The sequence below is a fragment of the Pezoporus occidentalis genome, unplaced genomic scaffold (assembly GCF_034315485.1).
Source record: "Pezoporus occidentalis ecotype Australia unplaced genomic scaffold, CSIRO_AGI_Poc_V1 ctg28, whole genome shotgun sequence".
In the NCBI taxonomy this organism is placed as follows: Eukaryota; Metazoa; Chordata; class Aves; order Psittaciformes; family Psittacidae; genus Pezoporus; species Pezoporus occidentalis.
In genome coordinates, this window is record NW_026914718.1 from 3980595 (window position 1) to 4086579 (window position 105985).

At 44.0% G+C, this 105985-nt stretch overlaps 2 protein-coding genes across 2 annotated transcripts; one reads left to right on the forward strand and one right to left on the reverse strand.

The window, feature by feature from the left end:
* Positions 1-3393: 3393 nt before the first annotated feature.
* Positions 3394-33232, forward strand: LANCL2 (LanC like glutathione S-transferase 2). Its single transcript, XM_062625350.1, has 9 exons — positions 3394-4369; positions 15200-15317; positions 18056-18263; positions 20466-20613; positions 21208-21354; positions 24830-25012; positions 27147-27323; positions 30705-30777; positions 32020-33232. Exons 1-9 carry the CDS (start codon positions 4172-4174, stop codon positions 32133-32135), a joined length of 1368 nt encoding a protein of 455 aa, XP_062481334.1. The 5' UTR covers positions 3394-4171; the 3' UTR covers positions 32136-33232.
* Positions 33233-41542: 8310 nt separating this feature from the next.
* On the reverse strand, positions 41543-104373 carry VOPP1 (VOPP1 WW domain binding protein). The gene is made up of 5 exons (XM_062625416.1): positions 104191-104373; positions 62307-62365; positions 48066-48143; positions 45899-46035; positions 41543-42020 (listed from the first exon to the last, which is right to left on the reverse strand). Exons 1-5 carry the CDS (start codon positions 104239-104241, stop codon positions 41839-41841), a joined length of 507 nt encoding a protein of 168 aa, XP_062481400.1. The 5' UTR covers positions 104242-104373; the 3' UTR covers positions 41543-41838.
* Between the last annotated feature and the right edge of the window lie 1612 nt (positions 104374-105985).

A 105985-nucleotide genomic window follows, 5' to 3' on the forward strand; every position in this document is an offset into this window, starting at 1 on the left:
AGCTCAATACTGGATGACAGAAATATTTGTACAGTTAAACACCAGGAGAGAGGAAAACACACATGTCAGGAAACTGTCCGAATGGGGAGCTCACTTCAGACAGAAATCTCCCTTTAAGCCATACAATGAAAAGCTGCCTAGATTCATCCTTTTTGAAGGATCTTATCTGACAGCCCAGTGGTTTGGCTGTCATTCCCCTGGCAGAATTTAAAGCAGGTTTAGATGCCTGCTCTCCATCCCCATGTAAACACCACACATGTAAAACTATTAATGACAATTAGATTTAAAAGCCTGGTGTAGGAAATCTCTCCCAGAAGCTCAGTGAGCATTACAACCATCCCACCTGCCAATATACCTCCCTCAGCAGGAATTTTATGAAAGGAGAAAAACAACTATGCCCTTTTAATCACTGGCTACCAGAAGCTGTCAATGAATAAGGAGGAGCTCTTTCACATCTCCTGAGACCATTGTACTTCCCAGAGGAACAGGAATAAGAGACTCTTGGTTTACTGGCCCACAACCACTACATTATAACTTTTTGGTTTTAAAGAAGAGATGCTTATTGAGGTATTTCTAAAAAGCCTCACTGCATTTAGAAAGACTGCTCCAAAACCCTCCTCCTTGAATAGTTAAACCCCCTTTTTTGTTTTTAGACTGAATTGCATCACGGGCCATCTATAATCATGTCGTTCAGTTGCAAGCACGGTCCTTAATCATTCTGTCTCCTCCCTAGAATAGATACAGATCTATACTCACATCTCTTTCATACTTTTTGAGCATGACTGATGACTGATCAGCTTTACTGCAGGCAGAGTTATTATAACCTTGGACTGTGGTCTATACACCTCTTGCCCCTATTAAAACTTACCAATTTTGCCTATTTCTACAACTTAAGTCTTCTACTACAACATTCTGATCACTCTGCAAAATTAACTGGGTTTTTTCCTTATTTTCTTTACAGGGTTTATACAAATGTCCATTAGGATCAGTCCCAAATCCACCCTTCTGTTACCCAGCCATCAACTCTCTTACCTTTCCTCTAGCCCCATGTCCCTTTGACAGCCTTCCTTTCTGCTAGATCCTTGTTTAGTGCTAGGGGAGAAAATGGCTTGCTGCAGAGTACAAAGGATGCAGCACAGACAAAGCACAGCTGAAGAGGAAAGGACCAGAGAGAAAGTAAACATCAGTATGAAAGACTTCATTTTTATATATATATACATACATATGATTTTGGATTTGCAGCAGGTATAAACTGCCCCATTTCCACTGACCTGCTGTCCTAATAAATGCCAGCTGAGAAATTGCCATAACTGCTTTTCCACAGGTAAATACTGAAGAAAGCATTTTACAGCCTTATTCTCCCTTACATATCATGCTAGCAGGGTCCATTCCTGAAGCTCTCACTTCTCTCAGTTTTTTCAGCTGAATCTCATAGATCTATATTTAGAAATGAAATCATATTAATGCCAGCTGCTACCTTGGTTTCCCAGAATTTACAAGGCACTTTACCATGGGTGCTGAAGTCAGATACTCACCATTCTGTCTCCACGGACCAGAACATGGATGGGGCTGTTTCTTGCATGTATCTGGGCCCTTGCACACAAAAATAAATGAGTGCTATTATACTGCAATAAGAATGAACACAGGTGGTGAAGGAACCATTAAACATGTCATGGTTAGAGCTCTGGAGATTCCTGATGGCTGCACAGCACAGTCATTCTGCAAGCCTGTTGCGTTGCAACATGATGTAGCTCTTGTGTGAAGGACAGTTGCGTGCTAGGGTTGACTCTGTGACAGAAAATGCTCTTTCCCTCCTTGTTAGTTAGGATAATTTACTATGCATACTGGGAATTAAAAGGTAAAATACATGGGAAAGCAGTGTCATGCATGGTTTGTCCCTGCCTATTGCAGGAGGTTGAAACCAGATGATCTTTAAGGTCCTGAACCCAGGACAAAGAGTAAAGGAAAGGTGGCAGGAAGCGCCTTCACTCCTCATCTATAGGCCTTGAGCAGGTTGGTATGATCATGTTTCTATCATAGAATCACTGAATGGTTTGGGTTGGAAGGGACCTTAAAGATCATCCAGCTCCTCTGGACTCACTCGAGCAGCTCTGCATCCTTCTTGTATTGTTGCCCCAGAGCTGGATGCAGGGGATGTAATTATTTGCAGTGAGGTAGCTGGTTTTCACTGAGGGAGGGAAAACACATTCTTTGCACAGCAAAATGTCTACACAGAGACAAGAGATTCTTTTTAGGAGTCTGTGTTTACCCTTCCAGATTAAAGATGATATTTTAGCGATGATTGTGTAACTTTTGAGCGGATGCTTCTTTTCACTTCCAGAGGGAACACAAAGTACTTCCTGTGGGACAAACTGCTTGGAATTTCTGCTTTGTCGTGAGCTCAATTTTTATAAATAAATAAAACATTGCCCAAAAGCTATACCCTGCCACAGGGTGATGGTCCTGTCCCATTTATTCACATGTATATTGCTACAAGCAACTGTAAACTGAAGCCAATGCTCGGACAGGCATCACTTATATTTAATCTTACATGCTGAAAAAAAATCAATAAGTCTGCACAGTGTCTGCAGGTCTTGAGTTAATAGTTTATGGTCTGGCTGACTTACAATTACAAGCAAAAAGTGATGGCATTGTCAGGAGTAAATATTTAATGGGATAATGAGGTCTCCTGTGCCTGTACTTTTACACAATCCCGAGATGTGTTTGGCTGGATTACAGGCTTTTTGCAGGCTGCTCCTCCACAAGGGTGTTCCAGTGTGAAATATGAATCCCTGAAAGCTACAATATCAACAGCATAGAACAGCATCATAGAATCCTAGACTGGTTTGGGTTGGAAGGGACCTTAAAGCTCATTCGGTTTCAACCCAGGGACACCTTCCACTAGAGCAGGTGGCTCCAAGCCCCGTCCAACCTGGCCTTGAACACTGCCAGGGATGGGGCAGCCACAGCTTCTCTGGGCACCCTGTGCCAGCGCCTCAGCACCCTCACAGGGAAGAACCTACCGTTTATTTGTGAATAAATTTTTACTTGTGAATAGAAAAGATTTATCCTTGACTATTACTGTACAGTGCCCCTTCCCCTGGAGCTCTTCCAGCTGTCGACAGAGGCGCCCATAAAACAATGGGTTACATCGATGCTGATACGGTGCTCTGGCATTCAGACCCCCAGGGCTGGACCCTAGACACAAACGCTGGACCCACCTGGGACACCTCAACCCCCAGCCGGCACCGCCGGGGCCCTTGCCCGCCCCATGCGGCGTGAAGGGGGTACTCTTTTGTTTCGGCTTTTGGGATAGCGGCCGACACCGCAGCCCGAGGGCGGGACGCGGGGAGGATGCCACCCCTTGGCCCCCCCTCTCCGCTTCTCCCCGAAGAGCTGCCTCCCCTCGCCGGCTGAGGCAGCAGCCGAGGACTGTCCCCGCTCTTTCCCCCTCCTCAGGGCGGGCGTTGTGGTCGCGGCCGCTGCCTCCCTCCCACCCGTCGGGACTGGTCAAGGGGTCGCGGCACAGGGCCCAGGGGCTGCCGGCGGATGAGTGCGGCCCGGCGGAGGCTGCGGATGAGCCGGGCGAAGGAGCTGGTGGCATACTGCCTGCTCCTGGGGCTGTCCTTCCCCCTCCTGCTGCTGCTGCCGCTTCTCTGAGATGCGCCGGGCGACGGCTCGGCCCTGCCGACCGGGGACGGGCAGGAGGAGCCGGCGGGAGCCACACTCCGGTGCCCGGCGTGCGGCCGGCGGCAGCAGCAGCAGCCCCAGGGCCTGACGGCGCGGCGAGGGACGATGAGGAGCTCGGGCGGGCTTTGCGGCGGTGCCACCCAGCCTGCGCGGGCGGGCGGGCTGCCTCTCCCCGCGGGGGGGCCCGGCCGCGGCCACGGCCGCGCTCTGCCCCTGCGGGCGTGATGCTTTCGCCGCTGTGATCGCCGCTCCACATCCACGGGTAATGGGCCAGCGGCCGCGGGCACTGCCACCGCAGCCCCCTCACCGCGGGGCCGGCGCTCCGGGACCCTGACCCAGCCCCATCGCCCGCCGGGCGGCGGCTGTAGCCGGGACAGCTGCCGGCCGGGGCGCTCGCGTTGCTGCAGATCCGCCGCTCTGCGGGGCGGAGTGTGTCCCCGCCGGCTTGCCGTGCGGGGAGGCGGGCCGGGGGCCGGCTGAGATGGGAGAGAGCATGTCCAAGAGGCTGAAGCTGCAGCTTGGAGGCGAGGCGGAGATGGAGGAGCGGGCTTTCGCTAACCCCTATCCCGACTACCAGCCCCAGGGAGCCGCGGCAGCTCCCAGCGCGGCGGACGCCCAGCGGGACAGGGCGCAGCTCCCGGCGGAGGACGAGTCCCTCCCCTTCGACGCCGATGGGAAGGTGAGTCCCGGGCGGGCGCGCAGGCAGGCGCCGAGTCCCGGCCCCAGGGCCCTGCCTCGCCAGCGGGGCGCTCCCTCCCCGCAGGACGGTGCCTGCGGCTGCGGGCGCTGCTCCGGCGGGTCCCCGGGCCCGGCCGCGGCCTCCGGAGCCGCGGTGTGGCCCCCGCGGCCTGTTGGGGCCGGTGCGGAGCGCAGAGCCGCCACCGCGGCGTGGCAGCGGCCCCGAGGGCTCCGGAGGGGAAAGGCGGGCGGGGTGAACGGAGGGGGGAGCAGGGGGAGCTCAGCGTGGCCCGGGGTCCGTGAAAGGGGCTGCCATAAGCTGTTTATTTACCCCCCGAGTGCGAGTGAAGCCGGTGCAGGGCCTGGAGGCAGCGCTGCTTGTGCTGCTATTACCAGGGTGGTTCTGCCACACCTCGTGCGCGTTGCCCGTGCTTCACCAAAGCATACAGGGAAGGGAGAGGAGGTGAGTTTCCCCTTAGGTGACAGCCGCACTCAGGCTGTAGGTGATGCTGGACCGTTCTCTCCAAGGCATGCTTTTACTGCCATACACACGTTTATCCGTTCAGGCGCACCATGGCAGGCACCTGGCAATCAGTTCGGGCTAGCAGACACTCTTGTGGCGCTGGTCGCAGTCTTCCTGCTCCACTTAACTCCTCAATGCCTCGCACGGAGGTGTTTGGGAAGCTCTTGTGTGCTTTAAGCTTTAAGCACAGATGTCACTCTGTCCTGTTACTACAAGACTGGCTTAAGCTGCACAAGGAATACCAGAATACGGACCTTCTGTCATTTTAGCCCAGAGCAGCCACATCTTTCAGTACTGTGCTGCTTTGTCATCTTCTGGGTGAAAAACACTGTGTGGTGACATTTGTAGAAGCACAAACACTCTGAGTGGGAAGTGGAGTTTCATGCCAGGGTGGATAAAGGAGAGCCTTTAACCTCAGCACTGTATTTTTCTGTTTGTGGTAATAAAGAACTACCTTGATTTACTGATAGGGTGGGATGAGGATGGTGATGCCCAGCAATGAGAGTAGCATTCTTCCTGAATATCGTAAGAATGAGCAGGAGAGCATTAACTCGCCATCAGTCCGAGGCAGTGAAATGTTTCACTAAGTTGTTGCGGCTGAGGTTTATGCAGCTGAGCAGAGCACACAGAAGAAAATGCTTTGGGGGATTGATGTCTTACCGCTGCAGGTAATTGCAGCTGTCAAAAGCAGAACGTGGCACTTGAAAGGGTTTAAAAAGCAGGAGTGGGTGTGGAAGTGCAGTTTCCTTTGTTACAAAATCCCTGGTAGTGTAGTCAGTGCTGGTAAGCAAATCTATTTTTTATTTATTTTTGTGAAAAGAACTGTGATTTCTTTGTTCTTTTGTATCTGGTTCAGTGTATGAAAACCACCCAAATACCATGAGTTGACAAATGAAGGTGGAGAAGAGATGACAGAACAGCTGTAGCTGTTTACTGTTGTTAAACTGATGAAAAACATGCCACGAGCTTTCTTCTGAGGCCTTCTGTAGGCCTGTCTTATGTACCTGCTTTAGATCCCACACTCCATGCCCATTTCTGTAAAGAGAAAATAAGCTTTTGTTTACTGCTGATCTAGGTTGATTATGGCTTTCCACAGTGAGAACTGATAATGCAGGAGGGTGAACTTCCTAAATTAATTTTGTCAAGAGAATTCTAGATGTATTTCAAAACAGCTTAATTCTGATTTGCTTCATCTTTAATTCCTGAATTAATCCAAATTCAGAGACATTGTTCTGTGGCAGAGCTGAAGTAAGTCAGGAATTCCTAGCTGTATATTCACATCAGGAAGCTTGGTGCTGCTCTGCTGTAGATGAGTCTGCTATTTTACTGTGGGTACAGATGTTTCTTCCCAGCATCAGTGGTGGATGGCATTCCTTGTTACCATGTGGCAGTTAATAGCTATTTGTGCAGCTTTGTTCACAAAACAGTTTTGACCACCCGAGTAGCTGTGTGTCTGATAAAAGGTGGTGTTCAGGCATTCTTAGATTCAAAAGTATGAAGCTCCTCTGGAAAATGTCATCTTCTGTATCACATCAAAGTGATGTAACTACAGTACTGTGATCACAAAAGACATGCAGCTAAGAAAACCCAGAAGACAGTAGGAGCTGCAGAAAAGGTATTTTTTTGTTTTGTTTTGAGAAGGTTTAGATGGAGATGAGGAACAATTCCTTCCCCAAAGGGTGCTCAGGCATTGGAACAGGCTCCCCAAGGCAGTGCTGAAGTCATCGTCCTTGGAAGTGTTCACACACTGTGTAGACAAGGCCCTCAGTGACATGGGTTAGTGGTGGCCTTGGCAGTGCTGGGGTAAGGGTTGGACTTGATGACCTTAAAGGTCTTTTCCAACCTGGTTGATTCTATGATTCTATGATTTTCTTTTGTTTCTGCATCTGCAAAATGTGAGGAACTGTCCATATTTCTGGTCTATGGCATAGATATATTTATGTGTGTTTGTATTCTTGGCAGTATTTATATGTTAGTAATACTGGTACTCTCCTGGCTTTTGTGAGACTTTGTGATTTTGGGGTCCTGTTTTTTGTGGGTTTTGATTTGAAGTTTGCTGCTTGTTTTAGGTTTTTGGGTTGTTCTTTTTTTGCATTTAGCAGCCTCCAGTCCCATCAGAGAAATGTCTGCCTGCCTAAAACCTCAGTGAAGACAAAAGAACTTTACACAGGTTAGGAAGTCTGTTCTATAAACCCCTGTGCACAACCACACAAGTTTCCTAAAGGTGAGAACAGCTATCAGAAGCCCTCAGTGCACTGCCTGATTTCTTCCTCCCATCTGCTGCTGTGTGGAGCAGTGAGCACTGACTCACATAATGACAGCTAGAGGTGTGCGGGGATCTGCTATTGTCATGGAAGGTAGTGCATTATTAATCCCTCCATTTGTTTTCATAAGCTGCCACGATTGCCATCTAAAATCCGTCTGGATGATAGAAGGATAAGAAGCTCTTCAAGTCATTGTCTGAATGGGAGACAGTTGGAACAGAGTGCTGCATATGGAAGCATCTTTCCTTGTGTGCATAAGGTACCCTTCAGGAAGGTAGAAAGTGCAGGAGAAGAGAAAACAAATTTGGGGCTGCTGATTTGCCTTCTTAAAAATATTCACAGTAAACACTTCAGTTATCTCGGTGGGCTGTGATCATGTAGTTGAAATTCACTTTTTCTTAAGTACATTTCTTCACCATGAAAGTATTGTGGGCTTGAATTGCTTCTGTAACTTGTCTGAGCAAGCTGGAGGTAGTAATTCATCAGACAGCAGTATGTCTAGATTAATAAGAAACAATTTTAAGTGTAAGCCTTTGTTCAAAAAATGATGAATCCTTCAATTAAATGTATATTCTATGACTTGTTTCCTTTTGATGTGGATCCCATAGTGATACCTTAGCCTGATATAGAGTGGTCCAGAAGTTTTCAAAATGGAAATGGAAATGAGGGAGGCAGAGGAATGAATAGGCAGCTGCAGACTCGGATCAAAGCATATTCCTTAGTTCATGGGAAAATAGTTCTTTCTGTTAGTTTCATTTAATTTTTAATTCACCATAATTGTTTTTTGAGGAAAGCATTATTATTTGAAAAACCCCCAAATTGCATTCAAACTTCATGGATAGGCCACAAGGATGTCCAAACAAAAACATCTTTTTCAGGTCAATTTTTTCTTGCTAATTTTTTTCTGACGTGCCATAATGCTTTAGGAATATTTGTAAAAGGTGGTGTGTTCTGACAAACATGTACAATATATTTAATTCAGCTTCACAGGGGCTTCCTTACAGGGAACCTGTTTTAAAACTGATGATGCTTACCAACAAAGATCATCACTTAATAAGAATACTTCTGTATCTGTAAATCTATTTACTTAGATTATCCTTTGGATGATTTAGTGGTGTTTAGTTTCCTGGGGCTTTCTCAGTCTCCTGTTGGTTCTAGTAATTCCATTATGTGGCTTTTCAGTCTCATCCTCCTCCTTTAAAATATATTAAAAATATATATATATGAAGTTTTTTGTCATCACCTCACCCTTCATTCCCCTTCCCTGTTTTTTTGTATTTCTTGGGAATGTCTCACAGGGCATTTTAGTTGTCTCGCTGAGAGCAGGAAGTTCTCCCTGTTCTGGGAGTGATCCTGCAACCACATGCACTAGTGGGAATCATGCCCCTCGTTGCACTGGAGGTGAAATTGAGCCTCCACAGCCAGCAAATATTTCTTCCCACATTTTTTCTGGAGATGTGGGATGGGGTAGCTGAGTTTCTTGAGACTGCCACTTTTTTTTACCATTTCCTGGCACCCCGTCTCAGGCGCGTGCTGTTTAAACAGAGGATTCGATTACTGCAAATCACATTTCTGCTGAAGGAAAGTTTGTTCTGCCTTTTGTGTGTCTCGGTCAAAACTGGGTCTGAAAATCTGTTTTTTTGTGCTTCATTGTCCATTACTAACTCCCAACAGTCAGCGTACACAATCTTAGAGGAAGAGCTGCTGCTTCTTCCCTACAGTGCACATCAGCGTCAAATACCACTTAGCACTTTTCTCATGCTTCTATATTGAAAGCCTCTTCTGTTACTCAGGACAGCACTTTAACCACATGGTTAAGCCTCTTTGGTTTTAGTCAACCAGTGCTGAATGAAGACACTTCTAAAAATCAAATCCAGAGTTCTGATTAAATTGTCTCACATCCATCCATCCATCCATCCATCCATCCATCCATCCATCCATCCATCCATCCACTCTTCACCAGTTTCTAGTTTCCTCTTGCAGACCTGTGTGTTAATGAGTTGTTACTCTGGCTAGTTGCCTGGGCAAGTGCAATAATAGGTACTTATTTTTTGGTGAAAATAAATAGTAGTTAGGGTCTAACCGCAAAACACTGATATGCTGTCAAGTTCAGTATGTGGAATGTTATCTGCTGTCTGTGCTTCAAAATAATTTGGTAGTATTGGTAAAGGTTTTAGCTTTTTATACAAATTGTGGACCACCTAAAAGTGTTCCAGCTAGGGCACAGACCTCTGTGTGGGGGGTGACTTTAAATCGCCTCACAACAGGCTTCTGTTTTCTTAGTTTTCAAGAGGTATCATGCTGATGTTAGGCTACCTGGACGACTGGTGATTTTCAGTATTGCTCTTTTTACTTTATCATTTCCTAAACACAAGATAGTGTTCTTCAGTGTCTGCTAATCATGTTTGGTTTCATTACCAATATTCTGAAGCTTTTTGATGACTCCTTAAGATGATCTAAATCTTTAAGATTTGGGGGTTTTGCAACATAATCACCAAGGAGACAAATAGCTTCTTTTACACACAAACGCTTTAGAGGTGCGGTCTCATTATTTCTTACATGCTTTAAAAAATTCTTTCTGTAACTTGAATGGATTGCCTTTTAATGCTGTTCTTCACACCCTCGTCTCCTCTGAGGTAAGGGTGATGCCTGCATTTAAAGCCTATCCCTAAACTGGCATTTAAAGCAGTGTCATAGTTTGCCTACAGCTATTGATTTCGTCCTCTTTCTTTCCCTTCCTTTCCCCTTATTTTCTTCTTTATTTTCTCTTTTTTCCCCACTATCACTATATGCCAGATCACTGAACAGCAGAGCAGTGTGTTCTACAGACAGCAGTGTTTCAAATCATTTATTAAGCATGTGGTTTTGCATTCATTTCTGGAAGGACTTATCTGAGTAGTAGCAGACAGCTGTGTTTAACTGTTTAAGAGGCTGGGTGGTGAAGTTTCTTAGCATCTGGTATTTTGAGATGAAGAAACCACTGCTCTTGGAGCTGTAACAGTCTTTTTATTTAGATAAAACCAAAGTAAAATGTGTTTTCTGTACAAAAAGGCAGGTCACTTCCCAGATGACCTTGCTAGATTCTGCATGTGAGATCCTGCTGCCTTCTGGTCTGCTGTTGCCAGAGCTCTCTGAACGTGAGCATGAGACCTCATCCTGCTTCAGGAATGAAGCCTGGCTCCCTTACAGTCAGTGGCAAAGTTCCCAATGATCTCAGTATGGGCAGGATATCTTGTTTCAGTAGATTTGTGAGTTGTCCCCCCCCCCCCATTCTCTCTTACCAGTGTCTGTCATGTCCCTTGTACAGTCTTTTGTGTTTGAATGAGTTTTTGAATGAGTACTTGCTGCAGTGCCAACTTGAGGTGCATTTTCTTCTCTGTGAAATGCACTTCGTCTGAAAGAAAACTCAGCATCATGTTATGTCTCCTATTCCACCCATTGCCAACAATAAAATCCCTTTTCTCTGAGATACCTTTTAACCTTATTTGAACCTAGAAGAAATAAAAGTACTTTTAGGTAATGCTGTGTGCATAGACCATCTTATTTCTGCTTCTGCAGAATCCATCGCTTTCTTCTTCAGTCTCATTTTGCACGTAGCAGCAGTCCCTCCAAAGCCGATGAAATAAAATAGGGTGATAGCAAGATGTTGTTTTGGAAGCTGGTGGTGCAAGAAAGACTGGTGCGTTGGCAGCTTGTGAAGAAGCTGAGCTCAGGTCTCCATTGTCCTACCATGAGTCTGCACAAGTTACTTGGCATAGATGTGTCATGATGCAAATAAATGCTGAGAGATGCTTTTGAAAAACACATCAGTATATAAATGTCTTTTACAGAGGCAAACAAAATAACTCACCCTGTGTCTGTCAAGCCAAAGTATACTTCTAACCACAAAAAGAGTGCTATCAGGCAAACAGTTGCATTGTCAGACTTACATAAGCACTGTGATATCTGTCCAGATGTGCATGCAAGAGTTTAAGTTACAGGCTTCTCTTACCTACCATAAATCATGATATAAAACACAAACATAGCAGCTGCTTATTGCCTCATCTGCTCTTGGTGTCCGTTTGTTTTAAAGCCACAGCTGAAAAGCGGGGTATGGCTGTAACGAAGAGGTAGGTCGCTAAGAATTGGTATGTGACTGTAATAGCAACTGCAAGTGAAATGTGTGTTTAAGGAGATTTTTATTTTCAGTATGGTGTATTTTTTTGTAACCTCTGTGTGCAGTTTTAGTGGTGCGTTTACAAAAGAAGATGGTGTAAGTTCTTTTTGAAACCATACAAATGAAAGCAAGCAGCTAGGGGAAACAGGTATCACTGACAAGAGCAGCATAATTTGGACGCCATGTCATTAGTGCCAGAGGTGGGTGATGTTACATGTATGCTTACATTCCTTACATTTTTGTTGACTTTAAAACGTTTTGGATTGGGATGTAGCTTTGCATGCTCCCTCACTGCAATGGAAAAAGTGATGTGGTCCAAATAAATCACAAAACAATTTGCAAAACCAACATCTTTGTGTTTTTCTGCACAACCTTTATTTCATGCTGATAATGAGCCTTTCCTATTACCATAAGCAGTATGGTGCAGGGTTCTGTTGGGTATAATGGAGAATGAGCTCTCATGTTTTGTGTTTTGCCAGCGTAAAACTTGAACAGTAGTTGGGATGATCGTGGTTGTTCTTCCTGCAGCAGCAGAGAAGTAATGCAGCAGTTGAATTCCTGGGAAGAACCTTTTCTAGATTAAAGGTACTCTTTAGCTCCTGTTATCACCAAGTCTTCTGTGAACCAGGAGTAAATGTGATAAAGGATATCAGAGGTCAGGCTTTCTGGTATTAGTTTGTCCCTACAGGAATAACAGGAGTAACCTGCAGAAAAGGCTGAATGCCAGCTGGAACCATCCTCATGCAGTGAATATGCTTCTCAAGAAAATCAATCTGTGCTCAACATGAATTAGCATGCTTTATACTCAGCTGTAAAGCTGCCATAAGATTCCTTTAAGGAGGTTTATATATCTTCTAAAGCCACCTTTCAACATTCATTTCTTTATGTAATTAATTTATTCTAGTGCATGTAAGCATCTGTTGTAAGTTTATAGTGGAATCTTATCAAATGAACAGTGACAGTACCCAGTTGTTAAAGCTTCAGAGCAACAGAGCAGTGGTGAAGTAGCTGGGGAGAACTGTTGCCTCTCATAACCTGTTCACACTGGCATAAGCTTGGGAGTGAGTAACTTTGGGCTGGTAAGTAATAATATTCTAAAATCCTTTTATCTGTGCTTTTCCAAACACTAAACCAAGACAGGTATGTTACAATTCCCATTTTAGTGATAGATATATGCCAACCTGAGCTAAATGGTTTGCGTGGGACAGAGGTTTCAAAGCAGAACCAGGAGTCCTGATGTCCTGTCTTAGTCCTCCCCTCCTGCCTCTTAAGTAATTTTATTTGGTGTTTGATAAAAAATACCCTGGTTTGGTAACAGCAAGTGTATTGTCAGAAGCAAAAGGTAACCAGCCTGCTTGTGATAAGCAGTAGGTAAATAAACTGGGAGTGTGAAACCTTAGTTTACTCTTGTCCTCTGTGCCTGGATCCATGTGGACATCCTCATGCTGTTTTACCATATGTCTTAGCATTGGCATAGCTGTCTTTGAAGGAGAGGAGCCTTTGGGAAAGGTTTTGCTTTTTGTTGAGACTTCACTGAATGAGTCAAAAGGGTGTGAGGGGATGTCATGTGTGTGTGTGATACAGTAAAAAGATGTTTAATGCCATATTAAGGGCAAAGAGTAATAGGCATCAGATGCTTACTGTGTTCGGTTGCTATTTCTAGAGTTACTGGAGAAGGTTAAGGGGGCTTTAGCTTCTTCCTAGGGCGGTACGTGTGTGACATGAGATATAATGGCATAATTTCCTTCTCCCTTCCTATCCTGCCATCATAAAATGGGTTTGAACCATTGACCCACAAAACTTCTGGTGTGTCAGAGGACTTGTGTAATTCCCGTTATCTTTCTGATTTCTGAATGTGTTGAATGGATGTTTGAATTCACTGGGTTTTATTTGAAGTTCCACTCTGAACAAGAGTACAAAGTGTAGTGTATTTGGAGGAATAAGTTGCATGGTGGCATCCAGGACCCATCATTTATCTGAACCCTTCCCTTTTGGGATGTATTATAATCAAACAAGAACTTAACTTTCCTAATGAGCTGATTTCTTCTTCTCCAGTAAAAAAAAACCAAAACAAACAGAATCATAAATGTAGATGTGTTTAACACCAAACTAAGCCTTCACCAATCTGCTTTGTTCCAGCTGCTATCTGGGAGCAGGTTGGGGAAGCAACAGGTGGACGATCAAGCACTCTTTAAGAAAACAGTAACTTAGTGTAAGCTGACAAGTAGCCTACTTGTGTAATGCCATTTTTCTGATGATGGCTGTGTTGTAGCTCTTGGTTTGGAAGGTGGGGAAGCTCTGCTGGCTTCCATGTTCCTAGGGGGTTTCTATTCTGGCTGTTCCTGAATAACTAAGATATGCATGGCAAGTGATGTATGCCTGGGGCTTTTCATAGATGATGGAAAACGCATTCAGAAGTATTTTTGAGTGGCACAAGATTTGTGTACATCACTATTTTGTCAGAAGCTTTTCCTATAGCTCAGGAAGCGAGGAGGTTTTTTGTTTCTTCATCTCTTAGCTCTGTAGTAGATAAATTGTGCTATGAGTAAACCTAGCCCTTAAACTCTGTTTAAATACATGAAATAGTTTGTAATAAATGTGTTAATAGGAAAAGCTGATCAATAAGTGATTCTGTTTAATAAAAAAAACCCACAAACATTTTTGACTGGTGGTCCTGATGCTCCCACTCAAATCAGAATCGTCCTGTGAAGGGACTTCAGGAATATTCTTTCCTGTGGAAGTTACTAGGGCAATAAATTCTAGTTAGTGGACTATTTCCACATTCCATAGGCTTAAAGGAGTAATCAGTAATGTATCTTCCCGTACAGAGTGCTGAATAAGAGAGAGATGTTGGCAAGAGTAGTGTCCCCTGTTATATTTCATATATAGCATTTATATTCATCTGTGTAAGCTTTTCTTTGTCAGAAGTAAAAGCAAGCAAGGCAAAAGATCACACATCTGTTTCTTCACCTTCATGCATGAGCTGAAGCTGATGAGCTACTTTTAACTCATCCTCTTTGTGTCCAGCTCTTTCAGGTAGTTTTTCATACATCACTGCATTTAACAACCTCATCTCATTACAAAGCATGTCAATCCTAATACTGTTTTGGAGAGAGGAGAGAACAAGAAGCACAAGGAAGGGCATTTAGGTGACCTGCCCTGTGTGTGGTGATTGCAAACATCAAAAAAAGTCTTGGATTTAAGAAGAAAATAGGGATACATCATGGATGATGTGATTGAGCACATCATTGAACTTGGCTTGATGTCAGCTTGGCTTGACTTTGACTTGATCATCTCAAGTATGGGCATTTATTTTCTTATAGCTATTTCCTGCTCTGTAGTGCCACAGTGGATGTGCAAGGACGTTGTGATGAGCACAAGCACCTGTACACAGGGCTTGTAGGTTCACTGTTCTGTGTTCATCCATAACGTGATCTTGGTACCACGACCCTCAATGCATCTCTGGCCCATGGAGTGGCAGCAGATGGTTGTCTTCTGTTGGTTTCTATTCACCTTTTACTGAGCTCAGAGAAGCTTTGCTTACTGTGTTAAGAGCCTGAGATAAGAAGCAGGATGCAATTACATACTTGTCACAGTGTCCATAGCTGCTCTCCATGTGACTTTAAAGTACCCTCAGATGATTTTTGTCTAATGTAGACACTAGTAACTTACTCTAGTATGTAATCGCAACACATTGCATGGGGCACGCTTAAGATGAACCATCTCGGCCCTGCTGGTTGCTGTATATAGTATTTATCCTCTAGTTATTTTCTGTTTGTTTGTTGTTTGGTTTTGATTTTATTTTTTTTCCAGACAAGAAAGTGGAGCAGACAGTTTGCATTCCTGGATGCTTTCATTTTCTGACTCTGTCCTATCTGCTGTTTTCAGGTCAGTGCTCGGTTCTCAAAACGGATCCAGGCAAAAATCAAGGACCTTCTGCAACAAATGGAGGAAGGGCTAAAGACAGCAGATCCACATGACTGCTCTGCCTATACTGGCTGGACTGGTGAGAAAGCTTGAGTTTGAATGAAGTGTGTTAAATGAAGTAATAGGGTTTATTCACAGGAGGAGGTTCTCATATTCACACAGGGGTGACAGAAAGACTCTGATAGAGGCGTTTGTGTGTGTTGGTTTCTTTTAACTCTGAATTCTAGGTCGCTACTGTCTGGAATGACTTCAGCAGATAAAGTTGCAGGGAAATAATTGGCTTCTGTGTATGATGGAGATCTTTGTCTTGCTAAAGGAATGGATTTTCTAAGGCTGCTCGCTCTTTTAGCTTGCCTCTCGTTTCTTTAAAGTTTTCTTAAAATAAGTAATTTTCACCTTTTTCTCTTCAACTTAGCAGTTGCTAATGGTAACAGCATGTTCTAATCATGGGGGGGAGGTGTTCTGTTCCGCTAAAATCTGAAGTATGGATAGTTTGGCTCTGCTTGTTCTGTCTGTACAAAAATGGTAAAATGAACGTGTGAGGAGGGGGAGTATGGAGGCGGGCTTGTGAGATTGTGAAGTTCATGAAGATAAACAGGCATGTGCAAGTGCTGATTATTGCTAGGCACCGTCATCCATGTCCAAATGTGAATGAGCCCTTTGGATCCTTCAGGCAGAGCCTGCAGTTGACAAGCCTGATGCAGCCACTGCTCTTCAAGCTGCCAACATGCTTTTCCATCTAGGCCTCTTAAGTGCCACTTACAGTGGCACATTCTATTCCTGCTCTGTCTAGCTCACTCTTGAGACATACTTATGCTTTTAGCACAGCATGTTTGAAATGCACTCTGAGGAGATCTATTCTTTTATCTTGGTATCGGGAGGGGAAGCAGCTTGGGAAAGCTCGTCAGGCTTTGGCCGTGCTGAGGCTTAATTCTGGCAGTGAAAGGGTACCATCTTTTTGCTGCCTTCTTGATGTTTCGGTACAGGTGGTGCTGTGGGTGGATGGGTGGGGAAGTTTTAGACAACTCACACTTAAAAGGTAGATGTGTTTCAAGGTCTGGAAGCATGTGGCTGCTGAGTGAGTGTAGATGATCTCCACTGGTGGGCTTTCTCACACTGACGTTACAGAACGGCTCCCAGGGAGCTGTGTTCTGACACTGTGACTGACAACTCAAGTTATGGCTGATAAACCAGAACATGCTGAAAATGAGTCATAAGCTAAAAGTAACACAGCCCTCATTAGCTAAAACAAGAATGTAGATGAACACGTAACGCAGTCTAATGAGAGCGGGGTTTTTCCACCCTGTAGAAGGATCACCAATTGCATCTGTTCCAAGTTGTAAACTTCTTTCAAGGCTCCTGTGGAAATGACTCTGAATAAAAATACTGAAATGATCTGGCTTTTAAAATACTTAGTGCAAATACTTCCTCCCGACTTGCTCCTTGCAGCATTTTGCAAATCAGAAGGTAAAAGTAATGCTGAAAACAGTTGCCCTGCTTTTTATATACCAGGTCTAGACAGGGCTATTGGCAGTGCAGCCCTGAGCACTGGCTTGTTCTTTGTGAAGCATCTTTAAAATCTTGGAGCACATACTTTTGGCACATAACAATCGTAAGAGTCGGGTTAGAGTTCATCTTTCTTGTACAATTACTCTTTGTAGGTGCCAGAGATCTTGGAGGAGCTATTGTAAGGGTGTTGCACAAGGAAGGATTGGATGAACTGGGCCTTGTGGCTATGTTTCTGGTCATCCTTTGGTCAGGCCCAGATACCTACACATTAGTTGCAACATAAAAAAGGGTTACAGAAATCCTAGTAAATAGCCCACAAGCTCCCATACCGCTCTATTGGGCTCTGCAGCTCTCCTCTTGGACCCATCTAGAAAAGCCTGTTAATCCAGTCCAAAGAACATCTGAGGATGTATCAGCACTATTCTTCTGTGCTGTTCTTCATGTGCTCCTCAGATGGCGTCTCTGGGGAGCTAAGTGGGCCTTATGTCTACACAGCTTTAGCTGTGGCTCAGGAGAGTGCTCTCCCTGTTCAGAAATGAGTTTGAGGTGCAGTATGGTCTGGAGGTAAAGGTTTTCCCTCTCCATGTGTATGCTTGCAATTGACCAATAACCATCCACTGAAACGGATTTATTTCGCTTTCTTCAGTCTGTATTGTTGAAATGTTTAAGATTTGGTTTTGTTTTAATGCAAAACTATGGAATGAGTTTAATGGAGTGAAGCTTAGTAATAACCTTCTGGCATTCTCTGAGGACTTGTTTGCTTTCTGGCTTTCATAAACCAGCTTAGCTTGTAGAAGCTCGTAATTATGTTGTGGAATACATTTATAAAGAACTTGGCAAGTTGAATCCCAAAGCTCATCAAAAAATCTTCTTACAAATCAAATGGAAGATAAGTCACTTCTTGCATATAATAGATGAGTATTGTACAGTCCGTGTACTTGGTCATACATCTGCTTGCTAGCCCAAGTTGTTGACTCTTCAGTGATTTCTTTACCAAGCATTGGTGCCTCTGACATGGATTTTCTTCATTCTCTGCAAATTGTGAGTCTGATGTTGGGTGTCAGTGTTAATTCTTTAATTTTTTTAATCTTAAAAGTTTTGTCACTACCCAAATTGCAGTGTAATGAAACATTGATGATGACCTGATGCCTTCCCGTTGCCCAAGCAAGGACCCTTGACTGACATGTTTTAGTTGCCCAAATACCTGTTTGCATTCGAGTTACTGTTTCAGAGGCACTAAAGAGAGGAATATGATACACTTAAAAGGAGAACTAAATCAAACTTTTCCCTTTCACGTGGTTGTTCCAGGTATTGCCCTCTTATATCTTCAACTGTACCGCGTGACGAAAAACCAGAGCCATTTGCAGCGATCTCTTGATTACGTGAAGAGAATCCTTCGCAATCTGAACGGCAGAAGAGTTACTTTCCTCTGTGGTGATGCTGGGCCATTGGCAGTGGGTGCAGTGGTTTATCACAAGCTGAAAATCGACAGCGAGTCTAAAGAATGTGTTGCCAAGTAAGTGGTTGATGTCAGAAAAAGCCGTGCCCTTCGCTTGCGGAGAGCATCGGTTCAGTAGCATTAGCAAGTGGGCAGTTTTGGAGGACAGGATTAAAAATGGAGACATCTTCTCCCCTGATGCATTTTCAGTAGAAGAATCCATAACGGGCTTTATCTTTATTAAAGCTGGCTTACACTTGATTCATATTTAGTGAGTTATCTTGAGTCCTCTTATCGCTGTAAGGACAGGATGTCCTGGGCATATCTGTAGTGCCTGCACATTTTGATTTTGTCACATTGAAGTGACATTTAACAAAAGCCACACGCTTGTCGTCGACAATATGTAGTGCTTGTGCAGTATGTGATGCTTTCTGTGAAGAGTGTGTCTTAATTGTAGATTCATTATCAAAACGCTTAGCTGCAGGGATCTGGAAACATCCAGACAAGAGCATGGTACGTCGGATTGACATGTAACAAAGGTTTAATAAAACCAAGAGGAGGTGTTTGCTGAACCGTCAAAGACAAGGGCTTTAGTTAGGTAAGAGCATATGGAGGGTAGCCTGAAAAAATCCCAGCCTCTTTTCAAAGTAATCTAAATGTAACAAACATCTTTAGAAATCCCATTTAGATGTAGAGCTTCCTTGGAGAGCTGACTGTCCCTTTGCTGTCTTGGAGCTGATTGCTGTCCTGGTGAGGGCTGGAAGCCCTGGAGCCTTGTGGTGTTTGCATTCAGCACCAGCAATCCACTTACTAGCTGTCCAGCAGCATACCTTAGCCTGCCAGAATGTGGGGACTAGCCTTATGTCCTCATCTCCATTCTGGTTTATGGTTGGAAGTATAGTTGGGCTCTTTCTAATCTCGAATCCTAGGGTGATTAATTTCTGCTGCTGTTCCTGGATGAGTATCTCAGTTTTGAAATGGGTGGTAGGTTTAGGTGGGTTTTTTTTTTTGCTTTTAGACCTGGCAGTAAACTTGGGCATGCCATTTTGGATGCAGCTAGGAAAGCAGTGTTGCTGTGAGGCATGAAGCATGAATATAGCAAAATGAGATTAGCAGTAAATCTTTTAGTCTTGCCTCTCCTTGGAAAATAATTTCTAGGAGGATTGAAAAGGAGATTAGTTTGATTATTTGTTCTTTTCTTCCTTTTTTGGTTTACAAATATATTCATGACACCAGATGAGTGGTACATTATAGATGTCAAAATGTAATCTGTGCACTTCTAACATTTTACCTTGTAGCTGTCCAATTGTATGATTTGAATAATAAAACTTAACAGTGGACAATTTAAAAGAAAACAATTTAATTCTAAGTCCAAAGCATAGTTCCAAGAAAGGAATAATATAAAAATCTTTATTTTGTGAGTGGCTTTGCCCTGGTATTAAGCAGTGACAGCATAAACAAGCCATTTGGGTCAGTGTTTTTGCTCTGGCATGATGCTAATGTTAACATTTCTGATGAATAATAGTGGCTGGGGGAATCTGGGAATTGAATTTAGTCTTAATTATGGTCTTGCCCCCTCCCCCAGTTTCAAATGTGATCATCTCCATGGTTTCATCTAATTGCCAGATTAATCACAAAAGATGGGAAGAGGCAGATAGGGCTTAGGCAGGAAGACAGATCTCTGCTCCACCTCAATGCCAGTGCAAACTGGTAGAATAACAGCAGGGAGTCTCTTTGGGGGAAATGAGAGTTGCAATGGGCTAGCCTAGGGTTTGTTCTTTTTCCATTGCTAAACACTTGTGCACAATAGCAGTGCCATTTTCAAAACTGAGCTGCTTAAATGCTTGAGACAACATATTGTCTATGGAGGGGGCATGCTGAAGGCTGGTACTGGGGGTTTTTGGTTGTTCCCTCTTACACACCTACAGTTAAGGGTCCTCATTTGGGTGAAATTCCCAGAGGTTCCAGGAGGTTTCCCTATCTGTTGGAGTAGCATTCCAGCCTCCTCCAGCTTTTGCCCTGCGTGCTCACATGTGTTTCTGTTGCACAAAAAACTGGTAATTGCACTAATGCTCACCTGGCCCCGGCTCAGAGTTGTCTGTTAGGGATGGCTCCTGTGAATAAACCTGACAGCCAGCAGAATTGGAGATGACTGAAGGGAAGTGGTGGGGCTTCACACTCATTTTGCTTCTGTTTTGGTTGATGGCTTGTACAACACATAGTCCACTATGGTCTCTAGAGAAGAGGCTCTCTCTCCCCACCTTCCTTTGTCTGATGCAGGTTGTTGCAGCTACACAGGACAGTCATAAGCACAGATGCTGAACTTCCAGATGAGCTGCTTTATGGTAGAGCAGGTTACCTGTATGCCTTGCTGTACCTGAATACTGAAATCGGTCCAGACACAGTCCCACAGTCTGTTATCAAAGAGGTAAGATACTTTTTTCTCTTTCTACTGCCACAGCATCTGTAGTCACTTTTTGCATAATTCAGGGGATTAAGAGAGGGATGCTGGAGAGGAACCTAGAACTGGAAACTCAGTCTCATCCATCGCTCTAATCTTTTCCCCTTTCCCTGCTGCCCACCTAGAACTGAGACAGGCCATTGCAGGTGAGTCCATGGCCAGCCATGGAAATCGAAGCTGTAACTAGTTTTGGAGCATTTGAGGATGGGAAATTGTTACAAAACACCTTCAGTCAGAAGTGTGGAAGTGTTTCAGTGAAGGATGAATTCAGTTTGGGGAAGATGCACTAGCATTCTGCAGATACCAGAACCAGAGAAGGCAGGCCTGGAAAAAAAGTACTAGAAATATTAATATATTAATTTTCTACACTTACAAAGGTGTTTCCATCATTTAGGAAAAATCCATTTCTACCTCAACACTCGAGTCCAAATGAATTGAATGTTATTGTTCTGTCACTGTTTATTGTGGGTTATATTTTACTGTGGTTTTAATTATGACAAAGCAAAACCTTCTGAATGAAAGCAAGTGAGACAGACAGAAGGGGTATGTTCTCTTTCTTAGGTAATAGATGCTATTATTGAATCGGGGAAAAACTTCTCGAAGGAGGAGCGGAAGACGGAGCGTTGTCCTCTGTTGTACCAGTGGCACAGGAAGCAATATGTTGGAGCAGCCCATGGAGTGGCTGGGATCTATTACATGCTCATGCAGGTAAGAGCACCTTCTGTAGGCTGTGGTGGAACACAGGGGTTTCTGGTTTTGCATCAGAGGATCTTATCTTTAGCTTTCGTTCATGTGCAGTATTGTGCTGGGTCAGGGTCTCACAATTTGGAGTTAGTCTCTGTGCAGAGATGCTAGCTCAGGTCCTGGTAGCAGAAGAAAACTGTGACTAACATGGGAGTGAATTAACCCTTGAGTTGTGGTCCAGAGCGCTGGCATTCCAGGAGCTGAAGTTTCCTACAGAGACAGTGAGATGCCTTCCCTTATCCTCATACTTAATTCTGGTGTCTGCAGTTAGACCAGCTAAATGTTCACTTACCATCCATCACTCTTCAGTTTTTTGCTGTTTTTAAATGAGTGCACTGGTGATGCCTCCTGCCCTCCACGTCCTTTCTCTCTTCTCTGGTGACTTTGTTTTATTTTCACTGTCCTGAAGCTTTTGGAAGACTACCCTTAATCACACATTAGTCTTCAGTATACTTTTATTCTGTAGATGCTCTTCTTCCTTATCTCCCCTATCTCTCCCCCCAAAATCTGATGTTCCTTAGTGCATCTGTGCCCCTGCTCTCCTCTTTCTGTTGTCCTGAGACAGGAGATATGCAGAAGAGAGGAACACTCTTCTGTATACCTCAGTATGTTTCTCTCTTCTGTATACCTCCTCTTTCCCACACTTGAATCCATTCCCTCCTGCCCTGAGATTCTGCCATAGGATTGCAGTGTTTTCCAGAACAGTGTTTTTCATCCCTCTGTATCTTACTTCTGTTGTGCAGTCAAGAGGAACCTTAAGATTCATTACAGAAGATGACCATAGAGCTGTAAAATTTGTATTGTTCCTGTTCCTGTTTTATAAAGGTGCTCCCAGTCTGTGCATTTCTGTAAATGTCAATTTTCTTAGCAGCTCCTGCAGAATGACTTTCCTTCAGGCAAGTGGAAGGACTGTACATCCTTGCAGCCTGAACCTGCATACAGATGTTCACTACAGAAGTGACTGAGCTGATAATTTGGTGATGCCGCTGTTCCTCAGTTGCAAAAGATGCTGTGATTTCCCCCCCAGCTGTTTCAGATTAACTCACACCAATTCCACCAGCAGCTCAGGCTAAAGTGGCTGACTTTGCTATGGAAGTGGCTACTTCTCTGCTCCTCAGGAGTTGTGTTAACCTTACTACAGCCATTTTCTGCAGTGACCAACTCACTGGGGTCTTGGGCAGCTCTGATTTACTGGCCTTACACTTCCTGCTTTCTTCAGCAAGCATGTCTGCCTCCTTCCAGCTCCCTCATCTTCATACAATCATAGAACAGTTAGGGTTGGAAAGGACCTTAAGATCATCTAGTTCCAGCCCCCCTGCCATGGGCAGGGACACCTCACACTAGACCATGCCACTCAAGGCTCTGTCCAACCTGGCCTTGAACACTGCCAGGGTTGGGGTCATTTACCACTTCTTTGGGCAACCTGTTCCAGTGCCTCACCACCCTCACAGTAAAGAATTTCTTCCTTGTATCTTCCTGGCTTCCATTTTTCCTTCCCTAGCTCTGCTGGATTTTCTGAGAAACATCTGGTGCTTTAAAGAAGCCTCTCACTCTTCATTTACTATTCAAGGCTGATAGCAGAAATAATTGCACAGTGCTTCTTGGTTTAAGCAGAAGCTAGTCTACGTGTTAAAATCATAACTTTACATATAATTGCTGCTTTTAAGAATTGCCACAAAGCCATTGTTTATGCAGCACTAGATTACGGTCTTTTCACTGTACATTAAATATTGTGAGTCATGCAGAATTGAGTCATCCACCTCAGAAGAAGATGGCGTATCGGAGTTCATCCTTTCCCCATCCCTCCCACGCCGAATGAGAAGGATTCTTCTGTGTTTTCAACAAAGAATTCAGGAGATGGTTTGTTGAGTGCTTGTTTGATAACAAAAGAATCCAGCATTGCACCTGAGACCATCATTTCTGTACAACGCCTTTATGAGGAAACATGTACTGCTGGATTTATTTCTGGAAAGCTACTGGAGGAATAGGACCTCAGCAGTGTTAAATAACTTGGCCAGGAGGTAGAGGGGGCATTCTGAAGTGCTAGTTAGGGAATCCGGAATCCTAGCCCCTTTCACTAACTCTGAAGCAAAAAATGACTGTTTTTACATCATTCTCTTGGCCAGAGGGTCAGGACACATGCCTGTAGGTTGCTTTTGTAGGCTGGAAGTAGGTGCTGGGAACCTCAGCAGCTTGGGCAAAGAGCTCACTTGTACTCAGATCTTCTCAAAAGCACAAGGTGTGAAGGTTTGTAAAGAGCTCTGCTCTTCTTGGATTTACCTCCCAAGAACAGATGTGCTGGGCTGGGCTTGCCTTGCACAGCTCAAGACTGAAGGCATTTATTGCTGGTACCATCCCATTTGCCTTCTACTGAAGGGGTGCAGCGTGAAATCAGAGCCCCAAACAAAGCTTCCCGCAGTGCCTCCCAACCCCACAGGTCAGTGAGTGAGGGCTGATCAGCAATAGGGTGTTCCTCATGACAGACTGGTGTGTTCTTGGGTGTATTTCTGATTAACAGCGTGAAGGTTTCTGTTCCACTCACAAAATGCAGAGGTCGACTTTGTTTGAGGAACCTGGTAGGTAGAAATTTGGCAAAACTTTCCTGAAATAGAGGCTTTTGTTTTTTTCAGGTTACTGAAAATGCAGCTATTGAAAGTCTTCCTTCATTTGGCTGTAGACTGCCAACAGCTGCAGACCCAACACATACTGGGTTTCTAAACATTTATTTATGAGAAGCATGCAGGTTGATGGATATATTTTCTTTCTGGCAAGGTTTAAACTAAATATAGGAAATGAGAAAGAAAATTCAGAATAGCAATCTAAGGATGAGTTTGCAGTACAAAGATGTTCAGCTACCAATAGCTGTTGCTTCTGAGATTTGGAAATGCAGATTTATAACCCATAGCTTCAGGGAGTTTTGTTTATGCTGGAAAACTTGACTTTCATAAGCTTTTTCCAGGTATGCCACTACTTACTTACACTCTTCTTCATTACCTGGGAAACAGGGCAGGTTTGTCTGTGTCAATTCCTGCTAAAACAAAATGTGTAACCCATTGTGTTTTAAGTGTGTATTATGAGCAACATAGCTATAAACCATCTTTCTCCTGTAAGTGTTCTCTTATTCTAAGCTATAAAAAGAGGCCTGGGAGTCTTGAAATCCACATTCTGTTCTCAGTTCTGCTGTAGTCTTTCTGTGTCACCTCCAGTAAGACAGGTGACAACTTGGTGCCCCAGTTTCTTTGTCTCTCCAGTAGCTGTAAAAATGCTCTTCACAATGGTATTGTAACCAGACATTAATTAAATCTGTATGAAGAGATTCAGAGTATTTGGATCGGGGGCACATATGTAGGACACTCGAAAGTAGATTCTAACATGAACTGTTGATACACAGTTTGCTACTACTCCTGTTAATGGTTTTGTGCTTTCCTGTATGCTTTAGCCGATTGCAAATGTGGGCCAGGAGACCCTGACAGAGCTGGTGAAGCCAAGCATTGACTATGTGCGCCATAAGAAGTTCAGATCTGGGAATTACCCATCGTCACTGAGCAATGAGACTGACAGACTGGTTCACTGGTGCCATGGTGCCCCCGGAGTCATCCACATGCTCATGCAAGCTTACAAGGTGAATCGCTGTGTGTTCATATAGACCTCTGTTTTTACAGAGACCTGTATGTAGGCCTGTTAGATTGTAAGGCTTGTATTTTCCATCTTTCTAGGTCTACTTTCAAACCAGAACCCAGGCTAGGCACCCAGAAATCTTAAAATGCTTACATAGGTATGTTTGTAAAGGAAATAAGTGGGTAAAAGTGCTTCTCAGGGTGCTGGTGGTTACTAGGCTTTAGGCTCTCTTGGAAAAGGGCCATGTATTTAAGCAGTTTTGGGTCCTGGGTAAGACTATTGACCTAAATTCCTCGAATCTTCATCCCAAGAGTTTTAAGAGTGATGTTGGTTTTCAGAAGCGTAGGTTCATGTGTCTTGCCAAAGAACATCTTCCGTAAATTACTCCATTAATGAGATAGAGCTCTTGGGAGCTTACCACCAGAGCAAAGGTCCCAGGCCCCTTCTAGGGCATAAATATAACTGCTGAGCTACCACAAGCCTACTGTTTGCTCTTCTCCATCCTTAACTAGGTTTGCTGTCTCCCTTGTGTTGTGCACTTCTGATTTGCGTGGCATTTGAAAGTATGCCATTTAATTACATTCATGCAAATTGATTCTTGCTTTTGACAGCCCTCCTTGGCAGATTCCCTGCTCGGGTGGGCTGATGAAGAGCAGGCTTGGTTTATGGAATAACTACTCTTACTGCTACCTGCAATGTGAGCTGTAAATCTCTTACAGCATTGCCACATGGAGCAGCAGTCACAGTTGCTTTTTCTTTGGGCTGTGGTAGGAGGTTAACACTGCAGACTACTTAAGTTTATTTTCTCTTTTAATTTTTCTTCCCCCTTCTTTGTCATAGACTCATGGAATGGTTTGGATTGGAAAGGATCTTGACATCATCTAGTTCCAACCCCCTGACATGGGTAGGGACACATCACCCTAGACCATGTTGGCCAAATGTGTTGGTTACCCCAGCACAAAATACTTTCTGGGAGATAAGAGGGTTAGGGCCAAGTTCTGTTTAACAGTCTCCTGGCCTCTTCTTACATTTGAGGTGATGGGGATATGATGCTTTTGTTTTTATGTTACACTTTTTAAAGAGGCAGTAAGAAAATTAGGGTACATTTTGCTGGCTGTGCTTTCCTTCACACCAAGCACACGGACTTGTGATAAAGCAGTGTTTGTCTTGGAAATCAAACACTGTTGCCAGGCCTTAATTTGATGTTCTACAGCTCAGTAGCTGGCAAACCCTGTTCAGAGAGACGGCCTTTATGAAGCTTATGGATTTAATAATCTTGCATGTTAATTGCTTCTTAAATAACCTGGCAGGGAAGCTGTTTCTAAAGGACTAAGTCTACAGTAGCGCATCAGTTACTTGGTTTTGGTGTGTTCTTGATCTGTAGAGAGGCTTAGGCAAAGGGAAGCAAAAAAGTAGCCTTACGAAGATGGGAATCTGGTGATGTTCAGTTTAATTACTTTTATTTTCTGCTGTCTTTATGGGCTCTCTATGTGCAAAGTGCACTTCAGATGCAATAAACCCTATAAAACTGGTCCTTTGCCCAACTGGCTAGTGCTTCTGAGTATTTCTAATACAAATACTAATCAAGGTACTGGGGTGTTCCTCCTTGTAGTTGTGACAGAGAAAGGAGCCCTGTGCTATGCAAAGAGATATTCTTGTGCGTTTTTGACGTGGAATTGAAGGCAGACATAACCAAGTCTGAGTAGCCAGGAAGAATTACTCAGGCAGATTGGGACCTAGCCCTTTGGGATTATATTTGATGGCCGGTATTGTGCGTTACATTTCTTGGAGGCAAGAATTACATTTCTGTATTTCAAATCAAATGATGTTGTGGCTTGGGAATGGAGGGAAGGATCAAAAAGGACCATAGATTATAGGTTGTAGAACCAAGGGTCTTGAACTTGAATTTTTCCTTTGGGGTCCTGATTTCAGAAGCAAAAACCTGAGAAGTTCTGTCTGATTCCATGCAGAGAAAGGAGAAGCAACTTAGGAAAGCAAGTCTATGATGAATGGATTATTAAAATTTAAACAAAATTTTATATGGAAAAACTCCAACAGTAAAACTGCTCAGGTCCAGCTTTCTTTTGTTGTCATTAGTGTTTTAATTTCTGTGTGTTTATTCTCTGTTTTTATTCCAGACTTTTAAAGAAGATAAATACTTGAAAGATGCTATGGATTGTAGCGATGTCATCTGGCAGAGAGGTTTATTGAGAAAAGGATATGGGATCTGCCACGGTACAGCTGGCAATGGCTACTCCTTCTTGTCTCTCTATAACCTAACTCAGGACAAAAAGTACCTCTACCGAGCTTGCAAGGTGAGCTCTGCAGCATCCCAGCACGATCACTGTTCCTTTCACATCGTAACACCCGTGCAAGAATAAACTGTGCTTGGAGCAGGCTGTTGTGTGCTAGAGCTGGAGCTGGCTGTACTGCTGGTGGTACAGCAGGGTCCCATCACTTGCTCCCAGTGAAACACACCAATATTCTATAAAGAGGAAGGAGCTAATCATGTACTCAGACATTGAGTCTGAAATCAGCCTCCCTGCATAATAACTGACTGATGTTACGTGGCGCTAATTATTCCATGGAGGCATCCACTGTCATCCGCAGCTCCTCAAGCGATACTGTTTGTAGTCTTTTGTAATTGTTTGTTTTCAGACTAGTGCCTGTGTGGGGCTTTCAGAGCTCTGAGCTGCAGTTATTAAATTGCTCACTTGGATTTTTTCATTAGTACAAATGGCAGAGAACGACACTCGGAATTTTTCTAATGGAATTGTCCATGTTCTGCTGTCAGCCCTGCCAGTTACCAAATACGAGCGCCTTCTCTGCTTCTGTTTCCTCATCTCATAAGACTGTGGTTGGGTTTTGGTTTGTTCTGTTGGGGTTTTGTTTTCAGCTTAGTTCACTGATGTTAGGTTTTGCATTGCAAACATAGCTGTTTAGCTGAGGTTAAAAAGTATTGCAATGGGAAATTTTATGAGTTGCTTCTTAGGTGCTTTTAGATGAGCTTGACTGTGTGTAAAGCTGCTGTATTCATGGAATCATAGAATGGTTTGGGTTTGAAGGGACCTTAGAGCTCATCCAGTTCCAACCCCCCTGCCATGGGCAGGGACACCTTCCACTAGAGCAGGTTGCTCAAAGCCCCATCTGGTATTCTAAATTACCTACTGTCCATCATCTACCATCAGTATCATCTCCGCCGTCAGCCTGTCCTCTGTCAGCAGAGCTTTAAAAAGCTGTTGCTTGTTTCACATTTACCCAAGCATGACGCCATGAGGACACCTGTAGGCAGACCTGCTTCCTAGAGCACTCCCATGGCACATGTGTGACTTTCTTAGACGTGGTCTCACCCACTGCTGTTGTGTGAGCCACAGCACCCAAGCAGGCGTTGCTGTTGGCATAGCTGTCAGGCTCTCCCTGTCATCTTTTGCCAGCACTGGCAACTCCCCTTGGTGCTGCATTTCTGGCTCAAGAGAGCCCTGACATTCTTCCATACCAGCCTAGAGAAAAGAAAGCCTATATCTGTTTTAAAGGCAAAAAAGGAGGAGACTCAGTTACATACCTGAAATGCCTTTGAGAGGGAAGATGTGGCACAGTGGCCAGAGGCTGTTTGCTGGAGGTGCCCAATACTGTCAGGTCTGGCAGCATATTTGCAGCCATTCTGCGTTTTAGCATCCCTGGCATTCAGTCAGGCCCTTTGGGCTCTTGCAGGGGAAATCCAGAAGCAGGGAGAGGAATTTGCTTGTCTGGAATTCTTGGAGTCTTTTCTTCTTGAGCCAGAACATGCAGGGAAGCAAGCATGCAGTTATGTTGGTACCTGAAGGGATGTAACTGGGGGAACCTGATGGCTCCCCTCCCAGGGGTGTTTGCTCACACTGAAAGCATGGGCCCCAGGGGAAGGAGTCCATCCAGCAATCCCTGGTTGCTTCTCAAGAGCCATGGAACACTCACAAGTGAACCAGAAGAGCCCTGTGAATCGCAGAGACCGCTGTGCTTCTTGCTTTTGGCCTTGCAGCTTTTCTCCAGCATTATCAGAAAGGCTCCCAGGAGGCTGAGCCTGCCCGGGAGAGGTGAGAGGGGCTGTGGCATCCTTGGCTGCATGCAGCAGGGAGCATCCGAGCTCTGTGCTGCTCAGCGTTGTGATTAAACCACTGCAGATGGCAAGCATGCCCAGTCTGTGACAGAGAATGGCAGATGTCATCCTGCTAGGCGAGGTTTCTTTCTTTTTCCCCTTGGTTTAACCAAGATGAGTGTGGCTTACTGGATCTGTGAGTTGTGCTGGAGCTGCGACCTTGTAAATGTTGGTTGTGCTTCAGTAGCCTGGGGTGCATTTGTTAAATCTCTGTTGCAGTTCCCAGGCTGGCAGTATACGCAGTAAGATGTGCATGTTGCAAGAACTGATTGTAGTCTAGAAATATGCCATTAATGTGTTCAGTCCTCACGTATACGATAAGGTTACGTGGGGGATTAAACCTTGGTTTGATGATTTATACCTGTCAGGGGTCCAAAAATGTTTCATTAGTTCTTAATAACAGTGTGGACCACAGTGTTTGTGGGGGTTTTGCTGGGTTTTCCTCAAGACATTCACACACATACACACACCCTTACTAAGGGAAGAAAAAAACCACCTCCCAGTAAAACAGAACAAAGTGGGGGGAAGAAGGGAGAAGATGCCACCCTTTATCCTCCTGTTAAACAGAGTGATGGCTGTGGAGTGATGCTTACACCCCATATACTCCAGCTCTATGGCTTTGGCACCTGGTAGTTAGTAGGATGTTACGTTAGTAGGTTAACTCTCTGGTTCGTTTGCTAGCAGTTTGCCCAAGTTGCAGGGGGAGCTGGGAGAAACCTCTCTGTGCTTTGCTTTCCAGGAATCTTCACACTGTATTTTGGATAAGCAGTGGTTTACTTCCAAGCACAGAAATGCCAGGGGAACTTGTAGCCCCCTGTATGCTCTGGGGAGCCATAACGGAGGAATAGATAGATGGCTGCTATTAAGTTGATCCAGATGTGATTCATAAGTCACATATATATGATGTTAGCTACTGGAGCAGCATTGATCAGACACGCTGTGAACTCTTTTTAATGGTATTCCATCTTCTGCAGCAAAATATTGATGACCATAATTGTCTAACTGTATATAGAATGGTTTTACATAAGGCTTGGCAAGAGCAAATAAATAATGCTAAATAATGGCAGCTGGAGATTTAATACTCTGAATTGGTGCAGAGTGAAAGAAAACCAAAATACAACTAACAACACTGAGTCCTGAGCACGTGGATAAACAAAGCACCGAGACAGATAAGAAACTGTTATTATAGTGTGAGAACAGTTTGAAACTGAATGTATCTCTTCTGGCAGCATTTTTCATTGCCATATAGCAGGGGTGATTTATAGGAAGCAGAAGTAAAGTACAGCCCACCTAATGACTTTGTTATGGAACTGAAACTTGTGCTATGGAAATACATCTCCTAAAACCTAATTGCAGCCTTGTCATGGTTGAAGTGGGACAAACTGATCTGGGACAGTGATATCTGTGTTGTCTCTGCTTACACGGTTTTAGTACCGAAACGTACCTTTATGTGGAGATTAAAGAGATGCAGATACTCAAGCTTTCATTTGACAGTCTTAAATCAAAATAATGACTAAAAAAACCCCAAACTCACTTTTGATGTATTTATTTTTTTGTCCTGCAGTTTGCTGAATGGTGTTTGGAGTATGGTGCACATGGATGTCGTATTCCTGACCGACCTTATTCTCTCTTTGAAGGTAAAGGGATGGCGTTGTAAATGGCATGACATTCTATGGGAAACAGGGCAACCTCAAAGTTTTGGGTTCCTCTGCTATTAAAAATAGACTCGCTCTCTACTATTACTTCCATCTAAAGGAATTCTGTTCCTTAGCTCATCCATATGTTTGAGAAACATAAGGAATCATAGGATTTAAAGCAGTGCTGCTGCTTCGTGAACAATGAGCCTAGTGTGCCACCTACCACAAATACATGAAATTACAGCAGACCAAATAGGATTATTTTACAAAGAGGCCAATCCAACGTGTGAATACAAGTAGTTATATGCTTGATTCCTGCTATATGCTGCGTTATTGTCTAAATATTTAAGGGGAGAAATAGAGCTGTTCTCATTCATGAGAGCTTCCTTCCATGCACAAGGGGAAAAAAGCAGGTATAAAATCTGTTGTATAACAGCTTTGAAATCTGTTGAGATGGTGAAGTAGTGCAGCAATAGGATGATTCGTGCTTTAATGCTGCTTTTTATTTAGTTTCTTGATTTGGGGGTCTTTTGTGGGGAGCCAGAATTGTGCATGAAATTGTCCAAGTCTGCATGTATGTGCACAAGTCTTGTTTCATTTGCATCAGGTGCTGTATTTCAGGAAGGTTCCTTTGTTTGTATGTGCTTAGCTGTTGATAAAATAGGATTTTAGTGTTATAAAACTGTGTGTATTTCTGTGCTCCCCTGCTTTAGGTGCCTCTGTTTTCTGTCACCCCAAGGCTCTTATTAGGTTATGCTGGTGTTTGTTAGTGCTTCAGGCTCTGCATGACCTCTTTATGAATAGTGAACAGTTGAATCTGTATATCATAAGTATATGATATACTATATATAAGTATATATATGTGTGTTATAAATATATATATAAGTATATACTTATCATCATAAGGATAATGAAGTTTTGCCTTTGTTTTTTAATCAGTGAAATGATGAGCAAGAGCTGCTCGAATTCTGAGGGACAGCCCAAAGCTGGGATTTACTTTCTTAAGTGAGGTAGCATTGAGGTTGTGCAGCTGAAAAGATGCCAGCAGGGAGAGCGTGGTTCTGCCATTCACCTTTTCAAGTGAAACTTGGTTTCCTGAGCACAGTACAAATGAACTTGCTTTTCTATAGGCCCTATTTGATCTGGTGAGGAGGTGTTCAAACATGCGCTGTTGCCTTTGCTGTCATCTCTGCTATTTTAATGTCAAAGATGCACAAGAATCCCTTTCTCATTATGTTTTAGGCATGGCTGGAGCTATTCATTTCCTCTCAGATATTTCAGTACCGGAGACTTCCCGGTTTCCAGCATTTGAACTTGGACCTCAAAGGAGGGAAAACAAAGTGGAACAGGACAGCTAAAACATCGTTTTGAAAGGAAACTGATGCCAAAAGAGATGAGACTGTTCAGTGCCTCTGATACCGAACCAACTCGACCCTGAACTGACGGATGGATAAACCCCTTGTCTCACCCCACCCCTGCCCCAGAGGACCATGAAGTCATTGGAGCATGAATGGGAGAAGCCACATTTCAGTTCTGTTAAAGTGACAGCTTCAGAAGTAGGACAAGAGAAGTCAAGTTTTGAACTCTCTCTCTACTGTTGTATTTGTCTTCTTCAGGTCTCTGACATGCTCTGCATGTTTATAGGTGTTGTGTGTTGACTCGAGTCTTTTGTTGTTAGCAAAAAGCTGGTCCCTGTGTGAATCTCTGTCCTGTACCTTTGTGCATGACTCACGACAGCACTGTTGCCTTCTGCAGCGTGGTTATCCAGAGAGCTCCACCTTATGCCAGAGTTTGCTGCAGGACAGTGCCCAGCTTCACTGCTGAGCTGGCAACTTCTAAAGAGATGAAAAACATGTTCATGTCCATATTTTTCTGCATTTTTCTCCATAGTTCCTAGAAGCTAAAGTGATGGAGATCAGCCTTTTTTGGTGAAGAGGTATGTTCTCAGAGAAGTTTAAAGGGACATGAATTGTCTTTTGCTGCTATTGCTGGAGGGTTTTGCTGAAAGCCTGAAAAAGAGGCTTCCTTTGATACCTGGCCCTGTTTAGTGTGTTAGGCACTTAGAACAGGATGGGGATGCTTGTCCCCACCTCTGCAAAGCCACAGCCCATGGCACGAGCTTAAACTGGAGGTTGAGTCACCCATGGGAACCTCCCACTGCCACCAGCAGCAGAGCAGGGATGGCATTAACTGTGCTTCTCCTCTCCTGTACATGGCTTTCTAATAGGCCTGTCCTGCAGCATCTAGTACTGAATGAGTAAGGGAGGGTGTCAGTGCAGTTTCTCACCCTGGTAACTCAGGATGGCTGTGGCTTCCAGAACCAAAGCAGTGATTTGTTCTGGGCCCTTCCCTCCCTCTCCCAGCCCAGCTGTGTTTAGCCCATGTAGTATTACAGGAGCGATAAATACCAGCTGCTTGTGGAGGCCACAGAAGATTAATGAGCCCTATGAAACCATTGCTAGAGGGTGTAATTGATGTTTATTTCATCTTAAAATCCACACAGAAAGAGCCCTTTGCCCTTAGTTTTAACTGTGCTGCTGGTGCTCTGCTTCCCATTGCAGTGTGGTGGGGTTGTGAAATACTAGACCTGCCTCCCATTGCTCCTGAGGCTCTTGGTTTGGAAGTAGTGGGACACACTCCGAGTACACTTATAGCAGGCTTATATGTGCCAGATAGATAGATGGTAAATATACTTACTGCTGTCACCTGCTCAAGCTCTGTTGTGATCCTTCCCCCAGGTCTCCTTGTGCTGTGTCATTCCAGGTGCTTATTTTAATGGATGTGTGACTTGTGGGCCATCTGCTGAGCTCCAGTGTTTGCAGACAGGCTTGGAAATGCAGTGTTGCCTAAGTGACTTCCTTGAACCTTAGAGAGTCTGTTCCCAAATCCATTGGGATGTTAAATCATCTCCACATTCAGTTCTGCCAGTGCAGGGACAGCTTAATGTCACAGTGTGACTCCTCCTGGTTTGTCAGGTAGGACTAAAACAGCAGAGCAGCTTGGGCAAAGGGCAGAAAATGAGTTGTGAGACACCAAACCCAGCTGAGTCTGTACAGCCTGGGGCAAGGGAAAAGGCAGCAGGAGCAAGGGATGCTCCAGGGCAGGGAGGTGGGGTGAGGCAGACCTGAGCAGAGCTGCAGCAAGCAGTGAGTGACAGGGAGAGCAATGCGCAGAGTGAACCACCAGAGCCCATCTCAAATGAAATGTTCCTCCATGGCACAGGCCTGACTCTCAGCCTGTGCATCACTGATCCTGCCCATAGGTAAAGCCAGGGAGGAACCTTGCCCAGGGTGAAGTCTCTCAAATTCTAGGAAAGGAGGCAGGGGACAGCTCCCATCCTGTTCCACATCACCCCACCCCTTATTTTCTTTCCCCTCCACACCTGGGATGGGTTAACAGGGGCTTGGGGCAAATTGCAAGCATGTGTTGTACTGACAGCTTCACATGGGGGGGCAACAGGCAGGTGTTCAGTCAGTGACGGTATAGAGATATATATATATATACACACACACGCATATGTTGGCTGCTGAGCTTGGAGTGGCACCTGAAGGAATTCCCAAGGGAATTAAAACTTGCTGGTTTAAAAAAATCCATATGCATCCACACACTTGGAGACCTGCTTGGTATTAAACTCTTCTAAGATGCTTGAGTGCACCCATCAAACTAAGGAGCCAGTCAGCTATCAGCAATTTGTGTACCATAGCCAGTCTTCTGCTGCACTGGGGCACGACACTGACTTCCTCCACAGAATCCTCTTGGAATTGAGCAAGACTGGAAACGTATTGAGTTGGGAAGTGTCTGACAGTGCACCTGCCTCATGATGTGACTTTCCATGTGGCTCTTCCTTCCTGTTCCTCACAGCGCTGCGGGATCTGGGTGGCCAGCTAAGAAAGGGTATTACGTGAAGGTGAAAAGAGGCATTTCACCAAGGCATTGTTTTCACAAATCACTTCAAACTAAAAATGTGGAAAATGTCTTAATATTCCCTGGTTTGCTTTGTCCGTGTGTAATAAGTCTTATCTGTTGCAAAAAGCAGTAGTGTTAATAGTGGAGATGCTCTTTGGGCAGAAAAAGAGGAAAAAATGCTGATGTTTTGTTCTTTGGCTTTATTAGTAAAGATCAAGCTGTGTGGTGGTAACTGGTGTGATTCCTTGTGGTGTTTTCCTTTTTTCTTTCCTCCTGTTGTACTCCTTCCTTCCCCCAGCACCGGGGCGAGAGCTGTCCCACTGATCTGACCTGCCCTGGGCAGGGACACCTTCCACTAGAGCAGGTTGCTCCAGCCCTGTCCAACCTGGCCTTGAACACTGCCAAGGATGGGGCAGCCACAGCTTCTCTGGGCACCCTGTGCCAGCGCCTCAGCACCCTCACAGGAAGAACTTCTGCCTAAGAGCTCATCTCAGTCTCCCCTCTGCCAGGTTTAAGCCATTCCCCTTGTCCTCTCCCTACAGGCCCTTGTCCAAAGCCCCTCTCCAGGTTTCCTGTAGCCCCTTTAGGCACTGGAGCTGCTCTAAGGTCTCCCCTTCAGGAGCCTTCTCTTCGCCAGGCTGAACCAGCCCAGCTCTCTCAGCCTGGCTCCAGAGCAGAGCTGCTCCAGCCCTCACAGCATCTCCAGACCCTCCTCAGGATGAACTCTGTCTGAGGCCTCTCTGCCCAGCTGACTAACACCTGTTTTCCAGCTGTGATAAAAGCTGGAAACACTTGATGGGTTTCTCTAGCTAGGCTTTAACAGAAGGAAACCTGAAGTATGCTGCAAGCAAGGGGCAGTGTTCCTGTTTCACAAAGCTGCGTGAGCCACTCAAGGCTCTCCTTACTACTTAGAGCAACTGCTGCTTTTTTGAATTAATGGCATTTCTGCTCTGTAGGTAAGGTAATCTGTACAAAGTGAGGTAGATAAATGCATTGGGGCTTTTCTAACACAGTACTTCTTTGTAACCCTATCAAAATAGGGTAGGATAGAGGCGGGAGGAGGCCCGTATGCTGTGTGTCAGGTAATACCTGAAGCCTTGTCCCAACAGGGTGCTTTGATGCAGCAGGCTTTGTCCTGGTGAAATTGTTCACTTGCCTCCCATTTGGTTCCATGCTGATGCAGAAGTGCCCCTCTCTGCCCAGCACTGCAGCTGTGATTTGTACACAGGGAGCACTCATGACCCGTCTTCAGCGTCTTCAGCCACTGCTTCTCCTTGACATCTGCAAGTGGGCTGCTGTAAATCCTGCTGCAGCTATGAGATAAGCTGGGGTTAAGCAGCAGGACAAGGACACAGAGATACACACAGCTATCCTTGTGACTTCTCTCTATACCTCAAGCCAAAATAACATGTGCAGCTAAGGAGCTACCTTCACCTGCAGGGGCTGGGGTGGGAGCTTCACTTGTCACTTCCCTCTGCTTTCTCTGCTGTCCCATTCACCCTGCAGCACACAGCAGCTTGGGACAGTGCCTGCCAGTTGTCTGTCTCCTCTTTAACAGCATTATTACCTAGCAGGTGCTCTGTAGGAACTGCCTTATGCTGGATCTTCCCCTGCTTGGGCTTTCTTTAGTGGTTTCCTGGCCAAAGAGTACTGTAAAATCTCACAAGGTAGCTCAAACCCTCAGCAACAGGGCATTGCGGGGCGGATGGACAATGACTCCTACATGGGACCTGCAAATACTTCCTGGCCCATTTATTTCACCCACTGAATTAGAAGTGATGCATTAGATGATAGATCAGAAAAAGAAAATTAAAGAAGCAAAAACCAGTAAGGCTCTACCATCTGACAAGGTGGTGTAACCTCCTGGCTGACCTATGTGTCAAAAAAGGTAGCATCTTGGGTATATGCATATAAAACTAACCCATCTGAGGGGCTGGAGTTTGCTGTAAATAGGGAAGACAGAGCAGTACCTCCTTTGCTTCCTCACATAGTCTGAAGAGCTTGTTGGAACAGGCAGTCCCAGCATTGGAAGCTGTCACAGGGCTCTAAAGAAAAGGGAAAAGAAAACCCATCCACACAGCAAAAAAAAACTTGTCACTACATTAGCTTTTCCCAAAGTAATGAGACACGAGTGCAGCTGCCTGGCAGCACCAAGCAGAAGTGGAGGGTTGGTACCCCCCTTGTCAAGCCTATCGACAGCACAACTGATGACCGAGGCACATGGAAGGTGCTGCAGGATGCTCCAGGCAACACTTGCCCCTCTCCTGCGAGCTATGAGGCACTCAGTCACACCAGGGAGCAGAGAGAGAGACCCAAGGGGAGGGGAGAAAAGAGAACAAACATCTGTGAATGAAGTTTGTGCTACCTCAGCCCAGCAGCCCTGGCTTGACGGGCTCTCACCCACCTTGGCAGTGGTGCTTCAGCTGCTCCGAGCCTCACAGCAAGTGCTGGGGCTGTGTATTTGCTGGAAGGCTGAAAAAGCAGCAGCAGCAAAACCTGATGAACCCTCAGACTGCAGCAAACTCAATTCACCCACCAACACAGAGCCATCCCTCAACAGTACACAGGGCAGCAAGCAGGTTGGAGGGAAGATGCTTTATGGGAAGAAAACTTACCTTCCTGGGGAAAAAAAGCATCTCCTGATCCTGGGAGGTTCTCTGGCTACAGCCAGCTCTTGCCTTCAATGTGAGCCCAATGTCACCAGTGGCTGAAGGGTGAGCTCTAGCCTGACTACTCAAAGAGGCTTTACAGCCCTGCTGTAAGACATTAAAGCAAGCCTCATTGCTGCTTTTCTTCTGAGCGGGGATCATCTTGAGTGAGATCACTCTCCTGCTGCAGGGCTGAAAGGAGATGTGTGGAATGTACAAGAAGGGATGAGGAAGAACCAAAAGCTGAAGGCAAGTTAATTCCCAAAGTCTCCTGGGATAGGCAGCACCTGAAATGCCAGACAATGACTACAGAGTCACTCTGCACCCCTGCTTGCTGGTAGTAGCTAACTAGAAGGTGATGCTAGAAGTATATTCCTCCTCTTCTCCCCTCTCAAACCAGAGCAAACCCCCCAGGCGTGTCAGAGGGTCTCAGAATACCACCTTCAATTGCCCTTCAGAGCCAAATTTGATTGCAGTGTACCTGGAGGCACAAGCTGCACACAAGGACCGTCAGGTCCTGACAAGTCTATAAAGGCCTCTGCTCATTCCCTGCCTGCATGATCCCCGAGGAGGAAAGAGAGCAGAGCACAACCAGTCTTCTATAACCTTTGCTCTTCCTCGCTGAGCCAGGACAGTGAAGCCTCCAGCTGAAAACCAACTGCCCACACACAGCAAGAGCAGGTTCCCTCCTCTTCCCAAGCCTGGGCTTGTCACACAAGCCCTGGACATATGAAGGAGGCCACACCAGGGCTAAGGGTTAAGTGTACCAAGAGCCCCTGGCAGTGCCTTTGCTCTCATCAAAGCAGTGTATTTGGAGATTGCACTGTGGCAGAAAGGGACTGAACCCCTCTCTCCTTCCCATTTCTGCCAGGGTCACAGCAGCAGAGACCTCAAAGGTTCCCTTACCCATGTATTGCATTCCTCCCAATCACTGCCTCCTCACACGTACAGCAAACACGTTTTGAGAACACACAACTGAAGAAAGGACCTCAAGGGGATAACGTTTATGTTCCTGGCTGCCCCCCTTCCAAGGCTCAGTGGCTCAGCTCTAGGATTCTACCCAAGCACTGTTCAAGGCATTTAAATCCCACCCTGCATCACTCCCAATCTTCAAGAACCAGGTCACAGATCCCCACAACACATTAAATCAACTTCCTGATGTAGATGGCAGGATCCCAAAGGCAAACACCACCCTGCCTCATCAGTGAGGCACCAAAGTATCAGCTATGTTAGAGAGAGGATGCAGGAGGAGCACCCAGAGAATCCAGCACAGGAATCCCAACAGATGAAGCATCCACTACACCACGCAAAGTCCACATCAGTGAGGCTGCAGCAGCTGGCAGCTCCTAAGGCATTACTACTGCCAAGTCCTGTTGCAAGATGAGGCTTTCCTTTACCTGTGTGACCTGTCATCACTGCCTGCTGGTGAGGAGGAATCCTGCCCTTTCCAGAGGCGTGCCTGTAGTCTGTTTCACATCTGTCTTGCCAAAGTGCTGTTGAGTACCAGTCTCTCGGTGGTGTTAGCCCTGCCTTTGCTCCAGCTATGCACACAAGAGGTCACACTCCGAACACAGCTCAGTGATACAAAGAACTTTAAACATACGGCTCAGGAAAGAGCAATGAAGAGGGCTAAAGGTACAGCAACATCCAATCTTACTTTACTAAAACACATTCCAAGGGAAAGCCTGCACAAGTTTTATGAGCAACAGAAGCCTCCAAGACAGCAGAATCACAGAATCAACCAGGTTGGAAAAGACCTTTAAGATCATCAAATCCAACTGTTCCCCAGCACTACCAAGGCCACCACTAACCCATGTCACTGAGGGCCTCATCTACACGGTGTGTGAACACTTCCAAGGGACAGTGACTCCAGCACTGCCCTGGGCAGCCTGTTCCAATGCCTGAGCACCCTTTGGGGAAGGAATTGTTCCTAATCTCAGTCTAAACCAGCCATTTCCTCTTGTCCTAGAAAAGACCTTCATTTCTACTCCACCCATCCTTCAACCCACCAACCCAACCTTGCAAAATGCGCAATGTACACTCCTGATAAGCTTCGTATTGTTGGTATCACCCTACTGAAAGTTACAGGGTTTCTCCCTTCTTTCTCTCCACATCTTGTTTTTCAAACTAAGAGGGGGGAAAAATAAAGGAAAACCTAAAAACTTCCAAAAGCGAGGCAATGAGAGGAAAGGCATGTAAGCAGTTTGCAAGTAATTCATATGGATTGACCATATAGGTACTGGGTTTTCAGAAGACCAAGCAAGTTTGCTAGCAGAGGAGTGCATGTGTTGTAAGAGGTAGTGTCATCCATCAACACTAGCAAATAAACCAGCCAGACTTCACCACTGAAATCACCAAGTTGGATTTCAATGTACAGCATAAGAATTCACTATAAAAGGCTTCTATTCAATGTGTCCAGGAAAATGCCTGCTGTCACAGATACATCTTGAAATACAAAAGGACATAACAACATCTATCTACTAACAGGAGGTCTGCGGTCATTTCTCTTGACAGAAAAAGAAAGGCTGGATTTCCTTTAAAAACACTGTGTTATACACAACCACATTCAGTGACATTCAGCTTTGAACTTCAAGTGCACACTAATTTAGAAACTATATACAGTTGCTGTGTGCAGATGGACGCAGTCATCACATATAAAGTGTACTTCTTTGTCATCTTAAGTGTCCGCTGGGTCTACACTGCACACACAGAAGTACTTTGCTTTGGTCCTCATTTATGATGCACAGTGAGGGAAAGCTTATTTCACCCCAAAGCTAGCTCTGCTCTGGATGACTAACTCCACCAGCAGCTTTTAGTAACAGTGACCCTTAGTAGTTTTTCATAATGAAAGGGATGCTCTTTTCTGCCAGTTCTGCAAAAGCCAACTTAGGAGAGAGTTCTCATAAGCCACTGGCATGCATTAACAGCACAATAAAGCTTTGGCTCCTTGTGCAACACAGATCTTCAGATTACTCCATACCAACTTGGTGACCTCTGTGCCCTGGCTGGAGTGACACAGGAGCAGCTGCTGTATTGGCAGTCAGTGAGCATCTACCTGGTACCCAAAGGACCGTATCAGACTCTTAACCCTCAGCTATGCTGCTTGTGAAGGTCCTTCAGAAGCAGAAGGTGATGGCATCTTTTGTCATTCATTAGCAACATGGTTCTGCATATGCACGAGAAGGTCCCATTAGTATGTATGTAGTCATGTCTCAGCAGCTTCACATTGCTGCTAGCATGGATGGGTGTGAGAGCCCTCACAGGTAAAGGGGCTTTATGATTATCTGAAGGCACTGACTTGCTACTGAGACAGCCAGCCACTAGCATGAGATGGTGAACTGGGAGTGCTGGGGCTGCTCACAACAAAACACACGATGAGCTAGGAGTCACAGAGAGCCAAACTTCTGTGCCTCAGGTCAAGGAACTGCTCTTAAGCACCAGTCCCCAAAAGTTATTTATTCATCTAGCCTACAGAAGAGAGCAGTTTTACAGATGTGTCACCTGGAGAGGACAGCTCTACTCTGTGGCAGCAGTAAGACCATAATGAAAGCTACTATTTCTCAGGGATAAAACTCCCCATTAACAAAGGGAGCAAACTTCCAGGTTTCCATTCTTTCTTACTTCCCAATTTAGGGAAGAAAACTTTGCTACATATTTCAGTGTTTCTAACTGTTCCGTTGAGAGGCACAAGCACAGATATTATCGAGGTTATAACACCTCCCTCTCACTACCAACACTTAGGTCATCAGCTGTTTCATACAATCTCACTGCTGTCAAAACCACGCAGGCAAGATGCTGGTCACACAGGCAGAGTCCAGGTACTGGTCAAGTCCCAGTCCTCCACTTTTTAGATGCATGGTTTAAAGTAATGACTCCCTCTTTTCGAGGGCACTTGGCAAAGCCCCTGCTATGACCTGACCAACGCTGATGCTCCAGTTACAGCAACTTCTATCACAGCATCTTTCTGCTGTTTGTCAGAACTGAGCTGTACAACAAAATTGTAACAGAAAAAGATGGTGGTTACCATTTGTGGTAAAAGCATTGCCCTGCCTCTTCTACTTCTACCCTCTGCTCTCTGCCATTTCCCTTAGATGAGGGCATTTGTGCTATGGGGTCATCACTCTGGGATTGCATAAGGAACTGCTATCAATAGCCTACCACAATGCAATTTAACCCATGATTGAAATGAACAATAAATAAAGAGAAAGACATACAGGTTTTAAATATAGGTTTCCATTAAAAGCATTACAAAGACAACTTCTCTCATTTTGAAGACAAAGAAAAAATACACTTCTACTAAAAAAAAAAAAGAAAAAAGAAAAAAAATGAAAAAAACCCTTTAAGATCACCCCTTTGCAAGTAACTTTGAATGGGGAAGGTGCAGGGAAGGGAGGGAGAGAGAACTTGCAGAACTAGCAAGTGTTCAAAAGGGTGGATACCCTCCATTGCGGTCATTTTACAATGGCACCTTCTTCTCACACAGTCAGGTCAGAGAGCCAGAGAGTCCTCACGTGGAGGATTTCACCACCTGCTCGTAAGGGGGAGGTGGTGTGTTGCAGTAGGAAGGTGGCGGGGGGTAAACCGGGTTTCCTTGCGGGGAATTGGGCTGGACGTGGAAAGCCATAGCCATGGGATTCATCACAGGTCCACCTGGATCCGTGTAGTACGGCACTCCAGGTTGTTGTGACCCTGAAAGAAAGGAAAAAAGAGAAAAGGTATCAGCAACAGCATCAGGTTGTGCTCTCCCAGGGCCTGTGCTCTGCATGCTTGGACAAGTTTTCTCATGGTGTTCATCAGAGCAAAGACAAGGAGCCACCTCTTTCCTATTCCAAAGAAAACCCAGGCTTGCAGGACTTCTTGAGATTTCCCCAAAAAGGTTCAATTTTGCATGCAACAGAAATCATTCAGTGCAACAAAGGGCACCACTGCCCCAAGTGACTACCAATTGAGAGGGAAAACACTGAGCTCTGCTCAGTTCCCCAGATAGAAAAGCTGCCAGGCCTGCAGAGAGAAGAGTGGGATCCCAGATGGACAAAGGGGTTTCTGCTGCAACCCTGACCCAGGAGTTAAGCCTTGCAAAAGGGATTCAGATTATTCTGTGGTGTACTGGATCTGCCTGTAAGCCAAAGAGCATCTCAAATAGATAGTTTCCCTTCTAGGCATGATAAAGCTAAGGAGTAAGCATGTATGAAGCAAAACCCCAAGTTGAAGCCAATTATGGCTGGCTAACACAGTGCGACAAGATTGCTTTGCACAGATTAAATTTAGGAAATGATGTTGGAGCCTGTAGGGACAAGGAAAGGAAACGGAGGATCAAAGGCAGAATTCCTTAGTTGTGACACATGAGGGGTAACAGACCTGCTGCCACGAGGAATAACAAAGGTGGCGTGTAACCCTCCTCAGCTACTGCAGCGGCTGGTGGAAGATGACTTAAAGCAATTAATTCCAGCAACTAAAATCAGAGAGTGTCTCTATCTCAAGATGTAAATTAGTTTTCTTCCCTTTCTCTCTGCCTGTTTACACAAAGCTTGCCTTCAACAAACAAAATGACTGAGCAATAGGTTTTCTTCTTTTGGAACTAGTCTGGTTTTCCTGTAATGACACAGATTCTAAGGGATTTTCCCCTCAATCATTCCTTTCTGTGACTTAGTGACACTAGGACTCAATATTGCTACAGAAGGAATAAATGCCGATTGAAGCTTTCACCATCCTTTAGTACTTTAAGCATTCAGGAGCTACATACCAAACCTAAAAAGGTGTCCTGGTATCAAATTAGATGGGTCAAGCCATAAGGCTTGGGGGTACAAAGTGTCCCAGAGCCTGGGGTGTCTGCCTAGAGAGCTTTGTTTGGACACTCAGCAGGAAAGCAGATAAGCAACGCAGTTATCTCCTTCTTAACACAATAACCTTTAACACACCACACAGCAGTTTTTCTCTGAGTGCAGAGAGCTTCTCCGCAGCCTCCTTCCCTTTGCTGCAGTAATGAGAAGCCCTTGTTCTGCTTCCACCTGTAGCATCAGCACATGGCTGCAGGAGAAGCAGGCTGGGAACAGGAGCTGAGCCCTACCTCTCCACAGTTTGAGCTAATACCCTCTTCTGTAGCATTTTTCTTTAAGCAGTTTTGGTTTTAAGTTACATCCTGCCTAGCTCCACGTTTCTACCGGGGAAATGGGAGAGGTTGGGGTAGCTCCCTGCAGCTTGCTCATGAGGAAAATACCTGTTTTCATTAAAGCTTCTGTGTAGTATTAAAACTTGGAGGGGGGGAGGCAGGGGGCAAGTGTGGACACCAGTCTTTTGAAATATATTTTCAGTTCATTAAACCCAGCAGGAAACACCACCTGAGTATCAACTTCCTTATGGGAACAGCTCAGTAAGTATTTGCTAAGTGTCTACAAAGGGACCTGACCTTTTCTAACACCTGAACTACCAGTTTGGGGCTGTGTAGGTTAGGACTGAAGTGAAAGATACCACCAGGTCTGCAAACTGCTGCTTGAGGCGTTCAATGCATTTTCCCATTCAGGCCCACAGAAAAAGCACCTCCCACTTCCAGGTTGCTGCTGGGACGGCAGGAGATGCTGCACGGAAGGAGAGAGATGGGCAAGGAGCCACATTTCAAGTGCTCCACTGCAACAGTGAATTGGCTACTGCCCCCAAACCTGGAAGAGGAGCTAGCAGAAAATGCGAACTGGTTTGACTACTCATTCCCATTGCTTTTGCTGTTGAATATTCCCAGGATAGAAGTCCAAAAAACCAACAACCAACAACCCAAATTGGTGGGGTTAGCTCAGAGCCCAAAGCTTTTAAGTAACAGTAATAACAGTCTGGATGCAGGTGGCATAAGCAGGTCATCAAGGGACTTGTGCTCGTTTTATATTTTACCCACAACTTGTGTTCCATGAAGTGTCACAAAAAAACAAAACTGCTCTAAAATTAAATCTGGTATTCACCAATCCAGCCAAAAATGGTCCCTGTTCACATAATCTTGAGGTTATTTTTCAGGCTTCAAAGTATGACTTTAGTTACTTTGGCTCCTCCCCAACCCTCCACTGTTGAAAAATAAATACTCTCTGTGGAAATGCTTGTTCAGTCAAGCAGAAAAACAGATGCTAAATGGAAGCCCTATAAAAAAACCCAACTCTTAGGATTTAAACACAAAGAGGGTGAATAAAGCGTCAGTTTGTGTCTGTAACATCTTTCTATCCATTTAGGCCTGTGAAAGAGGGAGGAAATGCATGTCTATGAGTACATGCTTAAGGATGCAAAAAAGAGTGTTTCCACAGCCTGCACAAGGCACATGGGTGTGAATAGCTGGCACAACAGCAGGGACAGCACAAATGCTGCATCTCTGCACAACACTCACAGTCATAGGTATCTAGAAGGGCTTTAGAACACTTTTCTAAGGAGGCTGTCTTGACGCAGCCACAGTATTGCACAGAGATGTAATGGCTCAGAAGGCGATTTCTGATAGAGAGGTTTGAAGCACCAAATTTTCACAGAGATCATCCTTCTCATTATAAACCAGTTGTATTGCCACTCTCAAGTCAGTATGAAACAAAACCCAGCTGCCAGTTAAAACAAACAGTTGTCAGAAAAGGTTTCATTATCCTCTGGCTTCAGCTCCCTCTAATACAATGTGCAGTAAAATGACAGCCTGGGAGCAGAAGCGTCAGTGTAGAAGTATGCCTGCATGTGTACTTCTGCTGGCACAAATTAGCACTGGCTTATGCAATCTGGAGAGTGGTTAAAAATGTCTCGCTTTGGCCCTGATGAGGCAGGAAGAAAGCAAGCACCAGAGTGTGCACTCAAAGTCTCAGCACTATAAAAGATCTCCCAACTAGAGAGAACTGGATTTAAAATGCTCCCATAAGGCGCAAACATCTGCTTACAGGTGAGTCTTACTTCTCAGGATTCTCCCAACTGGGACTATCTAACAGCTAGACGGGAAAAAATAAGAAACTTAGGAAGCAGTACTGCCAGAGGAGCTATCTCTAGGTAGATCCTCCTGTTGCTCACAGCCATCACTGGCCAGAGAGACAGCAACCAGACTAACAAGGGGAGAAGGACCAGTCTGCTGCAGAAAAATTGTATCACAGAGAATGGAAGGCAAATCAAAAAGAGAATACTTGATAGCCAGATTGTGAAAGAAAAACATTAGGCGTTCCTTCACTTCTGACAGATGTTACCAACTGTATTTAAAAATCTTTCTTCATGTCACATTTTGGATATCATTTCACTATTGCTTTGTCTATGCTGCAAAGTGCAGCACTCCTTCCATACATGTACAGACAGCTGTAGAGGTATTAGGAACCAAAACAGAAGGGAACTGAAAGTCCTGTCATTCTGAGTTTCAAAACCACTCAGTACACTGCAGCTGAATTATGCTGTTTGAAAGGCAGAAGACTTTACTCAGCCCAGGAGGTAGCTGCATGGCTTCATGCAGTGCAATCCCTTGTCCAAATCCCACAGTTTCTGAAACCTAGACAAGCAAAACCCCCAAACCCATCCTTTTTAAATGCTTTGGCAAATATAAGAAATTAGTGAAACTTGTTTAACAAGCTGTGTCTGACCTGACGCAGTGTTGACTGGTTGTCTGGTGTAAGACACGTTAAAAGTAGGTTCTTCTACTAGTGGAGGAGGGTACATCCGCCTTCGGATAAAGAAACCAGCTCCGCAACAGAACAAAACTCCCATCATCAAAAGGAACCTAGGCAAAGAGAAAAGGGAAGTCAAAACCCATCTGCATATAGGCAGCTCTCATACCCAGACTGTTCACTGAGAGAAACAAGAGTATCATCTAGCAGTCATCAGCCTACAAGTTTTAGCAGGGTTTCTTGACCCTTGAAAAAAGGTCTATGTCATTTGAGATAGCACTCATGAGGCACTTATGGATATATTATAGACCTCTTCAGCAATTAGTACTATTGTCCAATATTTTCTGTTATGTAAAATAGAAATCTGAAACTACAATGCCCCTGAACTTTTGGAAAGTTAAGGGTCACACCTGATCTTTGCCACTGGGATGCTGAACTGAAATTCCAGGTTAGTACAGTTTCAAACTGTGTATCTTGGACATAAGCCTCATGCTTACTGCATTCAGGCTGGCCAGGTTTGTGGTAGTTGCCCTTAAAAGAAGATTTTTAGATGTTCTTAAATTACTCAACACTGCAATTTTGTTTCCCATGGGAAATATGGTAGCTGTCACTTAAAGTCAAGCCAGAAGACTGAAGCACTTGGCACTGAAGATTACTAACTTTCCTTTGTGCTTCCTAGGTGGGATATACGTTCTCAACGAAAAGGACATAATTTTGCTCCAGTTCTTTTCTCAGGTCCTTTTCCAACCTGACTACTCTGTCCTCATCATTCCCTTGCCTGGGTGCCATGGAAACAGGCACATGCAGCAAGGGCAGGTCAGAAGATTTTGTTCTTCAGACAGTGGCTTTCACTGTTGCATTGATCCATTATCAGACATGCAAGTGACTGAATCAAGCTCCCATAAACCCAAATGGTTCTTCTGCCTGTAACTGCCACCTCATTTTAGGGCCTTTTACTGGAAGGCAGTGCCAACTGTGCTCTTTTGGAAAGGATGGAATACGGCCAGACGCCACTGAAGTTGGCCAGAAGCAAGCTTACACACCATCCTTATCTCCTCTGGAGCATTTCTAAGTGCCCACGAGGAAGAGTGTGACACTGCATGGCAGCAAGTTGTATTTCATGCAAGGGGTCAGATTCTGTTCCTTATTTTTACAGTGGAAACGAGAGCAGAAGGAGGCCCCATTTCTGTAAGCCTATATTAATACATTCCCTTTTGGCAGCGTTCCTGCAAAGGATTTGTTCTGAACAGAAAAACAGAGATTTACAACGTCACCCCAGGGATTGAGATGTAGAGCTCCTCAGTTATATCAGTGAGGATTGTACACCCAAATCCCACAGTCAGCTTCAGGAAATCTCTGTATTATGATCAGGCTTCTTGGTTTCAGTGTTTATTCGTTTCCATTTTGAAGGAATTTTTTTTCTTTTAAGCAGTCTTCAAATCAAATTCTACATAAAAATGCTTGAAACTCATGTTTCCTAGGAGAGCTTTTGCTTTCTCTCTCCTGCAATAAGAAGCTTTTATTCAGGTGCTTTCCTAAATTCCTCTCCAAAACGAATTCACCTTATTTTTTCATTATGCATATAACAGTGCTTAGTTTAAGCTTTATCTAGATTACTGAGCTGCTGGTTTCACAAGCTCAATCTTCCTGCCTTCTTTCGCCTTGCTGTCATCTCCAGTAAAATCCTCATAGTCATAAATGTACTTCTCTTCCTTTTTAATTGAAGCCTCAATTCAGCTGGCAGGAATATCTTAAGCCCTGCCTAAATGCACAATCCTCCTTATACAATCCTCTTTTAAAACTGAGTGCTCAAAAAAAGCGGACAAACGCTGCTGCTTGGTAGTAGCTGGGACAGGCATAAGGAATTCAGCTATTCTGGATAATGGGACTGCTGCCTGCACAGCCTAGTGGAAAGCAGAAGCAGGAAAGGTCAACCTGAAACAAGGAACTTCTATTTTTAAATGTTTTCTCACTACATCAGGAGAATTTTTAAGCAAAAACCTACACTCCTTACATTCATATGTACAGACAGTGCATATTTGTACCCTACTTTAAAATACTAAGGCTGGCAACACTCTGATTTAAGTCCTGCAAACAAAACGAGAACAGGACAGACATAAAATTCCCAAACACCCTGACCTACCAAAAATACCATAGTCTCTGGATAGAGAGAGCTCTCACACAGCATCTTGAACCACAGCAATCCTCATAGGAGCGACATCTGCAGAGAAACAGAGAGAAAAGGGTGTTAGGGGAGTGGTTGTCACTCACATTGAAACAGCATCCCCGACTCTGATGCCATCTGCACCCCTGTCCGAGGCATTACTTACAACATTGCCATGAGCTTGGGAGGCAAAGCCTCCCACAGGTGTCAAGACCAGCTGCAATGCAGCTTTGAACAACCTGATCTACTGAAAGATGTCCTTGCCCATGACAGGGGAGTTGGACTTTCTAACCCGAACCATTCTGTGGGTCTACTGTTACGAACAGACTACTGATATGAACAGACTACCCTTGGCCAGATAAAGTTGTCAATCATATGTACACATCCATGGCACAGTTCTATCACTATTCAGGAACTTTTTGCATGTTACTGAAACTACCTTCTTGTATACTTCTTTTAAAGCCATCTCAAAAAGACTGAATGTAATGTTTAATTCTATATGAAAGGACATGTTATAATCAGCATTACTGTGTTTTCTTTCACAGTAAATGAACATTGCAGATCCCAAACATGAGCCATTTGGGATTTTAGTCACTGCAACAGACAAGAGTTGCAAGGTCGAAGCTGCCAGATCTCTCATTCTTTGCAAATCAGGAGCTTCCAAACAGAGAAATCACAGAGTGCAGAGAAAACTTCAAGACTTCTGTTATTTGCAGATTTAATGCATCTCTTGCTTCTCAGAAGTTCCACTGGACTGCAACTGCCAACAAGTACCATTATTTAAATAGACTTTCGTCCAAAAAAATAAAACCCCAACACATTTAAAATGAATATTTCATAAATGGAATAGAAGGTATTTAAAAGGTATTACAGAACCAACTACTGTAAGCACAAGACAGCACTTCACTAAAAGCCAGCACATTAACAGCAACCTCAGAACAATTTCTATGGTAACTGCCCAATGAAACATTTACTAGGAAAAAGGACAGAGGTAACACCAAAACTATGTTATGTGACAGACTTTGATGAAAATATGCAGATTATCAAAAGAAAAAGAGGAGGTTACACAACTGGATCAATCTTTTTAACGGTGTTCACATCTGTATGCTCAAAGTACATGTTTAAGCATTTGGGTTTGGAAAATCTGCCCACCTGCATGACTGTGCTGCCGTTTTTGTATGCTAACTAAGAAGAAAAAAGACTCAATTGGATAATTGTACAGACAATTACACATTTACACGCTCAATTACCAATCCTTTGCTCACAAAATATGTCAAGTCACATCAGCTTCAGCTTCTAATTGGGGCCAGAGAAGGATGTTCTATAGATACATAATCAGTTGTTTTGCAAGTGAAAAGAGTTACCCACTCTTCTGATGACAAGTAGGCAAGATTTATTTAAGCAAGCCAGAGGATCTGACATGGTCAGCCCATTAAGATACCCAGGCACTCAGTCTGAGACACAAGAACAGGAAGATGCTTGTGCCCACACAGAAAACACGCACTTTGCTGCCCCTGGAACTAAAAGCAACCCATATTCAACCTTTCTCCTTTAAAGCTTGCCAGGACGCTAACAACTGCTCATACTCAAAGCTCACAAAACTACTGACAAGATTTAGTAAGTCAGCATTAACTTCAGCCCCATTGGGACCAAGAAATTAAGACTTCCTCCATGCTCCTCAAATGGATTAACCCCACCCCCAACAGGAGCTTTCAAGACATATGTTAAATGCATGGCTAGGTTATGGCCCCTTACAAAAGGGGTGGCAGCAGCTGTCTTCTGTTAAACCAGTGGTCATGGTACCCCTTTTGTTCTTCAACATCCTTTTGGTTGGAGCACCTCATCCATGTCAATGGGCTGCACAGCAAGGACTTTGTTGGGCCAGAAAAGCAGAGAGGAAACAGAGCCCATAAACCTAGCAGCCCTTCTTGAGGCAATTCCAGCCAAAAAGAGAGTAGGATTTTAGGGATGTGAGCAGTCTTTGCCTCTGCCTCCACACCCTGGCTCTGTCAGCACAGATACATACAACTGACCACAAGCAATGCCTGGCCCCAGAGCCATTTCCCAGATAAAGCTCTAAGAGCTTAACTTGTACTAAAAGTTGAACTAAAACATATACTTCTCCCCTGCCCACCCTTGCCCCGCTTACTTTGCATGTTTCCTCCAGAGCCAGAAGAGATGGAAAAAGGCTCTTTTAAAATACGTAATTATGGTCATTGAAGCCACCAAAATTAACACAGCGTCTGTATGAGGAGTATAATACCTGAATTTACTTTTAATTTTTAATCTCTAAATTGTCCCTGCTACAAGTCAGCATCATTTTTAAAGTCTCAGTGGCTTAGCTTTTCTTCCAGCAAGAGAGGACTAAAGTACCAGCTGGAAGACAGAAAGGCTCAACTGCTGAATGTTTATGAAGCTCCTGAGACCACTGAATGCCAAACAAGCAGGCCATCGAAGAGAAGTTTCATCTCCTACACAGATGATCACACTTTCAAATGGATGAAAACTATGATGCGAAGGATGAAGAAGTCTCTCATTAAGGCTGTGCTTAGAGAAGCTCCATTTTCTAATAGCCAGTAAGCTTTCTGAGGCAACTTATCCAAGGCTAAGCACTGCATTTGCTGGGTGGATCTGTGAAGCTAAGCCAGTATCACGACTCAGAGGGAAATCCCTTTGAGTAACCTATTCACTTTTACCCAGCGCCCATGTAGGCACTGTATTTTGTGTGCCTGTGAGTATTGACACATGTACCCATATGTAGGAGCCTGGAATCAAGGATGATGCCATGATAACAACCTGCTGTTTGTATTCCCCACCACTCCAAAAAAGACTGGAAGACCAAATGGCCCATTTACTGATACTGCTGTCAGGGTACCACAAAAGCTCTGCTGATCTCCTGTTCTTGATTCAATGTGCTATGAAAAGGCACCACAGCTTCAGTAACATCAATCCCAATTACAAGAAAATTAACTTACAAAAGCCAGATTTATTAGCAGGCAAAAGATGACAATGAAATCAGCTTATTAACAGAGTAACTTACAAGCTTAAGTATAATCAGTATTTGATGTACTATCTTTTACTGCCTGGCAGCAAATCCCAGCAGAATTAAGACCCTGGTTCATTAAAAAAAAACAATTAAACACATGCACATATATTTATTGAACTGGTATGCATATCTTTTAAGTTACACTTATGTTTTGGCTCTGCTGTATGGAGAAGGACTGGTTGTGCCCAATGCCAGTTGAAACAGAATCAGCCTTACTTCCAATCTGAACTGGACCAAGGCCACCTCCTACAGAAGACTTTTCTAAAGCCAATTTCCCTCTTTCACACATAAATGATGATCCTCAGAACTGCATTTCCCTAGGGCAATGCTTGTTTCATTGATGAAAATTTAACCCATTACATGGGATAAGACATGATCCATTAGCTGCTAATCTGCAACTTCACCAAGGATACAGTCTTTCTTTTGAAAACTGTCTACAATGTGATTTATGATTTAGAAGATACATCTTTTCATTCATAATTCAATAGAATGAAATGAATGCACTTGCATGCCCAACGACTTGCACTGCTAGCACACCAAGGAACTGCTGTGTCAGAGACCAAAGCTACGCTGCATGTCAGATCACAGTGACAAGCTTTCTGCAGGGGTTCGCACTTAAGTCACGATGCTGAATTTCTTTCCTTAAGGGACAAGGAAAGCACAAAGTTTCACATAAAGGTATATGGTATGACCCAAATCCCACAAACAAACCCTATACTAGCAGGTGTTCTGTGGATAATAGCCACTCAATGCAACGGTCCAGAAGCTCTTTCCCATTTATACCCACATCTACACAGCTGAACAAGTCCCTTGTTATCAGAGCTGCCACAGCAAAGCACTGCATGTAAAAATAATTCCCTGACTGGCAATCGCTGAAAAGTGGAAATGTTAAAGAGGGAAAGCAAGGATTACAGTCTCCAGTAGACTGCATGACCTTAGTGGTATGACAAGTTTCCCTGTCCTCACTTTACATGGGTATTCCCCATCAACACCTTTGAAATGCAGGCTGTAGGGGTCTCTGGTTTTCCTCTCTAGACCATTTGCATCATATGTGCCAGAACCCAATTTAACATTTAACATGATTGATTATCAATGCCTTTTGGAAGAGTAAAACAAAACATAAATTGTTAATCTACATGTAGTGGCAGAAACCCAACTATAGACACAAAGACAGAGGATGGGAGATGAAAGAAAACCACAACCCCCCCACAACCATTACTGTACCTGTAAAGTGCATGATTTCTAACCAGTGTCCTGAAGACAAACCTGACTTTAATTCCCAAAAGGGTTGCATGCCAGTCATAGCTTGAGTCATTGCTGCATGTATGTGTAAGATCTGGGAAGCAAACTGGGATTCATTGGAATACAAGCAGCACTGGCAGTTTTTGAAATGAAGGGAGGAAAACCAAAGGGAGCCAGGAAATTATGTAAAGGAGAATATAGCAATAGACCAAAACTATGATCAGAAGATGAAGAAATGGCTAGTAGCATCAGATTTCCAAGGAAGTCCCAGCTTTGGTCCTAATACTGGCAAGGGAAACAACCAGAAGGAGAACAACAAATGCTCATAAGAACTGGAAGGGGTGGACTGCTGCATCACCTCCAGGTAGACTCAGTGCTGAGCCCTCAAGGCCAGAAAGCTCAGGTCTGCTAGCATTAAAGAGATGAAGGGAGACAGCTGAAGTGTGCATATGTATTTACTTGTTCTAGGACAAAAGGTTTGAAGGCTTTTTCTCAATATTTAATGTGTTTGGAACTCAGCTGCCAGCACACAGTGAGGCTGAACAGAGAAAAATCAAACAAGACAGGAAACAAAAAGAAAAGCAAAGCAGGCAACCACCACAAAGTGACTAGCAGAAACAGTTCTGGTGAAGCTCAGTCTTGGATGTGCAAGGATTATTGCTACTGAGCTCAACAGGACTATGCTGTGACAAGATTCAGATTTAGACCTGAAGGATAAGAAATGAGGATCAATAGATGGTGCAGCACATAACTGGGAGGGACTTATTTTTCTACCAAGTTTATTTCACCATTGATTCATTTGAGCCATTCTGTATGTACATTTCCATCTTTCAATAAAAAACAATTTTTAAAGCAAAACCATTGCCTGTGCTGCTATGCAAGGAAAAATCCAGATTATTGACTGCATCCATGGGGAAGACCACCAGAAATGTGGAAGAGCTTAATGCTACAAACATGGTGGAGATGTTATCCCAAGGAATCCATTTTGCTACAGCCACTAAACATGGAAATCAAAACAGAGTCCAACTCTGCCCTCAGGAGTAATGAACTATTTCTGAGGCCCAAAGTAGTTTAATCGCTCTCCAGAAAGATGCTGCAACCAAAGACCACATCCCTCCACTGGCATTCACTTAAATGCTTAAGTAGCAGCAACACAGGCAAGGTCTTTGGCTGGCGGAGCAGTGATAGTCAACCTCCACTTTCCAGCCCTAGCTTTAGAGCTTCTTGTGTCCCCTTAGCATGTCTGTGTACATGGCCTAATTTCCAGCAGGGACACAACTCCACCTGCAGTTACAGGTTCTAAGCATTTCTTTTCTTATATGTAGCAAAGATGATCTCCCAGCACACGCAAGAACAGCGCCTTGTAAAATGCAAGTCTGATTTTGGTGAATATATAACTCTATAAACAAGTGCGACTGCTTCATAGATAACACAGCAACGGAACATCAGCACTTGAGAGCAAAACACTGCTGCTTCTACCCGGAACAGCACTAGAGATACAGTTACCCAGGTACTTGGTAAGTCACCCAGCCTAAGGTGCGTAAGGCAAAAGAGGGAAAGGGGCTGTCAGGTCATTTTTTCCTACAGAGTAGAAACAAGAGAAACAATATTTACCCAGATTAGATTACTGCCTGCTTTGACACAACTAAACTCTCCTACAATGAGACGAGATACTCAACTCCTGTCCTTCACAAAGACTTGAAAAACAGAAGCAGGCAACAGCTGAAAAGGGGTTATTTCTCAATTATTCTTTAGGTAAAGAGCCTATAAACACTGTCCCTGTACAAGAACTGGATGGAATATGATAAATCCCCCCCCATTTCTGATGTGATAAGAAGTGTTCTATCAAACTTAGCTTCTATCAAACTAACCCTTCTACAAGCCTTCTGCTACCCAGCAGCTTGCTGTAACACCGGTTCTCAGACCCCAAGAGCAGAGCCACCCTACGGAGGGGCTCTCCTTGTTATCTCTAAAGGCAATAAGTCCCACCACTTGGCACACTGGCCAGCACACATCCATCTAGAAACGTCCTCTGCTCCTCCTGTGGTAGAACCTAGAAAGAGCGGCTGTGGTTTGGGTTTGGTACGGTGGCAGTACGCGGTACCTTAAACAGGTGCTTTTCAACATAGGCTGCAGGCCTTTCACAGAACAAAGGAGAGAAACCGCATAGCTCAAGGCTCTGCAGAAGTAAGCCATAGATAATCTGTATGATGAGTTTTAATTTTCTGGAGGTGGAAGTGCAAATTTCTCATACCGACAAGAACGAGGACTTCTAGTGAATCACTGGGGCCCTTATTAAACAGACAATTAGTCCTTGGTATCTCAAGCTGCTCCCAGTGGGCGAGCAGTCCTAATGCATCTAATCACCGCTTTGCGAGATCATAAGCAGTCTGCTGGCAGGGGGCGATGGGTGTCTATGAATTTGCTATCTGCCTGAACTGAACATACTAATGTTCAGCAGTCTTTTGTTTTCCTCTTCACAAGCCACTGCATGATCAAACACAGAGAAGGACACAGGAACTAACGGTCAACAGTGAGGTGCCACCAAGTCTCCCCCTGCGGCAAGGGTTAGATGCTTCAAGATGACTTTGGGGTCAAGCGCTCCTTGATGCTGTCCACTAGAGCTCAAACCAGGTACAGGAAGCCATAAGAAACTGATTCTCAGCCTTGCGTTGAGGTTCTTGCCTGGGACATGGAAGACTTAATGCTCTGAAGCGTAGGTCAGATCAAAGAGCCTCAGCTGGGAAAACAGAGGCTCACTCCTTATAAGCCATAACAGTGATTATTGCATATTTGGAAATGAGAGCAGTGTGGGACTGAGCTCTCTGCTCCCCCTCAGTCAGAGGACAGCCCGGTTTCAGAGGAGTATTCCACCAGAAGACAGAGGCTACCTTCTTCTCCTCTTTCCTCACTTTTCTCAGAATAACCTGCCTATGGCTGGTGAGCCTCCAACTCTGAAATCATTCGAAGCTTCAGATCTCAAATTAGGTCAGTCACCTGCCTGACTGCCTCTGAAGGCTGAGATATTAAATACCTCTCCCCTCCTCAGGACTCACTCCTAGCAAGTTGACTGGGTTGTCAATTTGGTAGCCCTATTCTCCCCAAGTCGTGCATTCAGATAACTGATCCACTGAAGCCAATTAAAGTGTGTGGTTGCTGGGTGATTACAGCAGGCAGGACTACAACCTCAACCAATCACAGAATAGTAGAACAGTTTGGGGTGGAAGGGACCTTCAAAGCTCATCTGGTCAACCCACCCTTGAAATGAGCAGAGACATCTTCAACTAGATCAGGTTGCCCAATCCAGCCTGGCCTTGAATGTCTCCAGGGATGGTGCATCCACCACCTTTCTGAGCAACCTGTGCCAGCGTTTCACCACTCTCATTGTAAAGAATTCCTCACGTGTAGCCTGAATCTCTCCTGTTTTAGCTTAAAACTCATCAACACTGAGGGTATCTTGTTCTTTACTTGAAGCAAGGCATATAGCACCACGAGGACACAGACTATTGAAGCTAGCTATGACAGTTTGTACCATCATTGCTCAAGGCCCCACAAGACTGAGCAATGGTGGTGGGTTTCTGTTGCCTTTATACACAGATGGTCGGATAATTACTGCTGTCTTCCTTCATGATATGAACTGTGCGCTTACATTCTTGCATTGAACTACATATGCAAACAGGCTCTTCCTGAGGCTGCTTGCTGCTAAATTGGTGGCCCTGGCCTGAGTCCAGGTCTCCATTTCTGTATGATGCCAGCTATTCAAGGTGCCTGGAAGCGTGCAAAACTATTACGTTGCCTCCCCTCTCCTTCCTCCATGCCGGCTTCAAATCAAATGGAAGAATAAATCAACAGCTAGATTACTGCCGTAAGCACACACCTGCTGACACTTCATGCAGCTGTAATTGCAATGGGAAAGCTAAAGTGTATCATCAGGAAAGCCAACTTAATTAAAAGCAGTAAACATAACAGGATGTGGAGCACAGAAAGTAGCTCCCGTCATGCAACATGCCATGTGTCTAGATTGGCGGGGTTTCCAGCCTCTTGTAGACACACTGATGGAAGAAGTACTCTATAAGCTGTCTGTATAACAGCAAGAGAACATTGCTTTTTTATTGTTCTCATCTGGAACGTTTTTCAGGTTCTTGATAATGCACAACGATTATTATTATAGGCTCACCACCGAGCACATAAGGGCTTACATTCAAAACCTAGATGACTACAACTGTGTGATAAATACAACAAAATTTAAATGCAGAGGTGGAGAAGTGTGTGGAAATGCACAAGAAATTTATTTCAAAACCCATGAAAAACCACAAACAGAATACAATCAGCATTCTTCTCCATAATTAGAAAAAGAATCGACTGTTTCCATGTAGGGCAGGAACATGTTTTAAACATGAAAAATATAGCAAACACTTTTTTTTTTAGGTTTACATTAATGTTCTTATATTTATTTTAAACGAAAAAATAAACAGATTTAATCAACATAAATGAGTACATGTGCAGCTGTCTGCTGTATAAAGTAAAACTACTTTCCATGGGAGAAATATATTAGCCTAAAAATACAGCACAACCATCTGCACATGCTGGTAACATTAACTCAGGCCCTGCTTTGGTTAAGAATTAGAAGAGTTTATAAGATGGCACTCCCCTATGCTTATTTTATTCTTCATATTTACCAGCAGCAATGGTTAACATTTTCTTCCAGAGAATGTTTCTGTGCTTCTTCCTGGAGATCTTTCACCTAGTAGCACACCAGTGAATATTCAAAACACACTTAGACAAGGAACCCCGCGCAAAAAGTCAGTATTCAGGAAGTGGCAGCAGGTACAGGCTACCAAAGAGGAGTTCAGAATCATCACATACACAAGTAGGTGTGAAGTTAGGAAAGCCAAACCTCACCTATAACAAGTGCAGCAGATGAGCTTCTACCACTACACAAACAGTGGATTGTACCTGTGGACAAGCCAGAGAGCGGCAGGTACTATTTACTCTAACTTCAGCAAGGCTTTCCACACTGTATTTCATGATATTCTTGTACCCAAGTTTGGTCATGACAGTCTGGACAGGCAGAGAGCTAAATGGGTAAACATAACTGGTTGGATGGTGGAACTCAGAGGGCAGCGGTCAACTCCCTAGACTCCTGGTAATTGGTGGTAGTACCACAGAGGTCTGGACCTGTCCTTTTGACAAGCATGATGCTCAGTTTGGTGACACAGCACCAGATTTGGAGATGGCACCAAACTGGGCATCAGTCAATGACCTCTAGGGCAGGGCTACTGCTAAAAGATCTAGACTGGTTGAAGGAATGGCCTGTCAGGAACCTCATGAAATTGAACAAAGCCAAAAAGCAAGGTGTTGCTTGTGGGAAGGACGAATATCTTGCTGGCTGTGTGGCACCTCTGCTGAAAAGGCACTAGAGTCATGGTAGACAGCAAGCAAAATGTGAGCCAACCATGCGCCAAGACAGCAATAAAGGCCAGTAGCATGGTGGACTGTGTCAACAGAAGCCTAGCCAGTGCATCAAGGGAGGTAACTTAGCACCTTCCACTGAGCACTTGCTGGACCACATCTAAAAACCACCCATTTGGTTTTGACATCCTCAGTAAAAAGAATGAATTTAAGAAACTGGTCCCCAGCAAAGGGCCACCAAGATAGAGGCTGGGGCACTTGCTCAATAAGGAGAGGCTGAGGGACATGGGCTTGTTCAGTTTAGGGAAGAAGTGGCTTCAGAGGGACCCAAGAGCAGCCTGCTAATACCCAGGAGGGGATTACTAAGAAGATGGAGGTAGGATCTTCCCAGTGGTGTAGGGTGCGAGGACAACCTCTGAGCAAGAGGTTTGACTGGAGGTCTCCTGAGAACCCTTTCTACCTGATCTATTCTCCAATTCTCTAACCAGAGTTACTCTATTTTCCTCACTACTTCTCTTAGAATATCACACTGTCAAAAAATTCAATGCACAATAATCCAAAAGGATGAGCTGAAATAATGTTAACTCAATACTGCGTAGCATCAAAACTCTTTTCTCCAAGTCAGCCAACCCCCTCCCTATGGGTGACAACTTCACTGACCCAGTGACATCAGCAATGGTATTTCTATTGCTGTGGACACGTGCTTACCACTCATACACAAAAACATTTGTGCTGCTTTATAAATGTGCCTTGGAGTCTGGAAAGGAAAGGATTAGAAACATTCAGGTTCTAGCGTCTGGAATTTATCACCTCGTTAAAAGTTCCACTGTGTTGGTAGCTAACAACAGGAGGAAAACTAAACAGAAGAGACCTATGGCATTGGTCAGTCATACCAGGGAACAATGAGGGAGACATTCAGTATCATTCTAATCAAACTACTCCTCATCAGCAAAACGTAAGGCAGCTTTCCCTTTACTATTCATTCCCAATTCAGAAGTTGAAAAAACAACTGGAGTACCTTAAGGGCTGCTGCCATCTGCATATAGAGAAGGTGGTTTCACAATCTAATGCATTCACTACGTCATTATTCACATTATTGCCACGTAAGAGAAGTATCCTGACAATCTCTTCCACCAACCATAAGCACTTTGGGTACATCTCAAATAAGACTGAGCTGGCTTATTGAAGTGAGAGTAAGAAGAGGATCCTTGCAGAGGATCAGAGTTAAGTCCGTTGAGACAGCTTTAATTCTGATTTGCTTTATGTCCATCCATGAAAGGAGATGTATGATCTAATTCTGTAAGCAACGCCAGGGATGACTTGGCTTCCTGCTTTTCCAAATGATAAGAATTAGACTCCAATGACTAATTCCTTTCTCTGCTTTGTATTTGTTATTTTTTCCAGGCCACATAAACATTTTGCTGACACAGGAGAAAGGTATCTAACTGACAATATCTTGTGCTCAGGCAACTAGGATACGGAGAAATGGTCGGTTTAGTTAGCGAAGTAAGTTAAGAGCAGTCTTAGAAATTCTCTGTATCAACAGGAGAAGAAGTAAGAAGAAGCAGGCACCTCCTAGGATGATGTGCCTACACAGAAGGGATAGGGCATATGGACATGCCACTTCAGGGATGCCTTGGTCCAAGCATGCCGCGCTAGATCTGTGAACTCACACACAGGACTTGGTATTTCTGAGCTGACAAGCCAACCTTTTCATTATAACACAAAGTGTCTCCAAGAGAGACGTGACATACTCTCAGTATGGGACAGAGATCACAGGGAAATCAGTAAAAAGTATTGCATTGCTGGGTTTCATAAGTCTCCAAAGATAATCTCAAGACCAAAGGACTGACTACATATGTTAACTGGGTAGAAAAAACTTCTGTCAGAAAACCAGTGATAGAAAGGAAGGGAATCTACTGCGAACTCATTCGACTAAATATATCTGCTTCTCATGGAGCGTTGCTCCAGAAATTGTAAGATAAAATAAAACCCATTTCACTACAGCACATCCCAGAGCTAGATTTGCACAGAGGAGACACTCTCAGGATAAAGTTACATATTATGTTTTTAGATGATTTAACATCTAACCATATGCTAATGGAGAGGATCCTATTCATGCCTCCTCCCCCACAATATGCAGAATACTCCCTTCCTCCCATTTCGCCAGTGTTCCCCAAAAACTGTACCAAGCTGATTCAACACTGACTCAAATGTGCTAAAATGAACAATGTTCTGTGGGATTAGCAAGTTGAATTAACTCAGTGAAGGGTCAAACAACTGCCAAAGCAATGGGACTTCACCCAAAGATATTAAGATTGGTGTTGTGCCTCTCCTCTACCTCCTACATACAGTGCAGGTAGGAAGCAGCTGGGGATCCTAGACACAGAAACTGAAATTGCAGAAGTAACAAAGTAGGAAACGGAAGATATCAATGACCTCCTATTCTTTTGATGCATGTCCCCTTTAAACCTACTGTACTCCCATGTTCTCAAATACCCTCTTTCCCGTCCCTTCCATATTTTCCACTTGTCACACCATATCTATCCCCTGAGCTTTACCATCCCCAACTCCTTATTGTCTTTCCTTGGCATTTCTTCTTCCTCACTTAGATTTGCAATCACAATAACAACAATAGCAATAATGTGACACTCATCGCCACTGCAGTAATCACCAAGCACACACAGATCCCACCCCTTTCCCCTTCCTTTTTCTATTTACTTACACTGTCCAGGAAACTGGCAATCACAACACTTCTATGCAGTGACTCAGATAACGGGGTGCTGCAGTAACTACCACAAACACACACACTGTCAGTACACAACAGTTTTGCTTCCACATTAAAAGATCTCCCAAACCAAGGAACCAAGCAACCCACCAACACCATAGGCCCTCTCACAACTTCCTTCCTTCCAATGTTCAAAGGTGCGTGCAATTCCAATTAACCTCTTCGACGGACCAGAAGATAAACACACTGCTTTTCTACAGGATGGCCCGTGTCAGCGCACAAAGAAAACAGTAAGCTAGTTACTAAAAGGAAACTAATTAGAAAGCAACTTTGCATGCATCAGATCTATTGCACATAACAAGCCTCCCTTTTGTACTCTTTGCCTTTGCAGGACTCAGTATGTATTTACCTGTGACACGAAGAGTCTGAACTAACACTCAATACGCAAGTAGCTACCCCTTTGTATTACCAAGGGAGACAAACACTGGCTGCAAAAGCATGGGGGCAGAAACATAAGCAGAATATTGAGGAGATGATGAGTAACACACTCCTGAATGCCAAAGTACAGTGAGATGGAACAGTGAGATTTTCATAATTTCATAACATCTCAGCTTCTTTCCCACATTGCAGTAAAACAAAATAAAATGTAGGTGGAACCAAAGTCCTGTTATTGGTATGCAAAGAAAATGAACTTATTTAAATTCACCCATCTGTTCTGGACAACCATTTATGAGTAATTCTCAACATTTCAGTCACCTGAAAAAAGGATAGTGAGTTCTAAGCACAAACACTTCCTAAGCAGATAACATTCAGGATCGCAGATGAATAAACCACACAGGGTTTAATTCTTTCAGTGAGCTTGCTTTCTTGCCTGGCTTCCTGACTGCTTTTTGTCTCTAGCATATCTCTCCTGTTTCTGGCAGATGAAGTGGAGGTGGAGAAGAAAAGGGAGGAAAGTTCTTGGGTAGCATTAGGATTACAATAATTTCCAATCTTTTAGCAAGGAAGAGCTTGCTCAGGGAACAGACAACCTAATGGTGCTACCTGCTTCTCCACTCCACTTTATGTTTTTAAACTTATGTTTATAGATGTTTGCAGTTATAAAGCTATACAATCCAGGTACAAGGTTTAGTACATTTACCTCCTTTCTGCCCTGAAATCCACAGGGAAGATACCTTCCACCCATGCATTTCCTCCACCTCTTTGTTGCTGCTGTGGGCAATTTAAAACAGAAAACTGCAGTTCAGAGAGAACCTCAATCATGTACCTACAGGTCATTGACATCTGGGTCACACAAAGCCTGATGTGAATGTAGATGCCACTCATCAAAAGGACAATTATGCCATGGATAAGAAAATCGTCCTGACTCCCTAAATTAAACAACATTATTAGCAAAGGGATAAATTTACTTTCAAGGCATTCTTGGTATTCTGCCTGATTACCTGCCCTTGCTCAAAACAAAGGGAGAACTGTCCTCACATGGCTCTACTTTTGTTTCCTTTCAGCATTCTGAAATAAGAGCTGTTTAAGAAGCTGCATTTTGTTTTCAATTGGAAAGGTCCCTTGGATTGAGTGGTGGAACAAGTCTGTACACTTTTGTTCATATGGAGAAAGGGAAAGAGATGGAACATGAGGACAGAGGGAAGTTTATTGCATCATTTTTAAATTAGAAAAAGCATCTAAGAAGTTATGGGAAAAGTGTAAGCAGTGAAAGAACAACACTGTAAGAGCCTTCAGAATCTAATTCTCTCGAGCACTAGAAATCACAAAAAGGGAAGCAATGACTACTTACATATAATATGTAGGATATAATCCTTCAAAGTACCAGCAATGCTTTTTGGCCTCCGTACACTACAAAGGAAGGAAAATATGGTATTAATATTTACATAGGACAATGTACAATTATAAACACAAGCACAGAGTATTTATACATTCCGTGACTTTGAGAAATTGGGAAAGGTTTATATTCCCAAAGATTTCCCAATCCGGATACACACAGCAACTGGGAAGTCAGGACACATTAATGGCAGCATGCCCTAACAAGGATCAGATCCCTTTGTCTGTGAGGCCCCATAGCTTCCCCATTCCCAAACACAGTCAGTACATTCCGTGCAGGCCCAGGATCCAGCTGCATGTATTCCCTGGCAGAACTGCTGTCTTAAAAGACAGCTCTTAAGAGAACTTAAGAGCCCACTCGTGGTCATAGTTACTTAAGAGACTTCTGAGGCACAACCAGTTTGATGACACTAAGCATAGGGCTACCCAGTATATTCAGTAATTGCTGGGAATTATTCATCTTCTGGAAGTCTCTGGCATGCGGAGCCAGAGAAGGGAGAGCTCATCCATCCCATCTCTTCTTCCTACAGCTTGGAAATATCTCAAGTGTTCATTAAAGTACGGGGGAAAGGAAACTGCTTTCTGCAGCCCAGGGGTATTGTTCTCTTTCGCAGACTGCCAGAGTATCCTTGTTAAAGGATGGAGACAAGGCGTTTTTTCAGTGTGTGTGTGCAGGCGACGTGGGAAGTGCACATCATTACAGGCACTGCCAGAGCACAGACGGCAGCTGAGAACAATAGCGGGGCTTAAAACAGAAAACCAGATGTCAAGCCTGAACTCTATATACAAGGCATAAAATATTTCTGCATATCCCACTGACATCACTAGCATAAAATGCCATCTTCATTGCAGACACATCTCCAGGAGCTCCACCGCAAGCTGCATTATCCCATCACACACAGCCAGGACATTGTGGGACACCTCCACAGAGGAATGTCTTGCTGCGGTTTTAGCTACAATTCCCTCTGCTGCTCACACCTGACACCCCATGTGGGAGAGTGCTCAGCACACTGGCGGTGACTGTATCATCCTTCATGTTCACTTGGCAGCTCACCTTTAAATAATAGCTTGTGTAAGTTTATTAGCCTCCCTGAATCCCAGAATACTAAATGAATCCAGTTAAGACAAAGACAAAGTGGTTTTAGATCCCTGACTCTCATTCCTCATGAATAAGAAAGGCTGCAAGCTCTTTAATGAGCATCTGATGAGCTAAATCACAGACAGATCAATTACAGCCCATGAAGACAAACTGCTCTGGATTAAATTGTTAAAAGCAGTACACGAGGTGGGGGGAGGAAAAGGAAGACACTTTTGATCAGCGCAAAAAGGCCTTTCCGCTAATACAACAGGCTCACACCAGTCTTCAAGATGCACACGCTCCTGTTGAAAGGACTGGAGCTTTTTTCTTGGGATAAACAGAGAGGAATCTCAAATTGATGCTCCAGTCCAGGAAGTATATGGAGGGAAGTTCCATAAGTGCTGCTGGAGCAAGTGGTATTCAAAAATCTATCTCCACATTTGCCCTTTTCCCCTTCTTTTTTTCACCTCCTGCAAAGCATCCAACTTCATTACCCTTCCTTCCAAATATTTTCATCCCCTGGCTGTTTCCTCTTACTCTGAAGTCAGCAGTATGCCAAGTTTTTCTCTGTAGCACCCTGCGAATGTATATGCATTGTAAACCCAGCATGTCTGCTGCCAAGTCAGTGTAAAATACTTTGGCTCTTCACCTTTGAAGGCTGCAGATCAGCAGGCACTGGCTAAAATCCCAGTGCCTGCAGGTCGACCCCTTGGGAAGCCTCATTTCAGAGCCCAGCTCAGGCTGTAGGCCGTTAAGTGTTTTTCCTTCCTGCTTCTCAACCAATATGAGTCACTGTTTACTTCAACAGCTTTAAAGCCTTCGTCAGTCTGGAGCATTTTAATTGATGTTTTCCCAGCAATGTTTCTGAGCACGTGGAGGCTGCGTACCCTTTACAAGTGTAAACGAGACATTTATATTCAGCACTCATTCTGCTCACTCTTCTCCCCGTATTTTAATCTGCTTTACAAGTTCTAAAATGAGTTGGGAAGATTCCTCCTTCCCACATCTCCCAAGTTGTAAGATTTCTGTTTCTGTCTCTTAATTCTCTGCTTCAGACAACCAGTATGCCTACTGCTGTCACAAGAAAGGCTCCAGCCTGGGAAAGTTGTGCAAGAAACAATTTCTTCTAGATTTACTGCACTGAAAGTACTTCAGTGCCCAGACTTTGCTATTCTACGGACCCTGGAACAGCAGGTACCAGTCCCAGTTCTGCCGCCTTCTAACATCGCAGTGCTATGAGTACTACATGGCAGTTGTTCAGCTCCCCTACATGAAATCAGGCAAACAAGCCAGTGGACCTCAGGTGCGAGCAGCACAGCCAAATCCGATACACATGACATGTCAAACAGATTTATACACACAGGGCGAACAATTGCCATCCCTCCTCAGTTGAAACGCCTACTGGTCTCCATGGCAACTTAACGCCTGTAAACCCTGACATAAAGCAGAGGCTACTAACCACTGTCTCTACTGCCGGTTAGCAGAGCTCACAAGAATTCACTGCTGTGAGCAAGGCAAGAATGTCATTGCCTCTAAGGATCTGAGTGTCTTTAGCACTCATGTACCAGAGAAATGAACAGGGTAGCCAGGGCATGGATTAGTTTTTCCCATCCCACACACATCCTCTGAAGCAGACTGTGATCATCTGTCTTCTACCAAGATCCACATTATTCTTCTGAGTGCTACTGGCCTCTTAGTTAAGCTGATGAAGAGCCATACAAGTGTGGGAGGGGTTGTAAGCCACCAGCATCGGCTCTCATCCTCACGGGGCCTTTGGAGGATGATGTCCTTGTTTGAGACTATTAAACCCCCAAGAAACCCTATCTGGCAGCAACTCCCTGGAGTCCTCAAAACAGACACAAAGGGGAGATTACTCCTATCACTGCAATACAATAGGACCTCAGACACCAGCGTTGGTGTCCATTCTGCTAGCTCCTATATGATGACAGGCTGTACCTAAGAGTTTCTAACAAGCATTTGTTCCTGTCTTTAAAAAGCCACTTACCCATTCATTAATAGCAAAAAAAGTACGTTTATGGGTTTTAAACTGGCTTAGATATGGTCCTGCTGATGCTTTTCAGTTTTCTAGAAGGACTCTGCACATTTTGCTTATAAGATTCCTCCTTCTATGTCCTTTAACAATTGGACACAGATATAAAATATAAGAGTACATTAATTTTCCAAATAAATGACGCAGGTCTGATTTGGTGTTCATATGTAATCTTTAGGGAATTAATGGTATGTGAATTAGACAGATGCTTGAATACATTCCTTAAGATTCCATATTTGGAAAGAGAAAAAGCACACAAGACTTGGTTTTCTTGTTTGTTTGTTTTTAAATACATCAGCATCTGTCTCGGAGACCATTTTCTTTGACAGACTGCAGCAACACAAACTGCAAGCTGTCCTTTTCTGTGGCCTCTAAATTCATTCAGATTTCCTTTAAGAAATGAAATGTGCTTCCTGCCACAGTTTGAAATTGCAAATGTTACCACTGCTAGTAAGAACAATGAGGAGGAGAAGTTACTAAAACATTTACCAAAGACTGGTTTTGATCATGCCGTTATATACAGAATGTAAATACATAGGTATGCACATGGCGTGGGGGAAGACAGAGCAGGCAGCCTGCTCACCAAGTGTCAGATGGTACTCTACACATCATTAGCTATGCTTTGCAGGGGTTGCAGAAATACTATCTCTAAGCAGGAATATCCTCCCCATTGCACATCATTATCTTCCAGTCCACAGGACAATAAAAAGAAAACAGAGCTGATCAATTAAGTACTCTTTGTAATCAAGAGAGCAGTGGATTCACACCCAGTGCTTTTACTGGAGGTTGGAAATTAATAATGGAAAAGTAAAAACAATTAGTACCCCATCTGCAGGCAGTAAATACTTTCCAGTAGGACTATAGCTCATTTTTTGTTACGAGTACCAATGAGAAAGCAGCCAACAGTGGACAAATGTGTTTGTGGAGGGCAGAGGGAGGGCGATTGCTATCTGTATGCTGAAGGGACACTCAGAGTGAGCTTGTGACATTTGCTCAAAGCCATATTCTGTTAAGAGGCACAGGTCTGCTATCAATCACAAAGTCAATGAAACCCTATCAGTTATCAGCAACTGAGGGTGAGGCTCCTTTTAAGCTACACAAAAAAACCTAGATGACACACACAATTTCCATGACATATTACCGTTATAAGGATTCAAATAGGTAGATTCATTAGGAATAAAAAAAAAACAACAAACCATAATTGACAGAGTGACTTGCCACACTGATGTGGCAGAAATGGCTCCTAGTATGCTGGGGTGACCCACTTAGTGCTGTTGCCTCCCAGTCAACTGGTTATATGCTATACATCAGTAGAGTGCAAGTGGATCAAAATGTCATTCTTGTGGTGACAGCCTCTGAGGCTCTGCTAGGATTAATTCGTAGATGAACAGGAAGAAAAAGAGTTAAAAGTATCCAAGACATGGAATAGGAAAGACGAGTTAAAAGTATCTGACATGGAACATTATTTCTGAGGACCACACAATCCTGTTCCAACCTACACCCAATACTCTGTCTTCCACACAGCTAGATCAAACTAGTAATTGAGGAAATGGGAAGGACAACACCTTTCTGACCAGATGGCTCCACAGCATCTGAGAAACAACTGGCTATACCTGCTGCCTCTGTTACAGAATGACAGTTGCAAAACTCACCCGCATACATCTTTCTTTCCCAGTTTTACTGGTCACTGCACCTGGCAAGTATTTGATGAAGCCCAGAAAAAAAGGATGGGACAGTCTACAGTGCAACTCCAGGCTAAATAATCAGCTCCAGAAGGCACATTAATGGCTAGGAATCACAATGCTTTAAGGGATCTGACCTTTAAAATTGTATCAGTTTTCAGAACACTATCCATTTCAGTGCCTAGACAAGAGCTGAAAGCATTATGAGCTACAAGCTGCTCATTAGATGTGGTGCACTGAAACCAGAAGGACTTCTGCATGCTGAAAGTTTGAAAGATTGGATTTACAGAGACAAGAATATGAGTATACTGCTCTTCCACAGCCCAGAAAAGGGCAAAATATCATCCACTAGAGACAACACATGCTGAAACTGAGAAGTGTAGCCTAAGGGTGAAAACGTTTCACTGAAGAAAATACATTTCGTTTTAACCTTGTCTGATTCTATCTAAATTCATCCCTCCTCCTTCCCTGGTGATGCTAACAACTGAGGGTAAAAGCAGCCCATCTCCACACTATTTTAGGAAACTGAGTTTGCAAGCCACATTACCAGTGATTTCAAGACATGCTCTTGTCACAAAAGACAGAAGCAAGTCTTACTAAAAGCCAGGATTATGCTAAGGTATTTTTACTAACTAAGGTAATAAGGAAACAGCAGGAAAGTCTTGTATAAAAGGATGCTGATCCTTTACCAAGCCTTCCCTCCCATGTAACCATAAACAGGTGTTGTGGTTTAAACCCAGTCAGGTAGCTTGTTCACTCACTCCCAGTGAGTGGTGCCGAGCTGACAACAATCGAGGTCCGTGCCCGTCTCCCCCCCCCGCCTCCCTGCACCAGGGCTCTCCCCTTCCCCGCTCCCGGAGGAACGGGGAGGAGGATCGAGAGAGTGCAACTCCTACGGGTTGAGACAAAAACAGTCCAGCAACAAATCACCACCGCTACTATCAGCTAAAACAATAAGGGAAAATAACAAGGGAAGAGAATACATCATCTCACCACCAGCCGACCGATAACTCGCCCCCCCAGCCCGACCAAGCTCTGACCGATACCTCCTCCAACCCTGCAGTCTCCCAGCCCTTCCGGCTAACTCCCAGTTGCATCCTGGGCATGACGTGCTGTGGTATGGAATACCTCTTTGGTCAGTTTGGGTCAGGTGTCCTGTCTCTGCTTCCTCCTGGCTTCCCTTCCTCCCTGGCAGAGCATGAGGCTCACAAAGTCCTTGGCCAAACCAAAACATCCTTGTTATCAGCTCTGTTCCTGAGCTGAAAGTCAAAACACTGCACTGCACCAGCTACCAAGAAGGAGAAACATGACTGCTACTGCTGAACCCAGGACAACAGGACAAAAATCTATTCCAGATATACAGCCATTTCATCAAGACCAAGATCACAAAGTCATGTAACTTGCAGTATAAAGAACGATTTTAATGTATTTCAGAAGGAGGTGTTTCTGGCCGGTCATTTTGGGCTGTTCTCCAAGAAAGAATGGAATATTTCCCATACAGGATTCTTAGAAGAAGCACCTTTTCCACTTTGAATTAATCAGCGTGCATTTTGCAACAGTAAAAATTTCAACACAAACAGCAATTTCTTATTAGTTTTTCTGCTGCTCAGAGCACATGCATTAGTCATCATAGTTTTATTTTGAATTAATGTGGACTGTACATTAGATAGCCTCCCATCAAAAAGCGTTACTTTACATTTAGATCTATTAACCTTTCCCACAAAAGAAGTACAAACTATCCCTTGCATGCAGTTTCATTTCAGGAGCCTGACTTATTATTTTAATTCTTTTTTGCCATTATGCAGGAAATCGCAAATGCACTTCAGTCCTAGAGCAATAGTTTCAACTGAATATAACCCTTTCATCAGTCTCCAAAGGGGATGGGGGTAAGGAAATGCAGGAGACCCTCATGTTCCGTAGCTCACAGTCAGATACCGGGTGATCGGCGAGCGGCTGGGCTCCCGTTCAGCACCGCGGACAGCAGCCTCCCACTGCGCTCCGCCTCGCCGCACGGGTGTAATCCATCACCCGCACCGCACTCGGCAAGGTGTGCGGTAGGCACCGCACCTGCTAAACAGCTCATGGCATATGTGAGCGCTAATTGAGACATTAATAACTTATCGACTCACAGAACATCTCCATCTGGAACGGACTCAGAAGGATCAGTGAGGCCAACTCATCCACTCCTTGCAGGGTTACCTAGAGCTAAACCAGATGATTAAGAGCGTCATTCAGACTCTCCTTGAACTCTGATAGGCTTGGTGCTGTGACCACTTCCCTAGGCAGTCTGCTCCAGTGACCGACCACCCCTTTAGTGACAAAGGTTTTCCTAATGTCCAATGTGAATTTACCCTGATGCAGCTGCATTCCATTTCCTCGTATTCTATTGCTGGTCACCACTGACTCATATTCAAATTGCCCAAACCCCCATTGACTGTCTTGGATGGAACAACTGCACCAAATCATCTTCAAACTGTTTGGGAAACCATAGGTATGATAATTACTGAAGTTGCTATGTGAAATATCCAGCTTGGGTCTCCATCAGAATGTCAAGCCAGATGCTTATGAAAGTGATGAGAGATCCTCAGTACCAGAGAAGGTCAGGACATGCTTTACCTTCTTATTTCTACACCCATAAACTCAGCAACATTTGCACAAACCTAAAAGCTGGGTGTTTTTTTTTTTTTACACCTTCCTGGTGGAACTGACCCTACACTGGAAGTTCTAATGGCAGACTTGAAAGAAAGCATGAGGCATGACACATATTGAAAGCATTTTCACCTAAGAAAAGCAAAAACCATTCAACATTCCACTGGAGTCTGCAGCTTCAAGGGGGTAGTGGTAGCTGGTTTTGGTTCCAAATGGAAGGAAACAGATGTAACGTTTTCCCAACTCTGCTAGAAGCAGTTGATCTGTTCCAAATGATACTGGGCAGGTTCCACAGCTCCAAAATTTAATTTAGCTTCTTCTGCACTTACTCTGTTTCCTTTCATATGTGCATGAGAAATAAAACCAAGGTTATTATTTGCATTCTTTAACTACAGAACAAGTCATAAGGCACCTTATAAAACAAGCCATAAAATAGGGTGCATGGGGAAAAGGGATCATTTGTCAGGAATTGAAAGGAAAATCATGCCAAGAGTGAGGATATTCACTATTTCCACCCTCAGTCTCATTAAAAATGAAAGAAAACAAATACTATGATCTATAGTGTATAAATATATAACATATATATAAAACAAACACTATGACAGCAATACAATGATTTTACTTTTAAGCCTCTCACGAACATAGGTAGCACTTTCAGTGTCAGCATCAAGACATGCATACCAAACTCACTTTCCTTTGACTAAGGACTGGAAGCTTGATTCATCTCCAGCCCGAACCCTAATAGGAACCTACTCCTCACAGGAACTTACTCTATCTAGAGTACTAGTAAGAGCAAATTACAGATTTGGGTTTCCCCCAGTTTTTCTAAAACCATGCCAGCATTCATTCCCTTCAGTTCATGCTGAACTGGCAAATTTGCCTGTTTCCTATGTACATTTCATTCTTCTTTTTACCATCCCAAGAATGAAAACAACCTTTAAATTACCTAGTACTTAAATCCTCAGGGGCTGCCTTTCATCTCCCATAAGAGAAAAAACAAAGCAAAGAAAGACTGAGCAAAGGAAGACGGATTCAGAACTCAATTTTCTCAGTCATTTGCAGCACAGACAAGATTGAGGTAGAAAAACACTGCTACATACAGATGCTGGTTAGTTAAGCTATGACAGCCCATCAAAGGCTGCAGGAAAATAGATTTCTCTAATGGTCTCCAGGACTCAGGGCAGTTGCTTTGGGAGTTCCTAGGCTTTGTTCTGTTGATGTTATGCATCCCCCACACGCTCATTTGTTCCGCAGAGAGCATGCGAACAGGCCAGAGCACAGCTGCATAATCACAGCAACTCTTGCTCCTCTCTCTACTATCCTTATTTTTCATTCTTGACATTTAATCCAGTGATGCACACCTTCCACAGATCCTTCTTATGAGCAGTCACTGGAAAACAACTTCTTTTTTTTACTCAACTGAGACTTTTTCAGTTTTCAGAGAGATTTATTCCAACTCTGCAACTACTGGATCAAACCCCTTTGTACTCTGAAGTCCTGTAAACATGTGTAACACTGAAGGCAGCGACTCCTCAGTCTCAAGAAACAAGATGCTGAGTTTATGACTAATCACACACCTAGTGCAGGGAACAAAAGAAATCGATAACAATGAAATATCATCTCAGTGCATACCTCCCCTGGAAGGTATGCAAGGCCAAGGCAAGTTCTCACCTTCAAGAGGGTATTCTGGAAACCCCTCATGTTTAGTGTCAGATTGTTCTTAGGAGCATCTGCTCATTTTAAATCAGATTAAACCCATTATGTGTGTATTAAATAAATGAGCATCTGACTACAATAGAGATTAAAGAGGTTACCTTGGAAACATTCTCATATTTGAAAACCAGTTTCTAAAAAAATCCAGCAACTCAGGTTCCAGGTATTTGAGCAGAAGCATCCACTTCAACACTGCCAGGGGGAAGATTTGCTCTTGGCCAGCTCCCACCTGCTTAACAGTGAATTGTCAGATGCTTACCTACAGGTATCTCCATTAACAGCCATCATTACTGTGTCATTCACATCCTCACAAGGCATCTCAGTCTCTCAAGGGAAAAGCACAGATGTATAATTTATGGCACAAATCCAGTCTGGTTTAATGACCAAACTGGGGCTGGAAAAGCAGTTCTAAAGGAAACTTCAATGTAGCTAGACAAAATCAACTAGACTAACCACCTTGAAATAAACACTGAAACTCACACAGGAACACAGCAGAGGTAAATGTGGTCTTGTCTGCAAGACCAGCTCATTGAAGAGGGCTGCAATACTGCAGATGCCACAATGCTACAATATGATCATCTCCATACTGTCATCCAGAAAACCATTTGCTTTGGAACTCAGTTCCTGGAACACCGGGAGGAGTTTATATGTTTGGGTTCATCCAGGCTAATAATCAGGTTTTTCTATTCTTGCAGTCTATTAAACTTCCTACTGATTGGCAGCAAACACACTTCTTTCTCAGGCCAAATTTCTCCTCAAAGAAAGAAACAGCAGAAGAGTTTGACAGGGTGTAATTTGTATTTATTTAACAAGTCAATTCAAACTCTCAGGGGGGTGCTCTACTGTGGCTTTTGGGCAGACACTGACCAGGTAGACTGAAACATCAATGCCTTTTAAATTAAACTAAGAGCCTAAACTGGCTCCTACTCAGACAGTCCAACAGTGACAGCATATGATTATTAAATTCCATCGAGATGAATCCAACAGCTGTACCTCACAACTACTTATTTGAGCAGGAAGAAATACTGCACATTTGTCCTTGGAGTATTTCCCATGAAAAGACTGTAATAGAAAATAAATACCCAGTTCTTTCTGGCAAGTAACACTGCCTACTACTGGCAAAGCATTTTTCCAAATGAAGTAACTTCCTACCCAAGACCGTAACATTTGCTTTTCTTCTCTTAGGAGCCGGAATGTACTTACACAATAAATCTCCAGTGTCCCAGTTTGTCAAACTTCAACATAACCCACTAAGAGTGTTGACAAATCTCTCCATTTAAGTCAAAAGCATACTAACATTTGGCATGTTTCTAAAGGGATCATTTTCTTGGTTTGAGTGATCACGTGAGTTTTTCCACATTCAAAGTAGCTCCCTACAAGGGGTGGGGAAGAATCTACTGCAGGTTCCAAAGGTGCCCCTTCAGATAGAGATACTGGATACACATAACCATAAGTACTTGAATTATCTCTTGGTATAGGAGCCATGTCTTGGCTCAAACTGTTTTTCACTCCTCAAACCACCTGCTTCTTAGCTTGATGAAGGACATGCTGGACGGCTTTTTGCATGTCTCCTCTCTTGTTCAATCACGGCACGCTTCTCACTCAAACATCCATCCATTTATGTGGATTTTCTTGGATCTCATCAAGCTTTAAGCTTCCTCTAGTAACAGTTACAATGCAAATTTTCTAGTTATCACTATTGGACCTCTAGTTACCTCTCTTGTGGCCAGCGGTTCATCTTCATTTTCTTTATTCCTGCTTGCAGATGATAGATCCTACTTGTATGTGAGGAAGTTACTTGATGAGACACGAAGAAAAGTTGGGATGCTGTAGTGAATTCCACTCGTTCCTTTGACACAGACATCAAAAATCTCTTTACCAAGGTTACCGCCTCACAAAGAATACCTGGGGTTACCTCAGGGACATTCTGCAGCTGAGAACTGCAAGAGTGAGGTGAGGCATAAACGAAACATTTGCTCTCCACTAAGATGTGGTCTACACTCCAAAAAACCTCAAGATCCCTGCCTGGAGGTATTGCTACGGATGGATAATAGTGTGATATATGGCCATGAATGTTTAATTTATAAACCTAGCAGCTAGAAAATTATTCAACTAGACTGAAAGTGCTGAGGATTTTGATAGCGTCTGCCCACAATAACAGATGGAAGTAGCACTGATAGCTTAGAAATGAGCACAGACACACTTGCATATCTGGTCAGTGTCAACAGCGTTGCATAAATTGAACTTCTGGAGAAAGTTCGATCCCTATGCAAGCAGTGGGCAACTCCAGAAGTATCCAGGGCATTGCTCCTGCTTCCACAGGACGTGGCTTGGCTTGCTGCCCCTCTCTTCACAGACCTGCCAGCTGCTCTTCCAAGCGCTACAGGGTTTATCCCAGAGGGTAAAGAGCACCACGGAACAAAGGCACTAAACCAGCACCATTCCTACAGTTTTCCAGGGCAGTTCTGTGCAGGCAAAGGAACCTTTACACTGCAACCACAAATGGAAACTCATGGACGGGAGAAAGAAATGCAGGAGGAGCAACAGGGCAGACAAGTGACCAAGAGAATGATGTGTCCAGACAACCAGCAAGGTGAGAAAAGGCATAAAATCTGGTGCTAATTCTTTCACCAGGGTGTACACCAGTTAGAGTTAGCAGGTAAGAAGCAGAGAACCAAACCAGAATCATACAGAGTTATCTCCTATGACCCCATGGGTGTAGTTTTCAGGATGTGGATTATCCAGAAGGACATCAGATCTCAGTCAGATGGTATCCTCTCCTCCCTTCTGCTCCTCGGAAACAAAACCATCAGGCAGCAGAAGAGACTAACTGGAACAAATGGCACTGACTGAGCCAGTCAAAGCTTCTTCCCAACCCTTTTCCAAACAGGCTTGAGAGGTCAGAAACCAGCAGGGTGGCAGCTGAGGACATCAGAGAGGCAGACTATGAATGACAGGCAACCACATAGGAATGACAGCATCTTGTAAAGGGTGAGGGGACAACTCCACTGGCAGATGACTGGTGGGGCTCTCCTCCATGCAAGGCAGCAGTTCCCATTTTTTCACCTCCAACTGAGTTTCAAACCAGGAGCTCTTTCTGACATGGAAGCATGACACCATGAATTAGCTACAGCTCCTCACTCCAGCCCAGGGCAGAAACCTTGTTATCATCTTCCTACAGCACAAGGCAAAAAAACCCCAGCCCTTCCCTTTATAGTGTGCTTAGCCTTTAATTTGGGAAAGGCAAAGCCTGGCACCTCACCACCGGAAGGCTGCTTGCCGTGACATTGTTCATTCTCAATGAAATGATGAAAGTTTAAATGTAGCAGTGCCAGCTCATGTCAATAAAGCCATGTTTCCCTAAAGCAGCAGAATTCTTTACCCCAGTTTACAGACCCCCAAATCAGACATCAGATACCAAATAAAGCCTCAGTCCTTCAAACATGTGAAGGAGACTCCATATACGAAGAGCAGCCTGTGTTACCACCGTTCCTATTCATGGTAGTAAAGTTTAAGCATGTGCACAAGTGCTAGGGGGAAGAGGTTTGGCTTTGCCCGTAAAGTTTTAAGATAGCCAGTAAGAACAGCAAACCACCTCTCTTATTTGTTTCCATTCAAATTTAGAAACATACCAACACATTTTCCGAGTTCTTAAAGGAACGGCTATGCATTCCCACATTTTTCTGAAGTTGCATGCAGCCTAAGGAATAAATGTCTTGCCATGAGCTGGGTCACATAAAAAGACAAAAGAATTGGAGCACATCTCTCTTCAGTTAGAGGAAAAAGACATTCTTGCTAAATTGCTTTCAAATAAACAAACAATGCACTTATGTCTGGCTCCTACAGTTGCACAATGGCAAGGCTTCTAAGGAGCATCTTCTTTGTACTTTCAGAAAGGGTAATGTTTCAGATTGAGCTTCCTCTCACTCACCCCTGCATTTACCATGTGTTTAGACAGACTATTGAAAAGGCCGCAGATCAAGCAAAGACCTCACTTTTTCCCTTCAGTGATGCTTACAGCTGCTGTTTCTCACTACAGTTCCAACTTCAAGGCAACATCCTAACTCCTTGTGAGGGATATTAATTCCAGGTGCTCAAAAAGCACCAACAACAAATGCTGTGATATCCATTCTCCCCCAGTACCACCTCCTAACCTCCCTTCTGCACCCACAGAGCTGCCTGGCGCTGTGGGGGAAGGAGAAGCCTGAACCCCTTTGGTACGAGGGCAAGATGCCACCTCATGGATCCACGCTGACCTTTTGTTTTAAAGCGTGGGCTCTGCTTTGTCATTCCTGGCTCATGACCATGCGACTTCTGGGAAGAAACAGGAGCCACTGGACTATTAAATGATACTTAAGAAACACTTCTACAATCATGCTCTTAAGCCTTCTTAGCTTGATTTTAGGGCCTCATCCAAAGACTGCTGAACAGAGTGCCTGGCTATGGACTTGTGCTGATGTCTCTGGCTAGGAGCATAAAACATAAATACAAGAGAAAATTGCTTTGCTGCCATCGATCTTTATGTAAAGCTCAGACAGATGTTACAAGCAGTAGGGCTTTTAAAGGAGAGGGCTGACCATGGAAAGTGCCAGTTACCTCACCATGTGCCGAGGTGCCACTAAAATCCCCAGAAAGTCATATCAGCAGCAGACTAAGGGGCCCACATAACACTGAATAAACTCCTAGGCTGCCCTCGGTACTATTTGTTTTATGGATGCTTTTGTTCAGCAGGGCCTTTTTTTAATTAAAACCAAAAAGCCAGCCTCTTGGGGGATCTATTTTCCTTTCCTCTTCTGACTTCAGCACAAACACACTAGAAAAATTATAGCCACAGTACAAATAAAAATAGCTGAAGAACTTGCAGCTGTTGTTAATTTCCCAAGTATTCAACGTTGCCCATTTAATGATGGAACAATATGCTCTAGTTTCAGTCCTGGCACAAGGCTAGCTGAGCGGGAGGCAGATATTTTAGCTCGTGAGAATGCCAAAGGCAAGTAGGACTACAGCAAGCAGAGAAAGGGCAAGAGGACAACGTGATCTACATCACTGGACATCCACACCAGACATTTTCTCCTGCTTTTCCTTTCTCATGTAAAACTATCAGTCAACAACTGACTAGATGAGGTTCACAGACTTACTATTGCATATAGCAGGAAAAACATGTGCCTAAAAAATTCATGCAGTGCAAAACATTTTTTACAGATGAAAAGCTGATTTTTTTTCTTTCTATTTTAAGTATCAAGTGTTTCTGATGTTAAATGTACTACACAGAGAGGTTTCACTTGCTTATCTCACTGAATAAAGTTCTTAACCAACTTGTCTATAGTCTGGATGAGTGGATTTCCCTCCTTTAGTACAGAACAAAGTAATAAAGTACTTGGTATTTGTAGAGAACAGAAGGGAAGTAAAACATGCCTCTTAGGCTTGGCAAGGAGAATCTAGAAACTAAAACCACATCTAAATACTAAAACCACTTTTGAAGCAGTGAAGTCACATGCAGTAAAAATGCTTATTAGTTACATCTCTTGCAGCTCTGTACTCCTTTGCTAAGTACCTTCTCATGCTTATGTGCTTACAAAGTAGCCTGAGCAGAATTAGTAGAGACAATGCTCATATACATACATATATATATATATATATATACACATACACACACAACATCCATGAGTAGCAGTGAAGTACAAAAGATTAAGACTAAGGTATAGGAGTAAAAATCAAAAGCTTGGAAGCGACAGGGAAATTGGGAAACTCTTGATTACACAGAGCTTCTATTTCTGTTGGGCTTCATTTGTGCTTTTATGCATGTTAATCAGGCAGATCGAGGTCATAAAGGCAGAGCATTCAGTAGGTAGTATTTAGCGGAAAAAAATGCATTCCCCTCTTGTTAAGGGCCCACTGGCAGCATAAAACGTAAAACACAATAAGTAACGGTTTTAAAGAGGACAAAAAAAAGAAACTTTTAAAAAGTCAAAGCTTGCAACGCTACCAAGACTCCTCTATTATGCTTAGATAGAGTTTTAATCTACTCCAGGGAAGGGAAAACAAAAAACAAGGCTCCAACAACCCAGCCTTTGGCAAGACTTCCCCACCATTGGCCAAGACAAGCAGCACTATCCTTCCCCGCGAAAGCAAAGGCTCAATCCAGCACTCCAGAGATCAGACTCTAGTTCACATCTCTCTATCACATCAAATAAACCACCAGGTGAACGTGACTGAGGTGGGGAAGATGGGTTGGGTTGAAACAGTTTCACACATGGCCCCTGTGTCTTCTTGCAGGTAAAGAATAGGGTGAGTTTAAACCAAAAGAGACCAAAAGTGTACATGCAGCAAAACACATTGCTGCTGAGCACTTAAGGGCAGGCAACTCAACAGCACTGTGCTCCTACCCTCAGTCCTGGGGTGGAAAAGAGCAGCCAGGTGATGTGGGGAAATCTTCTGCCAAGAACCAAAGCAGTGATGAGAGTTGTGGAGAGCCTGCTGGAAACAGATTGGTCTCCAGCTGTTCCTTGGGCTTTTGAGGTCTCCCTGGCCTCATCCTGCCCATAGAAGTTGTCTGGTCCTTCCTGCTCCCTTCCTCCTGCTATTTAACAGAGTAAAGCCATATCCCTCTGGTGTCTACAAAGACAGCAGTGATACAGCTGAACTCACTATTCACGTTAGAGTAATTGTTCTGGCTTTCTTCAGCTTGCTCCCTGCATGCATGTCTGCTCCTGTGACAGAAGATGCCTGTACATGTTAGGCCACATCACAGAACAATAAACATATGAAAGCATACAGGTACCTATGCAGCCAGGTAAAGACCTATAGACTATAGTCCCGAGGTCGAAAAGACAGGGCCTTCATGGTTTGAAGCAAACGTGGCTGCTACTCAACATTCTCAGACAGGGTCCATCTGGTACACACTTCTCTTAGAAGGTACCACCTTGTTAAAACATTTCATTTTCTCGCCAAAGAAAGAAACTAGACAATAGAAGTTATCTTATTCAGTCTTTACATTTAGTATTAGAGCTACCAATAATGTAAGCAACTCCCTCTGACACAGAACAACTGCAGAACCAGGTAAAGCAAAACAAGCAAGGAAAACAGAGGAAACATTTCTACAAACAGGAGAATCACACACCTGGCTTCACAGCAGTGCTGTTCCACACACTTGCAACTTGAAAGTGATGCATGGAAGGGATGAAACCAGACCCTAGTCATTGCTGAGCTCCCACAATCCACTTAACACAGAGGTTTCAGAAAGAAAACTTAACTGGTATTACACCAGTATGAACGGACCCCATACCTGCACAACCAGGTAGCATCAGCATGCGTCTGGACTCATGCTATCAGTGGTACTTGTATGACATTTTGGAAACTTCTACTGGTTACTTTTACAACTAGAGGATGTTCTTTACACTTCAAGCCTAGTTCAGCCAGAAGCTTTCAGTGAGACTTCAGGGCTTTCAACTATAGTACCAGGTAATGCAACTAAAGGGCTAACTACATTTTCAGTACAGTGGGAGGAGGAGTGGGGGGAAGAAAACCCCACACTATGAAGCTGTTTTACCCCCATGTTCATAAAACCAAAACCCTGCATCCAGAATGACTACATCTGTGAGATAATTCAATGACTTCTTCCAGCACATCCACATGGACCGCTCTTGGAACAGTACAACGTTAATTTAAATAAAAAGAAAGGAAAGGAAACATCATTGAGAAAAAAAAAACAACCTTCACTTCAGAACCAAAATCAGTAGGGCTTTGCCATGGGATGCTGTTGGAATTCTTTACACAGTATGTTTTTGTGTTGACATTTTATAACTCTGTTCAAAGAGAAGGAAATGTCAAGCACTTTTGTCTGCAACCATCAGGCTACAAAGCTCCCTGTTCATTTGTGAAAGTCATCATAACCCCTTGATTCTAGCAGCTGGCCTTGGTGGGGAAGAGGAAGATCTCCAACATGAGACTGACAACTAAATGATTACTAAAAATAACAAATCCACAAAGCACTGAGAGTCTAAGGATAAACATTTGGAAATTCTTGTCCTATTTCAGAACAGCTCTACCAAAGACTGAAAGGTCTAGCTACTGCAGAAAAGGCATTCCTGACAGCTTGGATACATCTCATTTGAAACAGAACAGGCATCAGGAGACTGGAAACAACAGGATGAACATTCTTCAAAGGCTCACAACTACAAAGGTCAGTTGAAAGTAGCAAGGAGAGAAGTACATGGGACCAGGATACCTCTCAGGCTGTTGTCAATGGCACTGCTTAACACAAATGAATCACAGATTAGTATCAATGTAAAAAATGTATACATGCAACCACATCCATCTAGGTGATTGACAGATGTTCTGCAGGGACAGTGAAACAAACCTAAACAGAGAAACAAGATCTGGCCAAGAGGGAAAGGTGATGATGCTGTGCTGTTTACTCAGTTCTGCAAAGCAGAAGGGAAGAATCCATACAAACTTATTAAATGTTCCTCCAGGCTATAGGGGCACAAAAAGAAGTCTTGGTTCCCTTATTTGTACTGAATTACACAACTACTAGAATGTAACACAAAATAAAGGGGTACTAATTCTTTTCTCAAGCTCTGTTTTGGGATAATTTCATCTTCTCTCCTATCTTCTCACTCACCCTGCGGTCATCTATGTCTCTCTTCCAGCATCTCTCTTGTTCTAGCTGATACTGCGTTTTTAGATTGCTCCAGCTGGCCGGATGGTTTTGGGAATGCTTATATGCAGTGAATGTCTTAGGACGGTTTGAAATACTGAAAGCTTTTCCTGGAAAAGAGTGATCACAACATCTTTACATTCAGCAGTGAAATTAAAAAGGTTTTTTTCAGCTTGAAAGAAGGAAAAAGATGGAAGAGAAAGGGAAGAGGGGACCAAATCTCTCAGAGGTCTCCCAGTGTGCCTTGCTGGGTGTTTTACCACACGTGAGAAAGCACCAGGATGCAACCACCCTGACAGGTAGCCATGAATGAAACCAGACCATTTGCTGTCCATGCAGAAACCAAGCCTTGAGCAGCACTTTGTTCCTTAAACAGAGTAAAACACTAGATAATATATAAACAGTTGGTACTAGTTTAATGAGGGTTAATTACAATTTCTATATGCTTTCAAATACACAATATACCAATGGCATAGGCACCCTTCAAGGAACACTTAACAAACCTTAGGTAGATGGAGGGCTCAGTACAGAAGGCTCCACGTGCTGGGTCCCATGAGATGGTAATGCTTCCCCACACAGGTCTTCTCTGAGCCTTACATGGAGACTCCACACACTGTACTTGGCATGCAGGGTATAATGTTGCAAATACATTAGCTGCTAGTATTGCAGAAGGAGACTATAAGAGGCAGCCAGATGAGCTAGACTCATGCATAAAATGCAAAACCTGTCAGGTCTCCATACACACAAGTTAACTGGAAAAGCTCCTTGGGCGCCTGGGCAGTTGCCAACATTGCTGGAAACACTGCAAAGGATATTTACAGAAGACAAAGCCAGCATGTAAAACAAATTATGAGAAAGTGCCAATTTCTCAACTTCAAACAAAGAGCTCACAGCAGCCAGCATGAATAAGAGCGGGTCTCTGGATTCACTAGCACTTGGTTGACTTCTTTACAGAGCAAATTCTTGGATTTGTTACTGCTGTTTTCCTTTGTCAAGAGCCAGTAACGTTGTTTTACTAATGGCTTATGCAGGAGTACTGGAGCCAGCAGCTTGCACACTGGTTGTTTTTATTGCTCTATTAAAATGAAATGAAGCTGGTGCTAAAGCTTTTATAATCATTTAGGTTATTTCATTATGAGTTCAGGGCAGAAAAGCAGGCAATGGCGTGTTATACAACTGCGCAGGCACAGTGCATCTGCCCCCAGGTCTAAGCAGAAATCCATATGGACCAAAGGGAAAATGAACAGTGAGAAAGTCAGTTCCCCTGAGTTTCTGCTGGTAGAAGCAGCTGTTTGCTGTGCTTAGCACCACAGAAAAAAAATAAAGGGGAAATAAATTCACTAGAAGTAGAGTTTTATAGAAAGTATGTCAGGATGACTACTATGTTGTATTTATCATTGGTCACATTTAGAAGTCCTAATGAGGTACCAGGTCATTGCTGCACAATCACTGCACAAAATAGGAACAGGGACTAGCAAAGTCTAAAACAAAAGAAACAACAGAAAGCAAGGTAAAAACACAAGAGTAAAAACAATATTCCTTGCCACAAGAACAAGTGGCCTCAGTACAGCTGCTCAACTGCTGTCACATTCTGCATTCATGGATAGAGTCGGTGGCAGGACCTGCAGAAGGGCAAGGGAAGAAAGGTATTTATTTAAAGACTTTCCTAATGGTTAAGGGGAAAGGCAGCATGAAGGAGGCTTACTGAAAACTTCACGGATTTATTTGAAGATTAGGCTGGATTTAGGAAGAAAGAACTAGGATAGGGGCAATAAGACAGGTATGCAAAGTCTTACACTGACTACCTATGCCTGTTTTCATCCAAGCAGCAACAAAGCAAAAACATCCGACAGCATCAGAAGCACCAAGGAAACATCGGGAGCACCAAGGAATTTCATACTGGTTCCTTTCCTGGTACTACACCCAAACTAAATGCTACTGTTCACATCCCTGTGTTTTTCTGCAAGTCTTCCTCAGAGTGCAGTGTCAACAGATACCAAGTACCCACAGGGAGCGCATGAGACTCACAAGCCTACAAATATTTTTCAATCTCATCTGCACTGACAACTTTTCTACCTGATACTCTGGGCCCATATAGACAATACTTTATTTTGGCATTAGGCTGTCAATCATTTCCTCTCTTTATTTTAAGCTCTATCAAGTAATTTTCTTGAATTTATAGAACAATTTTGGAAAGACCTAGGTACTAAGTGGCTGACTGATGGTATAGTACTATTTTCAACTCAACACAAAGCAAAAAGACTAAGTGTATCCAGGTCCGAAGTCTCAGGATCTGAGTTTAGAGCTGGGATTAAACCAAGACGTCTACGCTTGAATTTCAAGTCATTCATTCACTCAGTTCATGTCATGATAACTTTAAGTATCAGATGTGCTTAAAAGAGCCCTTCTAAAAAACAAAATTAAAAATATCTCTGTACTGATGAACTCACAGTTACTATAGGCCCACACTGGAGCTCATAAAAAAACCAAACCACCCACCAAGTAAGATCCTTAGCAGCTGAACTTTGATTTACAATATTTAATGTAAGATATACTCATAGAAGCACTAGTTAACAGGCTGACTGTGTAACCTGACTGTTTGAAACAACACAGATGAAAGCACATAATCCCGTTCTTTCTCCAGCAGTTTGTGTCCAGATAACCAAATTAAGGCTCAAAAGGACAATTTTTCTCTATTTATAGCAATACTGAAATGGATACAAGTGACATGGATGCGAATAATAACAATTTGCAGATGATTTCCAGTCCTAAGAGGACTTCACCACTGTGACCCCAGAGGTATCAGTGTGGTGACAGGGTTACACAAGGAAGGCAAAATGGGCACTAAAACGTGGTTTGAGGATTTTCTGTTCATCTCTGACCCTCCATACACATCCACAAGTGGTCAAATTTGCCTGCAGTTTCAAGGGCAGAGCATAATTAAGAGACTCCAACAGCCTGGACTATGGACTGTGGAACTATGCTTTGGCACAGGTGCCTTTACCACCAACTACAGCATTAACAGATGTTATACCATAAACACATTGGAAAATCCAACAGGCTCCGAGTATCAACGTGCATTCCTTCAATACAGGCTACAAAAAAGAAAAGACAACCCACAGGCCTCTCGTAAACAACCCCACCACAAACAAAACAAAAACCCAGTTTCTCTCCTCTCTTCAATAAAATAATACAAACCCCAGCTTGAATTTTCCATGGCCTGAGCCTCTTACCTGAAAAATCACCCAGCTAGTAGAAGATCACCTAGCTGGGGGATCCTGCCCAGCAGACTCTGGAGCAGTGTCTTTACACAGTCTTAGTTCATCTTTGAGAAAGCAGGGTGAGACAAGCTTCCCCTCTGACAGCAGCCCAGGTCTCAGCTCTGTGATCTTTCAAAGTCTTACTCAAAGATAGACACACACCTTCACAAACACCACTGCTTTCCTTTCCAAACACACAAAGAATCACCCTGACAAAAACATGTACAACAACGTGTAACATTAAAAACCTAAGAAAACAAGACACTCAACCAAACCAAGAGCTCCGCCAAAAAGCCTCCCTTGAGAGGCACAAAGACCCTAAGACGGATGTTAGCTATGTTGCTTGGCACACTGCTAAGACACTGCGGCAGTACAGCCATAAATGTGGGACAGCTATATAAATCAGAACTTACTCCTCAACAATCGCGTGAGCTAGAAATGGCATGATAAAACTTCCATTTACACAGCAGAGCTCTTAGGAGTCAGTCATGATGATAAGCAGCCTTCCTTCTGATGCTCACAGAAGGGTGCTGAGCACTCGGTGCAGAAGCAGTACATGTATCCCAACCTTCTTCTGACAGCTGCACTTATCCACTTATCCTTCAGGCTACAATCTGCCCATCTCTTCCTGCAGGCGCTCTCAAGAAAGCCTCCAAGCACTGAGCTTTCAAAGTTATGCCAGACTAGTTTCTCTCTTTCTCAGTGTCAGCACAGGAGGTGAACACATACTAATTTACCCCTTCGCCAGCCCTATCAAAGACAATGAATCTTCACAAGGCATGACTCATTATGTACTTTTCAAGGCAGGTTTCATAGTCTCTAGCTCTGTTTTGAGAAGTCCTTTACTTCACTAATAACCTCATTCAGAGTAAGTTACAACTAAGTTCCAGTAATGCTACTGGAATCCAAATCAAGCCAATGAGTTATTTTGTTACAGTTCCTTAAAAGCTCAGAAATTAAAGTTAGGGTTGTTTGGGGGCTTTCTTAATGACCAGTTAGAGTCTTCTTCCATATAGGAGAGCAATCCCAAATTTCCATCAGAAACTCATGACCAATTTCTCCCTTTAGAAGCTGAAGTGCACTTCCAAGCCCTTATTTCTGCTCTCCAGAAAGTAGGAGTCGGAAGTACAGAGAAGAGCAACCACAATGAATAATGAGATGGAGCAGCGACCTTTCAAGAAGGGTCTAAAAGGTTTGAGAGCCTTCAACCTGGAAAACAGACACCTGGGTGACGGGCAAGAGCAAGGTTGAATGCACTGTTGAATGAGGCTGAGTACAAAGCTATTATTCAGCATGCCGTGTAACATTAGTTTCAATGAATGCCTCTTGTCCTAGCAGGAAATTAGTTTAAGTAGTACTTCTTTATGCAGCAGACAGACAAAATCTGAAGTCTGTTGCTGCAAGAAATTGCAGAAGCAGATTCAAAAGGGACTAGATAAATCCATGAAGGCAGATCCAAACCAGTCATTAAAGGAAATAAAAAGGGAGCTACAACCTTTAGATACATCTCTGATCCAAGTGGAGATATGTTGGAGGAGTATAACAGGAATGGACCTCTGACACTAGGCACGCTCATGAGCTTTTCTGGCACAGCACCACAGTCTGAGATGGAGAAGAAGTACAGACAGACACTTGTCTCACCCATCTTATTTCTTTCAGTTACATATATTTCTCAATGTGCAATCAGCAAGAGCTCAATTAATGAACAGTGTGAACAGAATAAGACTTTGGTCTAAATCTAAAGGTGACAAGGCAAAAAGCCATTATTAAAGGCGCCACAAGCATCCTTATAAAGCAAGACAACAAAATCTCTTTTAAAAAGTCCTCAAAGAAATATTTGCACTCTTCCAGCAGGATCAATTTAGGACACTGAACAGATTTCGAATGTGCTAGTCTTGACAGAGTCTTTTGAAATAAAACCAGCATGGCAGCAATACATTTTATTTCCTATTTCAAACCAAATAAATGAAATATTCATCATTCAGTATAATCACTGTATAATCACCACTTAATTGAGTTTTAACCACTGCCACATATCTCAGGGGCAAGCATAAAGTATTAATTATCTAAAACCCACACAACATGTATAAAATATTTCACACACATGATCTCTGACCCTACAGAGTTTGAGAAACAAACCACCCTATCCATCAAAACACCTTCTGCAAGTCCATACATGGGAAAGTTATGCAGGGCTCAATACTCCATTAAATATTCAGAATCTCCCTATATAGCTACAGTCAAAGAATTCAAACCCCATGATTACAGCAATTTAAAAATCCATAAACAACCACAAAGATGATTTTATGTCTACAAGACACAGACCATTAAATTTAACACAACGGCTCTCCAAGCAGGAGGAGCATCTCTTCCCACCCATACTGAAGTCCCATTCCTGGCCTGAGAATTGTCCAGAGGAGGATTTAGAAAGGCATCTGATTCTGACCAACCGCTCCCAGACATCCACATCGCGGATGGGTCTGTATGCTAGCTTATTCATGAGCTTTTCATGATAGCATCATGATAAAGTCACATAAAGTATTTTGGATTTCAAGACAGATCAAACCAGTGGAAGATCTTTCTCATTTAAAGCATTTTCTGACTAACTTGGGCAGGCATTTGGAAAATCACAGGGAATCCATAACTGAGATAACTTAATGACTGAACTTTGCTTGGAGTTAGAATTCCTTTGAAGACAAATATCAAATCAAAGCTGCATGGATTTAAATAGGAAGAGTTTGAGTTTTTCCCTTGCAGAGCGATGTATCAAAGTTCCAGAATCACAAGAGAAATAAGAGAGCCCTGCTCTGGGAAATGAGGGAGGAGACTTCTCAATGGTAATGCCTGCGGCTCCTTCAGGTACAACTCCACCTGCATCACAAGTCAAGCACTGCTTTTGAGGCCAAGAAGAAAGTTGATGTCACCAAGGACATGAAACAAAGGGAAAGAGAGAACCCCAGAATTTAATCTTTCTCAACAGAGGTAACGGCCCTTAGCCATGGGGCCATACTTTCCTATTGTTCCCCGTGAAGTACGGTAGATCACATACAAAAACAGTGGTTGGAAAAATATCTTCAAATATATGAAGAAATGAACAAGGTAACCGATTATTTCCAACATAAGCTGAGGTCTAAAGCAATAACATGGGGTTTTTAACTGTCATATCACCATACTGGACTCTCCTCCACCAACCATAAAAAGTCATCCCCATCGCCGGGACTCATTATCAGCTTTGCTGACAGCCTCAGCTGAGGGACAGAGCACTGAAGAGGTAGGAAGCTTGCGCTGTGTATCCACCCACAGATGTGTTCCCTCCAGGTCAGGTTTGAGGCATATTTGCAAGGCATGTGTGTAGGCAGCTTGCTGCCACACTGCCTGTGCTATGCCTGCCTGATAGCAGGACAGAGAAGTCTTGGGGGATGTTGTACAATCTAGCACTATTTATGCACATAAAATTGTGACCACAGGCTGAGGATGCAGGGTTTCTTCCTCATAGTGTGCAACAGGAAACCTGGAGTGCAAATTCTACATGTTGGTACAAGGAACTTCAGCCTTGGTGTTGCTGATGTGCATACTTTCATTTGAAAACTGTTTTTTCTCTCTTAATTTCACTGCAGAGAGCCCTTGAATGGTCTTTCTTGACAACAGAGCTGTCAGTGCTAAATCAATCTTGATTTACTAGCCCTGTCCTTGGCCACAGAAATGTAAGATTGGAAAACTGAAAAAGAAAAAAAAAAAAGTCCAGAAAAAGTGTAAATCATTGGATTATTTCAAAATATCAGGAAAAAAAACCCACAAACAAAAATAAGAGCAGCAGACATAGAAGAGACTTATGCAGGAATATATGCACTCACCACTTCATGTATTGAACATCCAGTTGCAGGGACCTTTCATCAGTTCATAAAAATAACATCTTTCAAAAAGTATCTAAAATAGCCTTAAGATTTTCATTAAATAATCACCCTCAGCATGAGTTCCCTACCACAGCTCCTATCAGACAGACAGGAGGCAAGGAAGGTACCGTGAAGTGGCACGGCAATGTCAGCAACACCACAGCCCTGTAAAAATCTGGTGCTTAGAAAAGACACTATAAATGCCTTTAGCCCAAATGTCAGAGAGAACTGTTTTACAACAGTCTTTAAGGTTGGGAAAGGTATACAAGGCACTGCCCTCTCTGCAGCCTTCACTATACCACTTTTCAATCTCCCTAGTTATTGCAGAGGAACAGCGCTTATTTGAAATAAATCTCTCCAGTACTGCCACACTCCTTGCCTGGGTGTGCAGTAACATTCATAACGCTGCTATGAGATGCTCTCAATGAAAAAGGAGGAGGGAAGACAGATTTTCAGGAGCTATTTGTTAAATATAAATATTTCTTATCAGCAGATGAATTAAATATGTAGTGGCAGGTAAACTCCAGATGGTGCCAGCTTGATCTGAAACTTTAACAGAAACCCACTCCTATTAGGGAGTTGGGCACATAACTGTGGGGTTTTGAGTTCTGAAACATAATTGTTTCCTGCATTCCTGAAACAAGAAAAATATCTTTTTCTTGGTATCTGTTAAGCATCCCAAGGGATGCATCTGCAGAACAGAGAGGTAAGGGAAAGGAGGCAGTAGCAATTGTCACCTTGCAGTAAAGATCCACCCAAACCATTAATGTGTTTTTGCCAGAATATGGCAAATCTGTGTTCAAGTTTCCTGCCAGAAGGGCTTGAACCTCTCTGGCTCTCCTGGAAGTGAACACACACTAAGCTGCACGCGATCCCAGGAGACAACATCACAGATTTTTGTGCTGGCAATGTTTGTTTGCATGAAATGCCTAAATATAGGAGCAAATGCCCGCCTACACCAACATCCTATCTGTACCAGGACACAGTAGCAAAATTTTGGGCGCATCACATAAAACCCAGCCAAGTACAAAATTACCTCCTTCTCCAACAGACCCAAATCCCCCACATAAGCACTTCCCAAGTCAAACCCACGCTGTTTAACAGCAACCAAAAGTCCGAACATGTCATCTCTTTTTTGTCTTTAATGTCTGTGTTGTTCTGTCTCTGAACGTGTATATAACTGGAACAAGCACTGCAAACACAAGTCTTCCTCTTCAAAGAGTATCTAAGCCTGAGCTATGGTGTAGCTTTCTACCTAGCTTAGTGCAGTATTTCCTTTGTATTTTACACATTGAAGAAGAGGGATAATGCCAATAATTGACATAAATCAATCCCAGTACATCCTATCTCCTGCCAGCTAGGACCTCTTCCAGGAGATGAGTGGTTCACGCTCAAATAATCCCGATGACATAAAGGAGATAAAACTGGCCTCCCACACCCTGGATGAATGCCAAGCTTTTGAGAAAGAAGTTCCACTCTCCTCTGACCACATATTGTAAACCTATACGTTCAGTTTCTTAGCTTTCAGAAGTATTGAAACAAAACCAGACTCTGAAAGTGCTGAAATTGTTTCGATGTGCTGTAGTATCTATTTTGACCAAAACTGCTCAGTGGCAAAACTTTAGACTGGCCTAGGACTGTGTATTTCAATGAATGATTAATTGAAAGAAAAAAAAAAAAAAACCAACCCAAAGAACCACAAAATCAACCACAAAACAGCAAACAAACCAAAAAACCCACCCTCAAATGCAAGCTTTAGGTCCTGCAGTATTTCAGTGTACATGAACACAGCACTAAGACAGAGAACAATAAGTTAAACAGATTTAGTCAGCTATGAAAAGAGATGGGATGAGGTAAAGACTTTTGTTAGCTCATATTCTACCCAAATAAATATTGCCATCACTAACAGTCTCTGAGGTTAATGAGATCAACAGAAAGTCATTAAGTATACAATCCAAACACTAGTATAGCTCTGTGGCAAATGTCCAAATTCATAAATCAAAAGACTAGGCTAAAGATGCCTATAGGACAAGAGTCTGGATGTATCTATTGATCTCAGATTCAATACTAACAGGATGCACTGAACAAATACTAGGCTAGTAATTTGGTAATTCCACAAGGGCAGGATTCCCAACCAAAAAAAAATCTGTCTCCAGACCACTCATGTGCCTGGATGGATTCACCCATCTACAAGATGTCTAGCATGGGACTTCCAAAAATGCCCCTGTTTAGAAGTCCACAAAAAGGGAGGGCTTGTTGCAAAGCATGCACCTACCTAAGCCAAAGAAAGTGTTTACTGTGAAGTCAGAGCAGTTCCCTTATACTGCAGCGGAGTGGGAAATTAGGGGTCAGAAATATTAAGCTTGTAATTCTATCACAAACACTGGACATGACTCACTCATTACTTTCTGCCCACTTACCCATCTGTACAATGGCTATGCATCTGGCCTGGATGTGACTGGAACATACTACAGCGTATTTTTCTTACCTACTATGAAATCTTTCTGAGAGAGGTGCCAGAAAAGCACCATTTTCGTCATTACAATGAATTGTAAAATTCTGTTTCCCCATAAAAATCTAAGTACTAACTGTCAGAGATTTCTGAAGCATGACAGCCTTATTTGTTCTTTATTTGATTACTTGTGTTTGAATAAAGCATGAAGAAATACCACAAACGTATAAATAGGTTTAATGTAATTTGGAAGATGGATATTTGGAGAAGCTGTTACCATGAATACAGCATATATCAAAGTCTAGGGAGTCATCAAGGTGTTGCTCCTCCAGAACAATGTATAGCACTAAAGAAAGGAACTGGGGGAGGTGGGTGTTTAATACCTGGCTCTTCCACTTTTCTGCAGTGGAAGAGCCAGGTATTAAAGTCAGGTACACGATATTGCCACGTTCAGGGCATGTTGTAGAACAGGCTCCTGGACATGAGCACTCTCTGACCCTGCAGGTCCATGTAGACCTTGCAGACAGAAGCTGTATACGGCACAGCAGCAGGATGCCAGCCCCGCAGGCAGTTCTGTGCCAAGCTGACACACATACAGCTCCTAAGCACTTGGCATCAGCTGGCTGCAGAAACACCTACCAGGCTGAGGAAGGCCAAATCCAGACAAAACTGGCAGACCCGTGTAGACAGTGAGATCAAACACCTTGGAATGGCTTCACTGTCAGGTCTCAGTCCTTCCTCCAGACCCACATGCTTACAATCCTTACAAGTGAGGCAGTCACCTTTGAGATGTCCAGGGAGTCATTAGCAGCGTTCGAGTAACACTTAAAAATGTTGACAATGAAATTACCAGTGCCATCCCTACCTCTGTGAATAATGCCGCTGAGCCTTCTCTAGGCAGAGTCAGGGAACCCAGTACTAATTGTCCCTTCATTACTTTCCTTCACATCATGTTTAAATGATTTTGCTTGAAGGAAAGACTTTTTACAACGGGTTCCTGTTTCCAAGCCTCTCTAAAGCTTTTTTAAAAGCTTGCTGCAGGAACATTTCAAAAGGAAACTTCTTTAAAGTTACTAATTTGGCTCCGTCAGACTCTTCCAGACAGTGGGATATTTGCAGACGCCACTCATTTTTTTCCCCCTCCATCAGACTTGCTTTTGGAAATCTATTTAACGGAATATATTTAACTGAACTTGAACCATCATAAGAAATTTTATATCTTTACAAGCTACTTTTCTGGAAGGGAGCAGTTCAATTAGGATCCGAGTTAAAACTCCCAAAATATGTAACCCACCATCCTCCTCCCCAGCAGTGAGATAATGGGTACATTCCAGCTGAGCCCCAGGGTTTCTGGGGGCAAGGCTGCATCTGGGGGTACCAGAACATAGAATATACACTCCCACTGAAATTAATCAGATTATACGTGCTGTATGTGCCACTGGCAACGTAGACAAAAGTAAAGCAAGATTTTGTACAGTGTTTCTGCTCCAGATGTGAATATCGCCATCACACCTGTTTAAACTGTATTTATATACCTTGAGCCCTCTTATCTATCTGAAACTGAGGAATAATATTTTCCTTTGATCCTAGGCAGGAGTTTGCAGACATACCTCTCATTAATATTGATGTAAACGAGATACCATCTCAGTTTCACTGGCTTTAACAAGTTAGTATAGCACATGCATTTGGCCTTCCTCCTCTTTTCACTACTTCACACTTGCCTATCAGTCCTGTTAGGATTATTCTCAATGTATCTGCACAGTTGCAAATTAAACAGTTTTCACATTACAGCAGCTCCCACAACAGCTCTCATGCATCCTTACATGCTCTTGCACCAAAACTCTCAACTCGTAACTTCCAAATGGGTAGTTTGAGACTGAAAAAGTCCATTAGGCACCTGAGAATTCACACGGTATCATACTAATTTCATATTACTCATGGCCTGTGGCTGCCCATGTTCTTCTCTACAGTTCAGAGCCGCACATGCATCCCCCTCTGCCTACTTCCCATCTACATTAGGCAACAACCATATGTTCATTAAAAACATTCCCCTAACACTCCTTTGCCCTGACAGCAACAGCAGCATATTCCGGGGTTCCTACCCTAGTAAAAAGAGGAGGCATAAATATGGAGGTGAAAGGGTCTGTACACAGGGCAGCTCATTGCAACGAGGGGTCACCCATGATGCAAAGGGAATTCTAGGAAGCAGCAGGAAGCCAACCCCTCAAATCTCTAGCTTAACATACAAAAAGGGGAAAAAGCATGCAATGGAACAGATACTCAAGCAAAAGGGAAAAGATGGAAATCTGTATTCCTTTCCAATAAATTGGATTTTTAATTACATTTCATTAATCTGTATCCAACACCTAATTTCAACACATGAGAAACAGATTTACAGGGCACTTGTAAGTGCAGATGGCACAGCCTTTACCTCTGCAAATAGGAAAAAGTAAAGAAGTGATGGGAGAGGCAAAGTCCATGGGAGAAATGGATGTGCCAGGGCTGAATCATGATGGGACTGAAGAAAGCCTAGAAGAGTAAGAGAAGTTGAAAGTACCAAAAAAGTTAAGTCTCTTTAAAAGAGAACTGCAACCATTCTTAGAAAAGAATGGGCACCCAGCAGCCAAAGAATCGGAAACTATTGCAAATAATGAAGTCAATAATGTACAAGAGACAAAAGTCATCCTAAGCCAAGAAGGGTGGAATGATGGTTCAGAGCAAGGCCAGGGAAAGGAAGAAACCAGGTCAGAGCTGCAGGTACAAAGAGGATTATGTGGCAGCTTGAAGATACAGTTAAACAGCTTGAGCTTCAGGCAGCAAGAGCTGAAGAGCTAATAAAGCAATTCAAAGTAGAGAATATGATGTGGCTGGAGCAACAAGAGAAGGTGGCAACTATACCTGCCGGACAGTGTATGGGAGGGAAAGTTAAAAACCCACAAAAGCAAAAATAGGGGAAGCCAGGGAATAAAAAGAAAAAGGAAAAACGAAAGCCCAGAGCAGCTGCCCAGATGCCAGCAGCCGAGCTGAGAGCTCCAGGAACATTTTCAGAGCCAGGATTGATGTTCCCAGATGAATCACCCGTGCTCAGAAAGCTCCTTTGCTCGCTTCCTCTCCCTTCCCGCCCTCTCCCGAGCTATCCTTAGCTCATCCCCGCACAACCTTCTTAGGGCTAAGAGACTGCAAGGAACAGCACCTATCTCCTCCCCGTTTCTCTCTGTAGCTTTCAATTAGCACTACAGGAGTTCTTGCTGGCTTTGGCTGCATCTGGTATTTCGTGAGTCACCTTCCCCTCTGCAAGTGAGGGATAAGCCCACAAGCAGAGACACAAATAGGAGCTGGGCTGAAGCACATGTGGTCTTCTCAGTCATCTCACAGCAGCCCAAGAGGATCCCTGCTCCTCACCAGGATCCTGGAAATCATCCAGCACCCAGCAGACACCTCATGGGGGGTACTGGCAACTTCAGCATGAATAAGATATTCTGGGAAGCAAGAGAAAGCAAAACCAGACGAAATTCACCGGGAAGCAAACACATGTTCCCTCCTCCATCATCTGCTCTGCCTACACATCGCACACCACCATAAGGATGCCACCAACAGCTAGTACAGGTTCATCAAGAGCCAAGACAACTTACAGTCAGAGCAGTTTTATACCTTTACTGTACCTGAGTGGCAGGTCACAGCACACTATAGGGCAAGGGGAACAGGAGCCAATGTGCCTTGCCAGGGCGGCACACAGGCAACAGAGCTGGGGAGTCTCAGTGTCAACACTCATACAGCAGGCACGAAGTATTTCACCCCACGCAACAGCCCGGCACCCACAGCTTCTAGCACTTAATCACTGTGGATGGCTATCACAGAAATAAACGCATCTTCACAAGCTATTCTTAGCACTCACCGGAGAGGCGATTACCAAATTACCCAATTGCATAATCTCTTTTATATAATCACTATGATGCTCTTCTCCTTATGCAACATGCAGGGCAACTGCGGCTAGCTGAAGCAGCTCCTTCCCCAAGGAGAACTGTACCAGCAGCACCATGGGCGGACGTGCTGGCTACTGGAGGTGCAAAGACGAGTGACAAGAGCAATAGCCAACTCAAGGCAACTGAGCTTTTCAGAAGCAGTGATGTACAAACATGTGCCTTCAGCCCAGGGAAGACAGGAGCATCCTTGCCCATGCTGCTTCAGAATATACACAGAGCAGAGATCACCTGCACCTCAAGCTGGTTGAGATGCCAAAGATGCCCAGCGCCCTCCAGGCAGCCTTGACCCAGCACTCGCAAGTGAGATGTCTCCATTGACTTTTAATGGCCTTTGGAAGGGGCCCAGGATTAGGCTTTAATAAAAATAGGAGGTCAAGATTACTAGAGAATTAAAACAAACTTGATCCAAATGCTCCTGGCTTTGTGCCACAGCCATGCCCACAGTTTCCATGCACAGGGAAAGCCAGGTGAAGCTGCAACCAGAACAGGTTCCCACAGGGCACCTTGTGACGGGCATATACAGGAGGAGCTGAAAGCATGGGTCAGCCTAGCCATCCTGGGAAGTTTCACCCACCAGTTTGGGGGATGCTCTAACACATCTCCGGCAGCATTTCCAGGATCTTGTCCAATGCCTGTTGGAGCACTTGCAGGTATCTACACAGAGGATTGCCACATACAGGGTGTAGCAAGACCCATTTTGCTACTGTTCACCATGGGCTTTAACAAGTCAGCAGCAAAAGTATTATCCACAGTAAGCGAGAAGCACAGTTTAAGTCCTGGATTTCAGAAAATACAAGCTCCAAGATCCCCAGATCACCTGCAGATCCTGGGACACCTCTCCATTACCACGCTGCACCTTTGGCATGAAGCTCAGCTAGCTGCACATTGCTGGCGTTATGGGAAAACCCCAAACTGTGAAACCCCTCAACAAGGCATTAACACCACTAAAAACCAAGTACCTGGTTCTGTAAATACCAAAGGAACACAAGACAGAACAAACTAGCAACTTTGATCTCAATTCACCTCTTCCAATTGACACTCAAATCCAAAGGAATATACTTAGCTTTTTCTCAAGGTTATACAACTAGTAGTATTTGGCCATCACTTGGCACTTACTGCTTCCTGTGCTCCCTAGTTTCCCTCAAAATACAAGTAATTTCAAGCAATATGCAGGCAAAACCCCAGCCTTAGCGTGGCACAATACACTTTATGCAGGTACACACATGCACAGGTTTAGGAACAGACACTGCTATCATTTTAGCTACAGAAAGAAAATAATAAAGCAGCTTAATATTATCTTACACTGTCTCAAACTATGGATGACCCAGTTCTGAAGAGGTTTAACCTAACCCCATACTCTATTATTACTTCTGTATGACAGCCAGGAGATGGGAGTTACCTTAGTGGAAAAGGAGATCAGAGCAGAATCAGGGTCCCGAATGCAAAACCCCACTGCACATGACAGCTCCTGTTATGACAGCTCTGCTGATAGCTCTGGACCAGCAGGCATCCTCAGCACTGCTCAAACTATTGAAAAATCACAATTTTCGTTAGGGATATTTGTTCAGGATAGATAAGACAGGACTCGGGATAGAAGCAGCTCATGCCAGCCTTAAAAAGAAAATCATACCATGTAAAAGTAGATTTAAAACTTCTGACACACCACTTCTTCCCCCTGCCCCCCATCATTTTTTTTAGGCTAAACAACTGGCTGACCATTTGAAAGCAGCATATTTAGACAGGAAGACTTCCTCCTCTGTTTTAGACTGAAATCCTGTCAGTTTTAACAGCATTTGAACAAAGAAGGTGAACTTTTATACCCATTATCCTTCCTGTCCCAGATTGAGCCCACAGCTCCAAATGTGGCAGGGGATTAGGGCACTAAGCTGGAAACTCACACTGTAAGAGAGCTAGCAGTAAATTCCTGGATATCACACAAGTATTGAGATAATTATCTGTAGCGATGAGCAATACATTTTTCCCCCTGAGAAGCAGAAATGAAAGAAAACACTTGCTTGACTCATCCTTGCCCAGTTCTTGCATGAAGAGCTGAAACACGCTTACAGTCACCCACCACAGCAAAAACTGCCGGCACTGACTTTCTGCATTTACAGAGATATTGTGGGGAAAGCAGAAAGTAATTCACTAAGTGCCTTGGCTTCAGCAGCAGCAGTCATTTTTCTCCTTCTTAGTAGCTAGTGCAGTGCTGTGGTTTTGACTTTCAGCCTGGGAACACTGCTGATAACACCAATGTTTTTAGTTGTTGCTCAGTAATGTTTACTCTGACCAAGGACTTTCTGAGCCTCATGCTCTGCCAGGGAGGAGGGGAAGCCGGGAGGAAGCAGAGACAGGACATCTGACCCAAACTAACCAAAGAGGTATTCCATACCACAGCACATCATGCCCACTATATAAACTGGGGGCAGTTACCTGGAAGGGTTAGATCACTGCTTAGTCAGGCTGGGTATTGGTAGGCGGGGGGTGAGCAGTTGTATTCTCTTCCCTTGTTATTTCCCTTATTATTATTATTGGTGGCAGCAGCAGTGATTTGTGTTATACCTTAGTTACTGGACTGCTCTTACCTCAACCCGTGGGAGTTACATTCTTTCGATTCTCCTCCCCATCCCTCTGGGAGCAGGGGGGAGGAAGTGTGGGGGAGAGCAAGAGAGCAGCTGCATGGCTGACTGAGTTTAAACCACGACACAAAGTTAACAGGTTTTCTATCCACTTCAGGGGAGAGATTCAATAAAATTGGGAGAAACAAAACAATGAATTACACATGAGCAATTCCCCAGGTAGAGACCCTTACACTGTCTGAATCATACTGCCATGCCTAAATAGAAGTTGCTGCGCAATACAAGCACTTTAATATTAATGTGCTGTGTCAACACTAACAGGACCGTACTAAAACCAGCACAGTATAAACAACTAAGCTTCTCTGGTTAGGAAGGAGCATCTCCTGTCCAAAAAGGGAGAAACAGACTCAGGCCAGGACACACATCAGTCTACCTGCCTCCATCAGCCATGCAGAAAGACACAACTGTGTCAACAAAAGAAAAACAACCCAAGTTTGCAGCAACTTAAAACAAGCCTGGTTTTGGTACTACAGACATCACTGGGAGTTTTATCAGGTTGTTTTGCTAATATACATTTCCTGATGGAGCTCCTAACTTCTTGAAGACTAAGCCTTCCAGATCACAGACACACTACCAGCTCTTAATGCCATGGTAGCACAACCCTGTCACTGTAATTACACTGCTGGCAAGACTGAGCTAAACAGAGTAGGTTTGTTGGTCTACAAAAGCATCGGCCTCCCTTTGATGGCAGTGTCACTGAGCCTCAAGAAGATGAACATGTATAATATACACCTCTTACATCAAGCGTAGGGCTCTTGAAACCCATGATGCCTTTGGTCTTCAGTCTGCCATCAATAAGCCCCCTGCCACATGTTTACATTCCTTTCATATTAATTTCATTACAGGGTTATCCAGTTCTTCTTATGAGGGAAGATTCAAACAGACTAGAATGCATGTAACGAGAAAGGCATAAAAATACATCAAATGTACTTGCCTTAGTGTATTGGAAAGACAGATCTGTACATGTACGGGTTGCATACCTGGGGTCCACGATCCTCACCTCTAATTCTATCACTGCAAGACCTGAGAAGGAAGGATCCACCCTCAAAACTACTGTCAGCTACTTAGTTGCATGACGGCCATGAATGTCAGAGGTGGGAGACCAAGCCAAGTGGCATACCATCATTCCTCCTTCAGCTGGAAAGGACAAGCTGCTTAACAAGTGCTTGAGTGCAGCCAGGGCTGGAGTCGGAGCACAATCCCAACACCCTGCTTCAATGCCATCCAAAACTAGCCACTTTCCACTACCGCCACTGAACTTTAAACCCAGGCCCAGATCAATTCACAAACGAGACACTGTGTAGGGTGCACTGGACAACTGCTAGGTCACAGTTACTCATCGGCTGGACTCAAGGACAATGGTCTCTCCCACACTGCAGCTGATGGTGGACATTCCCCAGAGGTACAGCCTCTAGCCATGACCCGTTCCAACCTCACAGACAGGAAAGTCTGGGGAGGTCATTAGCACCAGCTTCAGCACTTCTGCTCTGATGGACACTTGGCAAGCAATGTGGGAATATGATAAGACACGGTCTGGAAAAGTTAGTCTTATCTAATGGCGTCTTTCAGGGAAAAACAAAAACTAAACTCCGCTTATTTTCCCTTCTAGCAGTGCATGGAAAAGGTCTGCCTGACTGCCTCCTGCTTCAGTACAAACACAGTATTGTCCAGTGACATGGTTTAGCAGTGGACTTGGCAGTGTTATGTTTACAACTGGATTCAATGATCTTGAAGATCTTTTCCAACCTAAATGATGTTATGATGCTACGGTGTCCCTGCCCATGGCAGGGTGGTTGGAACTAGATGATCTTAAGGTCCTTTCCAACCCTAACTATTCTGTGATTCTATGATTCCCGTTAGGTGACACCTAATGTACTGAAAGAAGCGTGCTACCAAAATATGCAGCCCTGCTCCAAGCCATACACTCCCCCTCCTCCCTTGCAGCAAGATTCATGACACTACCACTGCACAAACCTCTGCCCTATCAATGGGAAACTATTCCATCTCAATTTTTCCCTATCCAATTTTAGGGTCTCAGTCATCCATAGCACCAGTGGGTTGAGCCAATCCTTCTCTAGCCACATGGTGGCTAGACTGGCCGGAGTTGGCAGAACAAGGGGTTAGGGACCACCTTTGCCACCTCTGGCTGGATGACACACAGATTGCTAATTCCTTTCCTTCTAAAAAACATACCAGACTGAAAGCTGAGTCATTGAGAAAGAGGAAGAGATTTTTAGTTGAGTTATTTAAAACATGGGTTTAGTTAACACCTATCTAGCGCAAAGCTGAAGACACACTTGAGAAGAAAGACATTTTTAACTCAGCAGTGAAAACTTTTCCACTTAATATGTGAGAAACCTGTCAAGATACATTGTTCTCAAAAAGAAGAGAAAAAAAAAAGAAGAAAGCATTCAATAAAATCAGACTCCCCTCTCACGACCCCTGAAATACCGTGCCTGGTATTTCATCCCATGTATTACCTTACTGATGTCAGGAAAGTGATAATACCCACTATTTAAGACCTTATCTTACTCTTGTCTTGCAAGTGCTATTTAATGCTCAAGTTTCCAGGCTGTGTTCTCAGCGTTTAGACAGACCTAAAATTCCTTGCCCAAAAGGCACTACTGTGCCTGTCATTTTAGAAAGGCTTTATTGCTTGCTAGTCAGAACAGAGTTTGTACTTGCCATAATAAACCCTAACACGATTTCAACAAAGCTTCCAGCAGAACTACAAAACCTGTGGAAACAGCTGCATTGCTGGGGATATAAAGCAAATCAGCATCTTCAAAAATGAGGCTCAAAAATTCAAAAGTTGCTAGCTTTCTGTTTTGTTGGGGTTTTATTTAATATACGGTTTTTACTTTATATCACAACAAATTTGAAGTACATTGGTAGCCACCTTCATTCTAAATTTTGTAGCACAAGCGTTAATCTATTCCTGCCTGTAAACCCAGCCTACATAGATGAGCAGAGTAAACCTCTATATGTAGGCACACTCACTGCAGCCTTCCTAAGCCTCTTACTACTGGAGTAAACAAAAACAAATTTGCATTAAACTACAGGGAATTTCCACTAAGCCTTTTGTCAGTGATTTAACTAAATCCATTTTCAAAGAACAGCTGAAGTCTAAAGGCTTGCTATGGTCAAGTTTAATACATGTTTCCACACACCTGCATTAGCTGAGTGCGAAGCACCAAAATTAAAGAGTCAGATCACTTCCCTTTTACAGAGAATGGATAACAGAAGGTGCTCATTTCTGACTGCTGTAAAAAAAAAAATATAAACAGTTTTATAAATGCTTTTTTTCATTAAAAAAAAACAAAACAAAACCAAACCCAAGCCCCAAAAACTCCAATACAGAGCTATTTGCACCTCCCCTTACAGGATGCAAATGGCACTTGGCCACTGTTCCCTCCCTGAAGTGAACATGAATCCATCTCCTCCTCAAAAGGAGGAAAGTGAGAAAAGTGTGCAAGCTCAGTCCTCCTGCCTGGAAATCACAGCCCATCTCACTGCTGTCAAGAGAGAGGGAAGATCTGCCAGCACCAGTTGGATCCCCAAACTATAAATCCTAAGAAATCTCTTTCCTGCCTTCACTCAGCAATGCAATAGCTGCTTTCCAACTGGCTGCAAGAGGGTAAGACAACAGCAACAAAACACCTCAAATTGTTTAAGCTGCTAAGCCTCTACATAACTAAAACCAACAAGTAGGATAAGTGTTAGTTAACACATCTACACTAACACCTCCCTTGCAGAATTTCTGGGATAGACTTTTACCCATCAGTTTGGACAGGATTATTCCTCCCACCACCCACTGACACAACACCCACAGGAGTTAAAACAGCAATGCAACGGTATCCGTGAGCTTCTACAGAAAGGGACTTCACAGAGACAATAACCTCAGTGTGCATGAACATTCCTACCTTCGTGGGTAAATACATTCCTACACATTCCTTCAGGAAGGACAGAGAGTTAAGGTTTCTCTTATTTGCTAAAATCTCTCCTTTTGAAGTGCACTCACAAAAATAATACTAAAAACATCCACACAACAGTTACCCAACTGAGAAGCTCTAGCCAACTTGGCTTTTATTTAAGCAAATCTTGTATGACAGACTGTCGAGAGTGCTTGAATTTTATTTCAGGATAACACACTTTGCTGTTCATATGACATGTCCATTCTTCTGTTCTTTTAAGAAAAAAAATAGACACTTGGCTCCTTTGTAGTTATTTTTTCAGATGAAAGATATAAGAGGAGGACTACACTGCTCATTTTTTCCCAACCATTCAATTGCCAGTATTTCTGTCAGCATGTACGCTATAATTCTCAGCAATGAGAAACTGAATGTGTAGAAATATCAGTGCTAGTATTTCCAAAAGTGATGATCTGAATTTTGTGTAGCTATGTGGAAACCTTCATGGTGAGATTCTCACCCACATCTCACACCACCTACAGCAATTACCACAGGCCTCAGCTTACCTTAATACAGGGCACGAAAAAGCTTGACTTAAATATTCAGGCGGTTGCATTAGCTCCTAGGTTCTTCTAGACACACTATATGGGCCAAACAGAAGCTTAGGCACCTAAAACTATTTGACAGTTTTGCAAGTTAAGGCTACCCAGCAAGTTACCCATCCATAACAATAAAACACCTTCTTTATTACCACTGCAGCACAAGCAGGGTCCTCTACCAAGCTCAAGCAACTCTGTAGAGCCTTCCCATCCTCCACTGAGCCTCTGTAACCCAGATCACCTTCACCCAGCACTTCCACAGCTTGCTGGGAAAAAAGCAAGCACTCAGTCTGAGAAATAAGCCACAAAGAGATACTCCAGTGCCCTCATTCAGGCTGAAAATAAACTCAGTTCATCATTAAGGGGGCAGGCTGCTTGTTTAGCTTTACTTTTGCTCCCATCCCAAAGACATTGCATTAAAATCACCTTTAAGCTGAGACGGCCAAAGCTCCTGAGATGTCTGATGAAATAAAAGCAGAAAAATCTTGATACAGAGACCCCAAACAGACACCACTTTAAGGGCCTTCTCAAAGCCTTCCATAAAATTGAGAGCCATCTATTCACAAAAAACTGAAACAAAACTGAGTCCTGTGGGTGAAACCATGAGCCACGCTAGCAAGTGAGACCCCTGGCTATCTGAATGCTGAAATCACATGCCCCAGTAGTACAGGTCTACCAGACATCCAGGTTCCTGGTGGAAAGGGCATTTCAGGCAACTGCAGTTAATAATACCCTGCTACCTCCAAGAAGCCAAATTAATTTGGAACAGACAGATGAAGATCCAACAGCATTCATTTCTCCCTGCAAGAACTAAAAATTACCTGTCAAGTTATCCACCGTAAAAGTTCCTCATTTTAGCTCATGTTAAACTGCTCAACTGTGACTAAGTTGTGAGCAAAACTCATGGCATCCTTGGCTTTTAGCAATAATTTCTTCCCAGAGCAGAACTTCCTGGGTTCTGGGGTTGGAGATTTTTCTTCCAGCATAGGAAGTCTTTGTGGTTATGGTGGAAAACCCTCATCAAACAAGAAAACTCAGAATTAATATCCCTTTCCTACCACCACAGTGCTTTGGGCATTTCTGTAATTAGTGTATCTCAAGCTCTTCTGCAGAAAGGACTAGCACCCAGCACTGAGAGAGAGCACCTCCTTACATGTAAATCCTGGTTTGACAGCGATGCCAGAAAACACAGGAACATCCTGCAACAAGTATTTTGGGTAATTTAACCAAGGCGAATATTAAGCATCAGTAAACTACTGCAAATTGCTCTGAGGGATTAAATGGCTTTCCCTCCCATGCCCTCCATTATCTGGATAACAGCCAAAGCCTCTTGCAGAACGCTGAATGAAAAATATATTCCTCAGCTCACGCTCTGTTAAATATTAACTAAGATCATGTTGAAGCTGCAAATAGATTTAAAATAACTGTAAAGCTATTTCAGATAATAGCCAGTATGGAAGTTAGTGCAGAAGACAGCAAAAGTTTCAAATACCAAAAACCTAAACAACCAGATGTCTTCGATTCAGTTATTTAACTCCCCAGCATCCTGATTCCTTTAGAGTACAACTTAAAACAATTTGTAACACTTATTTACATAGCATCTCATTTTAAAAGGTATCCCAAGCACTTCCAAAACATGAAAAAAAAAAAGAAGAAAATCCGTAAAACCAGATGTCAAAACAAACAGATTAAATGGAAGAATCAACCCACCCTCACAATTAAAACCAGTACAAAAGCTTAAATAACAGCAACACTGGCTAGATCCAAAGGGGATTTATGCAAACCACTCTTTTTCAGGCAGGCCGGATCTTTTTCAGCAGAATACACCTTAAGAGAGCAGAGACATCTAATCAAACAGATCCTGGAGGGGTGAAACCTTTCACACTCCAGGATGAACAAATCCCCTCTGGGAAATGCCGGTGCCTGTTTCATTTAATCAGCGTTTTGCCATTTGTGCTTTCTGAAGAGCAGAGTCAAGGAGCAATCACTGGCCAGGCTCTGAGCCAGGTTTACAGCCAGGGTAATGAGACACAGCCCGATTAACTTGAAAAGAGTTGCATTTATTTACATTAAATGGTGATTCTGATCGGAATGTTTTAATGGGATGATGCTGGATGACTTAGTGGGCAACATACCAGAAATCGTTCATTTATGTAGGTGGCATAAACATGTAGTAAATATAATTTTCATGAATTATACCCATTACCAAAACCAATAATTACACAGCCAGGGCTCCTGTTTCCACATATGTGTTTGGTGGTATGCTGTTCTTTTAAGAAATTCATTCATTTTCTGTCTAAACTGGTCCATCACAGAGACAACACAGCTCTCCACCCTTCCGACACCTTCAGCTAGACTGCCTTATGGGCTATATACATATAAGGCTGCACCTAAGACGACAAGCTCAGGGGTGCTTCCGAAGTCACCCCAGCACGTTGCCACTGCACGTGTCCTGGCAATGACTCGATGGCAACCCTGGCAGCGTGCCCATGGGTGTCCCAGGGTGGCCACCGATACCCCCAGCCCCAAGGGCAAACCAAAGACCGAGGGACAGCTCTCCACCAGAACGCATCTGTGGATCTGCCTGCTAGAAAAGGAGCGGCTTTCCCAGCCCCGTGACAGAACCGCGTGGCGCAACCCCCCCTCCAATTAATGTAAGATGCTATTTCACCCTCCCACCCCCCTTTTTTTTGCTGTTTTTTTTTGTTTGTGCTTGTTTGTTGTCACTACCAAAGCCGCACGACCGAGGCTTTCGGAGAAGTTCAACCACGCTGCCACGGCTCCTCCCGAGCTGATGCCGCCGCACCTCTACCTCGCAACGCCCATTTTGCCCACGAAAGGGTACTTCAAATACAAGACGCACCCCGCATTTAACCCCGATGAAAGGAGCGTGCTCCGGGTCCCCTGGAGGGCCAGCCTGCCTGTTAGGAACGTTAGGGTGTTAAGAGCCATCCCGTGCCTCTGCCTACAGGTCCCGCCTTACTCTGTTCGGGCACACCACAGATCATCTTCTGCTCCGGCAATAGAACATTAAACAGAAAGCAAAGCCAGGTCGCTGCCAAGAGCCGTAACCACCGCACCCGGGGAGGGAAGCCTCCCCCGGCACCAGAGCCCCCTTCTGCCCAGCCTGGCCCCGCCAATCCCGGAGCCAAGCCCGTTCCAGCAAGGACGTTCACCTCATATTCACCTCAAAACAAACACTACAGCACCACCCCCCGCACCCCAGGGCTAGGCACGGGCTGCCAGCTGCCCCCCCCCCCCCCGGCCCACCTCACCTCCCACAGCAGCGAGAGCAGCAGCGCGACCCCGGTCTGGAAGCGGTTCATCTCTCCTCCTCCTGCTGCTGCTCCTCCGGCGGCGGGCTCGCCCTGGCCGGCTCAAGGCGCTGTCAGCGACGCCATCCCGGGCGGGCAGTGGGGAAGCTCCGGGGACAGCCGAGGGGCAGCGAGCAGGACGGGCTGACACACAGCCCGGAGGAAGGGGCGGTGAGAAGCCCGCGAAGGGGGCAGAAAGACGAGGCGGGGCGGGGACGGAGGCGGGCTGACCCGCCGATCCCCTCAGCCGGAGCCTGGCGGGCAGCGCCGCGGCGAGGCGGAGGGCAGCGTGGTGCTGGGGCGGGCGGCACAAAGAGGCCGAGGGCGGGGAGAGGAGTCGGCCCGCCCCGGCACCGCCTGGCGCCTCGGAACGGGAGAGTGGGAGCGGTCCAGCGGACCCCTGCCGGGCCGTGAGGGGCGAGTAACGGACTCCTCTACGACGGGAGGGCGAACCGGGCCCTGGCCTCGCAGCCCGGCGGCCTGTGCCGGGAGGGGTCGTGCGGGGTCTCCGGGAGAGGGCAGCAGCCGGTCGGGGTGCCCCCGGTGCCGGCCCCGAGGTGGAGGAGCAGGCCCGTGTGGGCCTTGTGGAGCGCAGCGGGGCCAGTTAGAGGTGGAGAAAGATGATCGTCCCCTTCTGCTGTGCTCGTGAGACCCACCTGAGTGCGGTATCCAGCTCAGGGGCCCCAGCGCCAGACTGTTGGAGCAGGTCTAGAGGAGGCCCTGGAAATGGTCAGGGCACTGGCACAGGTTTTCTTCTTGTGAAGACAGAGTTGGGGTTGTTCAGCATGGAGAAAAGAAGGCTCATAGCAGCTTCCGATAGATGAAGGAGCTTGACAAGAGATCTGGAGATGGACTTTTTACAAGGGCATGTCATGACAGGATAAGGGGGAATAGTTTTAACCTGACAGAGGGGAGATTCAGATTACACATCAGGAAGAAGTTCTTCCCTGTGAGGGTGCTGAGGCACTGGCACAGGGTGCCCAGAGAAGCTGTGGCTGCCCCATCCCTGGCAGTGTTCAAGGCCAGGCCAGATGGGGCTTTGAGCAAGCTGCTCTAGTGGAAGGTGTCCCTGCCCATGGCAGGGGGTTGGAACTGGATGAGCTTTAAGGTCCCTTCAACCCAAACCAGTCTGATTCTATATAAAGACACGAGCTGATCCATATTAGATGATGACACCCAGTGTACAGTGTGTCTTTTCCTATGTAAGAAAACATGACTTTTCAACTTGAACTATAAATAGAGGCACGTGTGCGTAGTTGCATCATTCCGTCTTCACTGTTGGACAAAGTCATGGCTGTGACTTCTCCTTAGACATCTAGCAAATTCAGAGATGTGCTTGTCTGAAAAATACACCTCTCAACTTCAGACTGGTTGACATCGAATAGAGACAAAAAGGGATATCAAAACCAGGAAGGACTTGTACGGGCTACCTGTGAGTGCATGATGTCACACAGTGTGCAAGAATGTGTTAGTTTAGTCACCTCATACACATATGACCTAGGCCTGAGAAAAAGTATGATTAATGGATGATAAAAACTGCCAGCTGGAAGCCACTCCTGAACTCCCCCAAAGTTCACTGTATAGAAATAACAACCACCTGCTGACATTTCGCTGGGCAACATGGCATCAGGAGGCAGCAAGTTTCTCCCTTGAAGACTATAACAACAGGAAAGTGCTGAATGAAGGAGCTGTGTGTTGCAAGGATGTGCTAATCGGTTTTTAATAGATAGCCCACAAAAGGACAGCGGAAGGGTAC

Excerpts from the sequence above, each read along its gene's own strand:
- VOPP1 (XM_062625416.1), bottom strand. The coding sequence starts at position 104,241 with ATGAACCGCTTCCAGACCGGGGTCGCGCTGCTGCTCTCGCTGCTGTGG. Across the intron at positions 62,366-104,190 it reads TGCTCTCGCTGCTGTGGGAG|TGTACGGAGGCCAAAAAGCA; the intron begins GTGAGGTGGGCC and ends CTTCCTTTGTAG. Across the intron at positions 48,144-62,306 it reads TTATATCCTACATATTATAT|ATGTCGCTCCTATGAGGATT; the intron begins GTAAGTAGTCAT and ends GTTTCTCTGCAG.
- LANCL2 (XM_062625350.1), top strand. The coding sequence starts at position 4,172 with ATGGGAGAGAGCATGTCCAAGAGGCTGAAGCTGCAGCTTGGAGGCGAG. Across the intron at positions 25,013-27,146 it reads TGCTCATGCAAGCTTACAAG|ACTTTTAAAGAAGATAAATA; the intron begins GTGAATCGCTGT and ends TTTTTATTCCAG. Across the intron at positions 30,778-32,019 it reads ACCTTATTCTCTCTTTGAAG|GCATGGCTGGAGCTATTCAT; the intron begins GTAAAGGGATGG and ends ATTATGTTTTAG.